Source organism: Suncus etruscus, chromosome 20 (assembly GCF_024139225.1).
Source record: "Suncus etruscus isolate mSunEtr1 chromosome 20, mSunEtr1.pri.cur, whole genome shotgun sequence".
Lineage (NCBI taxonomy): Eukaryota > Metazoa > Chordata > Mammalia > Eulipotyphla > Soricidae > Suncus > Suncus etruscus.
In genome coordinates this window covers 9,836,694-9,980,872 of record NC_064867.1, presented here as the reverse complement: position 1 = coordinate 9,980,872, position 144,179 = coordinate 9,836,694, and the positions used below count along the sequence as shown (strand labels likewise).

Here is a 144,179-nt window from a genome sequence, read left to right as displayed (position 1 = left end):
CTTTCTCTATTTTAAGTAAGATCTAAATTTGGAAACCTACCAAGATTCCCTATAACTAATGCTACCATAAAAAGACATTTATTTCAACAGTGATGTAAGCAAAGGCTTAGCTAGGATAATTCCAGGTTGTTTTAAATGATGATTTTTCTCTTTATTCAATTTTTAGGTTTATTTTTTGCCTTGACATTCACGTGCATATTCTGAAATGATGTTTCTGGTTTCTCCTGGCTTGTGTTACATATATATATGTATATATGTATATATATGCAAAATTAAAAGTGAAAAATATTCATTGAAAGTGCTATAAATACAAATCAGGTCTTGGCTCCTGTCAGAAATGCTTTGTTCCTTTCATCAATGAAGCAATATTTAAGAATAATTGTTTTAAATGACTGATGTAGGCTTTTCTTTTCCAGAAGTTACATGAAAACAAGGCAAGTACAGACAAATGCAAGACATATTTTGTAAATGGTTGAAATCCAGGTCTTCTTTTGTTAGTTAGCTCATAGCAATTCGAGGCTGATTAAATTTCAAGCCTGGAGATTTTCACGACTGTTTCTGTGATTGCAAAGTATCCACAAGCACTCCTCTGCACTAATAACTACCCTCTCAGTTAAGACAATTGTTCTTAAATATTAAACAGAAAGGTCCTAAGAAAATTACAGTTTTGTTTTGTTTATCACAACACTCAAGGATAAACTATAGATTAATTAAATACTCTCACTTCAGTTTCTATGTGGTATTGATTTTCCATTCAAAGTCATTGTGAAAGTTCTCACACTGAAAAGCCTGTTTATAAAATTATTTAATCCTCTTCAGAAAGATTTAATTTATAACAGTGAGCTTTCTCCTCTACTTTGCTCAGAACAAATGATGCAAATGAAAATGTCCTTTAGTGCATGGAAAAGAATGGCTGAGAGAATTCTCACACATTGGATTTCAATATGTTTTTATGATTTCCCCGGAAATGGTATTATATTTGAAAAAATTACCTTCTCTCTTACAATAGAAACATGGAACAAAAGAATAAGAGCACAAACTTGTGTCACAGAGGCAAGTCTACCAGGACCTTACACAATGCTAAAGAAAAATAGTTCTGATTAATAATTAAAGGAGAAATAATTCTGTTCAGTTTCATTTCCCTTGACATTGCCTTCTCCTGTTCCTCTGTTTCCCTTTCCTCCTTCATAATTTCAATGACTATTCAACTCTTGTTAATCTTTAAATTCTTCTGTAGAACTCCCTTAAAATTGGACTGTGTGTATTTTAGTAACAATTTGAACACAATAGAGAGCGGATGGTAGTAAATTACAATTTTTTTAAAAAGGGAAATCCTTAATAATTGTATTAGCTAATTATGCTGGAAATGTTAGCACAACTACATATACATAGCCATACATACAAATCGTATATAATAATCAAATATCGGGCAGAGCTAGCAGATAAAAAATTCTGAAATACATGTCTGCCATTTAATAGGCTTCAACTAAAATTCCCTGGCACCATTTACTTGGCCCTACTCAGCACTTCTAGACATAAGTCCCGGTTAGCCCCTTCAAGCACTGGACCCTAAAAGCACTGCAACACTGGAACTGGGTAATAGAGTATTGGCCCAGAATAGGTTTTGCTAGGCATGGCCCTCAGCGTCCTTGAGCAGGCAGCAGCACACATCACTGTAAAATTAGCTCCCACCGACATAAAACTCCCTTAAGAGTTCCCTCTCTCTGGGAAGACTGATAGTGACATTGAAAATGGTACCTGAGACTACAAATGGAACTGTGATAAAGCAGTGCAAAAAAAAACAAACAAACAAACAAACAAAAAACAAAAACACCACATCTGGATGACGATTATAATCCTGTAACCCCCATATAAGTTCTCTGAAATGAGGTTCAGAGTGGAAAGGTTTAGAATGTTCAAGGAGCGTAAAGAAACAATAAAATAAATTATTGAATAAATAAATTAAAAACAATGCCAATAAAACACAGGAGGATCAAAGAGAAGAAATGAGAAAAATACAAACCGAAATGTCAAAACTAAAATACATAGTAGGTGTAATACAAAATTGATTGGAACACAAAACCAGCAAAGTCATAGCCACTGCGGACCGATTCAATGAGCTCAAAGGTGGAGTACAGAAAACCTTCAGACAATGAAAATGATGGGGGAAAAAACCCTCAAAATAAATGAACAGATGACAAGAGAATTTTAAGATCAATTCAAGAGAAACAACATAAGAATCAGTGGGGTCCCAAAGAGCCAGGAAGAAACCCCTATGGAGAAATATCAGTCAAAGGCATCATTGCTGAGAAGTTCTCAAAGGCAGAGAATGCATGCACTCATATTCTGGATACTTTTTGGGTACCAGCTAAAAGAGACCCTAATAAAACCATACCACTGCACATGCTAATCATAATGATGAAAACAATAGAAATAGAATATTAAAATCAGCAAGATCAAAAAAGTAAATTACATCTAGTTTTATCCTTAACATTTACAGCAGACTTAGCAAAGGAAACTGCCAGGCCCGAAGACTATGGTGGGACTTAGTGAAATATCTAAATGAAATAAACACCCCAGCAAGAATACTTGTCTCAGCCAGACTCTCATTCATATTTAAAGAAAACACTGTACAACTTCACAGATGAACAACTCAGGGACTTCGTAGACTCAAAACCACTTTTTAGAGTATGAAAAGGGTAACTGGAAAAGAATTGGAAAGAAAGAAAATTAAATGATGTGTATGATACTTCTTCATTAACTGTATTGCAAACAACAGTCCCTAAAAGGAAAACAGGAGAGAGAAAGAGAGAGAAAGGGGGGGGGGGAGGGAGGGAGAGAGGAGGGAGTCAAATATGCCTATGTTGAACATACGATTGGTGTCTAAGACTTTAAAAAGCAAGAGTCCCAGAAATGAGTATGGGTGCTGCATCGATCCTTCCCTGGTTACATTTCTGCTTGTTTCCAATAAACTTAGCATCTCATCTAGATAATATGTGTTTACCTCACCTTGCCCTCTAGATTCTAATAAAAACTCATTCATGGTGCCAGAGCAATAGCACAGCAAGTAGGGAGTTTGCCTTGCCATGTGACTGATCCCATATGGTCTCCCGAGCCTGCTAGAGCGAATTCTGAGAGCAGAGCCAGTAACCCCTGAGCACTTCTGAGTGTGACCCAACATTTAAAAAAGCTTATACATATATCAGTTATATTTATTTTATTCCCCTTCTCATACCAATTTTATTGAATAATATCTACGTCTGTATTAGGGTCTTACTGAGGTCGCAAAATATTTCTACTCTAGTTACCTAAAGCAAAGACTTGTTTTTACAGTTGTGGATGTCAGAATCTAGCTGTAATGTTTTTACATTGGTTTTATTTTATTTTATATTTTTGTTTAGTTTTGTTTTGTTTTGGAGGGAGGGGAGCAAGTAGGTTTCACAAATGGGAAACATGCAGTCTAACCCTGAGACTTTCCAAGGATTTACTCAACTTCTTGTTCCTTTTAATAGGAATAGTCCAGAGGAGAGTTCTAAGAGTTGAAACACATGTCTAACAAGCATAAGGCTTTAAGTTTGATCCCTGGCACTATGTACTTCATTAATCAATGAATGCTAGAATGCTCCCAGCACCACTTAGAAGCCTCTTTCCCTCCGAAAGAAAAAAAAAGAGAAAAAATAAAAAGGAATAATAAAGAAAATAAAATTTGAAGAGAGGATGAGAAAACCCACTCATGGATACTATGAACCTATCTGATGTCAGTTTGGAATGTACGCATCTGTGTATGATACAAGGTAAAAAGTCTCTGAGCTAGGAGAGAAAGTTCAGAGGATGTAAGAGAGGGACTGGGGGATGTACTGGGTGTAACAGTGAGTTTGAGAGCTGCTTCAGCCCTCATCCCTTTGGACATGCTATCTACTGCTACATAGTCATCTCTGACTCATCTCTCCAACCTGGAGCTATCCTTAGAGTCTAGCACTGCCTTGGCAGAATCTATTCCTACCAATAATCATCTTACTTAAAAGGTCAAACCCATTAAGATCCTTTCTCAGGTTGAGTAGATAAGATTTAGCTAAACTATCTACCCAAATTGCCCCAAACCCAATTGTATACCAAAAAAGGAACCTGAAAATGGTTGGTTCTTCTATAAGACTTATAGAAGACAGATACAGTGCTTATCCACAATGCTATAATAATAATAACAACAACAATAATAATAATAATAAAAGTGATTTTAAGTCTCTATTTTTGTTAATGCCATGTACTAGCAAATCTAAATAATGCCAGTAAAAGAGACATTACTCTCTTAAAAACACTGTCAGTTTATATTTGAAACCACGTAGTTAACATGTCAGTAAAATAAATGTAAGCAGAAAGTTAGCATATGTGGTCATTTCTACTTTAATAAACATTGTACTTCACATAAAACTTGGACTGATTGACTTTAGACTTAGATAAATTCACTTTGCTGTCAGTTTGTTAGTTTGAAGTCCTTTGAGCTTCCAGCTAAATTACTATTTCTAACTTCTGCCGTACGGCTTTTTCCTGTGTTTATATAGTAAGTTGAAAATCAGCAGTGATAGTACAATGTTTGCAAAAAAAAAAAAAAAAAAAACAGAACCTCAGTAATGATTTTTGTTAGTCTATAGTATTTTGATTTTTGTTTCAAATTCTTAAGCTTCATGGACATTTATGGAAGACATGTAGAATTCATTGTTATCATAAACAGATATGAAAAGCTGCATTTTCTAGAATTTACATTGTGTTTATTTTTATCATTTCTCCCAAGTTTTTTCATTTAAGAGTGTTCATTACTTTTGCTAATCTTTAACTGTATATAAACCTATTTCTTTAATTAAAATTAATGAAACTTAAACAATATCACAATGAATAAGGCAATTTCCTGCATGCAGCTAACCTGGGTTCAATCATCCACTATACATAAGGTCCCTCAAGCCAGATTAAAAGTGAACCTGAGCAGAGACCCAGGAGTAAGCCTCGAGCATCTCAAGCTATGGCCCAAAAATAAAAATAAACCAAAATATTTTTTCTAATTTTAATTAAGTTTATTATTTCATCAACTGTGAGTATAATAAATCAAAACATTTAGCTGTACATTTTTTTCAGGAATGTGTGAAGATAAATTTTATGATGTCATCAACAAATTGGCAAAAATTAAGTTTTATAAATAAAATATGATGTATATTCATCGTTATGTATAAATGTTATATTCTCTTTTCTGCTCAGATAATATACTATTTTAATTAAAAGTATTAATCTAGTACCATTTCTTTCCTAACCATTTTATTATGCTTTCTTTTAATTCAAAATTGTCACGAAAATTAGTTTTTGCTCATATAATATAAAGATATTGTTAAAATATGATAACCCTTGTGTGGGAATTATACGACTATTTCATACTGTAAACTACTATATTCTAGTTTACCCCAAACTAAATTGCCATGATTCAACTACAGCAAGAAAATAGATTTTCACTTTACTTTCTTTGGGACTATATGTTATTATTTACAATAGAATTCAGTGGACTGTAATATACCTGTGCTCTGAAGAATCTAGAGTATATCTCTTCTCTTCTTTTCCCATATCACTTTATCCACAAGCAAATTCATAAGACATTTATAAGGCATTTATAAATGCCCATAACACAAGGAATGTGCATTGTAAATACCATATCATTACATTTTGAATAATCAAATAAATGTTATTAGATGAATGGACAAATGGATGGATGAAAGGGTAGAGGGGTAGAGCTCTTAATTTGACATTGTACAAGTACATTAACTTTATATTCACAGTAAATCAAACAAATATTCTTGAAGGAAGTCATGTATGCTCTCAGGAAGAATGCTTAATTTCTAATATTGATTTATTAAAAGCATACCTCACTTGCATTAAATATCAGTAAATCTTTTTTTGTTTGTTTTTGTTTTGGGGGCCACAAACCAATGATGCTCAGAGATTACTCCTGGCTATGCTCTCAGAAATCACTCCTGGCTTGGGCGACCATATGGGACACCGGGGGATTGAACTGAGGTCCATCCTAGGCTAGCACAGGCAAGGCTTATGCCTTACCCTTGCACCACCACTCCAGACCTAACTATCAGTAAATCTTAATAAACTCTTTGAAAATGATTAAGAAGATGATCTGTGCTATGATAATAGCCTGCCATAGCAGTGATCCTAGCTTCTATTTTATGACATATACCTCTTCATATTTTTGTCTAATGTATTTTATCTTATTAATTTTATGATGAGTAGTTTTAACTCTATTAATTTTAATTTTTGAATTTTATGAGTACAATGTATAAGGATTTTTTCTTTTCCTTTTTTTGGTTTTCAGGCCACACCCAGTGATGCTCAGGGGTTACTCCTGGCTCTATTCCCAGAAATCGGCCCTTGCTCGGGGGACCACATGGGATTCCAGGGATCTAACCATGGTCAGTCCTGGGTCATCCATGAGCAAGGCAAACGCCCTACCACTGTGCTATCGCTCCAGTCCCTGTATAGGGATTTTTTAAACAACTTTTATTGAAGAAAACTTGTATTTTAACATTTTTCAGGAGTGTATTGCTAGAAATTGACATGTTGACATGTATATTATAAATGTTAAGTTCGCAACTAAAAGTGCAATCCTCTAATTTGGGATATAATTAACCCCCTTTATTCAATTAACCCACTTCTCTTACTCTTTTCTCTTTTGGTAACCATTCATTTAAAATTTAAGTATATATCTTAAACCTGTTATAACAAATACTAGCCATAATCATTTGAGCTTCATGGACCTTGTTTGCTATTGCACATACTTACAAAAGTGTATCATATCCATCCTAATATACCAAAATCACCTTGGATATAGTAGAGTGACATGAGTAAGATGAGTTTGTTCATAGACTGGAACTTTTTCATCTCTAGAAAATGAACTTCTAGTAGTCAATGCACAAAAAAGGGAAAGTACACCGAATGAAAAGTACAAACAATATAAATCTAGGGATTGCATCAGCAGTTCTTAGGCAACCACACTATTTTCTCTGGGATCTGCTTCTGGTAGTAACCTACTACCTCAGAGAGAAAACGCTCTTAATTTCTCAAGATTTCTGTCTTTAGCTAAAAAAAAAGATGAAGGAGAAAATTATTTTACTTTTTTAAAACATCAGTTGATTAAATTGTTCACAATTTAACACTCTCCTTCATGTTCTTATTTTCTCTCCATTATATTTTTTTCTTAGCCTTACTGTGAGTTTCTTTGTGGAGCACACTTCACTATAAACATGAAAAGACTTTCTACTGGGGGTTCAAGAAAGGAATTTTCAAGTTCAAACAAGTTTTAACTTACCCACTCTTAACTCTTCTGCTTCTGCGCCATCTTGCCTTATCAGATGTTCTTAGCCCCTTCCCTTTTCATTCAGGTGGCACCAATTTGCTTTATTTACTCTTATCTCATTGAGATACTCATACTTTTAGAGAGAAAGTAGGTTAAAAATAAAGAGCAGAAATCAATAGCTGGAGTCTGAAGCATGGACAGAAATTTTAGTTTACAATATTTTTTTTTCCAGAACCAGAAAAGTGCTTAAAGTTTTGATTGTATGGTACAGGTCTCCTAAGCATTTAATTAAGATGTCTGAGGCAGATAATAACAAATGTGAGGGATTGGCCCTTTGAATGATTACACTCCAGACAGTCTATAAAAAAAGCAATCACCAAAAGAAGAAAACATGTTTCTCTTGCTACCCCTTCATTGTTCTATGGACTCATCAAACTCTTCAAGTTATCTAATTGATTATTACAAAATATATCTGAGTTCAATGTTTATGATTTCCTCAATAAAATCTTTAAAAATCCCTACACATTGTGCTTATAAAATTAAATATAAAATAAATAGAATTAAAACTACTAATTATAAATATCAAAAAAACCTATACTTGTTTTTTTTACCAATGCAAAGACATATCCAAAACTGACGTAAGTTCTTTATCTCTGTTTCCAAATTATCTTTTAAAACTCAAAGTGAACAGGATTTTGTGGAAATCAACTGAGATATTATTTGATTAACTATGTACCATATAACAAGTCACTGCAGTAATTAATGGTATAATTATTACTCTACTATTTTATTTATGAATTTTGTGGGTCAGGAATTTGGACATCATAGCCAAAATGGTTTACCTGTGCTCCACTGGGAATTTTAGGACTATCATTATTTAATCATATTTGAACTGTAAATGTATGTTTTGTCTTTTGTTATCTATTGAATCAGAGCCAAAAATTATTTGTTCTGCTATAGCATTAGTCTTCAGCTTTGCCTTGCTCCTAAGATACATTAGCAAGGCCCAGGAGTCAAACAAAAGCCTCATTCCACAATGACTATTTCTTTTACTGTTGGTTTCTTTCCTGTTGAGCAGGAAAAGCAAACTCAGTCTGTTCAGGTTCTAGGATTCCTTTAGCACTATTTGAGAAGCTTGCCTCATTGCTTTAGCTTTAAAAACAGGATGGGATGGTCCAAGTTCACTCCCATGCATATATTTCTGTTACCCTGGTTTGGAAGAAAAAAAAAAACCTTGATTTTCATATCCCCATCTCTGCCTGCAATCCTTTTCACATCACAAGAACCCACCAAGTATCAACCTTTCCCTTTGAAAGGAAGTCACACATGGTTGCTGTGAGAATACAGGATCACAGATGTTACGAGGTTGAGATTATCTACAGTTTTTTCTTACACATCTGATGCTTGGACTAGGTTCACTAACTTTTCTATGTATTATGATATATTTCTTCAAAGCTCCTCATCTTGGGGCCTTCAATGTTAGATTTCCTTCATGGCAGGTCATAATTTCAGCCAACTCATTGAATAGTGTAGCTTTAGAACTCATAACGTCTCTTCCACTGTGTCTATTTTAGTCCACTCAAATTTAATCTTAGGAAACATAATATTTAATATCGCATATTAAAGGTGCATATTTTAGTTAGTTTTATTAAAGCACCATGATATATGCAATTATTAGTAGTTTGAATTGTAGGTATTTGTAGGTATATAGTGCTCCAACACCAATCGCACCACCAATATCAAATTCTCTCCCACAGTGTTCCATGTTTCCTCCCCTATACCCCTAATCCAGCCTTCATCTTGACAAGTACATTTTTAAATTTATTTGTTAAAGTTTGAGTCTCAAACTCAATTTCAGTGTTGTTGACACTGTTGTTTGCATATTTAGCTAAATAATTTTAATACACCACCTTAACGTATCATATGTCTCTTCTCCTTACTACTCAGTTTCTTTTCTTCTCCTCCCTATACTCTGAAGCCATGAGTGATCTAGACATCCCCTTATCCAGTTACTCTAACTACCAGTGGATGCTTACCACTGCTACCTGCAAGAGATCCTGATCTTCCCAGAGGTCTCTTATCCTTTTCATCCATCAGAAAGTGACTAACTGTCACATGGATATAAAGATCACCTTTTGCCTCATCAGGAAATGAGTTGGGTAATACAATTTCTTCTCAATAGTCCAAATAGAAATCAGGCCTGTTACAGCTGAAACTATTTCTGCTTAGCTTCTCTCCTTGAACTATATTCAGTTTTCCTCAATTCTTTCAAGAGATGATTCTTTCTCTATAAATCACATGGATACAATTTTTTTCTAATTTCCTTTTTAAAAGAAGTGCTTGAAAGTATAATTTAGGGCCCACCTGACATCTTCCCTTTTCTAGTGTTCCAAAGATGTTTGAGGACAACTATGGTAAGTTTTCTTTCTGCTTCTTGTAGTTGAAACTTTCTAGGAAAAGCCAAAGAATCAAAAATGCTTTCATTTGGAAATCTGGGTCAGAAAAGGTCCATTGTCTGGGCTACTATCTAAAGGACAGTTTTCAGTGGCTTTTATAAAGTAGAGAACATTAATCAGACTCAGGAAAGGACAAGTGTTTCTGAAATTATAATTTTCAGACACATTGAATATAGCTATCTAGGAGATATTATTTACATATGTCACTTGGGTACTGGGAAGGTGAGTAGGGTTGTGAAATTCAGCATTATTAAAGAAATTGTGTGACCACTGAGAGACATAAGGTGGGGTTAGAAGCTGAAGCTGAATTAAATGAGCCAGAGTAAGGTAGAAGCGATAGCACAGAGGGTAGGGCATTTGTCTTGCACTCAGCCTACCAGGGTTTGATCATCAGATTCAGATAGGAGTAACAAAAAGCCAACTAAAATATTTTAACAGTAAAAACAATGGCGCCACGTCAAGGAGCCAACTTGGTTGATTTTGCCACTTAAAAACATCAGGGAAGAGCCAAGGTTCTTGTCTATGTGGGTGTTTTCCCTCATAATTAACCACTCATATTAGCTAAATGGATACATGAAAACAAACTATCTCCTCAACTGACCATATACATAAACCCCGTAGGGAATTCATGCATCTCTTATGTCAAACAACAAAACTGTAAAACTTATCAGTCATTCCTCTCTGATCAACCCACCTCCTCATCAGCAACATAGGAACTTAGCTAAAAGTGTATATATTCCTATGCCTTCACCTCTAAATAGTAAAGATTAGCATTACTAGTCTTGCTAATTGAGATTATTTCTCTTGAAAAGTGCAGGAAAAATTTTTACAACAAAGATGGTTTGAATAACAGAGAATAAAACATCTGAACAAAATCTAAAAGGAAGATTAGGAAAAATAATCAGAATTGGAGATAGAAATGGCCATGTATCAGATTGATCTTGTAAACCTATTAACATACCTTCTAAACCAATCTCACAATGCTTAAAAGGATTTTAACACCATTTATAGTAATGTAAAGATTTAATAATTGTTTCTTGATATTATCTTAGAAAAGATAGAGTATTTTGAAAAGCTTCCCAAGGGGTAGTGTGAAAACAAGGGTAATTTGAAATTGTCTAGCTGAGAAGTGGTCAGGGAATGAAGGAAGCTAGAGACTGTGAGAATGCAGGCGTAAATAGCAAAGAAGTTAAAATGATGGTTGGAACTGGAGAATAAAAGACAAGTCTAGAAAGTCTTTGAATAATCTGGCATAACATAATCAGTATCGATGAGTGGTGATGTTATTTTCTGAGAAAATAATTAAACAATCTAATTTAACTCCAAGGACAGAAGTGTCAAGTTAAAGAATAGAAAAGATGAATTTCAGGTACCTGCAGAAGGTGCTACAAACTGTTACCATTTATTTAACAATTTTTTATTTATTCATTAGCAAATATCTATTTTATACATACTGGGTTGAACTCTAGGTTCAACTCTTTACAATTACTCTTTTATACAGTCTTTTAAATCCTGATGTGTAGGAGTTAATGAGTGATCTATAGCCATTCCTTTGGGGACCAATTTTGAATTCTGGTGCATTATTGATAGCTAATTACATTGCTGACAGCAGAATACTTAAACACAATAGTTGCCTTGTGTATATTAACTCAGATGTGAAATTATCAATATAGCCTGTCATTTTAATCAGATCTCTATATTAATTATTTCTTATTCTGTATAGTCCTGTGATTCTTAAAGCTAAGGACTTAAAAATGGAATATTCTAGTAAAATAATAAAGTATAATGTGTGATACTTTATGCTCACTTTGAAATATATCCATAGTTCTCCATGCTGTCTTTTTATAAACATACTCACCCCTTACAGGCTTTTACTCTCCTAAACACCTGTCAAATACAATTCATTCACCATTTTAATATTTTTGTTATTTCAAGAAAGTTATATAACTGAAAACAATATATATATACTTTAAAATTAGATTTGCTGATTTGGAATAAATCTAGGTTGTGTATATCAACAGTTCATTTAGCTAGTTAGTACAATTTATTTTTATTTAGTACTATGCTAATATAAAATTTCACAATTTATCATTCACCTGATAAAAAACATGTAATATCTATTTTTGAATTTGTTTGTTTGGTTGGTTATGTATTTGTTAGTTTGATCTTGGCCCTATGGACAGTTCTCTGGAGCTATTCTTGATATTTGTTCTCAAGCAAATACTCCTGGTATAATACACAAGGGACCTTTTCATGCCTGGGATTGAACCAAGGCCTGCTACATGCAAAGCATGTAGTAAGCCTAATGAGCTATCTTTTTGGACCCTCCAATTTTGGACTTTTTTGTTTGAGCAAATTTACTATAAAAATTCTTTTGTGTGTTTTGGCCCACACCAAGTTGTGCTCGGGACATATAACTTATGAGGTGCCAGACCAAACTTAGATCAGCCACATGCAAAGCTAGGAAATTTTTCTTCTTTTTTTCCCAACTGATTATAAATATGCTCACCTATATTGGTGCTTGTGTGTGATCTATATTTCTTATTTTTCTGGGATTTCATTTCTGGATCTTTTTCATCAATGTTGAAAGGTTGGTCTCAATGCAAAAGTTCTATATACGCATTACTAAAATCACACCTAAGTATTTTATTTTTGAGCGATGCAAATGGTATTTAATTTTTTATTTCAGTGTCTACTTTATTAGTAGTACAAACAAATACAATTGATGCTAATGTATTTATAATATACAATATATAATATGCTCAACATGTACAGAGGAGCATAAAAAGATATTATAGATTATTTCTAGGTGTTTTGTAGATTCATTGGGATTTTTCTATAAAAATCTGTCATCATCTGCAGTAGCAACAGTTAAATCCTCTTTTCCTTTGTGATCTGTATTGCCTTATTTACATTATTTATTCTTTTTGGAGAGGGGACACATTCAGCATTGCAGAGGGCTTCTTCTGGCTCTGTGCTCCAGAATCACTTTTGGCAGCAGCATCTGTGATTTTGGAGACCTGATCCAATTTGTTGTGGGAAAGACGAGCACCCTACCAGCTGTATTATCATTTAGCACCCTTTTATTTCCCTTTCTGACCTTATTAAACTGTATGTGAATACTGGAGTATGTTGAATAAGAATAACAAGAAAAATTAATTTTTGTTTCTAATCGTAAGTGCAATACTCGGCCATTCAGTATATTGGTAGCTTTAAGGTTTCTGTTGAATAAGTTTTGGGTAAATTGGCATTGTATTATTACTCTGGGATCTGTTTTAGGAGGCATTATTGGGAATGCTTTTGCTTTTTTTTCCTTGTTGGTTACTTGATAATTATTTGACTTTACTATCATTTTGTTGTTGTTGTTTTGTTTTGTTTTGTTTTTTGTTCTTTGAGGTCCACACACTGTGTGCTCAGGGGATGTTCCTAACTCTGCAATCAGGAAGTACTCCTTGAGGATTCAGAGGATGTCAAGGATTGAATTTTGGTCAGTGCAAACAAGGAAAACGTCTTAACTGTACTGACTCTCCAGCACTATTTTACTTCACTTCCACCTATCTAAATTATTATATCCAAGTTTATATTGCTTAGTATATATTATATATATCAGTATAGTATATATTATATATTTATTAGTATATTATAAAAATATATTAGTGTATTATATATTTTAAATTAGTATACTATAATAATATATGTTACATTAGTATTAGTATTTATGTTAGTATTTTATTAGTATATATTGTTTGATTAGCTTTTTAAATCTATTCTTCTAATATCTTAATTGGGGGGAGATTTGGGCCACACCCAATGATGCTCAGGGGTTATTCCTGGCTATGCACTCAGAAATTGCTCCTGGCTTGGGGACAATATGGGACACTAGGGGATAGAACCAAGGTCTGTCCTGGGTCAGCCATGTGCAAGGCAAGTGTCCTACAGCTGTGCTATCACTCCAGCCCCTAATATCTGGATTTTTATTCAAAATTTATTGATGTGTTCAGGCTGCTTTTCCTCTTATTTATTCTTTTTTTTTTTTTTTTTGGTTTTTGGGCCACACCCGGCATTGTTCAGGGGTTACTCCTGGCTGTCTGCTCAGAAATAGCTCCTGGCAGGCACAGGGGACCATATGGGACACCGGGATTCGAACCAACCACCTTTGGTCCTGGTTTGGCTGCTTGCAAGGCAAGCGCCGCGGTGCTATCTCTCCGGGCCCCTCTTATTTATTCTTTATACATTTTGTTTATCTATTTAAATTTTCTTCCATATGTTTCTTCCATTATTCCATATATATTTCTGTTCATATATTTTTTAGAATTTAATTTTATTGACCAGTAGTTTTAGCACATACCTTTGCATAGTTTTATGAGTGGTTTTACATGGTATACATATAACTAATTGTAATCAACTGTTAGAATTATTTATAAGTTTGAGTGCAGTGTAAAAAATGTGCACTTGTAAAGGGTGGTATACATCATATGCCAGAAACTCAATCATGAATTGTGAAAAAGAAACCAACTGTACTATGAGCAGTGTTTAAATAATTTTTGAAAAGTAAAGAAAAGTAAAATTCCATAAAAATAGGAAATTCACCTCTTTTTTCATCTTTCACCCTCCTCATTACACAAATCGCTTAAATATCTCTTCTATATACATTATTATTCTCCGGCCCTGCCTTACAGTGACCCTCTCGTCCAATTATCTGTGAATTGTTAGGAGAGAACCTGGACGTCTAGCACCACTTGCGCTCTATCCCCACTTTTACCACATCTTTTAGGGTGGATTTATGAGCAAACGGTTTTTTGGTTTAGTTTTAGCTTGGATTTTGATCCACACCAAGTGAGGTTCAGCATTCAATCTTGGCTTTACACTCAGAGATGACTCTTTGTAGTGCTCAGATCATAAGAGGTACAGCGGATAGAATCCAATTCAGGGGTGTGCAATATAAGCACCTTATCCTCTGTACTATGTCTCTAATTCAAGGTCTTTTGTCTTCTCTTATTTCATTTGAAAATTATAGATTTTCATCAGAGCTCCTAGAATTTTTGTTTGTTTTGTATTGTATTGTTTTTTGGCTACACCAGGCAGTGCTATAGAGTTACTCCTGATTCTGCTTTCAGAAATCACTCATGGTGGACCCCAGGGACCATATGAGAAGCCAAGGATTCCAAATTAAATATAGAAAGGCATGTACTCTACTTGCTTTTCAACTGCTACAGCCACCCTAGAAGATATTTTAGCTATAGTATCCACCCCTATGGTGCTGTAGAACCAAGAGCTTTTCCATGTGTTCAGTCCTCAGGCATTGGGGATTAAACTCAGAAAGTGGCACATTCTAAGCATGTGCTCTGCCACTTACTTCACTCCTCAGTCTAAGGAATATTTTTTATTATTTAAAACAACATCCTAGGAGGGGCCAGAGAGATAGCATAGCGGTAGGACTTTGACTTGCATGCAGCGACTCAGGGTGGACTTGGATTCAATTCCTGGCATCCCATGTGTTTCCCCCAAACCTCCCAGGAGCAATTTCTGGGTGCAGAGCCAGAAGTAAGCCCTGAGTGCTGCGGTATGACCCAAAAATCAAAATAAATAAACAAATAAAAAGAAAACAACATCCTAGATTTTTTTCATCATATAAATAAAGGTAATCGGACCGCGCAAACGGCTCCCTTCCTCCGGCTGGGGTCTCCTAGCCCCCGGCAGGGTAAGGAAGCCCCGCCTGCCTGCCCCGACCGCGCGAACGGCTCCCTTCCTCCGGCTGGGGTCCCCTTGCCCCCGGGAAGGTAAGGAAGCCCCGCCTGCGCACCCCGACCGGCGAACGGCTGCTTCCCTCCTGCTGGGGTTCCCGTGTCCCCGGGAAGGTAGGGAAGGTCCGCCCACCCAATCCGACCCCGCGAACGGCTGCCCTGCTCCTGCTGGGGCTCCTTTGCCCACGGGAAGGTAGGGAAGTTCCACACAGCCACGCGGACAGCGTGAAAGGGCCCCGCCCCCCCCGTCGAGAATCTCCTGCCTCCCAGAAATAGCTGGCAACAATAAGGCAAATCAACGAATCAGACCACAGAAAGAGCACAAGAGGAGCCAAACCGCAACGAGCCCACCCAACAGTACCACTAGATCCACCCTCAGGGAGGGGACCCATTCCCACCCCACAGGGGATCAAAACAGGCTGAAATTGGAAGAAACAGCACTCTAAAGCACAGCAATAAACACAAGGAAATATGGGTAAATCAAAGAGAACCCTAAGATCTGAAGATACGGAGACAAACCTTTACAAGTTTCCAAGTCCGCCAAAACGCACAGATCTGTGGGAAAGCGACCTAAAAGCAGCAATGAGGAAGGAAACGCAAGAACTAATTAAAGAAATGAGAGAAACTTTAGCTACTGAGTATAAAACATCTATGGAGGAACAAATCACCCAAATTAAAGAAGAAATGTTAAAGAGTATGAGAGAGTCCATACAAAAAGAAGTGAAGGAATTAACAGACAAAGTAACAAGCCTTACTAGCAGAAACACAGAGTTGGAGAAACACATCGAAGAACTCGAAGGAAAACTGCAAACAAAAAATGACCAAGAAACCAACAAAGAAATAAAAGGCAAAGCACTGGAAGGAAAAGTCCATTACCTAATGAACAAGACAAAAGAAACAATCTAAGAATCGTGGGTATACCAGAAGGGGAGGAAATAGGGAAAGGAGAAGAACAAGTAGTCAGAGAGATAATAGCAGAGAACTTCCCCACCCTTTGGAATGAAACTTCAGGGCAAATCCAGGAAATCAAGAGAGTTCCTAGTAAAATAGATCCTAATAAACCTACACCAAGACATATAGTAATCCAAATGGCAAAAAACAAAGAAAAAGAGGAACTTCTTAAGAAAACAAGAGAGGAAAAAAACCTCAAGTACAAAGGTAGGGACATAAGAATCAAACCAGATCTCCCAATCGAAATAATCCAAGCAAGGAGACAGTGGAATGACATATTTAAACGACTGAATGAAAGAAACTTCCAACCTAGAGTCCAATATCCGGCAAAATTATCATTCATATGGGAGAACAGACTGAAAACATTTTCAAACAAGACCGAACTAGAGCTATTTGTCCAAACAAAGCCGATCCTAAACGACCTACTCAGAGACGAATTACACAATCCAAACCCCCGATTGTAACAAAAGCCACCCTACACAACACAACTACACAACAGTCCTCTCTCTCTCAATAATCTCCCTAAATGTTAATGGACTAAACTCTCCAATTAAAAGACACATAGTAGAGAACTGGATTAGGAAAAATAAACCGGACTTCTGCTGTCTACAAGAAACACACTTACAGCTACAGGATAAGCATAGGCTAAGAATCAAAGGATGGAAAGTAATTATCCAGGCCAATGGAAAACAAAAAAGAGCAGGGACAGCCATTCTCATATCAGACCAAATCGCATTCAACCTCAAGAAAGTGGTCAGAGACAAAGAGGGTCACTACTTACTGATCAGGGGAACATTAGATCAAGAAACACTAACCCTGGTTAATATCTATGCACCTAATGTAGAATCAGCAAAATATGTGAGGCAACTACTGGCAAACCTGGAGAAGCACATGAAGGGAAATGTGATAATAGCAGGGGACCTCAACACTGCACTATCACCACTGGACAGATCCACCAAACAGAAAAATAGCAAAGAAATAAGAGCTCTGAATGAAAAATTAGAAGATTTAGGGCTAATAGACTTATATAGAGCCCTCCACCCCCAGAAAGCAGAATACACATTCTTCTCAAGCCCACATGGAACCTTCTCCAGAATAGACCATGTCTTAGGATACAAAGCCAACCTATATAAGACCACAAAGGTAAGGATCATTAGAAGTACCCTCTCAGATCACTATGCAACAGAGCTCAAAATTGATGTCAAGAAGAAGCAATGGAGAAAAACTAATACCTGGAGATTAAACAACATGCTGCTCAACAACAGCTGGGTCAAAGAACAACTCAAGGAAGAAATAAAAAGATTCCTTGAGACAAATGACAATGAAGAGACAACATGTCAAAATTTATGGGACACAGCAAAAGCAGTAATTAGGGGGAAACTCATAGCAATACAGGCCTATGTCAAGAATCAGGAAAATAACAAAACCAACAGTTTAAAAGATCACCTCAAAGAATTGTAACAACAGCAACAGAGAAATCCAACCACATCCAGAAGGCAAGAAATAATAAAAACTAGAGCAGAAATAAACAACATAGAAACTAAGAAAACAATACAAAAAATCAATGAGACCAGGAGTTGGTTTTTCGAAAAAATAAACAAGATAGACAAACCATTGGCAAAACTTACCAAAAAAAAGAGAGAAAACACCCAAATCAGTAGGATCACAAGTGAAAGGGGAGATATTGCAACAGAACCCCAAGAAATACAACATATCATGAGATCATATTATGAACATCTATACTCAACTAGGCTAGAGAACCCAGTAGAAATCGATAGATTCTTGGAAAAACATCCTCTTCCAAGACTGGAAAAGGAAGATCTAGAGATCCTAAATAGACCAATCACCTCAGAGGAAATTGAAGATATAATTAAAAAAACTCCCTAAGAACAAAAGCCCAGGCCCAGATGGATTTACAGGTGAATTCTATCAAACATTTCAAGAAGAGTTACTACCACTTTTCCATAGGCTCTTCCAAACCATAGAAAAAACAGGAATCCTCCCCAACTCCTTTTATGAGGCTAATATCACACTCATTCCCAAAGAAGGCAAAGACACTACCAAAAAAAGAAAACTACAGACCAATCTCACTAATGAACATAGATGCAAAGATACTCAATAAAATCTTAGCAAACCGAATCCAGCACTTCATCAAGAAGATCATACATCACGATCAAGTGGGATTCATTCCAGGAATGCAAGGTTAGTTTAACATACGCAAATCAATCAACATTATACACCACATCAACAACATGAAAGACAAAAACCACATGATCATATCAATCGATGCAGAGAAGGCGTTTGACAAAATCCAACATCCTTTCATGTTAAAGACACTCAGCAAAATAGGACTAGAAGGAACCTTCCTCAAGATAGTTATAGCTATATATGAAAAGCCTACAGCCAACATTATACTCAATGGTGAGAAACTAGAAGCATTCCCACTAAGATCAGGAACTAGGCAAGGCTGTCCACTCTCTCCACTCTTATTCAATATAACCTTAGAAGTCCTAGCAATAGCAATCCGACAAGAGAAGGAAATCAAAGGAATTCAAATTGGGAAAGAGGAACACAAGCTATCTCTATTTGCCGATGATATGATGATATACATCGAAAACCCTAAAGAGTCCACAGTAAAACTCCTAGAAACAATTAACCAATACAGCAAAGTGGCTGGTTACAAGGTCAATACACAAAAGACAGTAGCGTTTCTATATACAAACAATGAAGCTGAGGAGAGAGAGATTAAAAATACAATTCCATTTAAGATAGTATCAAAAAATATCAAGTATCTAGGAATCAACCTTACAAGAGAAGTGAAAGACCTATACCAGGGAAACTTCAAAATACTTCAGAAAGAAATTGAAGGCGATCTAATGAAATGGAAGAACATCCCATGCTCATGGATAGGTAGAATTAACATAATCAAAATGACTATCCTACCCAAACTCCTATATAGATTTAATGCAATCCCTATCCAAATCCAGACACAATTCTTCAAAGAATTAGAACAATCATTCACAAAATTCATCTGGAACCACAAAAGACCCAGGATAGCCAAACAAATACTGAAAAACAAGAAGCTGGCAGGCATCTCCTTACCTAACTTGAAACTATATTATAAAGCCATAGTAATCAAAACAGCATGGTACTGGAACAGAGACAGGACCTCAGACCAGTGGATCAGAACAGAATTCCCAGACATAAACCCCCAGGTATATAGCCAACTAATATTTGATAAAAGAGGCAAGAATCTGAAATGGAACAAAGAAAGCCTATTCAACAAATGGTGTTGGTACAACTGGAAAACCACATGTACGAAAGTGAAAACCAACCCATACCTTACTCCTTATACAAAAATCAACTCAAAATGGATCAAAGACCTTGAAATCAGACCCGAATCCATAAAGTTTATCGAGAATAAAATAGGCAGAACACTCGAAGACCTATATATCAAAAAGGTCTTTGAGAATGGAGCACCAATGGCAAGAACGTTAGCATCAAATATAAACAAATGGGACTACATCAAACTAAAAAGCTTCTGCATGGCAAAAGAAACCCTACTTAACGCAAGAAGACAGCCAACAGAATGGGAAAAAATGTTTTCACTCGACATATCAGATAAAGGGCTGATATCTAGAACATACAAAGCACTCAGAAAGCTGAGCCCCCCAAAACCAAACAAAGCTATAAAAAATGGGGAGATGAAATGAATAGACACTTCTCTGAGGAAGACAGAAGGATGGCCAACAAACACATCAAAACATGCTCACCTTCACTCATCATCAGGGAGATCCAAATCAAGACAACAATGAGATACCACCTTACACCAGTGAGGATGGCTCACATCAAAAATGACGGAAACAACCTTTGTTGGCGGGGATGCGGTATGAAAGGAACTCTCATCCACTGCTGGTGGGAATGCCCCCTAGTCCAACACCTATGGAGGAAAGTCTGGAGAGTGCTCAAAGAACTCAGAATCGAGCTGCCATTTGACCCCGCAATTGCTCTCCTAGGCATATACCCACAAGATGGAAGGACATTCATTCCAAAATACGTATGCACCCCACTATTTATCGCAGCACTCAGTATAATAGCCAAATCTTGGAACCAACCTAGATGTCCAACAACAGATGAATGGATCATTAAGATGTGGTACATATACACAATGGAATATTACATGGCAGTTAGAAATGATACAATCACAGACTTTGCAGCAATGTGGATGGACCTAGATCATGTTATGTGAAATGAATTAAGTCAGAAGACAAAAGATAAACACAGAATGGTAGCACTATTCTGAAACACCTAGAACATATATTTTATACATAACTAATACCTAACAATCATATAACAGGGTTTAACAGGGTAGAAACTCTAAACAATGTAATAGTCAACATATACATGGGAGCAGTGTCCAAAATACATGAAGAAGAAATAACGCAAACTCTTGACTGCACATTATACCACAAAGAAAACAGCAACATAGTGAGGTATGTAATCAGACTCCTACAACAAAGGTCCACAATAATCCCTTAGAGATCGTTAACAGGAACACAAGTATAGAAAACCACGGGAAATCACGGAATGTGATGGCAACATACCATAACACTACGTTTTAATCCCTTTACCTTACTATACTTTAAATAACCTCTCAGCTTTTCTGCCCACAGGCGCCCTTAGATACAAAGGGCGGACAAACTAAGATGGCAACTCGGGATACCACACAAGATACCGTACCTTGCTTGCACTACGAGATGGCCATGAGAAAACTCTTTAACATACACTTTATTTCTAGGTTAAACCTTCTTTTAGGAATTGAACCACGTGACCATTCAGACCACCAAAGCAGTACCTGCGATGTACAGACCTAAACTACAGGCTCTAGCCATCGAACACATTCAGCCAAACCAACATTCCCTTGTTATTCTCTCCTTTCTTCTCACTACTTTATTTTTTTTATTTTTTTTCTTTTTTCTTCTTTTCTTTTTCTTTTTCTCTTCTATTCTTCTCTTTACTTTTTTCCCTTTCTCTTCCCCGTTTCTTTCTATGGTATTTTCTCTTTTCTCTACCTTCATACCCCTCCCATATACCTTCCTCTTTCTCCCCCCCCCCAGAAATCCAACTATCCCTTCACCCCTCAAGCCCATCCAGATCTCCCACCATAATAAAACTCTCCACCCTCAGTCCTTAATCTTTTAGTCATCAAGATCGACCTCCTACCCAACGAACCAGTACCCAGCACCCAGGGGAGGGGACACCCAGCCGAAACCACACCTCATCTCCTGCAAGAAAAGACAGCCAACTCCCCTGTGGACTCATGCTTCGAGACCCTCCCTACCAACTCCCCATAACATGGACTGTTTCTGGAAACCGGACTTAGGTCCAATAGTATCCCCAATGCAAGAACTCTTCCAAGACCTCCCTGCCACAAATTTTTACCAATCTGAATGTCAGGGGGTGTAACTGGAAGATGCCTGGGAACCCACACACCACAAGAAAAATCCAAAAGACAAGGGGAAAAACAGTACTTCCAACATAGGCATAAGACCTGTAATACACCACCTCTTTACCTGTTCTCCCCCAATTGTAAAGTAGTCTTTTGCACCACTTTGGTCCTTTAAAAACTTCACTAACTCATTATATTTCCTTTTTTTTAAATGTTTGCCCTACATATACATTTGTGGGCACATGCACTTTTTTTTTTTTAATCGTTTTTGGGTATGAGACCTATTTCTGTTATCCACTCTGTCCACCCCAAATACACCAACAATATAATGGAGCACCACTTCCCCCTGCAAAGGCACACTAAATAAAGGGGAAATCTTACATAAAAACAAAAACAAAAACAAAAAAAAAAAACAAGAGCTCTTACCTACTAGAGATAGGAACTCATAGTTGTTTACAATACAGGGATATCTCCTACCTTGAAAACATGTCATGTGGAACCAACTTAGACCTCAGGTGATCAGATTCCATTCATCCAGCCTTGAACCCTGGTGCCCAGGCATAGAAACGGCACAGCTCTTCACAACAGCTGCAAGAAACAAACTCCATCTGGGATGGCCTCAATACTGCAGGGTCAACAACAAGGGCCAGCGCTAACATGATATCCCGACAATGAAGAAAACGTGAACAACTTGACCTTAGAGCAGTTTAACCTACCTTACCAGCTAACGACAAGACAAAACCAGAAGACGTGGCACCCTTTGGTAGGTCCAAAAGCCAAGATCGTGATTTACAGAGGACTGGCTGCTAGAACCACGACCAGACTGTAAACATCTTGGGACCAATTAAAAAGTCCTAGTCTAGGCTTTGAACTAAGACCGGCACAATAAGCATGATCCCCAGTTCCAAAGGTCCGGCAGAGACAACTGTAACAGAAAGGGGCTTCTGGAAGCACAAAGAAAGACACTATCGTAGATGCCATCCTAGGTTCAGTACAAAGACCAAGATCACCAACCACAGAAGATGGATTCAAATGGCACTGAGGCAACAGAACCTCTAGATTCACAAAGACTGACTTCACCATAAGGCCCACCTCAGGATCTGTACAGATACTGAGACCACTAAACACAGAGCTCTGAATGTATCACCCTGGACAAAGCAGAAGTCTTCCACACACAAAAAAACAAAACAAAACAAACAAAATAAAACACCACCGGGAGAGTAATGATCCTGAGCAAAGACTAGAACTGATCCCATGACAGTATACTCCAAGGACGGAGAATCCCCATATCTCATAGGGCAAGTGAATTCCGTTTCGAATGACCCCAATATTTACTGTGCCAGGGCAGAGGGAAAAAACAAAAATGCAAAAAGCACAAAACCTTGGATATTTTTTTATATACATATATATATTACCTTCATTTATTATTGTTATTATTATTTTTATTTACCTACCTATTTTGGTCGATTTCTCGGTTTGGATGTGATTATTGAAATTGTTGTCCCCAATTATTCTTTTTTTTTCTCTTCCTTTCTTTTCTTTCGTTATGTGCTACACCATGTTTCTTATTTCAAGACCACGGCGAGTTTTTTTGGTTTATATGTTTGTTTGTTTTTGTTTGTATTTTTTTATCAGTTTTTTGTGGTGCTTATCGATGTAACTGGAGACCTCACTGGATATTTGACACTTCTTTTGGTACTGATGGGGTGTTTCACCTTCTTTTTCTCCTTCATTTCCCAAATCGATGAGGAGAACCCCTAGAAGGATTCTGCCCATTTTGGGGGTATTAGACTCTTACCCCAGTTTACTCATTTTCTCTTTTTCAGGCAAAACCACCCAACTTGAACTGCTAGCCCTGCCCCCACTTAGAGGGGGAAATAATGGAGGCACCAAGACCAAACTGATGCAAGACTACTAAGTAGTAGGTCAAATACAGAGGGGATCACATATTCTAGCCACCCTGGGGGGAGGGAAGAGGAAATGGGAGGTAGGACAAAAACGGAGGTGTAGGGAGGACAATTTAGGGATGGGAATCCCCCCTGATTTTATGTAAATATGTACCTAGAATATTATTGTCAACAATATGTAAGCCACTATGATCAAAATAAAAATTATATATAAAAAAAGAAAAAAAATAAAGGTAATCCTCATTATACTGACCTCCATATTTCTAAAAAAAAAAAAGTTTCCTGTCAGTTTATTCTAATGTTTCACTATAAAAAAGATGTCATTTTTTTTGACTGCTATCAAAAGTTTTCTTTAAGTTATCATAATATAAATAATGATGATATGCCTTGATTTCAGTTTGTCTTTATTCTATGTTGGTTTTATTCAGCATCTTAAATCAATCACTTTTGCTAAATTTTAAAAGTACTCATCTATCCATGACAAAGCAGAAGTCTTCTATACACCAAAAAAGCACCAAGGGGAGAGTAAATGATCATGCAAAGAGTCTATAGTTAATCCCATGACAGTATACTTCAGGGGTGGAGAAACCCTTTATCTAGGCCAAGGGAATTCCCTGTATAATGTCCCCAGTAGTTACTGTGCCTATGCAGGGGGAAAAAAAACACAAAATAATCATTTTTCCACATATAAATTTATTGATTGATTGATTTTATTGATGTCTTTATTTTGGTGTAGATATTGAAGTTGATGTCTCCAATTTTATTTTATTTTATTTTCTCTTTCTCTTTCTTTTTGTACTTGAGCATGGTTTGATTTCAGAACTGAGACTATTGTATGGTGCTTGTCTTTATTGCTGTACTGCTCACTGGATATTTAATTTGATATTTCTTTCTGTATTGATGTGGTGTTTCAATTACCTTTTTCATGTCCTCGCTCAAACTGAGATTGAAAGCCTCTAGATAAGGACCCCACCATTTTCAGCTTATTTGATTTATTTTATTTGTTTTATTATTTTTATTTTTCATTCCATTCTATTGCTTTTCTTTCCTTCAAACAAAACCACATAACTCAAATTATCGTGCTCCACCTTTCAAATAAAGGGGGGAAACAAGGGAGAGTAGGAGGACCAAACACATATATGATCACTAATAGTAAGCTAGACAAAGAGGGGACCACCTACTCTAGCAGCCATGGGGATGATGGTGGAAGATAGAGTTGCAGGAAGAGAATGGAGATGGGGAGAGGACAAATTTGGTGATGGGTATTCCCCTGATTCAATTTTAATATGTACCTAAAATACTACTGTGAAAGATATGTAAGCCAATATGATCAAAATTAAAAAAAAGTGTTCATCTATTTTCCCCCAAGTGCCATTTTCCTTTTCCTTCTGGAATTCAAATTATATAATAAATATATATAAATTATATATATAAATAATATTGAATCTTCAGTTGTATTCTCCGAGGTCCCTGATGCTCTCTCTTTTTCACTCCCCCTTTCTCTTTTAATTTCTCTTTTTTGTTGTTTTTTGTTTTTGTTTTTGTTTTTGGGCCACACCCGGTGGTGCTCAGGGGTTACTCTTGGCTGTCTGCTCAGAAATAGCTCCTGGCAGGCATAGGGGACCATATGGGACACCGGGATTTGAACCAACCACCTTTGGTTCTGGATCGGCTGCTTGCAAGGCAAATGCCGCTGTGCTATCTCTCCGGGCCCTACTTTCTCTTTTATTTTTTCTTTATTTTCTTTCTGTTATTCAGAAACTTATTCTCTTGTCCTATTTTGTAATTCACTTTCTTTCCAAGCTATTTTTCCATGCAATATTCTACTAGTTATAATAGTTTTTGAGTTTGAAACTTCTATTTATTTTTCTTTATATTTCCTTGTTAAAGTTTTAAATAGTTTTTCACTTACTTAGTGTATGTTCCCAATTGTTTATTGAAGCACTTTGAACATGGTTTTAAAATCTTTGCTGTAATTTTACCCTTTCTGTTATGTTGGTATTGTCATTTATTGTTATGTTTCTTTTATTTAATTTGAGACCTTACCATTTCTAAGTATATAGAGTCATTTTTATTAAAATCTAAAATTTAAATTTATATATCTTAATATTATAAAGTTCTAGACCTTATTTAATACTTATGCTTAAGTTCCTTATAGTTGTTTTTATACTCTGCTCCAACAAATGCAGGGACACTGCCTTGTTATTGAAATGGGGAAACATAAATTCTATTTTTTGTTGTTTTTTGTTTGGGGGCCACACCCAGTGATGCTCAGGTGTTCCTCCTGGCTCCGTACTCAGAAATCGCTCCTGGCAGGCTCGGAGGATCACACGGGATACCAAGGGATCGAACCTGGGTCTGTCCCAGGTTGGCCACGTGCAAGAAAATGCCCTATCACTGTGCTATCACTCCAAGCCCTAGAAACATAACTTCTGCCTTCCCACTTGACTTTCATTGACACCTTAGTACAAGAGTTTGAGAACTCTCATTATTGCTGGGTACAGGTGATATTTCCAACTCCCTATGTGATATATACTGAAAAGGGAGCAAAATTGCCCTTCTGACCAATGGTTAAATTATTACTTCTCTTCTGACCCCACTCCAGCTGAAAGGGGAAGGGGCACCATGTTACTACAAGATAGGAGAATGGCAGGTTCTCAACGTGGTCTTCATTGACATCCAAATGTAGGTAGAACTAAAGTGAAGTCATCCTTTATTTTATTAACAGGCGTTTTCAGGAAGACCAGGAAAACTCGAAGGTATTCAAAGAGAATCACCTTGAACTGGGGATTGAACCCAACAGAGTCATGCATAAAAGCACTCTAGGCCTTTATACCTTCCCTCTGGTCCCAAACCCTCTTCTTTGTTATATCTAATAACATAATGAGGATTCCTCTTTAAGGGCTCATAACGGTGGATATCTAGGTTCCCAAGTGACCTTTGCTGTCATGAATAGGGTCTGAATGGCATGCATGACTATCATACTTTATGAGATGTTTTGCAAGAGGATAGCAATTAACATTTAATATTTTTCTATCTTGCCTGGTTACCTCTTTTCTGGTCTGTTGATTAGAGTGAGATTTTGGGTTTTGTTTGTTTGTTTGTTTATTTAGGCTGAGCTATTGGTGTGTCTACCTTTAGTTACAAGGATGTGTTTTGTAAGGGGAAAAGAACCCAGACAATTCACTATTATGCTATTCTCCCAACCTAGGAACCCGAACTGTTTCTTTCTCTCCACCTTTCATTCATTTCTATACTGTCATATATAAATAGTTAGAGCGGTTATTGAAATGAAGATGGAAAAGTAGATCTATATTATCTTCTTGAAAATATAAGTCTGAAATGATCTTCATCTTGGCTTTTAATTAAAATGGATTCAAGAGTGAAAATACATTACTTAAAGTGGCTCAATTTAAATGTAGATGATCAGGGGCCCCAGAGATAGCACAGCAGGTAGAAATTTGCTTTGGATGAGGCCAGTTCATCTAGCCTGCCAGAGAGTGATTCCAGAGCACAGAGACAGAATTAATTCCTGAGCACCCTGGAGTGTGGCCCAAAACCCAAAGAACAACAAACAAAAACAAAGTAGAGGCTCAGAGTCAGAGATCCTTGCACACCTCATATGGTCCCCCTGAGCATAGATAGGAGTAATCCTTAAGTACAAAGTACAGAGTCAGGGGTAAACCTTGAGCACAACCAGTTATTTCCCACACTCACCTTCCCTAGAAAAAGTGGAAGATCAGCAAAAGGAATGAAGTTTATAGGCTCACAAAGCAACTATATATACCTGGAAAGGTCACAGCTAATGTGTGTGACCCCTTTTCATTTCAACCATAGCAAACAATGAAATAGAGTTTCCAGAGACATATGAACTAGGTTGGGAAGGAGATGTGGTGCTTTAGAAATATAACATTCACTCTAAATCTCATTAGTAAACTTTTTTAAAATTATAAATTTGTTTGAGAATCTAATGAAAGTGTGATTCCAATACACCTACATAAATTTTAGATCAGTAAGATCAAGTCTTTGAATTTCAAATTAGGATATCCTTCTTTGAATGAAGAGAGAGACCAACAAAAAATTTCAATCTATACAATTATTTTCTGGTTTAATTATTCACCCCAGGACCATGCTATGAAGGGACCATGGGGGCATCAAGAGAATTCCAAGAGCAACACTTAAGAAGACATCCATTTTACTACAACTCCTTTGTCCTTCCCTGGATCCATCCCATCCTTGCCTCTTTTACCCCTTTATCCCCAGAGATGACTCTTCTGAACGGACAATTCCACTGTGGTTTTTTGTGTGTGATTATATACATCTATGGTCACCATGCTAACTGTCTATAGCAATGTAAAGAAGCATTTTTGGCCCCTTCTGGATTAAAAGCAAGTGGTAATATCTGTTTTGATTTCAGGGATGGACTTAATCATATCAGTGTGCCCTGAATAGTAGATGTTAAATTCATTTTTGTACATGTAATCATGCAGAAAAGAGAGGTTAAGAAAACCATGAAGGGGCCTGAGTGAAGGCACAGGGTAAGGCATTTTCCTTGCATGCAGCCAAATTGGATTTGATCTATGGAATCATATATGATCCTGTGCATGAGTGAGTTTGGAGCACAGAGCCAGGAGTAACTCCTGAGAGCTACTGGGTGTGACCTTCTACCTCCAACCTCCCCCCCCAAAAAAAGGTCATGGAAAATAGAAGAAATAATAGTAAGAATAGTCTGATAAACTATTTGTACTCTGGATCTTACTAGCAATGTAACTTTAAGTAATGCACTTAGGTTTTAGAAACTCAATTTCTTTGTCTTTGAAGCAGGTCAAAATTTGCTATCTAACTTATATCATTTGGTTTTCATGAGAGGCAAATAAGATCATGTATATGGATAATTTGTAAACTGGAACACATTATGCTAAAATTATATTGAGATCTCTATATACTTCATCCAGAGGTAGAATTTTCTGTACAGAATTATTATTTTCCTATAAAATATATTTGCATAAAGAACCTGATTTGAAACCATATGTGTTCTATGAAAAAATAATCATTTTTTCTATTTAAAGAAAACTATCTGAAAAAAAACCTGGGTGTTTCCCATAAAAGAAAAAATATGTTTCCTTTGAGGCATATAGCTGGATGAAAAAAATATACTGGAGCATAGTAAAGGGTGTCTATAAGATCAGTCAAATAAAACGTTAAGTGTTGCAAAAAATAGTTCAACTTTTTTTTTGTTTTTCAGTAGATTTTGTGTATAGAAGCAAAATGGTAACAATAACTTAAAAGGCAGCTTCTCTGAGCTAATTTCTCTGAAATCTTAGAAAGGTTTGCAGACTGATAGCCTTTAGGTGAAGAATGATCACCCACAATAAATGGGCTGACGCTATTATGACTTGAAGATAAGCATTTACCCTGGCAATTCTAAATAAAAACCAATGAGTCTTTTGTCAACTTCAGGAAGGAAACAAACCTTTGAAGTGTCTTTAGACACCCCGGTGCATGTGTTTCTAGCGATTCTATGGGTTAATAATTAAAACTTTTTGAGACTTGTGCAAATGATTATGCAAGAGCACACATCACACTGTGAATTATTCACAGCTGACACATAAAACTTAAGTGTTTCAGTACCAAATATTCTTTGCAATTATGCCTAGCAGTTCAAGTTTCTGTACTTATACAGGGGTTATGAACTAATCAAAAGTCAGTTTTTGATCAACAAATATTTGGTTACAATGTCAGAATGAGAGAATTAGAAATGAATGAGAACTCAAGGTATTCCCACAGGCTAGCTTCCAAATAATGTTCCAAGTGTCAATGAAATCAGTTTCATTTTAAATTCTGCCACATGCATCAATGTTTATTAATGAACCACCAAATACCTGCTTTATGGGAAGGTAAAGGTTATGTTTTGAATCCTTGCATGAAATCTGAAGCATTTTGAAGGAAATGGTCATACTACAAAATTGTGAGAACATGCTGACAAACAGTATTTAATTTATATAAGGTCAGAATCTTCCAGAAATAGTTTAACACCGGATATGGGGATAGGTCTCAGACACTGCTACAATGAGGTCAATCTGTGTTTCTTGAATACAAATCATTTTATCAGTGAAATTTCATTTCTTTATTTTGGGGGGAGCAATACTCAAGGTTCTCAGCAATTACTGTTGGCTCCACACTCAGGAATCAGTCCTGGCAACGTTCAGGGGACTGTCTAGGAGGCTGGAGATAGAACCCCATTTGGCTTCATGCAATGTAATCACCTTTTCTAAGTGAATTTTTATTTCTACCCTCCATTATATCCATTAACACTTCCAGTTGGTGAAAGATAAAGATGACTAAAGTAATGGCAGAAGCTGCCCAGAATGACTGTTGACAGTGAAACTCACCACAAGGAATTTCAAAATCTGAACTTATAATTAGAAATCAGCAATTCCTGGCACTGGAGTGATAGCACAATGGTAGGGAGTTTGTCTTGCATGTGGTTGACCTGAGACAGACCCGGGTTTGATTTCCAGCGTTCCATGTGGTCCCCTGAGCCTGCCAAGAGCAATTTCTGAGTGCAGAGCCAGGAATAACTCCTGAGCACTGCCTGGTGTGGCCCCAAATCAAACAAACAACCAAAACAAAACAAAAACGTTCTAAAAATCAGCAAGTCCAAACTCTTCTGAGAAGTATTAATATATAGAATGTGTTCCCCTTATCAAGCCATTTCCTCCAAAGCCATGATAACAGTGGCCAAATCCCTGACCAAAAATTTCTGCTTAGATTTTCAGATATAATGGATAATTATTCAGAGAACCAGAGCACAGGGAATGCTACTATATAGAAAATATAATTGTGTAGGTGAGGATAAAGCACAGTTTTATAATTGTATAGTCCTATTCAAATTTTCTCCTTAAAATTCCTTAATTCTTTTTACTCTTACTTACACAGCTGTAGAATTTATCTAGTTCATGTAATTTTAAAAAATGTATAAGTACAGAATTATTTATATTATTAATCTTAGATAATATATCTGTGAAAAAAGATTTAGTTGTTAAAAAGGTACTTTATCATATATTTATGTATTTTTAAATTTCAATAACTTTAAATACACATTTGCATATTAATAAATATCATAAGATGTTGGAGAAAGAAAAGAATTCTTAGTTTATTCCTTAGTGTGGTTTTATATTTGCACAGTTTGGTACCCAAATGATAACTGTGACCTCTCCTCTTTCCTTTCCGTCAGTGAACTTCTCTATTGTAGTGAGAAATGATTTTGTCTGAAACTAAAAGTTGTGTAGTTGTTTAGTTTGCTTTGTTTCATGACTCTGCAATGTGAATTTTAATTAACCACCTTAATTATTCTGTTCCCTCAGGCTCTTATAATGGGCTTGAGAATCCATGATGACCTCTCTAGTCATGTATTTGGTATCTCAGCTAGTGGGTTTAGAATTACTAAAGACTATTGAGTCTGTAGCTCTTTCTTCCCAGCCTTTCCATTTTTGATTTGGGTTATCTTAATTCATTAAGGTCTCAGAGTATTCAAACTTCTTACCAGATAACTGCTATGAGAAGTCTTTTTAAATGTAGAGCTGGTACTGTTGTCTTTTCCACAATATTCTATAAGGACAAGGACGCTAAAAAGCTGGCCTAGGGACTGGAGGGACAGTACAGCAGAAGGGTGTTTGCCTTGCACGCAGCCAACCCTGGACTGACCCTGATTTGATTCCTGGCATTCCACATGGTCCCCCAAGACTGCCAGGAGATATTTCTGAGATCATAACCAGGAGTAAGCCCTGAGCATTGCCAGATGTGGCCCCTCAAAAAATAAGCTGGCTTAAATTAGAGAGGAAAAGTAGGTAGATTCAATGCCATCTCTTGATCTGAGTACAGTGAATGAAATAAGGGATCCTTGACATCTTTGAAGGCAAATTGTTTTTACCACAATCAATAAAAGTCAACATTAGAGTACTGAAGAGAATGTACAGGAGATAAATACTTGGCTTAAATATGGCTGACCCAAGACAGATCCCTAGCACTCCATATTGTCCCCTGAGCTCTGCCAGGAGTCATTCCCTGAGTGAAATTAGGAGTAAGCTCTGAGTACTGTCAGGGAAGGAAGGAAGGAAGGAAGGAAGGAAGGAAGGAAGGAAGGAAGGAAGGAAGGAAGGAAGGAAGGAAGGAAGGAAGGAAGGAAGGAAGGAAGGAAGGAAGGAAGGAAGGAAGGAAGGAAGGAAGGAAGGAAGGAAGGAAGGAAGGAAGGAAGGAGGGAGGGAAGGAAGGAAGGAGGGAGGGAGGGAAGGAAGGAAGAAAGAATGGAAGGAGGGAAGGAAGTAAAGAAGGAAGTAGGGAAGAAGGAAAGGAAAGAAAAAGGGAGGGAGGAAGGGAGGGAGGAAGGAAGGAGGGAGGGAAGGAAGGTAAGAAGGAAGGAAGGAGGGAGGGAAGAAAGGAAAGAAGGAGGGAGGGAAGAAGGGAAGGACAGAAAGAGGGAGGGAGGATGGGAAAGAGAGAGAGAAAGGAAGGAAGAAGGAAGGAAGAAGGAAGGAAGAAGGAAGGAAGGTGGGAGGGAAAGAGGGAAGGAGAAAGGTAGGAGGGAGGGAGGAAGGGAAGGAAAGAAAGAGGGAGGAAGGAAGGAAGGAAGAAAAGAAGGAAGAAAGGAAGGAAGGTGAGAGGGAGAAAGGTAAGAGGGAGGAAGGAAGGGAAGGAAAGAAAGAGGAAGAAAGGAAGGGAGGAAGGAAGAGGAGAGAAGGAGAAAGTGAGGGAGTGAGGGAGGAAGAAAGGAAGGAGAAAAGGAGGGAGGGAGAAAGGAAGAGAGGAAGGAATGGAGGAGGTAGAAAGGGAAGGAGGGAAAGGAAGAGAGGAAGAAAGAAAAGAAGGAATATGGAAGGGAGGAATAACATAATAATAATAACATTATTGTTATTGGATTGATTCAATGATTCTGCTTTGTGTTACTTTCTTCTTTTCTCTGTTATCGTTTTAAGTTCTTATGTGTATCACTTTACATTTATGTTTCAGGTGTAGAGAAGAGGAGTGGTAAGTGAGAAAATGAATCACCTCAACTCTTTTTTGTAATAAAAAATGAAAAATAAAAATGTTTTTTCTAGCCTTGAACACATCAAGTTTCTTCTTCAATGTTTTTATTTAAATTTAGACCACATACCATTTTTCCCTTTATTTAAACATCTTGATTACAAATATGATTGTGATTAGGTTTCAGTCATGTAAAGAACACACCCTTCACCAGTGCAACATTCCCACCACCAATGGCCCAAATCTCCCTCCATCCCACCCCATCCCCACCTATACTCCAAACAGGCTTTCCAGTTCCCTCATTCATTCATATGATTATGGTAGTTATCTGTGTAGTTTTTTCTATAACTGCACTCACCACTCTTTGTGGTGAGCTTCATGAAGTGAGCTGGAAGTTCCAGCCTTCCTCTCATTGTCTCTGAGGATTGTTGCAAAAATAACTTTTATCTTTCTTAAAACCCATAGATGAGTGAGACTATTCTGGGTCTCTCTCTCTCCCTCTGACTTATTTCACTCAGCATGATAGATTCCATATACATATCCATGTATAGGAAAAAAATCATGACCTCATCTCTCCTGACGGCTGCATAATATTCCATTATGTATATGTACCACAGTTTCTTTTTTTTTTTTTTTTTTTTTTTGGTTTTTGGGCCACACCCTGTGACGCTCAGGGGTTACTCCTGGCTATGCGCTCAGAAGTTGCTCCTGGCTTCTTGGGGGACCATATGGGATGCCGGGGGATCGAACCGCGGTCCGTCCTAGGCTAGCGCAGGCAAGGCAGGCACCTTACCTCCAGCGCCACCGCCCGGCCCCATACCACAGTTTCTTTAGCCATTCTTCTGTTGAAGGGCATCTTGGTTGTTTCCAGAGCCATTTTTAAGCAAGTCTAGGTCCTTTCTCTAAGATGTAATTAAATCCACATCCTAAAAAGCTTGAAATGATGAATGGAAAAATAGAAAGAGAAAATAGACATAGATATTGGGTAAAAAAATATGGTGTTGACCATATTCTCTCTGTATATTTTAATCTGAAATGACAAAAATGCAATACTTCAATCAAAAATATATGTTGAGTTTTTTTGCCCTGATCATCTTCAACTCTTATAACAAATTTTGTAACATTAATCTCGCCTCTTTTACATTTATTTGATTTCTCTTTCCTGTTTTTTACCCTAATATAAGCCTCTGACTTGTGCTAACACTGCTGATATGTTCATCTATAATGTTATTACTCATACTTTACCTGTCTCTGGCTCGTGGTTCAAACTTGGAAGATATTTCTTCCCGCTAGAACTTCTCTCGGTGTCATGTTGGATTCTAGTCATATAGATTTCTAGTCACAACTTCTGTGAGAACCTGAGCTCATTATCATTATGGAATTATTTTTTACTTATTGTGTTTTATTATGTATGTTTCATATTGGATTATAAATACTGCTCTATGCCCTTCCATTAAGGCAAGGATACCATTTGAGGTGTTTTATGTCTTCAAAACATTGCATAGTATTTGGGCCATAACTAAGAGTCAATAAAATACTGACTTAAAAAATTAATAGTGGCATGGTAAGTTGACTTCTCCTAAAATAATGGGAAACTATTGAATAACTGAAAATATTATGCTCTTCTGGTATTTTTGGAGGAGATCATTTTGACAGTTGTAGAAAATGTAGTAAAATCTAGTAAGACTAGAAAGAAAAGGATGGCAAGAAAACAGGATTAATCTTGTATTCTTCTGTTTAGAAGAAAAATACTGTCCAAGATGAGAATGAGAGCTGAGCATGTTTAAAATATAATTAAAAAGTAAATAAATGGACTTCACTGCATTTATTTCTAGAAAATAAAATAGACAAAAATTTATAGCTGGTTTCATGTTTCTGGCTTGGGTGACATATTGGTGAGCTTTTTCTTGACACAGGGCATGTCCCAATGGGATATTCTTTTTTTGGGACATAAGTAAGGAAGATATGATGAAAGTGAACATTCATAAATTCAGTTCAGTGGACAATTGATATAGTTTTAGCTCAGGTGTTAAATTATACCTTGATAATATTAGGTTTGGAAATCTTCAATTCATTAATAAAGACATAGAGACCTCTGATTCTGCAGGAGGAGTGAGAGAAAGGACAGAAGATATAATAGGCAAATATATGCATTTGACCAATTCTTAGGAGAAAGCTGACCTACAAAATTATTAAGGAATAACTGAAGAAGAAGGCAGGAAATAAGAAGCACACTTCTGCAAGAGTTTTCATAAGAAAATGCAATAGACTGGGTAGCTTAAACAAGAACTTATTTCTTACTCTTTCAGAGATTACATCATCAAGTGCTGGCCAATTTTCTTTCTCATGAAGCCTATTTTCTTGACTTGCAGATAGCTACCATCTTATCTTGTGTTCACATGGCCTCTTTGTTCATGTCAGTATCTGTATTTGCATTGATCTCTTTGATCATATCTGTACCTCATAATCATTGTACGGTGCGGAAAGGGCCTCCCAAGTTGCACTCATGGGAAGCAGGGGTTCTTTTAAGACAGTGATACTAGCTTTTCATTGCTAAGCCCTGAGGAAGCAGAGCCCTACTTAGACCTTGCAGTTCCAGGGACCACCAGAGCATCTTTGTGATAAGTGTGGGTTCCAGGTTACATCTGGAATGCTCAGGGAGTTATGTGATCCAGTGTCTGCTTGCACTATTATCTCCTGACCACTGAGTTATCTCTGGCCCAGTACTCTTTTTTTTTATCTAATCTAATTATCTCTTTAAAGATCCTATCTTCAAATAGGAGCTTTACCAATGTTAGGGCTTCAAAGTATGCATTTGGGGAAATATCATCAGTTTAAATAGTAGAATACAAGAACTTCATGGAAGTCAAAGGGGAGAAAATGATAAGCAAGAAAGATAAAAACTAGCATCCAAGGCACAATACAAATAATTCTGGTACCCCTCCAACTGTGATATGCCCACACTCATACCAGCTGAAGACAACCCATGTTGAACAAAAGGACTTTTCATTGGCATAATGATGGCAGTGGGTTGATAAAGCAGTAGAATATAAGGGAGTGATAATTACAGAGGATGATTCTGATCTTTCTAGACTCATTCCAAGTACTATGGTGACCAGGCTGTTTAGGTGATTAGAGGCAATTTCTAATCAATTTATTTTGAGTGTAGATTCCAAAGTTAGAGAGGTCTCAGTTCAAATGTGGGTTCTGTTCTTGTTATGTCACCATTGCCAAGTATTTAATCTAATACTCAGTTTCTTCATGTGTACTATGATAGTTTAGCACATATTACAAAATGTTAAAAAATGATTCTCTGGGCCCGGAGAGATAGCACAGCGGCCTTTGCCTTGCAAGCAGCCGATCCAGGACCAAAGGAGGTTGGTTCGAATCCCGGTGTCCCATATGGTCCCCCGTGCCTGCCAGGAGCTATTTCTGAGCAGACAGCCGGGAGTAACCCCTGAGCAACGCCAGATGTGCCCCCCCCCAAAAAAAAGAAAGAAATTATTCTCTGTAACTCTGTAACTACTCACTTTTGCTTTATACCTTCCACTTTTACTCAGGCTTTTTCACATAAATTAATATATAGTTTATAGTTTAAAATATTATTTTTCTCCAAAAGGAACAGTTTTTACTTTATAAACATGCAGCATGACTGACTACCATTTCTACTGATTTTTATAAAGAATTGCAATGTAAGGAATAAATTCAGGAAATAGACATTCTCAATTTTTCTTCCTTGGAAGTCATGATATATGCACTGAGCACTGAACAGTACTAAAAATGAAAATGCATAATCTATGCTTCCAAAGACTTTATAATTAGTGAGGTAGAATTATAAATAATAAATGAATAGCTATAATATTCTATGTTAGAATAAGATATGTAAACACTATAGGTTCAGTATATTTATTGACCCTTGCATTTTTTTTGAGGAGAGTTTATGTAGACTGGAAGAATCACAGATATTCCTTGTGGAGGAGGGCTAGAATTGTGAATGGCCCTGTTTTACATGACTGTACAACACTATTGTCCTATTGCCTATTGGTCTAAGAAAATTATTAGAAGAGTTGAAAATGATTGATTTACTAGAAAAAGCATCTTCCTCTTAATGAAGTTGCCAGCAAACTCAACAGCTATGCAACAAAAGGTCAGGGAAGAAAAAAGATCTAGAAATTTCAGGTCTCAAATGAACTGCATTTGTCTTTTGTTCAATTGTGTGCGTATAAGTTTAGAACTTATAAAATTAAAAAAACATAAAGGAATTGTTTAGCTTTGGGTCCAGTTTTTGGTTTGAATGTTTATCAATTTGGTAGGGCTTAAATTCCTTTAGTTTTGAGCAAAGATTTTTTTTAAATTTAAGTTTTGGGTCAAGCTTTTATTTTAGGGGATGGGGCTATACCCAATATTGCTTTGACATTACTCCTGGCTCTGTGCTGAGAAATCACTCAGTGGTAAACAGGGGAATGAATTGCAGTCATTAGGCAATTAGCAATCATAGGCCACTTGCAGGCAAGTTCTCTCCACCTGTACTTTCTCTCTGCACCCTGAGTCTAACTTTCATATTTGGTGTTGCTCTGTATCTATTTGCAAATATATATACTAATGTCTATATGACTAAAGAGAAAATTCTATTAAGTCAATATGTGCACACAATGTCTTAATAATATTTGTCAATCTCTTTTAAAATCCTTCCCAAAAATATCAGTGCCAAAATTTTAAGCTCATCTAATTACAAAAATTGTGAATTTACATGCTTAAAATTCCATTTTACTAATTTCTTAAAGATGATTTTGCATTAGGTATTATTAAATTTAAGCTTTCAGTTTTATGAGATTGATAATCAAATCAGAAATGGTAAAGACAAAGTTAATAAACAGGAGTGGGTTGGAGAGTTATTATGGATGACCAGGTACGTGCCTTTCAGATGGCTGACCTGAGTTCAATTCTTGGCACCTCATATAGTTCTGGAGTCCCTTCAGGAGTGATCCATGAGTCCAGAGCCAGATGTTAGTGCTGCACACTGCTGGGTGTACCCCAAAATCAAGCAAACAAAAAAGTTGAAGGGCAATAAAACCACCAAGAACAACAACAAGCAGAACAATAAAAATTGCAGTGGTGAAATTTATATTTTACCACTAGACAAGACATCTAGTTAAATACTTCACATGATAACATGGAATCCAAAATTTCAAATTTAACCTCTAATGATATAAAAGTATCTGCTTTTGCTATAAGAATAGAAAAGAAAGTTTGTGGTATCAAGTAGAAATTTGTTAACTTTAGTGCATTTTGGGAGGAAGGAAGTATATGTACGCTGTGCAGAGGAACTTGGGTAAATATAGGGGAAAAGGATCTAGGGGAAATAAGAAAAACATACTTCTTCATTTTTAAGAAAAGGAAGCAGTAGTGACATCACTTTTACTGAAACTTATCCTGTTTACATCTCCAGATATTAGATAATAGATTGACTTTACCAGAGTCAGGAAATAATAATGAAGCATCATGTTTTTCTGAATCTTTCTTATTTCACTCATGCTGCCAACCTTCAAATGCATATTAAACATTGATCTTATTCTAGTGGCTAAGGATTGCAGCACTGAATGGAAGAATTCATAATTTTGTCCTCGAGAGTTATGAACTTCAGTAGGGGAGAGAAATTGGAATGAAGGAGTGATAGATACAAATCATTACAAAATTACAATGGAAGTAACTACTAATAAAAGAGGCAGATGGTACTAAGGGAACTTAGAGGTGAGGCATAGCTTACCCAGGAAGGAAATAAGGCTCCGACAGATAAACAGGAGTGGTCTGGATGAAGAGGAAAGGAAGAGCAAAGAAAACAATGTGCATACTCAGAAGAATGGAAGAATCGGTGTTGGAAAAAAATTGGTGTGTGCTTAAATAATTTAGAGATGCTATTCAACAAAACGAGCTAAAAAACAATGTGGAATGGGCATTAAATACACCTGAATGCACCCAGTATTTCTCCTCTATCTACAGAGCAATGGGAAGCCATTGGATGATTTTCATCAGAGAGTTGCTATCATTAATCAATAGTCAATATGCATTTTGAAAACCTAATCTTGCTCTGATTATAGGCACTGAGAGAAAAGGTCCAGAATGGTGTAACTTGGCACAAGGGATTGGTAGAGTCCTACTCAGGGACAAGAGAATCAAGATCGAGGGAGATGCTCAGAAAGAATGGGAATCCCCCCTGATTTTATGTAAATATGTACTTAGAATATTATTGTCAACAATATGTAAGCCACTATGATCAAAATAAAAATTATATTAAAAAAAGAATGAGAAGCAAAATTTGAACTCAACTTGTCTGTATCCTTCCCGTAGACCAAGGCTGTGGGGGCCCCAAGATAGGCAGCTATCCTGACTTCACTTCACTGCTTATCTTGCATTTGAAAAGCAAGAACCGGGAAGGAGTTTTCTTCCCCTAAAAGATAGTCAGAGGTAGTCAGAGAGTAGAACAATGGTGACAAGACTTAAAGGTTCAGGATTAAGTAAACACACACGCACACAGGCACACACACACACACACACACACTTTTATCCACAGCAAATTTGAGTTTCTTGGAAGGGCTCTTTGCCTATATTCCCAGTAATTCTGTGTCCCTGGCTCCGCAAACAATAGTTGAGTCCTTGTGCAATGTAGGGAGAACTCCTAGCCAAAGCTCCACAAGGCAGAATCTACTTTCTGGAAAACTAGTAATAGGGCTGTTTTATAATTCCTGGTCCCATGAAAACAGGCAGGACATAGCAGGTGTGTGTGTTTATTAATACTTAAACTTCAGGAGAGATATAAATCTGGCTTGTTTGGGAGCAAACCAGTTCACCGAAGCAAGATGGGACTGGTGGAAGTTTATTCAGCCCAAAGGTCCCTCTTCTGCAGAGAAGAGACTTTTCTCTCTTCTGGCAGTACTGGCTTGCAAGTCCAGGTAGTGGGTTAATTATCCGGCCACTTGTATTTTCGCCTTTTCTGCTTGCTCTGAAGATAACATGTCTTATCTATTCTTGTTCGGGAAGGACTGATGTTTTCCAATGAGTCACTAAATCACTCTGGAAGAGACCCTTTAAAATGGTAGACCCCCGTTTCCAGACCCCCAGGGATTCCCAGAAAGGGATCCTAGATATAATCAGAACCTGCATTTAAACAAGACTGCTGGGGGTGGGGGGAATCCCTACACACAGTAGAATTTGGGGTGAGTGGGGACTTGTACACTTAGGCCCCTGGTCAGAAAAACATTCGCCATGTAACCATGCATGTATGTACGCATAACTGAAGCACAAGTTTAATGAAGCAACGCTTCAATATTTCCTCGGGGGTTGCTGCTGCTGGTGATGGTGGTGGGAGAAACATATGCTCAAAACTCACTCATGAATGGCTTCTGGTAGCTTGGAAAACACACACACACACACACACACACACACACACACACACACACACACACACTTCAAAGCCCCTAAGAAGAATATCAAGAAGGTGGGGACTTCTGGGGTGGGTGGGGGGTATGCAGTGCAAGGGGAAAGGGCTGTTGAAGTTACTGATGGAGGTGGCACGCCCACCTGGTAGGCTAGGGGTCGGGGGTCTTTTCTGCAAAGCGTGTAGGGAGCCACTGCGAGGGAGGACTCGGAGCTGGAGGAAGGCGAGGGGCAGCGGAAAGTTTGCAGGCACCCCAAGAGGGGCTGGACTCCGGGACGTGATTGACAGTTGGCAGGGAGAGCTAAGGCGAAGGGGAGCAGGCTCCCCGGCCGCCCTAAGGTCCTGCCCAGCTGTTGGCGAGGAGTTTCCTGTTCCCCCCGCAGGCCGGGGTGAAGTCGAGAGAGAGAGAGAGAGAGAGAGAGAGCGAGGGAGCGAGGGAGTGAGTCACTCGCGCGCCCCGATCGTCTACACCCCCGTGCGCAAAAGCAGACGCGCCCCGGGCGGGAGCCGGCCGTCCCGCGCCTTCGCCGGCCTCCAGGGCCCCCTGGGCGCGCGCGCCGCCGCATCTGGACACATCTGGACACATCTGGCGCGGGGTCCCGAGCGCCAGCGAAGCGCAGCCGAGCTTGGGGGGGAGGCTCCGGCTGGGGGGCTCGGTCTATGCGGAGCGGCGGGGGCTGCCATGGGTTCGGGGCTGCTCCGGGGCCTGTGGCCGCTCCCGCTCGTCCTGTGGATGCGCCTCGCCGGCACCGTGCCGCCGCACGTCCAGAAGTCGGGTGAGTTTTGGGTGCGTCTGGACCCGGCTTTGGGGTGGTGGGGTTGGCTTGGAAAGGGGGCGATCCGGGGCTCCCCGCCCCTTCGCCACGCTTGACAGGCGACCTCAGGAAGCAAGACTTTTGGCCAAAAGTTGGCCCGGGTAGCATGCTCCCAGCATCCCCACCAAGGACCCCCGCGATTGCGAGAAGGGGTCAAGGGAAAAAGTTGGAAGCGGGACTGGCTGGGCCCTTTGCGAGTGGCAGGAAAAGGCGTCGTGCTGGCCGCTTGCAGCCGCACCTCCACCCCCGGAAAGGGAAGTTTGGGGACTCGCTTATCGGAAATCGGCCCGATGCTTTGCAAGACTTTGCAGCAGCGTCTGCTCAGGCCGCCCCCCGAACACCCAGAGCACCTGGAGCCACCGCGGGCCCACAGCGATGCTGCGAGTCCGACCCGGGTGCGGCCCAGCCAGCTCCACTTCTGGCGCCCCAGGCTGGGTTCTGAGCGCTGGGGAAGGGCTACATCATGTGTTCCCTTCCAGGCTGGCTTCTTGGCCTGGAATGCTCCTCGAATCCGAGTCTTTTTTAAAAAAAGGAAGCAATTGGCCAAGAGATGTTGCCTGGGCCCCCTTTTGCCAAGGCCGACTTTGGGCAAAGCTGAGCCAGAAGTGGAGATAGTCAGTTGGAAGTGGGGGCTTAGAAACTGAATGCCCACTTGGTGCTGGGCGCCAGGACACCCAGCTTGGAAGGGTGTTTGAGTCTCTGCTAAGGTCCCTGGGTGTGAAACTCAGCAATGAGGTGTCCTAAATTCATAGGCTTCGAAGAGGGAGCTGGAAATGCAGGATGTGACTTATGGATTGGTTTTGCAAAGTATAGAAACACACACACACACACACACACACACATTTGCAAAGTACAAACACACACACATATGGATTGGTTTTGCAAAGTACAGAAACACACACACACACACACACACACACACACACACACACACACACACCCTTCTTTCTCTCCCAGAGTTCCCATAGAAGTTAGGATTTTTGTTGCTTGGATCATGATCATTCAGTAACTGCAGTTCTGGTCTGAATAACTGAGAATTTTGGCCAATTGTGGGGGTGTCCCTTTCTTTATCTGCAAAAATCAGATATTTGCAAAGTAGAGGCTTGCATCATGTCACATCTGGCTGTGCTCAGGCTTACTTCTGGCTCTATGTGCAAAGATCACTTCTGTACTGTCTGTCTCGCTGGCCTCTTGAATCTTTTGTTTTTGTGGGTTTTTTGTTTGTTTGTTTGTTTTTGGGCCACCCCCGGTGACCCTCAGCTGTTACTCCTGGCTATGTACTCAGAAAACGCTCCTGTTTTGGGGGACCATATAGGACGGTGGGGGGTCGAACCAGAGTCTGTCCTAGTTAGCGTCTGCAAGGCAAAGGCCCTATTGCTTGTGTCACCGCTCAGGCCCCAAGGCCTCTTGAATCTTTTAACATCTCTGTTCTTCTTGCTTCTTTGGTAACTTGGAATTGTCTAGGTTTGAAAAGGAATGTAAAGAATTGACAGCCCACATCTGCTAGGGCTGGGAGCCTGTACTGTTGGAAATGGATTGAAAACTTTATTTTAAAATTATGTTTTCTATGGAAATATTAGACTTTAAGTGGAACGAGGAAGGACGACTTTAATGGGTTTCTTTCTTCCTAACACACATTTTTGAGTTCCACAGTTTAGTAAAATCTGGTTCTTTCTGGAATGTTTACTTTCCCTGGCAATACCAGCATGTTTCACCTGTCTTTGATTGCACCCTACACTCCTAGGAATGAAATTACGTTTTGCTAACAAATAGAAACAAATTTGTAGTTTTCCATGTGTGTTAAAATTTAGGAACACTTTGCATCACATTACCAAAGGAAATCAGTAGGTCCTGATTTTCCTAGGGTTTGTTTACAGGAATAAGATTTATGATTTGCAAATTCCAGGCTCAACAGTACATGAGTCATTTTCGTTTCATCTATATACACTTTAAACAATTAACTTAAAAGCCTAGTGACTTTTTACTTGGGCTTTTAAGCATTTTAACAAAATGCACAGAATACATGTCTTTATGAAATTAAAGATTCCAAATGGCTGAACTAGTTATCTTTTTGAGTTTGTACTCACTTCAAATTTTTGAAGAGATTTTTGAAGAGCAAGGCAGCTATTATGAAAACAGGAAACCTGATCTATTTGCATTTTAATTTTCTATGCAAGTAAATGGTTTCAGGGTTTTTCTAACATAATTGGTAAACTGTCAAAACATTTTACAAGGTGTTTTAATAAGATACAGGGAAATGAGCATGTTTATAACATCCTGTTAGGTTTCTTTAAAAATATATATATATCTTCTGTTCAGTAGACTGAAAAGTGGGCAAAGGCTATCAGCATATGAACAAACTTCACTAAGCAATAATACTTTGAAGAAATTGGCTTCACAGATTACATTTTCTACATACTCAAAAGTTACTTTTGTGGAGGAAATGTAAATATTTGGGGAAAACGCTCGAATCTGAAAGTAAAATGTGACTTGATTTTCAAATAACAAGAGATTACAGTTGAAGACTACATGCTGTTAAGTTTCCATAAAGATAAACTCCTTTCTTGATCATGTTAATAATCTGCTTATTTTGTCAATGTTGGTGATGAGAAACAACTAGACCCAGAGTTTGATCTTTGATCTATTTTCTTACCCAAAAAGCAAATTCTCACCTTTAGGCAACTTCTTTTAATTACATCACAGTTTTAACTGGCTATGTTTCATACATAATACTCATCACTTTTTGGATGTATTTACTGCTTTCTTTTAGAACTCTGGTTAGATGAGACCTCATTATTGTCTGTGTAAGTCAGATAACTCTTAAATTTTTGTTTTTGTTTTGGGGCCACCAAAAGTCAGCAATTCTGGCTTTTTTGGTGCCCAGTGGTACCAGTAGTACTAAATACTTACGTCTGGCTCTATGGACAGGGATCACTTCTGGAAATCTTTGGATATCAAATGGGATGACTTGAGTGAAACAAACCTGGATTGGCTAATGCTTTACTAGCTAGCTAGGCTATTTCTTCAACACCAACTGCTGCATATACTCTAGCTCAGTTGGCCAATTTTAGTTGCCAGCATCTTTAAAAGTCATGATAATTTAATCCTGTTTTGATCAATAAAGATTAAGCCTTCACAGGTGCCATTTTAAAAAGTGGCCATTGCTTACTGTGAGTAGTATTTTGTGGATTTTCTTAAACTACCAGTAAGATGCACAGCCCTAGAAACATCTTCTGAAAAGACTGATAAGACTTTTTCCCACATTGAATGTAATATGCATGGTGTATAAGGGAAAAAATGGCTTATCGTCTAGCTCCACCCACTTTCAAAAACTCACTGTGTTGGCAAATGTACTAGGAGCAGGTGCATATCGAAAGTTTTCCTTCTCAGTCCCTACATTTTCCCTCTGAGCAGATTATTTTTCCATGGGTCTAATCTCTCTAGATCTGCCTTGTGACAGATCTTTTATCATCCATCTTAATTTTCCATCCTGCAAGCAGCATGATGAATGCACTGACTGGTAGAGTACAAGCAACAGAAGCAGAGCTGCTTATTTCAAAGCTGGGACATCCACTTCTCTAGTCCTCCACACACTCACCTGAAAAGTGGGTATTATAGAATTCTGGTGAGGATTACATCAAATTATGCTTCAACATGCCTTAACAGTGTTGCAGCATAACCCATCCTCAGCAGATATCAGTTTCTTTTATTATGATAAGTTTTTCATCACCATCACTCCTACGAGTCTTTAGTAATGGGTTTGATTCTGTAGCCTCCATCCTGCAAGTTCGCTCCTGCTCTATAAGCTCTCAAACTGCAGATATACCTTGCACACTGTCCAGGCAGCTGTAACTTTTTCAACTCTAGTTCTCTTCTGACTCCTGCTACCTGGATAATTTGCATTCATTTTTATAACATGACTCAAGGAAACATATTTGATTGTCCCCCACTAGAGTCCAGGGTCTGCTCCTGCTACAGGCTTCTTTCAAAACTGGTTGCAAATGTAAGCCCAAATTAGAACTTTTTTTTTCCTTTTGGTTTTTCAATCACACCCGGTGATGCTCAGGGGTTACTCCTGGCTATGCGCTTAGAAATCACTCCTGGCTTGGGGGACCATATGGGACATCGGGGGATCAAACCTCGGTCCAGTCTAGGCTAGTGTGGGAAAACAGACTCCTTACTGCTCTGCACTAACTTTCCGCCCCCTCCTTGTGCTTTAGACCATTCATTCACCTTCTCCAAAGCTCAGAGTGTGTTTTACTTATTTATTTATCTTCAGGATCTACCATGTTGCCTGGCGTATCATTTAGCCCTTAGGAAATTCTGAACTAAGTCTCCACTTCATCCTGATAGGGTTACAAGCAGACTGTTTGGAGTAGTGTTTGAAAAACTTTAAGGACAATGTTCATGGCAACTTTTGTCTAAATGCTAGGATTATTTTCCTATTTATTTTTTTTTCTTTCTAGGTAGAAGGGCCACATCAAAAGTTATGATGGAAAAACTATTTCAAATTATTTATGACTAGTGAGATAATCCAGAAGTAAGGTTCTTGCCCTATATTCTGCTCAACTGTATTTGATCCTCTGTTCACCTTCTCTCTGACCAAGCATTTCAGGAATGATCCCTGAACATAGAACTAGGAGTAAACCCTGAACATGCATGTGTTACAGTCGTCTGAGCTATCTTCCCAGCTTACACAACTTCTAGAATATTTTACTCAAGATATTTTCAGTAAATACCACTTTCTATCTTTTTTCAAAGGTTGGTAAAAAGGAGATTTTCACTAAAAGTGAATTGCTGAATTCTAAATATTGTTTTAAAATTCTCCTTTTTTCCTGTCAAGGTTCTATATTTTTGTTTCTTTACAAAGCAATTAACTCTATGGGAAGTGTGATCCCATAGCAGCCACTAACTGCTTGAAAGAAATGTGGGTATTATTTAGATTTGATGCAAACCACCAAGACAGTTTAAAATAGGATAAAGAGAAATGATATCTCCGGTTACAGTATGGCATTATTTAACAAATTTCTATATTGAAAAATAGAATGGTGTCACTTTGTTACAAGCTTCTGTAGAGATTTTGCAAATTCATTCCTGATCTTCAGCAGAAATGATTTAGGAGATTGATAGTAAAAGCAGGAGATGGCCCACTTCCATGATTTTTTGCATTATAATATTTTACTCAGAAGACTCTGTTTTTTTGTTTGTTTTTGGTTTATACCCGGCAATATTCAGGGGTCACTACACTCCTGGATTTGTACTCAGGAGTTACTCAAGGCAGTGCTTGGGGAACTATATGAAATGTCAGGAATTTAACCCCAGGTTTGCTGAATATAAGACCTACCTGTTGAGATAGACTTACATATTTCTCCGGCCCCAAGGGTACTTGTTACTTTTCCCTGAAGCAGGATACTTCTTTTTGCCTGGAATTCATATGATCTAGAATATGGAACAGGTAAAATGACTCATCTCAGGGAGAGAAAGGGAGTTGAGACATTTGAGAATCTGGTCGAAGCCAGTCGCCTGGGTTGGATTATCTAAATTAATCATCAAAAGGAATTTGCAAGATCATTTTTTATATCTTTATTTTGTAAATGCAGAAGATAGAATTTGCTAAAGGCTCTTAGAGGTTTGCCACTCTTATGTATGCATGCATTCTAAGCTTGATGCTTACACTCAATAGGCTTTATTTTTCTTTGTACATGCACACTTCTGCACTTTTATGGGTGAGTGTATGTAAGCATGCATAGAACTAACAATGTGAGTGTTCTAAGCTAAGGACTGAGTAAAAAGCCATCCATTATATTGATGAAAGAGGAAATGGGCCACCTAACATCAGTTCTTAGTTCAACTCTCCTGGTTTTTATGACTCGCTTTTCTAATAGAATCTGCCTTCTTCCTCATTGTCTTTCTACTTCTGGAAATTAAGATAGGGCAAAGTCTTTTTGCACAAAGAAAGTCTTTATTTCCTAATCTGCAGATAACCCAGAGTTTGACCATTTATAGCACTTGGACATGCATTATTTTCTAAGAGGTAGTTTATACACCCTTCATCCAATTCAATGTCTGGCCAGCATCTGTGTGTGTGTGTGTATATATATATATTTCAAAACATCTGTTGATGTTAAGAAGAGAGAATTTATCAGCATAACCAAAGTGAGGGAACTCTTTGCCTTTTGAGTTTCAACTACTTTGAAAACATGTAGATAGTCAAAATTCCTCTCACATCAGTGTAGCATCTGGTTTGGGCTTGTATGATCAACTCTTTAGATCTTGATGATTAATTTAGGGAAGTTTGTGTGAAGTCAGTTTAGGAACTGCTTTATCTCTTAAGGGATCCTCTGCTTGTCTTCTGTGTCCAGGCCTGATACTCCAGATTATTAGGAAGGATTTAGCTTCAGGGTAAATGCCTATGGCTAGTGAAATTCTGCCTGAGAAAAGCTGTGTCCTGTTAAGATAGGAGATAATTGATATTTATTTTCAAATGTTTCCTGCTGAATGAAAATATTGGCTCAGTGAAAATGGGTAAAGGGTCCTTGGTCCTAGACCTAGACTTATGGAACACACTGCTTTTATTTTTCTATGATTAGGACTTTATCCCTTGGATGAAGATAGTCCTGGCCTCCAAGGTTCAAACTCTTTCCCATTTTCGATTGTGTCACCTGTATTTGGAGACTAGATGCTCAGATTTGGTTTCTGGATCCTCAGTGGACCCTTAGATCCATCTTCCTGAGGGTCTCCAAAGTTTTGCTGTGTGCACTTGAGGACCTAAGGAATAGGTGCACTCAAGTGAATGCACGTGTGTGTGTGTGTGTGTGTGTGTGTGTGTGTGTGTGTGTGTGTGTGTGTGTATGGTTAGGGGGAGTGTGAGGGTGTGAATACTTAACCTCAGATGTGCTTATTCATCTCACAAGCTCCCTCTTAATCTAAGTTGGTGAAGCAGGAGTAGAAAGAGGGTACTTTCTGGCCTGTTTTTGGCTCCATTTCTCTGTATCTCCTAGTTTTGTTGATGAGCTTTAAGTAATTCAAGAGTTATAAAGGTGTTCTTGATCTTACAAGATTTTATGAAATCTAGAAGGATAGAAGCTTTTTTGGAGTGGCTTAGTGCCAGGGCCTTTGATGTGATGTTGGACCCAAGAGTGGCCAACCCAAGAGTGCTGGAGTCCCAAGTCCCAGGTGCCACTTCTGTAAGCTTGAATACCACCAATCCACTTTATTGGTGCTTATGGAACACCAGGGTGATGCACAGTGGTACTGGGGGACAAAGAGGCTTGGTGCCAGGGATTGAACTTGGGAGGGGAGCCTCAACTTTCAAGGCATATATCCAGTGCTTTAACCTGTCTCCTTTCCCTAGTAAAAGCTATTTTATTGACCAGTTTTTTAATTTTCTTTTATAACTTTCAATATTTTGACCTGTGTTAGCCAAGTGCTCCAGCCATCCTGGCCTTTCAGAATTAGGACTCAGTCTTACATCATCACATTCCTTGGCAGATGTGCTGGGTACAGCATTTGTGTTGTTAATCAAATCTTGTTTTTTTTTTCTGGAGCCAGAAATTACGTGCTTACGAAACAGTTAAAAGTTGTTTGTGGTACTATTGATTTCCTTTGTGGGAAAAAAAAAATCAGTTTTCCATAGGTGGTTTTTCCTGAAGGTAACTTTAACTTCACTCTTTGGTCTTTCTCAACTCTATCTCTGTTCACTTATATACATTTTTTTCTCTGATATTAGTCGTATTTATTCTATGGGGAACAATAAAATAAATACCCCGAGAAAGATTTTTTTTTCTACTACTCTACGTACTTATTATGAATACTCCCTGATCCCCTCAAGTCTCCTTAAGGAAAATGAGACTATCAGAGTTATATAAAGAAGTAAAAAAAGGAGTCAGAGAGCTAGTAAAGCCAGTAAAGTCTTTGCCTTGCATTCACCCAAGCCTAAATTCAATTTTTGATACCACATATGATCCCCTGAGTCCTGCCATGAGTGATTTCTGATTGCAGGGTCAGGAGTGAGCATGACTAGGTGTAGCTCCAAAACAAGCACACAACAAAAAAAAGGCTAAAAGCTCTTCTTATGCTACAAAAGATTGTAAAAACTTTGCATGTTAAAGAATAAGAAATTAGTCAGAACTCACATGATTGTTTTTGAAAAATAATAAGAGTCAAGAGCATATTTTCAGTCTGTACCACAGTCTGTACCTCTTTCCATTTACTAAGGAGTCAATCCTTACACAGGTTTCATTGACTATATGAAAAAACTTACTTGGTGTTTTGTAAAGGACTTCTGCTCACTTTCCAATTCTGCAAGGTGTTTCTAGGGAAGTAGAGCTCTCCTTAGATTTTCTGTGGGTGTTGCTCTGCTTTTGAGAGGAAACTTTCCTTAAGCCACATCTTAGAACATACATGTTTGCTCATGTGAATTTTAGCAACTGCATATTGAGATCTTGCTACTGTTGGATGAGATTGCACATTTCATATGTATTATTTACCCTTCATTTTTTCATTATTTACCCTTCAAAACAATTATTTGTGCTAGATTTTATAATGATCATTGTAACTCTTTTTGTTTGTTTGTTTGTTTTTGTTTTTTTTTTGTTTTGTTTTTTGGTTTTTGGGCCACATCCGGTGGTGCTCCGGGGTTACTCCTGGCTGTCTGCTCAGAAATAGCTCCTGGCAGGCACGGGGGACCATATGGGACACCGGGATTCGAACCAACCACCTTTGGTCCTGGATCGGCTGTTTGCAAGGCAAATGCCGCTGTGCTATCTCTCCCGGAGCTTATATTAGTACAATGAATAAAGACACCAGTTAGCAAATGATGATGTTAGAGTTGGAACCAAGACCATCTGTTTCTAATTCTTTTTTAGAGAATACAACTATCAATTGACATCAACGATTTTTCCAAGGGACAATGATAATAATATTAATAATAATGATATTATACAGTTTGTTTTGTTATGTATTTTATTAGCTTTTTCAATTAAGTAAATGTTCATAGATCAAATGATCAGATATCACTCTTGCCTGGTTGACCTAATGAAATGTACACTTGATAATAGATGAATCTTTCTTTTTGATTTATGGAATAGTTGTGCTTTAAACACAGAGTCTAGTTATTATGAGTAAAACAGGAACTTTACTTGGTAGAATTTGTATGGGGATATATTTATCCCCATAAATGTTTCAGTATGACAAAGAGGGTTTGTTATGAAATAATGATCCCTAAACTTTAAGCCTGCTCCCTGATTTAGGTCCCTATGCTGCCTCTGGGTGGAACCGTGGTAATATAGTAATAGTGCTGTTAGTTACACAATATTGGGCCGGAGCGGTGGCACACAAAATAAGGCATCTGCCCTGCCTGCGCTAGCCTAGGATGGACCTCGGTTCTTTCCCCCGATGTCCCAAATGGTTCCCCCAAGCCAGGAATGATTTCTGAGTGCGTAGCCAAGAGTAACACCTAAGCATCACTGGGTGTGGCCTAAAAAACAAAAAGAATAGTTAAACAATATTTTTGAAATCTTGCAGATTTAGAGTCTAGAATCTTAGCATGTATTGACAAACTTGATAACAATTTTTCCAACATAAAGACAGTGCAAAAATTTATGACATTATTTGATAATGAATTATGAATCTGTTCTCCAAGCCATCATTCGAAACTCTAGTCAGTAATTCTAAATAAAAGTAATTCTGAGAGAAAGACTGAATTAGTTTTCTTCTCTCTCTAAGTCTAAAGAGAATATATTATTGGAAAGTTAACTACAGAATAGGTAATTAAAATGTAGCATAAATATTTCAGAGGTTCATTATCAGGTAACTAGTAACGATAAAGTTATTTCTTCAAATGTTATATTTCTGGTATTTATACCTTTTAAAATATGCAATGTGTAGGATGTCATTTAAATTCTAAACATTCACTTCTGTGCTAAGTTTCTATTTTTAATCTTTGTGTTTTTCACTCTTGAAAAGTGCTGCAAAACTTACAAGCTTTAGTTTCTACAAGATCCAGCTTTATGGCTAATGATATGACTTGCACTTAGCTTAAAAAGTAAATTTTAAATGCTTACCTCCATCGATTACAGATGGAAGACTAAATTGTTATGGTACCAAATCAAACTTACTTCGCAAGTTCACCTAAACCCTTTGTCATTTTCCTAATTTAGAAAACTTACGCCAAGAAAAAATAAAGATGCAATTATGTAATTATGTGAGCCTTATAAAACTATGATCTTGAAAGAAATGTAACCATGGTCAGACACTTAGTTTAAGATTGAGATGCGCAGGAAACAGCTGGTAAAAACTGCAGTGTCTGCAGTGTGAACCAGAACCAGGATATCTGTGTGATTTGACTAAGTCTCTGTCTACACTGTTTCATTTTTCTTTTTTAAACTGTGACATCTATTGGACTGTATTAACTGGAGAGATAGTACAGTCGTTGCCTCGCATGCAGCTGACCCAGGTTTGAGTCTCAGAGTCAACTATAATAGTGGTGAGTCCTGCCAGTAATGATCCCTGAGCACAGAGCCTGGAGTAACCTCTGAGCTCTGCCAGAAGTGAAAGAGAGAGGGAGAGGGAGAGAGAGGGAGAGAGAGAGAGACAGAGAAAGGAAGGAAGGAAGGAAGGAAGGAAGGAAGGAAGGAAGGAAGGAAGGAAGGAAGGAAGGAAGGAAGGAAGGAGGAAGGAAGGAAGGAAGGAAGGAAGAAAGGAGGGAGGGAGGGAGGGAGGGGAGGGAGGGAGGGAGGGGAAGGAGGGAGGGAGGGAAGGAGGGAGGGAGGGAGGGAGGGAGGGAGGAAGGAGGGAGAGAAGGAAGGAAGGAGGGAGGGAAGAAAGAAGAAAGAAAGAAAGAAAGAAAGAAAGAAAGAAAGAAAGAAAGAAAGAAAGAAAGAAAGAAAGAAAGAAAGAAAGAAAGAAAGAAAGAAAGAAAGAAAGAAAGAAAGAAAGAAGAAAGAAAGAAGAACGAAAGAAAGAAAGAAAGAAAGAAAGAAAGAAAGAAAGAAAGAAAGAAAGAAAGAAAGAAAGAAAAAAAGAAAGAAAGAAGGAATGAAGGAAGGAAGGAAGGAAAGAAGGGAGGATGGAAGGGAGGAAGGATGAAGAAAGGAAGAAGAAAGGAAGAAAGAAAGAAGAAATAGAGAAAGAAAGAATAAGAAAGAAATAAAGAAAGAAAAAGGAAGAAAGAAAGAAAGAAAGAATAAAGAGGGCCCAGAGAGATAGCACAGCAGCGTTTGCCTTGCAAGCAGCTGATCCAGGACCAAAGGTGGTTGGTTCAAATCCCGGTGTCCCATATGGTCCCCCGTGTCTGCCAGGAGCTATTTCTGAGCAGACAGCCAAGAGTAACCACTGAGCACTGCCGGGTGTGGCCCAAAAAACAAAAAAAAAAAAAAAAAGAAAGAAAAAGAAAGAAAGAAGAAACAAAAAAGAAAGAAGGAAGGAAGGAAGGAAGGAAGGAAGGAAGGAAGGAAGGAAGGAAGGAAGGAAGGAAGGAAGGAAGGAAGGAAGGAAGGAAAGAAGGAAGGAAGGAAGGAAGGAAGGAAGGAAGGAAGGAAGGAATTAAGGAAGGAGGAAGAAATAAAAATCAAAGAGAAAAAAGGAGAGAAATAAGAAGTGAGGGAGGGAAAGAAAAAGAGAAAAAGAAAGGAAAGAAAGAAAAAAGAAAATGAAGAAAAAGGAAAGAATTGGTCTAGTTGTCATTTTCATTTATTTTTTGTAAGCATTTTATTTTATATATTTTTAGAGAAATTCATATAAGTTTTCTCAGAAAACAAGCTTTAGTTTGTTATTAGAGAAGTCAAAAAATATCACATAACCAGAGAGATAGCTCAGGGGTCAATAGCCTCATATGCACAAGAAACCAAGTTAGAGCTGTGATAGAATATTGTTCCCTGAAAACCAATAAGTATAATCCTGGATACCTCTAAACACTGCTAGGCCTCTAGGTTTCTCAGAATGGCCCAGGCCTCTCTGAGCACTGCTTGGAAGATGCCCACCCTTCAAAAAATATCATCACAGGCCAGAACAGACACACACCACCAACATTGACTTGGGATTTGTTGAAGATGCTTATTACTTAAAAAAGGAAAGAGAAGCTGTAGTTATTTTGAAAATATCCCAGTGCAGGTGCCTGAATACAGATTCTGGCTAAATGGCAGTTTGCTGCTGTTGGCACTCATACTTTGCTGAAGAAAAGGCTTCCTTGGGTTTAGTGGTCAGACCATTCCTCTTTGGTTAATTATGGTGCTTTCTTTCTCCCCTTCCGCCCACTGAGTAAAAAGAGTCTGTGAAGGTCTTAACTGAGGTGAAACACTGAAACACTTTGCAGTGCCTGGGGAAAGGAAACACCATAGGGCTTTTGTCTTTTTTGGGGAAAAGAAATGAAATGTGTCAGTATAATTAGTTTTCCTTTGCTGTTCAAAGATAGCCTCACCATAGTTCTTAAAATATTACCGACAGGCAGAATTTCCTTCAGCCTTGAGTACTAGATTGTTTTCTTCCCCTGGTAGATGCTAGGCCTAAAAATACTGTTTAGAACGGGCAGGCCTCTGCCAGCTACCACTCTGAAGGAATCATTTGTGGATATATAAACCTTTATGCTTAGACTCTATAATGCATATTTTGGGAAGAGAAAAGACCATATGATAAAATGTGTCCTTGAAGAGATAGTGCACTTAAGAGTCTTAACTTAGGTTTGATATCCGACACTTTATGTTCTTCTGAATCCACACCATAGTCATCCCTAGGCAGAGAGCCAGCAGTAAGGCCTGCACACAGTCAGGTGCTAAACAAACAACTCAATAACAACAATAACAACAAAATTTATCTTTGGATTTGTGAAAAAGGGTAGGGTATTTTACCTGAACTATTCCAGAATATCGATCACATAGTTATGAAATAGAGTCTAAAAAATTATTTTTTAAATAATATTTTATTTAAACACCTTGGTTACAAACATGATTGTGGTTGGGTTTCAGTCATATAAGAGGACACCACCCCCATCACCAGAGCAACATTCCCACCACCGATGTCCCAAATATCCCTCCGCCCCACCCCGCCCCCACCTGTACACTAGACAGGCTTTCTATTTTTCTAAGATTTCTATTTTTCTAAGATTCTAAAAATCTTAACCCACTCCATATCTCTTTTAGTCTTATTAATTACATAGAGGGTTAGAGCAATTATATTGTAAGTAGGATGCTTGTGTTACAGGCGTCTGATCTGGGCTTCATTCTTGGCAGTTTATAGGTCCCCAATGCACTACTTGTAGTGATCTCTAAGCATAGTGTGATGTGTAAGCTCTGAGCACAGCAAGATATGCCCCTCAAATCCCTAAATAAATAAATAAATAAATAAATAAATAAACAAATTCCATTATAAGTAGTCATATAATTTTGACTACTTCACTTATTACCTAATGATCAATGGGCCTGTCCAACTTTTGTTTTCTATCACCTTTAGCTAGCAGCCCAGCTTCTTTTTCAACCTTTAAGAAACAATTTTTAATCATTTACCTTTTGAGAACTATATAATACATATTGAGCCTTCAATTTTATATCCTGATAAGAACAAAGAATCACCTCCCAAACTATTTTAATATCTTGTTTTTCCTTAGAATGAGTCAGGGACTTGTACCATTTTAGTGTCATTGAGGATTTTATTGGAAATGCAGATCATTGGCCCTTTCCTTTGACTAAGGACATGGGAATGCACATTTTTTTTGTTTGTTTTTGGGCCACACCTGGCGGTGCTCAGGGGTTACTCCTGGCTGTCTGCTCAGAAATAGCTCCTGGCAGGCACGGGGGACCATATGGGACACCGGGATTCGAACCAATCACCTTTGGTCCTGGATCGGCTGATTGCAAGGCAAACGCCGCTGTGCTATCTCTCCGGGCCCGGGAATGCACATCTTAAAACAAAATTCCTAGATAATGTATGTGAACACTGATAAATAGAGATTTCCGTGCAACCGATTAGTTCTGATTATCTTACTGAGGAAGAGAAGGATTTATGGAAATTTTCTACTAGTCGTATGAGGGTCTGTTGACTACCGAGCTACAAGCCCCATTCCCCATTTTGTTTGATTTTTGCTTTCTGGTTTTGGGCCACACCCAAAAGTGCTCAGAGTTTAAGCCTGGTGGTACTTAGAGAACCATCTGAAAAATGGACTGAACTCATTCAGCCATATGCAACACAAACAGCTTAACTTCTGTACTATCTATCTCTCTAGCCCTGCAAGGGCCACTTTAACAATAGATAATAAATGTACTATGTGTAGCAGAAGAGAGAATGTACAAGTTTATTAATGAGTCAGTTCTTACAAAGCTGTTTTCTCAAAGCATATTTCATGGCACCCTCTGCTGAGTATCCCTTGACCACCAGCAGTAAAATCCAAAGATTTGATTTTTTGCTGAGCTCACAGTATTCACCAAATGTACTCCATATGCATTTTGTCACAAAGCATCTTGACAAATGTAGGCCTTAATTAAGTCTGGAGCCATTTTACTGTAGCATTTCTTAAACTATGAAGAATTCTGTTGTAAAAAGTAAAAGTACCAAGTGAATGTATTAATGACTAGATTTTCAGGAAATGGGCTCAACTCATCAACATTTTTTAATATTCCTTTGTCTTGAAATTATTAGATACTCGCTTAGTAAAGACTGACAAAGTTTTCCTTGAATCTCAACATGTTTTTAAAAACTATTACGAAACTGCCCATAGTGGCTTTTTCACTGACTAGCTTCTATATTTTGCTCATCATATGGCAATTAAATGTGTGTGTGTTTCAAATACTTTTGTCTTTAAGAACAGAGGGGCTCGCTCAGTTTTAGCAACCACTCCTCAGATTACTCTCTGGATTTTTATTTTTTCTTTTCATATTAAAACTATACTTGGCCCAAAACAGAGCCAGAAAATGGGGAGGAAATATACCATTGTAACTTATTTCACATTGCTTTCTATGCTCACTAAATCACCAAAAGAATTTTTAAATATTAATATCTAGATTTTCACAATAAGATATTTATTTACTTAGAAACCTAGTAGCATTAAATGTATATATTTTTTTCTCCTTACAGTTTTGTCTGGTTTCAGTTATGCTCTTAGATTCTGGTAGCATGAGGTAAACTTAGAGTCCTTTTTTTTTTTTTTTTTTTTTTTTGGTTTTTGGGTCACACCCAGCAGTGCTCAGGGTTTACTCCTGGCTCTAAGCTCAGAAATCATTCCTGGCAGGCTCAGGGGACCATATGGGATGCCGGAATTCGAACTACCATCCTTATGCATGCAAGGCAATTGCCTTACTTCCTTGCTACCTCTCTGGTCCCTGGAGTCCTATTTTCTATAATCTCTAAGGATATCATAATTGGATTTTGCTCAGGTGGATACCACAGGCTCCTATCTTCAAGATATGTAGATTACCACCATTGAGTTCCACAGGTGGTCTTCCTGGAAAAATTGCAATGGATCCCAAGTAAGACCATGGCCCTCATTTCCACTTCATGTTCAGAGGTTGCCTCAGTGTCCCTGGTTGAAGGACACACAGATGAGACCCCATACCCTTGGAGTGACCACAAGTATGGATAAGGCCTCTCCATACAAGCCTCTTCCTTATTTCTAGTTTTAATCTTATTGCTTGTCTTAATCGCTCAATCCACACATACTTAATAAGCATTTAATTACAAAGCATTTTGACACATATCATTGCTTTAAGGATTTTCAAACAGGAGACCGATATGCTTCATTCAGTTCTTATTTCGAGTTTGTCTTCTCACTGAAGGTTCCCTTGCTTGCTGAACTACTTGACTCCATGAGATTTTTCTTTTCGAATGACATCTATCCCAAAAGATGCCATCGGAAATGGACCTGGGACATTCCTGGCATTTTGTGCTCCTGACGGTTTGGTATTCAGGCCCAACTATAATTGGCGCCACTAGATCTACCACAAGCACTGCTGGAAAAAAGGGGCATATGATGGTACTAGGGTTTGAACTAAGGGTCTTATACATGTTAAATGTGTGCTTTCCCACTTTAACTATCTCACTGGCAGCTATGTGAATTTATTTCAAATCAATCATTAGCAAAAAAAGGAGGGTCCAAGAAGCACAATGCTGGTTATCACTGTGCCTGTGTGAGGCCCAGGGTTCTATACCAAACATGCCAAGAAAAAAGAAAAAGAAGAAAGAAAAATAAAAATGAACATCTTATTGAGAGAGAGAGACTTCTGTCTTTTGTTTGATTCTTTTCCTAGCACTTAGCTCACATTTCCAATTAATATTGTTGCTTGAGATTATCTATTTTTAAAGGCTAATACAACTGCTTATAGTTTAGATAATTCTGTATGTGTGTGTGCTTGTATGCACATCTCTTCCCATTTTGCTGTACGTGTGAATGTCAGTGGCTTTGTTATTTATAGTCATCTGTAGTTTTCTCTGAAAGAACCATATGCTTGGGGAAATTTCCAACAACCTAATTTGCTCTTTATAGTAGAGTCTTGCTCTGTCTTCAAGGTTTTAGTTTCTGTGAATTTGGGGGAGCAACCATATGTGGGTGTTAAGGGCTGTTGGTTTTTTACCCATCACAGATACCATTTGATCCATTTATATTCTTATATGTGAAAGTTTTCAGAGGGTTCAACGTGTTAGAATTGTTGAGGTTAAAATAAAGAAACCAGATCATCTGACTCAAACTTTTTGTCACTCTTGCCTTCTACTTTTATGAATCATAGATTATGTCCTATCAGGGGATAATTATCAAAGGTTCAGTTGAATGAATGGGTTTTATTGCAATGATAAGAAATTCAAGACATCCTTTTACTAACTTGCAAGTAAACATCCCAGGGTGAAAAGGTAATGTCTGGTTTTATTGTTGGGAAAGTCCCACTAAAATCGTCCATGCTAAAGAAACTATTTCATAGCTAGGTGCTTAATGAGGATAGTTCTTCAAAGAATGAAGAGTGTAGGTATCAAACAATTTTTCTCTTAGTCTTCATCAGCTACTGACTGTGAAAGACATGCTGTGAAAATATGCAGTAGGTGCCTCTACCGGCTCAGCTTTCAGACATATCTCCCACCTTTCAGCCAGAGCAACATCCATGATGTCCCTGTCTTTAACTTTATAATGTTTCTTAAACATTAACTATAAACATCTTTGTCTGCTCTATCTGGGGTGGCAATGAAGATGAAAAAAAAACCAGGTCTTGATAATCCTGTGCATTTACTTGGAATGGTTGAAATAGAATGTTTTTCATTTGAAATGCCATTGGATCACTCATAAAACTACCAGGCTTGGGCTCGAACAATAGACAGTAAGTAGCACACTTGCCTTCCATGTAGCCAACCAAGGTTCACCCCAGATGGTTCCCTGATCTCTAAGTGCAAAGCCAGGAGTAGCCCCTGAGTATCATCAGGTGTGCCACAACACCAACAAAAAGGAAACATTTGCTGATTTTGTTGATGATTGATGGTATTTGTGAAGATGTTTGTTGCTTGATAGTGCCTGCGAGGTGGCACTAGAGGTAAGGTGTCTGCCTTGCAAACGCTAGCCAAGGAAGGACTGCAGTTTGATCCCCTGGCGTCCTATATGGTCCCCCCAAGCCAGGGGCGATTTCTGAGCACTTAGCCAGGAGTAACCCCTGAGCATCAAACGGTGTGGCCCGAAAAACCAAAAAAAAAAAAAAAAAGATGTTTGTTGCTATTCTATAATCAGCACTTGGCAAAGAATATATATATGATTATATTGTATATAGTATATATTAATGTATATGAATATGATATATATTATATATACATATTGGTTTTTGAGCCACACCTGGCAATGTTCAGAGGTTACTACTGGTTCAGTGCTCAAAAATCATTCCTGGCAGACTCACAGGATGTCGGAGATTGAACCTGGGTGGGCCACATGCAAGGCAAACACCCTACCCACTGTGCTATCACTTTGGCTCCCCTTAGCAAACTATTTTTACATATTCAAATAGTTTCTTGTTACCAATTTTATTGTTTAGTTTTTTTGGGGGGTACATCCTGTTGTGCTCAGAGCTTACACACCTGCATAACTAGGGATCGCTGTTAGTGGTCCTGGGAGGAAACCTGGGTCACAGGTATGGAAATGCCCTACCCTCTGTATCATCACTCTTGCCCTGTTTATTAAAGACATGCTTTAATGTCTTTAAAACACAGTGAAAATACAGTTTCTTAACAGTTAACCATATGAATAATTTATTCTAACATTTTGATTAAATGTTAAAGATCAGTTAACTTTAACTGCCCTCTGCTCCAAGCGTATTGGCCTTGCTGCTTCTCAAATTAGCTTATTTTGTATAAAAGGAATGGACTAAAAGTTAAATGCCTCTATGGGCAAGGAGATACAAATAATACTTGACCCCTGCTATAGGGGATAATTTGAACTATGATCGATTCTTTAAGAAACTGGATGTTTTACATTATTTGGAGCAATCTTGTTTGCTCCAGCCTTCTATAAAACATTTTGCCTTGATTTCCAAAGTAATTATTTAGGTTAAGGAGGTCCTGGCTCTTTTAAGTGAAATAACTTGAAGTTATAAGAAAAGGTAAAAGACCAGGAAGTTAATGGTTATGCTGGATTAAAGGACTCACATGCATTTCAAGACACTGTGACTTGTATACAGTCTATTAGTGGGCACCAGGACAACAGAGGAAGGCCCATATTGTACTGAACATTCTTACTCATATTCTCCATTTCAGTGCAAATCTTTTAGTAATATACAAAATGTATTTGTGGTTAAAATAGCCATTAACTATTAAAAGTGCAGTATGAAAAGTCATCAAAATAGCCATTGGATAACTTGTTTAAACAGACAAGAACTGGTGTCAGAAAGACAGAAGAGAAGTCATTTGAATAAACTTTACATCATCGAGATTTACTGCAGGAAGGAGCACCAGTGGAAAAAGTCATCTTTGAAGAAAATGTATTGACCACGTCTGCTTTTTACTAATCTCTCAGTAATCCCTTATGTAAATATCTGCAACACAGTTTTACATGCATGTCATGTTTAATCTTGGAAATAGCTTTCTGAGATGGGGAGAATATGAGAACATTTACAGATGTGGAAATAAAGAGCCAGAAAAAAAGAAATCATATACAGTAACTACAAAGAATCATAAATTTGTTTTGTTCATCATATTTCCATTTTTGATCATTATATTCCCTCTGCTTAGTGTTCAAGTAAATCTAATATAAAAACTGAGGTTCCATTGTGATTTTCGTCCCTTCTTATGTGTTTTGGGATCACATCTGGTGGTGCTTAATGTTAACTCCTGGTTCTGTGCTCAGAAATTATTCCTGGTAGTTTTGGGGACCATTTTGGGTGCTAGGGATGGAATCCAGGTTGGCCCCTTGAGAGGCAAGTGCCCTACCTACTGTACTACCTGCCAGCACCAAAGATTTTTACATTTTGGCAGCTAAATTTTAGAAGACAGAATTGAAGTGTTGACATCTGGACCCTAGGTATTGGCATTGGTCATGAGAATTCCAATTTAGTATTGGAGAATTCTCTCTTTCAAGGCATACTTCTTAGCAAGTTTTCTTCACCACTCTTTCTGAATTTCAATATGATATGATGAGTTATCTTATTTTCCTCTTTTCCTGTGCAGGCAGCTTCTCTTTTAAATATGATACAAACCTCCTTCCTACAAGGTCTATCACCAGTAAGTCTGCAAATATTTTTATTGATAAAAAGCTATAACCTTTGCTAAACTCACAGGGTTCTGCTTTCCACCAGGGCTACAGGTGCTCACTACCATTAGGGTGATGGACATTTTTTTCACCCCAGGGTCATAGACATTTTTATCTTAGAAGGACTCTTCTTCACTGTATAGACATAGAATTCTAATAACTTTGACTTCACCAGAAATACTTACAGATAAATATTTAAATAAATATAGGACAATGCTTGTACAGTAGGCAAGAGTTGAAAAGACAGATGACTGGACAAAGATATCTTATATATACACCCTAGAATACTTAGCTCTTAAAAATTAAAATAAATCCTATCATTGGCAAACACATGGTTGGTGCTAAAGAGTATTATGCTTGGTAAAATAAGTTAGATGCTGAAAGATAAACACTATTTTTTCTTATAAATGGCCCATAGAAAAACAAAACATGAAACAAAATAAAATTGCTTTAATATAAAATAAGTTTGTCTTGGCATTTTAAAGAATGATTTCAAAATTACTCAAGAGAAAAAGGTGCTTGTTTTGAAGATATTATGTCAAATATGCTTCCTTGAGAACCTTTAGGAGTGATCCCTGTGCATAGATTCCAGTGAAAAATCAGTAACCCCTGATCACCTCTACCAAGTATGGTGTCCAATAACCCAACCCCTCAAAAACCTTGAGCAGAAACTGAGATCAATTATCTGGGCACTTAATTTTACTTCATATTCCTGTTTTTATGCAACTTTCAAAGTAAACATGTTAACTTCCTTATACCATAACCAGGGAAACTGAGTCATGTTTTTGTTTTACTTAATTTTTTTATTCTACTTAATTTTGTTAAGACAACCAGTAAATCATTTCTCTCAGTAAATATGGACTTCTTATATTTTCTACCAGTATTTGTCAGAATTATTTTTCCTATGAGCTTGGGATAGAGCATTATTCTAGATCTTCCTCCCAATGGAATTTTCTAGATAAAGTAAACCTGATTCAATAATTGAGTTCAGGAATATATTAGAATTTTTTCTTCAGATTATAATTGTACATGCAAATTCCTGATTATGCACATAGAATTTTTCCAAGAAAAATACCAAACTTTCACACATTTAGTAATGATCCTTCTCTAAATATGTTATCTGCCTAATGGATTAAGATAAAGAAAAATATCACAGGCTTGAATAGAAATTATATTGCAGAAATATTTGACCTAAAATCTACCTTGTTTGTCATATATCTAATTTAACTCCGTAATTTTCTGAAAAGCTCATTTACAACTTTTAACTCTGCTTTAAAGAACTATTTCTAAAGAACTATTTCTTCACTAATTTCTTTGCTAGGTTATCTAAATGGAGAACCACTTTCTCACTCTGGCCATCTGAACTTACTATTCTTTATGTCACATAGGTAAAAAACACTTGGAAAATTAAACTTTCTTAGGAAAACTGTTACTCAGACATTTTATAATGCATTATAACACTATGATTTGCTAAGGTGTTATTACTATTGTTGTTTCAGGCATCAATGTTCAAATACTATTCCCACTAAATATGACCTTCCCTTTTCCAGTGTCCCCAGTTTCCAACCCCCCACCATGATCTATCTCCTTGCAGACCCAAAGACATTTACTTCATATTGTTTGTTACAACATAAAGGCAAATGAAATTATCAAAATTTGGTTCATTAAATGTCCGTTTGAAATGCTTGTTATATCTCTTCGTGATACTACTAAAGTCAGAATTCACTGAGCTTGTGGTTAAGGCTAGTGCTAGTTGTGGCATTTGTGGTACTGTTTAGGCTCACTGAGCATGGTAGAATAGTATGTAACTTTCCTATAAGATTTTTGTGATACTACTTGCCTGATATTACTATAAAGTTTTGAGCTGTCATGGAGCAGGGCAGCAAGCAGCCTTGCAGTCTAGGATTTATAGATCTGAAATAAATGTGGTGACTTGGCAGCTTAATAAGGCTAAGTCAAGTCCTCAGGTCTTTGAAACAGATTTTCCTTTAAACAGATTGTGCCCTTGGTGATTAGCAAAGTATTTCCACCCTTTCAAAAGCTAAAACTTTCTAAAATCTGTACCTAAAAATTAATCTAAAAAAAGACTTTCCAGGAAGAATTTGTACAACAGCAAGAAAATGATTCTAGCCCAAATATGTTTATGATCATTGCTTCATCCCAAAACATTAATAGACTTTGAGTCACAAAAGTAAATTATTTAGGTTAAACTTGACTCTAGCAGTATACAGTTATAATGAGATTCTATTATAAGACATTGTGATCATACTTAGCAGCCATAACTAATAGAGAAACACCATCTGTACACTTGTCTGCTCCATCTAGTACTGCTGTGCTAGATTTCCCATTTCCCACCCCTAGTTCCATATCTATCTATCCTTATTCTATATCCATCTATATCCTTTCTTGAATTGTATTTGATTTTTTAGTATTTTGGTGATTTTAAAATCATCCAATACCTAAACAAAACCTGACATTGTGATGCATTAACTCTGGGTACTACCCTTGTATCAACATTATTTTGTAAGATTCCCCAGATGATAATGTTTGCTTGTTTGTTTTGAATTTGGGGTCACACCCAGTAGTGTTCAGAGATCAGTCTTGAATCTGCATTCTGCAATTACTCCTGTTGGTTTTTGTCGGGCCATATAAGATGCTGGAAGTCAAACCCATATCCGCTACATGCAAAGCAAGAGCCCTACCCTCTATACTATCTCTCCCCTGCAACCCCCTTTTTATCTCACTCCCTAGGTGATTCTAATGTAGAATCAACCTTTAGAAACATTGGTCTAGCCTCATTTGGATAGGATATAAATTTATATATAATATAAAAAGAGAATTTGGCATGAAAGGCTAAGGTATTTATTTGATGTCGTCATTAAGAAGTATTTATTGGCTTCAAAACCTCTTTGCTTTTGACTTTAAATCCAAGGTAACATATGCTAGCAAGCTTGTGCATTTGAGCTATGGGAGATTCAAAATTCACCTACAGAGCAGGGTAAAAAAATTTCTAAAGTTCTCAGTTTCTTTAAATCTTTCAAAGAGGCACACATTGGCCTCTCCTTAACACCTATCATCATAGTGGGGTAGTTTACATTATTTTTTTCCTTTCCCTTCTTGTACTTTGGCTTGAGAATTATAGACTGTTTCTGCCTTGGATGAATGGTATGCTGGTGTTTATGGAAATACTCCCTTACTAATACACTCTAATTATAATACTTTGTTGTAGGAGGATCCAGCCAGACCTCTTTTATCATCTGTGCTTTTCATTTTAATTTTGAAAGGGCTGTAAAAGTGGGATTATTTTGAGGAAAAAAGCATATGCTTACTGTTTATGCCCATGGACAGTTAAAGATTATAAACCATTTTGGAAATATTGGGTAAAGACAAGTGAAAGAGGCAGGCAAATGTCTCCAAGGAGAAAGCTTGACTCAGGAAGATTGCTTTTAATTAAAGTTAACTTCCCTCCCAGGGCCAATCTCCCTTGAAAAGATTAGGTTTTTCCCTTGGGAATAAATTTGGCCACCCCTGGTCACCTCTGTTCTTTTAGAAGCTAACCTTTATTTGACAAGCTATGACTTACACCTCCCCAAACCACCAAAAAAGAGCCAATATTTTTTCTAAAATGTTAATTTCCTTGCTATAGGCTTATGTAGGATTTGACTGGAAACTTAATCTGTGTGCTTCGACACTGCATTCTGTTTCAGTCACTGAAATGGGGCTTAATAAGAATTACTTGATACCTCAGGAGTCAGATGAGCCTCTCCCCTGCCCCCCAAAGTCTTTTATCTGAGGTACAGGGATTTGCCTTTCTCGAGAGGGTGCCAGATGACTTTGAGCCTTCCTAGGTTTCAGCTTGTTGCAGACTGAGTTCGGTCCAGTTTTCTCACTTCTGGGACCTTCTGCTACTGCCACTCAGGGCTTTTGGGTTTACCAAGGAACTTTGGCCCTTGTTCCTAATTGTCATCTGTCCCTGCCTCTGCATAGTAGGGACAGTCAATCACTTGATACCAAATGCGTTCTGAAAGACCTTGGGGTGGAACTTGAATTACAAAGGGCTTCTGTGCTAGGAACAAGTTTCTTTCATGAAAAATTTCTAGATCTGTCCTACTTCTTCATGGCCCTGGGGCTGTCCTCAGGCTGAGAAAGTTCAGTAGCTGAGAAAATTCTATTGGGTCAGTGTTACCCAATAGAAGTTTCTTTGGTGATGAAAATGTTCTCTGTCTTTCAATCCTCTCTACATGGACTATCATCTGAACACTTTAGATGGCTCATGTGACATGGAACTGAGTAGGAGAATTTAATGTTAGTTAATGTAGACTTATTTAATTGAGAGGATTTTTGAAATGGATATTTTTGAGAGAAATACTTGGCAGCTTTCTGATAGCTTGTGGGTTGGATTCTTAATGGGTTCTGATGGACTTCTCAGGTCCAATATTGCCAGAGGCTACTGGGACATCCAGGATACTTACACTGATGCTATAAAGGCCATCTGGTGCTGGAGATCAAATCCAACCTAGGTGTGTGCAAGACATGTGTCCAGATTCTGTACTATCTTCCTAGGTCCAGTTAAAGTCAATTCAAATGTAAAAAATCCTCTGTGCTCCAGGCCACTAAATTATGGACGACCACTCTAGAATGCCCTTGACTTTAGAAACCATGTATCTGGAAAGAAGTTGATTCTCATGAGCGCTGGGAGCTTCCATCATCACTTATCTCCTCTCCCCAGGAAAGGAAGGAACCTTCATTTTTCAAACAATTCCATCTCATTTGAGCTAAATTCAGATTTTTACATTTTTAAACTTTTCATAGAGCATTCACACATTCCTTACCAAGGTTTACGCTGTTGTATTTTTTGTCCCATATGCTTTGGGATCATCTCTTTATTTCTTGTGTATTCCTGAACTGGAAATTTTCATTTGTTTAAAGAAACAATATTTATCATGCTCAATATTTATCTAAAGGTTTTCCAAACTTGAGGACAGAGGAAGGAATTTAGCCATCCAGACAGTTTACCAAACACAATCCTATAGATCTATTGGAGATAATTAATGCAGAGCACGATGGTGAGTGTTAGAGACTTTGGAAAGCATTGTCATGTTCCATCTGAAGAAAGCAGGTATTGAAGGGACAGATGCTAGTATAAGACTACATTCACAAATTTACAAGCTGGTGCTGGGGCAAAGTGTAGGAAGCTTGCGAATACTATCATGAAAGGAGTTGCAATTGGATATGCTTCTCTTTTCTTTCTCTCCATTCTAGTCATATGATCTCTGATCTTCACTTCTCTCTTCTTCCATTTCAAAAATAATCCAATTTCAGTTTGGATTCAATAAAATACAATCAAGTTTGTGACAGTCAAGTTTGTGATTCCATATGCTAGTAAAACTTTAGAATCTAATAGAAGAGAGTCCGTGCGATGTACTTTCTCAGTTTTATCTGGGGCCATAAAGTATTTACTCATGTAACTAGTCCTTTGTTCCAACGTTGGGTCAATTTAATTAATACAATTATTTGAGTGAAGGATAAATAGAAATTGCAAATACTAGCTGCAACCAAGAGCTTAAATTTAAAGCCTTTTTTTATTATTCTATAAAATATTTATTTAAGCACCATGATTACAAGCATGATTATAGTTGGGTTTCAGTCATAAACAGAACACCCCCCCCCTTCCACAGTGCAACATTCCTACCACCAATGCCCCCCTACCCTTGCCTGTATTCGAGACAGGCATTCTACTTCTCTCACTCATTAACATTTTCATGCTAGTTGTAGTGTAGTTATTTCCCGAACTGCATCCACCACTCTTTGTGGTGAGCTTCATATTGCGAACCAGTCTTTCTGACCCTCATCTCTATTGTCTTTGGTCACTATTACCACTATGTCTTTCATTTTTCTTAAAATGCATAGATAAGTGAGACTATTCTCCCTCTGACTTTCACTCAGTATAATAGATTTATAATAGATAATAATTTCACTCAATATCATAGATTCCATGTATATCCATATATAGGAAAAATTCAGACTTCATCTCTCCCTACTGCTGCATAATATTCCGTTGTGTATATGTAACCACAGTTTCTTTAGCCATTCATCTGTTGCAGGCATCTTGGTTGTTTCCAGAGTCTTACAGCCTTCTAACTAAAAAGTAGAGGCCAAAAATTGATACAGTGGGCAGGGCATTTTCTTTGCATGTGGGTGACCCAGGTTTGGTTCTCAGCAATCTATATGGTCCCATGAACCCACCAGTAGTGATTTCTGAGTACAGAGCCAGGAGTAATCCCTGAGGATAGCTGTATGTTACCACCAAAACAAAACCAACTAGAAAGTAATGTTGGGCTATACAGTCAAAGGTTATTCACATTTAGAATAAGTGTTATTTTTTCTGCTCTCTTCCTAATATTAAATGTTATCTGATTATGCACACATGACCATTCATTATAGAATGATTGAGCAATGTATAGAGATTTACTCTCTAAGAGAAAGACACTTCAAGGACTTTGAGTTAACATTCATTTGTCCATATTAAAATGGCGGCTGGAATCTGTCAGGATACTTCTGCATCCAGTTCAAGTTATCATGTAAATTTTCTCACCAGCTTTGTTCAAATTGTTTGGCTTCAGAGGAAGTTGAATTATGCTTATTGGATGGTTGCATTGTACAAAATGCAGCTACTTAACTCATGAGAGCTCTTTATCCTGTTTACTGCAAATAGTATTAAGTTCATGACAGCAATGAGTAATGCTCAGGAAAAGCAAAGATCAGCCTCACACTTTCTCATCCAGCAAAACTGTGAGAAAACAAGCAAAATTGCCCAGTTTAAGAACAGATGCTCAGATTTCATTTCAAATTTCCTGCCCTTTGTTATCTTTTCTTTAAGACTGAACAATGCTTGAAACGTGTTTCTTTTTTATTTCACTTCCTCAGCTCGAAAAACATAAAGGGTGGTGGTTCAGAGTTCAGTATTATCTTAAAAACAGAAGTAAATATTATCGAATTTTAGTCCTTGCAGGTCAATAATTGGCTACTAGTTAATTAAAAACTCACCAAGTTTTATATAGTGTAGTTTACTATTTTTGATTTAATTCTGAAACTAATCTCTACATTCATTTCCTTTGAACTATATATATATATATATACATATATATATATATATATATATATATATATATCTTTTCCTTAATTTGCATTGGGGTATCAACTCAGCTTTATCATGCATTTTGGCTTTTAATTTAATCAGCACTCATTGAGATCCCCATTTTGGTATATGCTGAACTGATGTTCTCTCTCACCCATCAGGGGCCAAAACATATGACAGTTCCTGCCTTCATGAAATGTACAACCTGATGGCTACCAACCCTATCAATTTATACATATTCTTGCCCTATAAACTGGAAATAAGAATACCAGTCTTTAATAGTAATTTGACAGATATAATGAAGATTCTGATCAAGCAATTGGGTGTTTTATACAATATGCCTTTTGTTGTATGCCACGTGAACTGAGTCCCAAGAATATGTTCAAAGTAAACACATGCATTTCTAATGTGAAAGGTTGTTTAAAAATGTTATAGTACATTACTTTGCTTTAAGTCAGAATTTCCTCCACATCCCCCCAAAATTAGAGGAAATGCCTGCAAGTGTTGAATGGAAAATAATTCTTAGTCACCTGACATAAATGTCTTTCCTTCCAACCTCTTGATGTCCAAATGACAAGTAGCATTCATTGTTTTTGCAACACTGAAACTACCGTGATCAGGCTTAATTCTGCATATAAGTGTTTCAGTGTTGCAAAAACAATGAATGCTACTTGGGGGGGGGGGGGAGTGGGATATTTAAAGAGCCCACTGAGAAGCTTACAAAGTGTGTTTACCGCTTGCAGAGAGAACAAAAGAAAATGTAAATCACACTGTTAGTCTTGAAGCCCGTTTTTCCTCCCTGAAACACAGCATCTAGTCATATTTAACTTGGGTGACTAGTTTTAAATTGGTATATATTTGCATTATTCAGCATTTTTCAATTCTCTTGATTGAATTGCGAATATTTTCCAAAGTGGAAGGGACATTCAAGATCAGTTTAAAATTTACCTTGTTCCTTTACCTCTTTGGTCAGAGGGCAGATACTGTGGAGAGTTGAATAATTGCTCTAAGAGCCTTCTCCCTTGCAGTCAATTTCCACTTTCAGCAAAGTGAATTCCCTTCAAGAGAAAATAATACAACATAGTTTTTACATGAGCAAATGGTGTCAGTGAGAAAAAAAAAAAACTAAGGCATGCTGCTTTCCATATATATATAACGACTTAGGATACTTCTTAGCTAGGTAATTAAAAATCTAGTTTAATTGCTTTTCAATTTCTTCTGCAGTTCTCTATCAGCTGTGACTCAAAGTGTAGTGGTTTTATTTCCTTTAAAAGGAAGCCAAATATATGTTAGCTCAACATTTTAGAATTCTGTAATCTTCAGGCGCCTCATTGCCTCCTCATCGCTGGATGTCAAACTCTCTAATTTTGTTAGCATGTTGCCAGATAATACACTGCCTCAAAGCCAAGGCAGATCAGCTCTCTCTGTTAAACATTGTGCAAGAGTCAGCAGCTGATTTGAAAATTGAACTTGATCCTCAAGTTGCTGCCTATTTGCTAGACCTAAACTGGCTTTAAGCAATATTTTTAAACCAGATTACTTACTTCTAAGAAGGATCTTTTAAAGATGCTAAGTACTCCAGGGAACTTCATTGTAACAATGATTGGTTTCATTATATCTTTTTTTGAAAGCTTTGGAACATAATGGGAACACAAAGTTATTATATTTCAATTTGTCTATTCACTCACATTTCGTGAAGGATATTTTAGAAGTCATTAAACTGCTGCATTCTATTGATGAGTAGGAATAGATTTACCAAACTCTTAATTATCTTGTCATGTCTCTCCTGTAATCTCTTTACAGAGAGCATTTGCATGCGGTGAAATTTTTCTAACAAGAGACCTGATGTGGCAGTTTTATTGTCTAGACAGTTTTTCACATCTCATTCAACTATTTTCTCTTCCTCTTGGCTAGAAAGTAAAATTTCATAGATTAAGACATGGGGTTCTGAACATGTATATAGTTTACTCTTGACTCCCACAGCCAGTAGATACCCAAGGTTGACAGAATGCAAATTCACTCTTGTTTTTGACCTTATAACTCATAGGCATAACTGAGTGACCCTTAGAATATGTCCCATAAAATAAGTGATTATCATTATGAAAAATATCACAAGTCTGTTTTTTCTAAGAAAATAATAGTTTTTCCTGCCCATAAATAAACCCCTCTATTTCTACAGGCCAAACTCCACTGCTACCTTCTGCTAAAAAAGATGTTAAGTTCTGGTAAATATTTATAAATAGAACTATAATATCAATAAGAAAAGACAAGGGCTTACATGTGATCTATGGCTTTGTTTTTCCCTAGCCAAAAGAATTGACCTTAGCTAGATTATTTTACCCCTTTGACCCTAATTTCCTCATATGCAAACTGGTAGTTGTAAAAGTTCATGATTGTGATGAGTAGATGAGATAACTATTGGAATATCTAGTATTTTACTGGACAGTTGATTTACATTAAAATGGTAACAATAATGATATAAAAATATTCAAAATAAGAATTATAGTATTTATTATCATTAATATTTCTCACATCTAAATCTAAAGTAGAAATCCTCCCTTTTCCTTGAGCTGAAATGTGATTGCTTACATTACAGTAATAAATGCCTCTTCAAAACTTTTCATATTATTAAATTAAGTCAGGAAGCTTTACACTCTAGTTTTGAAATGATAACTTCTGATATTGGAAAGACAATATGAGGATATTAAGTCTTGGTTGGTGGTAAACATTCAGGTAACAGTAGGTACCAAGCAGTGGGGTGAGAGCCATCATAATGGCTAGGATGAAACAAATTTCAATTCATTCACACTAGCTCAAATGCCCCTGCTGCCTGCATCTTGGCACTATTTTAACCACTGTTGCCAAATCTTATTATTAAGTATAATTGAAATTCTGGATTTTCATGTGAAAATAACAAATATGTAAAACAAAAGAGATTAACCCTTGGACTTGAGATACAAACCTAAGCAGAAGAGGGAATGAAGATCAGACAAGAGATGTAATGGAACAGTGCTAGATGGACATAGGCACTTCAGTGTAGTACAGTAATTTTTTTACAGTAGTATTCTATTCTTTAACACAATTATAAATATCTTGATTTAATTATAATAAAACAAAAAATCCATAAAAATTTAGAGTTTAGGCTAAACAGAAAATTGCTATAGTCTGTCCAACCTCTTACATGTCCTAACTAGTAATCTCTGCTTTTCTCTGGCTACTTTATTTTACACTCAGTTAGTTGTCAATAAAAACCAGGGATCTTCAGCCTTATCCTTTATAGATTTCTCTCTGAGAAAAATAATATTTTTGACACTTTCAGAAAAAAAGAATGCAGGAATCACATGTTTAGCTTGCTGTTTTTAAATACTTAACACAATTCATTGAGAAACCTTGCAGCCAGTAGTCACATATGTAAAACGTGTAATACATTTTGGAAGAGGAATGGGGTTGCATCCCAAGAGAAGTTTATAAATGAGAGCCTCTTCTCATTGAAATTGATCTTAAGACTAAATTCCTTGCTTAATTAAAATGAACCGTTCAGAGTGGCCATATCTGCATTCAGCCAGCTCAATAGACTTTTTCTCAAAAGAAATGTATACTCATCCATTGAAAACTCAAGGGTACACTGGCTGTGCAGCTGAAAACAGCAATTTCAAGAGAAGAGGAAGAGCCAAGTCCCTGCCCTGGCAAAGCCACACAATCTGCACCCAGGGCCCCACTACTGCAGCCTCAACAATGGCTCAGTCTCAACAATGGCCCAGATTCACCACTCATCTATAGCTCTTTGCAGAGACAACAATCTGATCAAAACTCTAGATGTACCTATATTTGGACTGACATCACCAGAACTTTTTGAAGTGAGTGTAGGCATCTTCCCCTCCCCACACAAACACACACATTTTCTTACTTTCAGAAGGCCTGATAGCTGAAAACATGCCCCACAAAAGCCACACTATCAGCAACAGTGCTTGGAATTTCTGCACTGTTGTGGCCACTTCCACAGCTGTGTCGCGACTCAAAATTTTAAAATACCGTCAATCTTCCTATAGGCACATATCAATTTAGACATCACTGTGTATCTGAAGCCACCTAATGTTCAGAAACAAAAGGAGTAATGGAATGAGTAACTAGCAACCAGAGCTTACTAAACCTTCTGACAATGACTTAATGTAGACTTCACTGCAAGATACAATCATTTTCACAAACTTTCTTGTTGCTGTGTTTGTCTTTCTTTCTTTTTATCCTTTCTTAAATTTTTTTAAAAATAATTTCACTTCCACTTACCTGGAAACAAATGTATTCTGATCAACTATGTGACACATGGTCTTTAAATAAAGTAAGTTATATACAAATCAATAGTTCATCTCAGTTTCATATTTTTCATGCTTTCCTTATAGTTTCTTCCTTTAAAATTATTTCTTTTGACCATATTATGTTTTTGTCTTAACATTTTTTATTAAGTTATTTACACATTTGAGAGTATGGTTTAAATTCTAAATGAATATCTTGGTTTAAGAAAAAGCATGTTCTCATGTAGACCTTTTTTTGTCTCTCAAGTTCTTTAGATAAGGAATTAGACATATTGTCATTGTTGTTTTATACTCTTAGCATTTAAGTGTATTGAGGAAGACATCTTGGACTGTCCTATCTTTTCATGAAGGTTCAATATGAGGGTGTTTAAGTGGCAGAAAATAATGAATGTTTGTTGGGTTAGTTTTTCTTGTAACAAATTATCTAACTAAATTAGAATGTTATAAAACTCCATACATGTGAGCTCATTATCTTGCTCTACTATTTCACAATGTTGTTTTGACTGTCACCAAGAGGATTAATCATCATTTATTTTCAGTAATCTCTGGATTATTTTGCTTGTTGCTATAGCATCTCATCCAAATCCTACAACTGAAAAAGGAATACCAGTTACCATTACTTAAACTATCAACTTTGTGCACCTCTCGGTAGAAGAATAAAATGATTTGCATAGTGCTAAATTCTGCTCCTTCACTTGAAGAGCTGTCCCATTTGCAGTGATGCAGCTAAATTTCTCAGTGTCTAATTTTCCAGTCCCTGCTTGTTTGTTTCTTGTGGTTGTTTTTTGTTTTGATCATGTCAGAGTTCCAACAACTCAAATATGCCAGAGACGTTCATTGCCAGAATTAGCTTTATCAATGATCAACTGAAATTGTCCACATATATATAGCAGCATTTGTTGCATATTGCTCACTTCTTCCTTGCCCTCAGAAGTTATTTTATTCACCATATTCCTGTTTGCAATGAAAAAAGTTTATTAAGAAACCTAAGTTTTTCAGCTCCTGAATATGGCAAAAGTGATACTATTCTAAAATACTTCTTTTGTCAACTATAAAGATATTTTCATCTTAAGAAACATTTTTAAATGCTTAGAATTTGATTCCTGTTATATAACCTGACTCTGGAACATAAAATAAAACATTATTTAAGAAAAATTCAGCAAGTGTTGGCAAAGCTCAAACTGCACTTCATTCCTTAGTGACTCAGGAAATTCATGGATAAGGAAGAAAATAGAATGTGCTTATATTAGTTATTTGGAGTTTTTTGGGCTGAAGAGTGTTAATTAAATAGGGATGGATACGATTAAAATTCCAGCTCAGTTATTTTGTGTTCGTTACTAGGAAAAAAAACAATTATTTCTCTATTCCACTATAGCTTGCTTTAGTCTACGTATGCTATCTTTATAATTCTTAATAATAATTAAAAATCTTAATTTAAAGGCACAGTGAAGTTTGGCATTTAAAACACACTATTGAACTGATCCCCTTGAAAATTGTTTTATTCCCTGAATTTACTCTTGATTAGTGTGAGTTTTTATAAATACTGTTTCTTAAAGTCACTTAAAGTAAACCGTGACACCTGCGAGTCACCTTAGGCTGCTGAAACTCAAATCCTCAATGATAAATTTATTTGTTGAGCATTTCATGCACACAAACACAGGCACACACATACACACATCTTTTACAAAAGCATATTTTACCTAGGTAAATTTGGTAAATTTAGTGATACTTTTATTAAGATAGTATACAGTTTTCTAGATTCAGTGGTTGGTTTGCTAGCTCTTGACTCTGAAAGTTATAAACCAGTCATTGATTTTACTCAATTCATCTTCAGGAGAACTTCTTTTATGAGTTAGGTAGACAAAGTTCAGGATTCAATTCTGGGCTGCAGGCATTCTTTCTATGATCTATCTGTTCGCCTTGCCCTTTGTAAGTGTAGTCTTGTCTCTCCCCCACACCAATATTATGGGTTTCGTACACACTAAAACATACATATGCCTCTCAGCCTTTGCATTTGTCAATTTGAGGATGCTTATGTGGAGTAATTCTGTCTTTAAAGAGTTAAGTCTGACTCCCCATTCTGCTCTACCTTCCATTTCTAAACAATATTCTCAGCTGAGATATTTCTTTTTTTTTTTTTTTTGGTTTCTGTTTTTGGGCCACACCCGGCGGTGCTCAGGGGTTACTCCTGGCTGTCTGCTCAGAAATAGCTCCTAGCAGGCACAGGGGACCATATGGGACACCGGGATTCGAACCAACCACCTTTGGTTCTGGATCGGCTGCTTGCAAGGCAAACGCCGCTGTGCTATCTCTCCTGGCCCAGCTGAGATATTTCTATCCTCTCTTAATAGCCCCCTCCTTCAAAGACAGTTTCTCTCCTGAATTGAACTCATATTTGCATTTGTTGATTTTGCCTTTTGAACTTCAACAGCCCTCACAAGAGACCAGGGACAAAGTTACTATTTACTTGAAGTATCTTGGTACATGGAGAATATCACAGACTCTCTTGATGAATCCTTAGTTGAATAAATTCCAATGTATAAACATAGACCTTCTTTTCTACTAGGCTTTTGAAGTGAGTGATTTCTCTGCCACTTCCAAGAGATTGTAATCATATTAAGTCATCTTTGGAAGGCTTTGCAAATATTATTTTTATGAATACATTTAATTGTATAAAAAGAAGATTCCAAGACACCTATTACTTTCCCATGTACATTATGGTCTCCCACTTGATCAAATGATAGTTTTTCTTGTACTGCTTCTGCAATCAGATCATGTAAAAGAAAACCTCCTCTACCTTTTCTTAAAGTATTCATGTATTCAGAATGATAGTATAACAAGTAGGGAACTGGCATTTGCTCAACCCAGATTCTATCCCTGTCATCCCATATGGTTCCTCCAAGTAGCCAGGAATAACTCCTGAGCATCACCAAGTGTCCCCTACAAAAGAAAGTTACTGATCATTAGTGCTGGATTTGTAACTGAGTAGAAAAGCATATGTAAAGTCTAGAACCACTTCATAGTTAACATTACAGTTTAAAGCTAAATAAAATATTTTATACTGTGCAAAAGTTCCATTTACTCTACAGAGAAGGGAAATAGTCTGAAAACATCTTTCATTTTTGACTTAACCACAAGGTGCTGTTGGTTTGTTTATAGCAATGGGTGTAGATAATTTGATTCTCTTGGGGATATCTTTCTTTCACTAGGAGTCAGGAAAGAGCTCCTCCTAGCTTGTCTGACTTTTTTTTTTCTTCTGGGTGTGAGGACATTTGGAACAGCCAATAGACTGATGCATCTGGTCTCGGGGGCTCTGGGGTTTTGGTTACCAGACACAGTATCCTTGACGGCTGTCTGCCAGATGGTCTCTGTGATGCCAACTGCAATTAAAAAACGTCTTTCACAGAACAAGTTTTTCAATTGTGGGCATATATGCTGATCAGAGTCTCAGAGTCTGTGATTGCTTATGAGATGAGGACTAAAGAGACAAGCATATGAGAAAAAATGTAAGATGAGAAATGTATGTAAATAAAAACAAGGAACCTTACTACATCCAAAGTGAATAGAGAAAGAGAATTGGTCAAATATTAGATTCTTTCTAGCCTTCCAACTCAAAGTGTAACACGGTATTCTTGGCATGATCTGGGAATAGATTCCTATTTCCTACCTTTACTGGAACATTTGGTGAATTAGATTCTAGTGATCCTTTTCTTTATCAATCTTCTTTTCATCAGTTGTTGGCAAAGAAGGTACTTTGTATGTGTGATTGGGGAGTCTATTCCAATGATGAAGTCTAGGAAATTACTCTTGATAGTGTGAAAGGAACCACATGTAAGGAATTAAAACTTATTTCTTCAAAATAACACCATTGATCACTTCCTGAATTTTCAGCCTGCCTGTTGACTATAAATTTTATATTTGATAGTCCAGCAATGTTTTGAGTCAATACACTACCCACATACATAGGTTAAACACATTCCTAAGGGCTTTTCTTTTGAACATGTGAGAAGCATTTCTGAAGCCTAGTAGGTTCTCTCCACCTGTTGTAATGGATTTATTCTCTGAAATGTGTTTATTTATACCAATTTTAGATATCCGGTATAAAATATAAATAAAAGTTTCATGGACATTTGTAGAATAAATTCATTCTTAAGCCACTTTCCCTCAAATAAACCAACATGCCACAAACAATCGCAGACAGATGACATGGCTTGAAAGACACTGAATGCATTTATTCTAAGGTGCTTAGGGTGATTTGTGCTTTGTAATTTGGGATTTTATTTAAAGTTGAGTTATAGAAAATTCCACTTTAAGAGATGAAGCATGAGTTCTGTCCACAAATCTTAATGTATTTTTCTGAAATAAATCTCAAACTTTAGTAGGCTGTGTATTCTCACAGTCAAAGACTGTTTCTTTGTCAAAGTGTCTGTTCATTTCTTCTCCCCATTTTTTTAGGGGTTAGATGTTTTTTTTCTTGTAAAGTTCTGTCAGTGCCTTGTATATTTTGGAGATTAGCCCCTTATCTGATGGGTATTGGGTGAATAGTTTCTCCCACTCAGTGGGTGGCTCTTGTATCCTGGGCACTATTTCCTTTGAGGTGCAGAAGCTTCTCAGCTTAATATATTCCCATCTGTTAATCTCTGCTTTCACTTGCTTGGAGAGTGCAGTTTCCTCCTTGAAGATGCCTGTAATGTCCTGGAGTGTTTTGCCTATGTGCTGTTCTTATATATCTTATGGTTTTGGGGCTGATATCGAGGTCTTTAATCCATTTGGATTTACCTTCGTACATGATGTTAGCTGGGGGTCTAAGTTCAATTTTTTGCAAGTGGCTATCCAATTGTGCCAACACCACTTGTTGAAGAGGCTTTCCCTGCTCCATTTAGGATTTCCTGCTCCTTTATCAAAAATTAGGTGGTTGTATGTCTGGGGAACATTTTCTGAGTATTCAAGCCTATTCCACTGATCTGAGGACCTACCCTTATTCCAATACCATGCTGTTTTGATAACTGTTGCTTTGTAGTACAGTTTAAAGTTGGGGAAAGTAATTCCTCCCATATTCTTTTTCCCAATGATTGCTTTAGCTATTCGAGGGTGTTTATTGTTCCAAATGAATTTCAAAAGTGTCTGATCCACTTCTTTGAAGAATGTCATGGGTACCTTTAGAGGGATGGCATTAAATCTGTATAATGCCTTGGGGAGTATTGCCATTTTCATGATGTTAATCCTGCCAATCCATGAGCAGGGTATGTGTTTCCATTTCGTGTGTCCTCTTTTATTTCTTGGAGCAGAGTTTTATAGTTTTCCTTGTATAGGTCCTTCACATATTTAGTCAAGTTGATTCCAAGATATTTGAGTTTGTGTGGCACTATTGTGAATGGGGTTGTTTTCTTAATGTCCATTTCATCCTTATATACATTGATTTTTGTGTGTTAATTTTGTAGCCTGCCACCTTGCTATATGAGTCTATTGAATACACATGGCCAAAAGACACATGAAAAAATGTTCCACATCACTAATCATCAGGGAGATGCAAATCAAAACAACGATGAGATACCACCTCACACCCCAGAGAATGGCACACATCACAAAGAATGAGAATAAACAGTGTTGGCGGGGATGTGGAGAGAAAGGAACTCTTATCCACTGCTGGTGGGAATGCCGTCTAGTTCAACCTTTATGGAAAGCGATATGGAGATTCCTCCAAAAACTGGAAATCGAGCTCCCATACGATCCAGCTATACCACTCCTAGGAATATACCCTAGGAACACAAAAATACAATACAAAAGCCCCTTCCTTACACTTATATTCATTGCAGCACTATTTACCATAGCAAGACTCTGGAAACAACCAAGATGCCCTTCAACAGACGAATGGCTAAAGAAACTGTGGTACATATACACAATGGAATATTATGCAGCTGTCAGGAGAGATGAAGTCATGAAATTTTCCTATACATGGATGTACACGGAATCTATTATGCTGAGTGAAATAAGTCAGAGAGAGAGAGAAAAACGCAGAATGGTCTCACTCATCTATGGGTTTTAAGAAAAATGAAAGACACCCTTGTAATAATAATTTTCAGACACAAAAGAGAAAAGAGCTGGAAGTTCCAGCTCACCTCAGGAAGCTCACCACAAAGAGTGATGAGTTTAGTTAGGGAAATAACTACATTTTGAACTGTCCTAATAATGAGAATGTATGAGGAAAATGGAGAGCCTGTCTAGAGTACAGGCGGGGGGTTGGGTGGGGCGAAGGGAGACTTGGGACATTGGTGATGGGAATGTTGCACTGGTGATGGGTGGTGTTCTTTACATGACTGAAACCCAAACACAATCATGTATGTAATTAAGGTGTTTAAATAAATTAAAGAAAAAAAAAACAAAAAACAAAGACTGTTTCTATCATTTCAGATAGAAACACAGCTAAGAAGTTATTTAATTCATATTTTCCTTTATTTGGGTTTATTTGTTTATTTATTTTTGGGGCCACACCCTGTGGTGTTCAGGGGTTACTTCTGACTATGCGCTAAGAAATCACTCCTGGCAGGCTTGAGGGACCATATGGGATGCCTGGAATTGAACTTGAGTCTGTCTTGGGTTGGTTGCGTGCAAGATAATGTCCCTCCCACTGTGCTATTGCTCTGGTCCCAATTCATATTTTTAAGATCAGGAACTTCTGTGCCTCCACGGTGAGTATAAAGAAAATGTGACTTAAAATGAGGAAGACATCCTAGTCTTGATTCAGATATTAAATAATTATGGGATTTTTGGAAGAGTAGTGGATTAGGGTGGGCCATCGGATGTGTTCAGTTGCTGAAAAAGAGCTGCTATGATCAATTCCCATAATGAGCGCTTATCTACGGGACAGGCATTCTGAGTGGAACTTCCTTTTGGAGAATCTTCTCAATAGCTATTGTGCCTGTGATGTTTATTACTTCTCATCAAAGGTCATTAGGCAAAATCTTCATGTTAGAAAAATTTTAACAAAAGAACCTTAAGAGAACAAGTTAAGAGAATTTCATGGGATTTTGTAGTTAGGATTTGCTATCGGGTTATCTATTGGATTGCTATTGGTATCTAACCTTTCACTGGGTTATTGTTTTGAGTAAAATTCTTCTCACTGGACTGTTCATGAGTATCCATTTACTCATCATTCTTTTACTTGACACACCTTAATGTGTTAAGGACAAGGTGTTTGATTCATCTTCTGAGGTCAGTTCTGTAGCTTCTTTCTCATAGATTGCCTACATTGAAACACTGTTGACACAAGGAGCATCCTTTAATACTCCCTGATACAATTAGATGTGCACTCTGCTCCTATTATCAGTGTATTTCTGCCTGAAGTGTTAGCAGTATCTGTTGGGGATTTTGGGTAAGCTCAAATAAAGCTTATTGTCCCATAGTCAGGGATCAGATTCTTTAATGTTTTACTCTACCTACTCATCACAAAGGGAGTTTACAAAAAAAATTTTTTTTTTATTTTTAGGTCACACCCTGTGATGCTCAGGGGTTACTCCTGGCTTGGGGGACCATATGGGATGCTGGGGATTGAACCAGTTCTGTCCTGCATAGGTCATGTGCAAGGCAAATGCCCTACCACTGTGCTATCACTTCAGCCCCTCAAAAAAATTTTTATCAAAATTATGTGAGCCTTTTCCCCCAGAAATAAATGAAGGCTATACTTGCCCCTATATCTATTTTTATGTACCACAGAGAAATACAATCGCAACAGAGAAAACTGGCTGAAAGTAAAATTTAAAAACTTATTTGTAGCATGAATATTTAAGGTGGGGGTGCCTATTAGGACCAAACTGTAGCTTGCTGAATGGCAGGGGAGAACATAGCTATTGCAGTGAAAATATCCTATGTGAAAACTAGGGGGATGGGGGAAGCCAACAATTATGAAACTCAAAACTGCTCATCTTAGCAGTAGTGACTTTCACTTCAATAAAGAATTCAGTGAGACCTTCTTCTATGTGATCCCTAGTGTACCTTACCTAGCACACAGTAGGTAATTCCCATGTACGGAGTCCATTTGTATGACATCTCCTCCCCCTAGACCTAAGCCTCCAGGTTATGGAGTAAAATCTGTTTGCGCTGATTTCCCAGAATTAACTGGAGAAATTTGATTTCTGGACTGTATCCATTGTCCCATGTAGGCCTCTGGGCATTAATCCAAAGGATTCCATGCACTGCCTGTTATAAAAGTGGTGCCCTTGAGCTGGTCCCTGGGTCTCTCTCTGTCTCTCTATCGCTGTCTCTCCTTTCTCTCTCCTACTCTCTTTCTTCTCCCTGTCTCTGTTTCTCTGTCTCTGTCTCTCTGGTTCTCTCTTTTCCTTCTCCCTGTTTCTGTCTCTCTGGTTCTCTCTTTCTCTGTCTACTTTGATGGTCCCTTTTCTGTTACTTCCCTGTTTATTGTGCTTTGCAGGCATCAGATCTAAGCTACTTATCCTTTTCAACATATCTGTGGCTGCCAAGGCAGCTTCCAGTGAGTGTTTCATCAGTCTGCCTGTCTTTCCTATCACTCCTTACTCCTGTCACTTGCCTCACACTTCTGAACTTTTGTTAGAAAAAGATTTGCCCGCCCAGGAAAGGACTTCTACCCTTACAGGGTGTGGATGTGCTAATCACACAGATTTAGGCTCATGCTTACTACAAGAAAGTTTATCTGAACTTTGGTGAAGAACTCCTCTTTATTTCAGTTATAGGGTGTATTATAGGTGAGTTCAGTGAGGGGAGATCTGTCATGTTGCATATTTGTCATTGAATTTCAGTGCTGTTCTACTTTGAAACTTGAGTGTGTCAGAGAGCTCACATATGCTTGTGCATTAGAATTATCTGGACAGCTTATAAAAATTCTGATACAATATATTTAAAGGAGCATATCTGGAAGAGGAGCCAAGGATTATTGTTTTATCAATTATGCTACATATGTTTAAATTTAAAACAGTGTAAATATAGTCCTTCTTTTACTAAAATTTAAGCTTATTGTTGAGGCAACATGATTGTCATGGTGTTTATGCTCACAGTTGCAAAATTACTCTCCTCTGCCATAACCAGAATGCGTTACTCTCCGTATCTGTCCTAAAAGCATTTTATTTATTTATTTATTTATTTTATTTATTTATTTTTTGGTTTTTGGGCCACACCATAGACATTTTATTAAAGGCCCCACTCATTTTTTAGTATTTTTTTTTACTAATTACTATTATCCTTTTTATTGCTTTTCTCCTTTTTTCTTCTTCTTTTTTTTTTTTTTTTTTTTTTTGTTTTTGGGGGCCACACCTGGCGGTGCTCAGGGGTTCCTCCTGGCTGTCTGCTCAGAAATAGCTCCTGGCAGGCACGGGGGACCATATGGGACACCGGGATTCGAACCAACCACCTTTGGTCCTGGATCGGCTGCTTGCAAGGCAAACGCCGCTGTGCTATCTCTCCGGGCCCCTCGAAGCATTTTAAATCTACCTGCTTAACTTCCTTTTGCCCCAACACAGCCTGTCTACCCCTGTCAACTTCCCAACCTGATATGGCAACTCTTAATCTGTACTCAAAGACTGACAAGATTTATGGGGTTGTTGGCATTAGATATTATCTGCACCTGTGCTTTGTTCATATACCATATGCATTTGGTATTTGTTCTCTCCCCTTTGATCAGTTTCACTAAATATGACTCCCTCTACCTCCATCCGAGTTCTAAAGGCAAGCTTTGATCTTTACTTTTAGCTGTATATAGTATGTACCACAACTTTTTTTTATTCACTCCTTTGTTATTGTATATTTTGTTTTCAGATCTTGGGTATTGTAGATAGTGTTTCAATTATTATAAATGTCCACTTTTAAAATTAATATTTTGTGTTCTTTTTTACTTTTAAACTTTTTTCTTTATTTAAACATCTTGAATACAAATATGATTGTGATTAGGTTTCAGACATGTAAAGAACACCCCCTTCACCAGTGCAACATTCCTACCACCAATGTCCCAAATCTCCCTCCATCCCATCCCACCCCCACCCATACTTCAGACAGGCTTTCCAGTTCCCTCATTCATTCACATGATTATGGTAGTTCTCAGTGTAGTTATTTCTATAACTGCAATCACCACTCTTTGTGGTGAGCTTCATGAAGTGAGCTGAAAGTTCCAGCCCTCCTCTCATTGTCTCTGAGGATTGTTGCAAAAATGACTTTTATTTTTCTTAAAACCCATAGATGAGTGAGATTATTCTGGGTCTTTCTCTCTCCCTCTGACTTATTTCACTCAGCATGATAGATTCCATGTACATCCATGTATAGGAAAATTTCATGACTTCCTCTCTCCTGACGGCTGCATAATATTCCATTGTGTATATGTACCACAGTTTCTTTAGTCATTTATCTGTTGAAGGGCATCTTGGTTGTTTCCAAGAATAGTGCTGAAATAAATATAGCTGAGAGGAAGGAGTTTTTGTATTGTATTCTTGTGTTCCTAGGGTATATCCCTAGGTATGGAATAGCTGGGTTGAATGGGGGCTCAATTTCCAGTTTTTGGAGGAATCTTCATATCACTTTTCATAATATTTTTGTCTTCTTAGGATAGATGCCAAGTATTGGGATCATTGGCTTATACAGTTTATTTTTTAAATTTTTCGAGATGTTGCCATGTCATTGTCTATGAGGCTAAACAAACTACACAGCAGTCCCACCAATAGTGAAGTAGGGTCCTTTTTCACTGCATTCTTTCCAACACTGGCTGCTTTGTTTGTTTGTTTGTTTTGATATATGCCATTCTCAAAGGTGTGAGGTAATAGCTCATTATTGTTTCCTTTTTATTTTCCTAATAATCAGTAATGAAGAACACTTTTTTAGATGCCTCTTGTCGATCTAGATGTATTATTTGATGAAGTGTTTGTTTATAACTTTTTGTTTTTGATGGGGTTGATTATTTTTGTTGTCTAAAGTTTTCTTAGTTATTTATCCATTGTTACCCTAGAGTTGTGACTATTAATCCAACTAAAACCCTCAGATTCTAAAAAGCTAAATTTCAAATCAGAAGGATTGATTTCTATATGTAACAAACATAAAGGTTCTTGGGCTGAGAGATGAATTTAAGGAATTTGCCTTGTATGTAACTGATCCCTCTTCAGTTCCAGCATTGAATCTAGTCAATAATGCAATACTAAGAGTAATCCCTAAGCATAGAGTCAATAATATGCCTTGAACACTGACAGGTATGGCTGAAAAAAAACTTTCAAAATAAATAAATAAAATAAAAACAATAAGCTTATGAGCAATCAATATATGTTTATCTAAAACATATATAAATATAAAGATAGCAGGAACAATAATAACAATAACAAAGTGGGGCAGGCGAGGTGGCGCTAGAGGTAAGGTGTCTGCCTTACAAGCGCTAGCCAAGGAGGGACCACGGTTCTATCCCCTGGCATCCCATATGGTCCCCCCAAGCCAGGGGCAATTTCTGAGCGCTTAGCCAGGAGTAACCCCTGAGCATCAAACGGTGTGCCCCCCCCCAAAAAAAAACAAACCCAATAACAAAGCATCAAATATACTAAGCATTTTTGTACCTATGTCTTTCAGGGAAACCTAAAGAGTCATATGAGTAGTCTAACCATAGAGGAGCTAAATCTAACTGTCATAGAAAAAAATAGATATTTGTTGTAATGTTAGTCTCAAATTGAAAACAGGATTCAGAGAGCTTTTGGTCTATATTTTTAGCTAAAGCATAGCGCTCTTGGTCTGGGAACATTGAGAATTTCAAAATAGTTCAGTACCTAAAAATACTCTTCCTGAAGTGGGACTTGAGGCCTAAGAGGGATGAATGGGTTTTTACTACTATATTTAAAGATGCCACCAGAAAGTCTATCGTGAATTTATGTGTGTTTGTATTTTTAGAAATCCAGGAAACAGGTGTTATGTACCAAGCAACAAAGACAGTTGAATTGCAGGAGCAGTGATAGAAAACCTAAAATTCACAAGACAAGACGGGAAGAAAGACAGGAACCTTTGGCTTTAGACAGAAGCAGACTTCCATAGGGAGAAAATGAAGAGACTTGGGCCGGCCTTTTCTGTGGAGATTGGTATCTCCCAACTTCTTAAAGGCCAACGAATATGACAGTACTCCAGATGTTTCATCTTCCTTAGTCTAGCATACAGACAAATTGCCTTTTAGTTTGGCTCCACCAGCAAAAAGTTACTAGTCTTGTCTCCTCTTGAATCTCTAAACTCATTCCTTTATTTGTCACATTGTCAGTAGTGTAAGTGGATCTCACTGAGGAAAAAGTTGGGGAATATCTTTTCATCCCCTCTCAACCTATAAAATATTTGCTGCAAAGAGCAGTTGGTCTTTAATGCTTTTGGGATGAATGAGAATGAATATTCATCTTGACGCTCTTTAATCTGCAAATGCATTCTTTGTCTTTTTACACTTAGTATAGAGGAATAAATGGAACAGATCTTGCTTGTTCTTTTTTGTGACCAAATATTCTTTCAGTCAATATTTTTGGACACTTTTTATTGTAACAGGCACTTGGTAGAGGTGACTCAATATGTAAATAGCACATTATAAATCCTAACGAATTTGCACTTTGGCAGTTTTCAACATGGAAGTGATTGAGGAAGTTTATGTGAGTGAGAAAAGAAGTTCTTTAGGAGTTCCTATAGAATACCAACAAAGCTGTTATTTAGTGGTTTATTTGCAAGAACAAAATCAGAGGAACAGAGGGACTTGGCTTCCACTTGAGAATGCCTGTGTATCCTAAAAATCCTGAGTTGCTGCTGATGATGATTGTGCAGAGAAGAGGGATAAAGTAATGGAAATATCCTGAAGAAGGCACATAACTTGAATTCACCTGCAAAATTTCCTTACCTTTCTTCACTGTTTGGGATTGTGTCTCAGAGATAACCTAGTCAATGCTGGGTTATCTTTGATTCTTTCAAGGCAATGGAGAGAAGTTAAAAGAACAGAATTTGTAAAGAAGACCCTTGACAAATCTCTGAGGTGTAGGTTAGAAAAGTATGTCAAAGTCCAACTTTGCCTCCACGTTCTCCTTTGAGGTGGCCAATTTTATTTGCATTTTAGAACTTTGCTTTATGGTGACATTTCTCTGCTCATCTGATTATGACCTGATTTGACTCCCACATCTTCTTTTCTTCTCTATTTTTGGTTACCTTACCCTGGTCTTTCTTAGCAAATTACCTAACATTTCTTTCAGGGTACTTTCCATTGTTCCCCCAACACCCACTGTTGTGCAATGAGCCAATCCATTTTGTGTTTCTTCAGAGGCTGCTAAGGCTTTTGTAGAAAGAGAAAGAAGCTCATGATAGTCATTGACAAAGGCAAGAGGCTCCTCCAATGTTCCACACTAGAGTGGCATTGTGTACAAATAATCTCTGGAAGGAAAACCAATCTGATGTGAGAACGTTTTTTTGCTTTTATCAGTAAACATTCTTAGAAATTCAGGCTTATTCGAAATTGCATAAAATCAAGAAATTGTTGACAGCCAGCCTAACTGCTTAGATAATCATTTAATGTATCTTTCTCTTTCTTTTTAGTTAACAGTGACATGATGGCCACTGACAGCACCAATGGAATGCAGTTTTCACAGTTGTGTAAATTTTGTGATGTGAGAGCATCTACCTGTGACAACCAGAAACCTTGTATGAGCAACTGCAGCATTACATCCATCTGTGAGAAGAAACATGAAGTCTGTGTGGCTGTCTGGTAAGGTTCCCTTTTAAAAATTCTTTCCTTTCCTCCAGTTTGAGACAATCTTTGCTTCTAATACAGAGTATCAATGTGTCTTCTTTCCTAAAAAGTAGATTCTTGGGCCAGAGCAATAGCACAGTAGTAGTTTATGTATTTGGAACACACAAGTATTTACAGTGATAGGCTACATATTGGGGCACAGAAAAATTAATTGTGTGAGGTCAGAGTGATAGCACAGGGGTAGGACATTTGCTTTGCACAATTGTATGCAGCTATCCAGGGTTCGATCCCTGCCATCCCATATGGTCCCCAGTTCCCTCCAGAAATGATTCCTGAATGCAGAGCCAGGAATCTGCACTGAGCACTGCTGAGTGTGGTCCCAAAACAACCAAACAAAAAAATTCAGTGTGGATGAAAATATATGGTTTAGTGGCTGGAGTGATATAGTACAGTGGGTAGAGTGTTTGCCTTGCACGTGGCCAACCTGGGTTCTAATTCCAGCATCCCATAAGGTGCCCCCTTCCTGCCAAAAGTACCAACCCCTGATCACAACCTGTAGCCCAAAACAAAAATAAAACAAATAAATTGCATTAAATCAAATAAAATATAAGATTTGACTTCTAATATTTATAATATTCCTGGAAATCTTTCCTTATCAATCAGATCTTTACCACTTGCTGTTTCTTTAACTGCACCCCCATGCCCTTACTTGGTACAACAGTATGAGAGCAAGAATCTTGTGTTTCTGGGGCAAAGTCAAACCTGTTTTGTGAAAGGAGAGACGATAAAAACCTGGCTTTTAGAAGGGAAAGCACTTGTCAAAATAGGAGAAGCGACTGAAGGAACCAGAAATAGTTTTTATTTCCTATGCAGACTTGTGGTCATAGCACTATCAACCTCACCAGTCTACAAACTACTCTTTCCCATGGATTGAATCATCTATTTCTTGGATATTCCTTTTTTCTCTCTCACATATAGATCCACTCTATCTTACAAATACACCACACATATGTACTTTACCTTCTCTCTTTCGCATATACAAATCACCACACACAGTTTCTCTCAGACTCTTACACAATGGAGGCTCACGAGTCATTTTATTCATTCATGTTAGATTTGAAGTATAAGTAAGAGAGAAATCTAATTTTAGGGAAATAAAATTTTACTAACAAAATATTTTATTCTTTTAAAAATTAAATTTGACATTTTGAGTTATCAGCTATTTTTTAGGTAGTTTATGTGTCTCCTGGCCACTTAACAAAACAGGTTATAAACAACCAAGCATTTTTCTCCCTTTCAGGGGACAGAGTCTTTTGAGATTTTCTCACACAGAGTTAGCCTTGATAATAGATAGACTTACAAATTTCTGTACACACTGAGCGATGAACTAGCTTTTTTTCTTTCTTCTCGTTCTTTCTTTCTTTCTTTCTTTCTTTCTTTCTTTCTTTCTTTCTTTCTTTCTTTCTTTCTTTTCTTTCTTTCTTTCTTTCTTCTTTCTTTCTTTTTCTTTCTTTCTTTCTTTTTCTTTCTTCTTTTCGTTCTTTCTTTCTTTTCTTTCTTTCTTTCTTTCTTTCTTTCTTTCTTTCTTTCTTTCTTTCTTTTCTTTCTTTCTTCCTTCCTTTCTTTCTTTCTTTCTTTCTTTCTTTTTCTTTCTTTCTTTCTTTCTTTCTTTCTTTCTTTCTTTCTTTCTTTCTTTCTTTCTTTCTTTCTTTCTTTCTTTCTTTCTTTCTTTCTTTCTTTCTTTCTTTCTTTCTTTCTTTCTTTCTTCTTTCTTTCTTTCTCTCCCTTCCTTCTTCCTTTTTTCTTTTTTCCTTCTTTCTTCTTTTTTTCCTTTTTTTTCTTTTCTTTTTCTTTCTTTTGTTTTTGGGGCCACACTGGGGGGCACTGATGGGTTACTCCTGGATCTGCACTCAGAAATCACTTCTGACAGGCTTGGAGGACTATATTAGATATCCAGGATCAAACCCGAGTCCATACCAGGTCAGCCACTTGCAAAGCAAATTCCTTATCTCTGTGCTATAGCTCTGGCCCCTGAACTAGCTTCTTGAGAACTAAAGGAACATTAATTGCAGAGGTCTGCTGTTGTAATTTACTGTACTTGCCATCTTCTTTCCTGCCCATATCTGAACAATATTTTTGAAAAAGGATTTTGAAACAGATTGTATCAGTCCAGAGATATTTAAAGGACTTTCCAGCAAAAAATAGAATAAAATTGTTCTCTATAACTCTGATGGACATAAAATTTAGAGGACTATAGACACATCCTATGTGCTCAGTGTAAGTGTGAATATTTTCACAGTGGAGTGTTTCCAAGGAGTGGATTTTCTATCCTTATCTGAATGTGTCCAATAAAGTCCAGGAGAGGCTGAAACTATCTAAAGGTTTACCCATCTTCCCCGCATTGCATCTGAAAACAATGCAGGGAAGATGGGCACACCAGACTAAGTAATCTGAGGACTTCCTTCCTTTGTTATGTTCTCCATTGGCATCTATTCTGGAATGTGTACTGAGATGCATACGCTTACTTCTGCTTACTGGAAACAGCCTTTTAAAATTATATTTTCCTGGACTCTAAGTATAAGTCTGAGTTATTGATTGTGAATCAAATGTCTCTGGAAAAGACATTGTTTGCTAATCACAGGAAATATGAACATGTGGTGCAGAAGCCACTGCTTCCTCTGCATTCCAGGTCTCAAGAATAAATGCAGTGGGCTGTTCATTAAGCCTGACTTGGTAGAAGTTGACTCACTCAGAACTGACTCTCTCAATTGTGGAATACTGGCTGTTAAGAATTCACCCCTTGAATCCTTCCAGGAAATCCCAGCTATTGATCAGAGAAATTTTATTTATTTATTTATCACCTCTTTTTCAGGGCAGTCAAACTTTCTTGCCTGGTTTATGTGGTGGATGCAAATAACTAGTTATTTTGTCATATATCTTCTCAGCTACACAACTTCCAAAGGATCAACTAAATTCTTTGTTGTATCCATGTATATGTACATGAGGTAGGGATCTAGAAATACTAAAACATTCTCCTCTGCAGATACCAATGGATGACTACAATTAAATTAATGGGAATAGCGAGTTATCTGCAGATGTTAAACTTTCTGAAGCTCTGTGCTTATAGTTAGGTGTCAGGATTGCAATTTTCCAACCACAATTTCACCACAATTTCTGCCTTCTTGATAGGTATGTTTTTAAATTAGTTGATGAAGTTTTATTTAATGCTTATAGTATTGTAGATTGTAATGTGTAATATATACAATACATAAAATTGTACCACATCATCACATGTATATATCTTTGCCATACCACTATACCACCAAGGCCCTTAACTTCTGCCCTTGTTACCTCTTGTGTATTTTTTTCTTACTCTCCATTTCACTTTTGTTCCCTATTCTTTACATTTTTATTTTAAAGGGTCAAGGGTAACCTGGGAATTACCCTTTTGAAACCATGAATTCCTTCCCCCTGTCATTTTCTATATACAATAGAGCAATGAAGTCATCCGGTATTTGTCTTTCTTTTTATGAGTCACTTCACTTAACATAATAATCTCCAGTTCATTCAAGTTGCAGTGAATCACTTGGTCTCCTCTTTCTTCATAGTATCCCATTGAGTATCTATAACATACTTTGATTTTTAATCATCTTTTCTTGGGCACGTAGGTTCATTCCTATTCATTCTGGATATTGAGATGAGTGCTGGAATGAGTGTTAGTGTGCATGTTTGTTGTTTTTTTTTTTTTGAGTTAATATTTTTGTGCTCTGGAAGGAGGTAAAAATTAGTGAACTTGCTGGGTCATATGGTGGCTCTATTTTACTTTTCTGAGAAACCTCATATTGTGTTCTATAAAGTTTAATCAAGGAACTTTCTCACCAGTAGTGGATGAGAATTCCTTTATCATCACATGCCTAACATAATTTTTTGATGTATAGCATTCATAGATAATATCTAACTGTCTTCTTGATTTGGAATTCTTCGATAAGATTTGATAAGCTTTTTTTCAGGTGCTTAGTGGCCATCCATTTATTTTCTTCACAATTATTTCTTTCTTATTCCTATTTGTTTATAGGGTTTATGGAGTTCTTTTTGTTGAACTTATATGATGTTTTATATATCATGAATAATAATTCTTCATCTGATGAGTTGAAGTTAAATATATTCACATTTAAGTGAAAGTCCTTTAATTCCAACGTTTTACATTTATCCACAATAAACACGTTGTTTATTGTTTTGAGGCCATGATTCTATCTCTCCTGCTCCAGCCATGCAGAAAATTTTAATTGGATAAAGTCCCATTTGTATATTTTGTCTCTGTTCCCTTTCCAAATGAAGTCACAACATTATAAAGAACTTTAATGGGGCCAGTGAAATAATACTTCAAGTATTATCTTGACTAGCATGCATAAATAATGGTTTCAATCCCTGGCATCCAGTATGGTCCCTGGAACTCACCAAAAGTTATCCCTGAGTGCAGAGGCAGGACTAAGCTTTTAAGCACCACCAGATGTGGCCCTAAAACAAACAATATTGAGGTCCAAATCTTGAAGCCTATGTTTTCTTCTGCCTATATTTTCTAATATGTAGTTCTTAAATTTATTTTATGGACTCTGGTTTGATATCAAGACTTTAATCCATTTTTAATTGACTTCTGTATAAGGTGTATAATATTCATCAAATGTAGCTTATTTCACAAATAAATATCCAGTTTTCCAGTACCCTTTGTTGAATAGATAATTCCACTTTATGTACATAGCTCCTTTGTTAAAAATTACTTGTGCATAGATAAGGGAGTTTGTCTTTAGGTATTTTGTTCTCACCCATTGGTCAGAGTCAAAATCTAACCTATTCCAATACCAGGCTGTTTTGATCATGTTAGCTTTATAGTATATTTTCAAGTTAGGTAATATGATACCTTGCAGTTTCTTATTTCTCAAAATGTCTTTAGATTTTTAGATATGATATGATTTCTTACAAACTTTATTAATGGCTTTTAAGTGCTTGGGGTATGCAATAAGAATTTGGATTGGGATTGCATTGAATCTACATAGGAATTTGGGTAGAATGGTATTTCTGATTATATTAATTCTTTAATCCAAGAAAATGGAGGTATTTTTCTACTTCCCAGGGCCTCTTATCTCTTTCTTAAATATTTTATTTTATTTTTGTAATATTTTATATTTTTACTAATATAGATGTTTCACAAATTTTTGGTAAGTTGTTTCCTCCTTTTCAGTTCAAATCCCTTTTATTTATCTCTTTTGCCTGACTTGATAGGATTTATTTTGGTAGGATTTCTATTTTATACTTAAGAATGATGGAGATGATGGACATCTTTCCTTGTGCCTGACCTCATAGACACTACGTTTTCACTATTGAGAATGATACTGACTGTGGACTTGTTTTAGGTATCTATTGCTATTTAGATATCTGTAAAGGTTCCTTCCACTCCTATTCTGTATAAGGTTTTTCTCATGACTGGATATTGGATCTTATTGAAAGCTTTCTATGCTTCAATTGATATGTTCATTTTTAACTTCATTTTATAGATGTGATATATTTTGTTAATTCATTTTTATGTGTCGAGCCATCCTTGTCTCCCTAGGCCTAGAATGAATCACACTTGGTTTCTTTGTTTAACATTTTTGATATGCTATTGGACTCATAACTCTATTAATGATTTTGTATCAATGTTTAGGGAGATAGGTATGAAATTCTCATTTCTAGTAGTACCTCTATCTACTTTGGATATTATATTAATGTTTAATATCTGTTAGGAAGAATTCCTATTTTTTCAGTATTTTGGAAGAACTTGAGGAATAAAAGTATTAAATTTTCTTCGAAAGTTTGATAAAATGAACCCAAGGCTAGATAGATTTTAAATGAAGTCTTCCCTGCATCTCAAAAAAAGACTTTCTATGAAAACTTTGCTAAGCCAAAATGAATTAAAGATGCACTTAACCTTTAATTTACATTGGAAAATAGTTGTGTTTTCCTAGACCCCAAAATAACCTATCAAATCATACTAAATAACAAAGAAAACCTAAGTATCTTTATCTCCTAGTAAAAGCAGTAAGGATATGATACATCTACAATCTGCAGAAAGGAATCTGAGGAAAGAGCTCTATGTTGTCATTTCACTATTTGGGGTACTTGTTGCTTGCTAGAACAGCGCTGTATTACCAACCCTAGTCCCTAGTTTCCCTTTTTTACTTTAGTTATCAAGATAAAATCCTATTTGAATTTCTTTAAATGAATGAAAATAAATACTCAGAAAGAACTTTTGTAAAAAGCATAGTGAATGATAGGATATAATGTTCTGAAAAGCATACCTATATGTCTCATTGTTTTTGCATGTGCTCATACTATGTTTCACTCGATTCCCTGTAAATCCCTTCACTTCCTATTTAATATTCACTTTTCCAGTCATAGTACCTTTGAGTCTTTCCCTAAGGATCTCAGAAGCCACTATTGGAGACCATTCTGGGCTGTGTGGGTGACATCAATACCAACTCCACTCCTTCTGGTCTATCCTTATTCCCATGCCTGCAATTTGTTGCACTTATTCATTGACATATATTTTGTCCTTCAGTGCCCTTGGCTGAGGTACTTACTAAGGAAACAATCAGTTGTTTTTACCCCCTCGGTACGTTAGGACCCTATTATTTTCAAGGTGCAAACCTTACTTAATCTAAAAACTGCTTCGAGGGGCCGGGCGGTGGCGCTAGAGGTAAAGTGCCTGCCTCGCCTGCGCTAGCCTTGGACGGACCGCGTTTCGATCCCCCGGTGTCCCATATGGTCCCCCAAGCCAGGAGTAACCCGTGAGCGTTACCGGGTGTGGCCCAAAAACCAAAAAAAAAAAAATATAATAAAATAAAATAAAATAAAAACTGCTTCGTACTTGCATCTTGCCTCCTATTTCTCTAGTTCTGAATATGAGAATTTTAGGTGTTAAAGTAGAGGATAAATATATAATTGCATCTTGGGTCATACATGGATTCACGTTCATAATCTCAGAATTGCACTCAGAATCTTTGTCAGGAAAAATTGCAGAATGGACTAGACCAAGCATGATTTTTAATAGCTCATTAAGTCTGGAGCTATAGAAAATGCCAATCAAGACAAGTGTTATGCATCTGATGGGTTAGAAATGGAGAAAATAGGTCAGGCTAGCTACAGTATTGAACATTTATACAGTTCCTCATACAGAGTGCAGAGGGAAACTGGCAGAGAATCATGCAATTTTCCCATGATATGAGAGTTTATCTTGACTTATGTAATTATAATATTTTGCAATCAATGTGCATTAATCATGTCACTTTAAAATGTAATATGCCTATAGAACCAAATGAGCATGTCCTAGTACCTATGTAAAATGCCACATAAGAGAGTGTGAGCTTTTCACTGGGTTGATTTCCAAGTATTAAATACAAATGCATAGAAAGTATATTACTAATTAGTTTAGGACAGCATGGCATATTTCACTGAGCTGGAAATGAAAAAGACGCCACAATTCTTTGCTTGATTCTTTAATTTTTTTTTCCTTTTCTTTGTTCCTTTCCGTTATTTGAGAAATGACAGTTCTTAATTTAGGGAGTTCCTTCTTTTTCTCAGTGCAGCCAGCTGCTGACATGGAATATATCCTCACACGGTGCCCTGGAACCAAGCACTGACTCTAAAAAGGAACTTTCCCAGGCCTGTTCTTTAAGAACCATTTCTCTAGACATGACTTTGATTCTGTCAGATAAACTAGAGCTGAAACATACGCTCTGTAATATAGTCATGGCAGGTTTATTCTGAAACCATAGAAACTTTCTGTTTTCCCATGTCCTCCCTTTTCATAACTTAATTAAGATTTAAAGCATACACTTTTCCTGCAGGATAACTTCCAGGGAAAGACCTCATGCCTGTAATTAGTCAGTGGGTCTAGAGAATAAACAAAGGATAAAGAAATGAAAAGAGAATGCATAGGCCCACCTGCTCATGTCAGAAAAGAAAAGGAAATAGAGTTCACATAGCTTTTTTTCTGCAGAAATTTCATTTATTTGTTCCTTTTCTCTCCCCTACCTACCTTTGTACCCTAGGAGAAAAAATGACGAGAATATAACTCTTGAGACGGCTTGCCATGACCCCAAAATTCCCTACCACGGATTTATTCTCGATGATGCGGATTCTCCAAAGTGTATTATGAAGGAGAAAAAGAAGTCTGGTGAGACTTTCTTTATGTGCTCCTGTAGCTCTGAAGAGTGCAATGACTACATTATCTTCTCAGAAGGTGAGTTTTCATCCCATGAGGGTATAGGGTCTGGCGTTATGTATAGCTTATGTCCTTGGTATGAGTTTTAAGAGTTTGTTCCTCTGTGGCTAAAGGTGGTGGGAGCTTTCACTATCGCAAGAATAAATAACCATCACGTGATATAAAGTTCTCATTCTCATTAGATTTACCCATGTGTGACAGGTAGTTTTTTTTTCACTTAGAGCCATTTTCTCCTAGTATGGTCCCAGTATAATTTTTTTTTAGCAATGCAGATTCCTAGGTTCTCTCCAGTGGCCTGTGTCAGAAACTCTGGGTGCAGGACCAACATTCTGTGTTTTCATAAGTTTTCCAGATGATTCAGATTCAAAAGCAATTAGACAGTCACTGGTCTAGAAATAGACCATTGATACAGGAGGGAGACATACTTTGAATTCACCTGAGTTTTTGTATATACAGTTTGCACTCTATCATCTATATGGATGCCTATAGCCTAATTGTTGAAAAGGTACTTATTATTGGCTTTAATTTTTAAGAAGAATTGAATTCCCTGATCAAAGGAATGAGCAAAGGTTTGCCCAGGGAGAATGGATTCTCACTGTCATCTTTGAAGTTTAATGCTAATGCTAAAGCTCTGAATAAAGTATTTGTTCTGCTTAAAGAGAATGCACATAGTATTCTTGATTTAATAAAAATAATAATTTTGGAGGGGATGTTTGAGATCATACTGGGTGGTGTTTGGGAACTAGTTCTAGCTCTACTTGGGGACCATGCAATATCCAGGATTGAACCAAGATCAACCATATGCAGAAAATACCTTAAATCCAGTATTGTTCTCCCAACCTCCTATGATTTTGTTTACAAAAATTCCTGAATAAGTAATTCCTTCTTAAAGGTTCAAATAATATATGTTAATATATTATTATATAATTAAGTAACTGTTTAATAACCAGCACATTTTCGGGGACGGAGTGATAGCATGTAGGTAAAGCGTTTGCCTTGCATGCAGAAGGATGGTGATTCCAATCCCGGAATCTTGTATGGTCCCCTGAGCCTGCCAGGATTGATTTCTTTTTTGTTTGTTTGTTTGTTTGTTTGTTTGTTTTTGGGCCACACCCAGTTATGCTCAGGGGTTACTCCTGGCTATGCGCTAAGAAGTCGCTCCTGGCTTGGGGGACCATATGGGACGCCAGGGGATCGAACTGCGGTCCATCCTAGGCTAGCACTGGCAAGGCAGACACCTTACCTCTAGCGCCACCATGCCGGCCCCCAGGATTGATTTCTAAGCAGAGAGCCAGGAGTAACTCCTGAGCGCTCCTGGGTGTGACCCAAAAACAAAAAAACAAAACAACAACAAAAAACCCCAACACATTTATTTATTGATTTATCAATATTTTATTATTTATAAATTAATACATTATAAATAATTTAATCAATGCATAAATTTAATTAGTACATTATAAATAATTCAATTTATAAATGGTTATATATTATATATAAACATATACTATTCTATATTTACTATCAGTTCAATGGCTAATTGAGAGTGTGGATACCTGTTTGACTCCATCTTTTATTTATATTAACCCTTCTCCCTCTCTTTAATCCTTACCACCTCCTTCTAACCTTATCCTTCTCTTCTTCCATTCATGTATCCATTTATTCACTCTACCTTCCCTTCATTTTTTTTCTTCCCTTCATTTTTAACTTCCTTTCTGTTTAATATATTTCACAAAAATTTATACTACTTAGTGCAAGTAGTTGGACATTCCATAAGTATATACCAATATTTTTCATCAAACCCATTTTATTCCTTCTAAACAAGACAGCACATGTAAAAATAGTGACTTTCAATTACTGTCTGCAGTGTTATAATATGGATTATGTTTCTAACATTTCTCTACTTGTTGAATTATTAAAGTGCCTCCATTTTTCTATTAATGGTACATAAAATACTTTATCAAACTGTTTTTTTATACATATTCACATACTTCTGCAAGCCTCCTAGATATAAAGTTTCTAAATTTCTAATACTAAATTGGGGGACAGAGTGGTGGTGCAAGCGACAAGGCATCTGCCTTGCGCGCGCTAGCCTAGGACAGACGGTGGTTCAATCCCCTGGCATCCTATGTGGTCCCCCAAACCAGGAGTGATTTCTGAGCACATAGCCAGGAGTAACCCCTAAGCATCACTGGGTGTGGCCAAAAAACCAAAAAAACAAACAAAAAATATTAAATCACTTTGAAATTCTTAAAACTTCCCCCCCCCCCCAAATCTGAGCATGGATATACTTACTCAAACTCTGCACATTGTCTTTTAATTTTGCCAAAATAAAAATAAAAATATTATCTTGACTTTAGGAGTATAAATTCATAGCAGCAGAGTTCATTTCAACCCAGAATAGGTTTGACTTAATTTACAAAAACCCTTTGGAACAGCAGTACTGGGTTTCCATACTTATCTTGTAACTGTATCAGTCCCACTATGGGAAATCATGTGTCTCCGGATACAGACTTACCTCTTCTCATGTCCTTCATCTCTTGCCAACTTTCATTTTTCTATGACAATTTCTCAAGGTATAAAAGCAGACCTGTACATCTGGTTAATACAACACTTTCTATTGGACTCACAGATACAATACTGTTGATCAACACTGGAAACTCACTGCTGTCTACATTCTTTCTCCCACAAATTTTTCTGATTTAACCTATGTCATTTGAGTTAAGAGCAAAGGTATAACTAAATTACACTAAAACATAGTCAACGTGTCAAATTTCCCCAAGTAATTTGCCTATTAGGGGAAAGCTCTGGCTAAGCCAAAGAAATTCATTTCCAATAATAGTATTTCCAAACATGTTTACTACCATCTGTGAAATTTTTATCACCATTTACTAGCTTACAAGAAGAGATTTATGTCATGACAAGAGAACAAATGTTAAGTATATGGTAAGTTGAAGATAGATATATATAGATAAATCTCTAAATCTTTGTAAGCTTTTCTAACACTAATAGCTTCAATTTACACATATTTCCATTCAGTTGATAATCATAGTCCATATTCATATATGTCTTTTTATTAACTATCAGACTATTTGTTTTCCTTATGATGCAATATAAATTAGCACAATGTCATGCAATCCAGTACAGGTTATTTAGGAGTCTATATAAAGGCAAAGTTTCTTGGACTTTGTGGGGTAGACATGCTTTTGGTTTTCTTAAATGCTCTGCAGGTGATGGTTGTTTTTTCTGCAGGGGGCTCTTTGTCCCATCTAAGGTTGTATATCATAGCAGAAACATCATGACATTAATTTCTCCTCAAATTGTCGTGATCCCTTTATTCCAAGGAATGAAAAGTTAAAGAAAGTCTATTTATTTCACTCAAAGTTAAACCAGATGGCCAACAAGAAGGGCAGACATTATTTTTTATTAGTAGAACGTTCTACTCTAATTGCCAGATTTCTGAACTATATGTAAATACAATGGTTGATAATTTCTTATATTTCCCATTTTTCTTAGGTATATGTATATAAAAAGAGTTGAGTCTTCAGACTTTCCTTTTAAATATAGATCTTCATTTTCAATGTTTATATTAGCAATGACATTCTAAGAGAAATGTATAGTTCTCAAGTTTTTCCATAGGATGATCTCAGTTAATCTCATAGCTACTCAATGTATTAGGCATTGTAAATATCTTCATCTCTGAATGAGAAGACTTAGCTCAGGGAAACTGAATACTTGCCCAAAGTCATGTGACAAATGAGAAACATAGATAGGATTTTTGAAGGCCTGTAAATGAGCTAACATATTAATGAGTACTTTCCTTTCCTTTCTCCTCCGTTCTCTACTCCTTTCTTTTTATTTCCCCCCATTAATTTTCTTTCTTCCTTTCATTTACCTTCCTCCCTTTTCTTTTTTTCTTTCACCTTTTTCATTCTTTTCTCTTTCCTTCTATTCTTCTTACCGTCTCTTTATAATTCTTTTATGATTTCCTTTTCCTATCCTCTTTATGACTCTATCAAGGTAGACCACATATTCACCTGTTTTTAAAGATCAAATACTGGGGCCGGGTAGGTGGCGCTGGAGGTAAGGTGTCTGCCTTGCAAGCGCTAGCCAAGGAAGGACCGCGGTTCGATCCCCCGGCGTCCCATATGGTCCCCCCAAGCCAGGGGCGATTTCTGAGCATAGCCAGGAGTAACCCCTGAGCGTCAAACGGGTGTGGCCCAAAAACCAAAAAAAATAAAAATAAAGATCAAATACTAAAAAATGAATTCACTGAAGAGACTCTTTCATGCCGTCTCCTAAATACTCTGGCCAATGTTAAGAGCTGATCATTCTTTAAAGAGAATTTTCTGCATGGACATCTTGAATTTGGGGAAGCATATTATTGAAATTATTTAGAAGTCATATTCATTTGCATATGGCATAATTCACTCTTGTAAAATATGGATGACAATGCATATAGCCAAGTAACTACTGCCACCAGATATAATCTTTTGACCCCAGTGAATTCATTTGTGACATCTTTACTTTTTATTGGGATTTTTATTCTCATTTTTTTATTTACTTTCTTTATTTGGGATTTTTATATTCATTAATGCCCCCCTTAGGAGACAAGATAGTGCTATATTCCTTTATTTCTAGAGTGACCTAAAATGTCTAGTCTACCTTATTTTGCTCATGTGTCCTCTCTCACATTCATGTGGTTTAAGTGCCATGCAATGAGTGGTAGTGAAGCAAATGACTTCAGGGACCTCAGGCTGTCATAGAAGCAAGCACCAGGCTGCCCATTGACCCATGAGTCTATCTGCATCAAATTAGTCTTTTCTTAGTCAGACAAGATCTGAACCAAGCCTAGGATGTGGGAGTTAGATAACTGAGTTTCCCTGTTGACTGGAAAATGGCATATGCATTTTGCCACTATATATGGGGTTATCTTATGATGAACTTCTAAGTATCAAGTATACTTATAATACTTATTTTATGAATAATTTCCAAGTACACTTAGAGAATTTGCAAACACTGAGCCAGAAAATTATTTTTACCTGTTTTAGGTTATATGGACAAGAGCAGTGGATGAGATTGGCAGGCAGAGTTGGGATACCTATATGTAAAATTTGTCGATCACTTTTTAGTTTTGTTCTTATAGCCCAACTAGTTGACCTCTCTGTGAATGAAAATACAAAGACTTTTGTGATGTTGTGAGAATTGAGTTTATTACTGCATGTAGTAATTCATTGCCATACATAAGCCACATATAAGATATTTACAATAGCTTCTGCAGGATTAGCTGTTATTACTGAGGATTTTTAAATAGGTGCAATACTGATATTTACATTAAGATTAGAAGTCAAGAATATTCAGCCATTCGATCTGCCCCAATGTTGAGGTTTTGTACTTAAGTAGTGACCATGTTAGGTCAGCCATATATATGGACAGCCAAATTATCACATAAGAGATTCAAGCCGTTTTATTTTGCTTTAATCCATTTATTCAGTTTTTCATTTTCTCTACATGCCTTCACAGAGGCCAGGGGAGCAGGCCGAGTCTAAGATTTGTAATCCAAGCTAACCACATCCCTGACATTGCCGGATAATATTACCAATTAGGCATGTTGTTCCTGATTTGCTTCAGTGTCACAGTAGGAGGCAGCTAAATGAAACTAGAATGACTCACAAGGGCCTTTCAGATCACTGATTATGTGGATTGTAGCTCTGTAACTTGCCAAAGGGATCCATTCATCACTCTTGATTTTTTTTGTTTGTTTTTTTCTTTTAGCTGAAATCTTGCTTAGGGCTACATATCTGGCTTATATGGACCAACTGGCTTTGATAATGGTGTTTGCCAATTATCTGAGGTTGTTGTGGGGACTGAAGGGTGGAGGGGGCGGGGAATCCTTGTGTGTACCCATCCCTGCTTTCACACAGTTGTTCCTTTTTTTTACTCAATCTTCCCTTAGTAAGGAAAACATACCAAACATAATTGCTCTTTCACAGGGTGAAAACCCTTTCTATTCAAAGGGTTTAAGACACAGTATCAACAGCCATGCTGAGGATTTTATTGGAAGTGTAGAAACTTGGGCTCTTTCTGTAGCCAGTGCATTTGCATCTGTCTTATGACAATGTCTTAGATGATTTGTTTGCATACGTAAGTGCAAAAATTACTGGAGTGAATGCACCCAGCTTGAAATGGTGGTTCTTAAGAACCAGAGAAGAGTATAATAAATTTGTTAGTAGTTTGATAATCTAATCAGTCTCAGAGACATACATTTGATCTTAAATGCAGGCACTTCAAAATAAATGTACATATGCATAAGTTAGTTCATTTAAGAAGCAAGTCTCCAGGGTACTGTGGGTGTTTTTCAACAGTCATTCTAAAATGCATGTCTTAGAATGAATTTGGATGTAGGCACCTTTTCAGTTAAACATCTTCTGTTCTAGTGAAAATCTCATTACTTGTGTGTCCATGGTTTGATCCCCTGATAGGTTCCAAAGCAAGAAGATATTTATGAATCTTTCACAATGCCATTTATAAGATGTTTTAAATTGGCTCAATAAGGCTCAATAGTTTGGGAGCCTGTATGAGCTCCAGATGAGAAATAAAATGACATTAAATGGCATCCTTTAAGAATAAGTCCATCTGTTTGAGTTTATTCCTCAGTTTGTTCTGATCATCTAACATTGGGTACCAGTAAAGAAAGAAAAGATTAAATAAAAAGTTGTGGTCAGTTTATAGTCCCTAGAAGGCTTGGATGCCAGGCCATGATACACTTCCACTTATCATAAAGAGGACCTGCTTATTTTAGACTTTGGAGGTATCAGAGTTATGCAGAAGAAGAAATTCGCTTGGAACTCAACTCTCAGAGTTTCCAGAGTTTGTGTTCAAGGCATGAAGCCTACCGTTATGCCAGCTGTTTATGCCTGCAATATATCATTTGGCCCCCATCTTCCTTAATTGAAGTCCTGACCAGCTGGTGCTGTGCCCCTAGGGACAGGCTGTAGCAATTTCAAGAAAATGGCAGTGATGTTCAAGTGTCCTGGAGTGAGATCCACTTCTGGAAGAACCATCTGTGCTGACCATTTTCAAGTGTGTTGCCTTGTCTCTGAGAGTCATTACTTTGTTTTCAAACTCACATTTCAACTGTTACCTTTCAACTGCATTGAGGTATAATTGACAAATGCAGTTATAAGATAATTAAATTTGCATCATGATGATGACATTATGAAATGATTCTACCTATCTAGTTAATTAGTGCATTCATCATGACATATACTTATCTTAGTATGTGGAAAGGATAGTTAAGTTCTACAAGCAAAGCAAACGTCAATTATGGCATTACCAACTGTAGCCACTATGCTGTATATTAGATATTTTGAATATATTCATCTTAGGGCTTAAAATATGTACCCTTTGGGGCTAGAGAGATAGCATGGAGGTAAGGTGTTTGCCTTTCATGCAGAAGATCATCAGTTCGAATCCTGGCATCCCATATGGTCCCCCGTTTGCCTGCCAGGAGCAATTTCTGAGCATGGAGCCAGGAATAACCCCTGGGCACTGCCGGGTGTGACCCAAAAATCACACACAAAAAAATATGTACCCTTTGATTACCTCTTTCTATGCCTTTCCTCTTACCCATAGGCCTTGGGACATGCTTTTCTACTCTCCATTTCTCTGAATTTAGTTTTATTTTTAATTCTATTGTTGATATAGGTAATCTTTGACTTTAACTGCCTGGTTTGTTTCACCTAAAATACCTTCCAAGTTTATATTTTTGTATATATTCATATTTTCAGTCCTGAAGATTTAGTATACAGATTCCTACTATTTATAAAACATAAAAGATCTAGACTCCTCAGGATTATATACTCTTCAGGATTTCTCTTTTTTCAGTAATGATTTTTAGTCCAATGTGCATTCCTACCAAATCTTTTTCCATTCATCTTTTGGCTGAATTGTTTACATATTTTGGTCATTATGATTAATATTGCAGTGTGGTGAGGATATGGATATGTCTTCAAAATCTTTGTGTTTTTTTTTAATTTTCCTGTGGATATGGATGCAGAAGAGAATTTCTGAATCATAAGGTAATTCTGCTTTTAGCTTTTTTGAGGAAATGCTATACAGTGTGACATGGTGACTATACCAGAGGATATTTTGCTTTTTTTTTTTTTTAAGTAATACTCTCAACTGTTCCATGCTCAGGTTAGGGTGGGAGGGAATATTCTCTATCAATTTGGCATACCTTACCTAAAAGACTCCCTATTTACTAAGCTTGGACTTGCCATTAGCAGATTAGCTGGACTTGCCAATAGCAAATCATTTTCAAGCTTCATCCTCTGACTTGCACTGTGCAAGTAGAGGTGAGCAGTGATGTTTATAAGTGATGCTTAAAGGTGGCATGCAAGTTGTTCATCTGGTGAGAACATCTTGGTGTCCCAAGTGATATTGCAGGATTAAATTCCAACTGTACCAAGTTTCTGTCACCATTGTGGTGAAATATTGTTAACTTGGAGTTGAATTATTGTGGGAAGAAATGGGTTTATTCATATTGGGAACTTAAAGTAATTCCTGTTGCAGAGCTGGTTAACAAATTTTGACTATTTGATCCACTTCTTTGAAGAATGTCACGGGTATCTTTAGAGGGATCGCATTAAATCTGTACAATGCTTTGGGGAGTATTACCATTTTAATGATGTTAATCCTGCCAATCCATGAGCACAGTATGTGTTTCCATTTCCGTGTATCCTCTCTTATTTCTTGGAGCAGAACTTTATAGTTTTCTTTGTACAGGTCCTTCACGTCTTTGGTCAAGTTGACTCCAATGTATTTGAGTTTGTGTGGCACTAATGTGAATGGAATTGCCTTCTTGACATCCATCTCTTCCCTATCATTATTGGTGTATAAAAAGGCCATTGATTTCTGTGTGTTAATTTTGTAGCCTGCCACCTTGCTATATGAGTCTATTGTTACTAGAAGCTTTTTGGTGGAGTCTTTAGGGTTTTCTAAGTAGAGTATCATGTCATCTGCAAACAGAAGTGGTTCAAACACTTATGAAGTTCATCTGGAACAATAAACACCCTTGAATAGCTAAAGCACTCCTAGGGAAAAGGAAAATGGGAGGCATTATTTTCCCAACTTTAAACTGTACTACAAAGCAACAGTTATCAAAACAGCATGGTATTGGAATAAAGACAGACCCTCAGATCAGTGGAATAGGCTTGAGTTCTCAGACAATGTTCCCCAGACATACTATGACCTAATTTTTGACAAGGGAGCAAGAAATCCTAAGTGGAGCAGCGAAAACCTCTTCAACAAGTGGTGCTGGCAGAACTGATTAGCCACTTGCAAAAAAGTGAACATAGACCCCCAGTTAAAATCATGTACGAAGGTAAAATCCAAATGGATTAAAGACTTTGATATCAGACAGGATACCATAAGGTATATAGAACAACACTTCAGTAAAACACTCCATGACATTGAGACTAAAGGCATCTTTAAGGAGGAAACTGCACTTTCCAAACAAGTGGAAGCAGAGATCAACAGATGGAATACATTAAACTGAGAAGCTTCTGCACCTCAAAAGAAATAGGATATAAGAGTCACCCACTGATTGGGAGAAACTATTCACCCAACACCCATCAGATAAGGGGCTAATATCCAAAATAAACAGGGCACTGACAGAACTTTACAAGAAAAAAACATCTAATCCCATCAAAAAATGGGAAGAAGAAATGAACAGACTCTTTGATAAAAAAGAAATACATATGGCCAAAAGGCACATGAAAAAATGCTCCTCGTCACTAACCAACAGGGAGATGCAAATCAAAACAACGATGAGATACCATATCACACCACAGAGATTTGCGCACATCACAAAGAGTGAGAACAATCAGTGCTGGTGGGATGTGGAGAGAAAGGAACTCTTATCCACTGCTGGTGGGAATGCTGTCTAGTCCAACCTCTATGGAAAGCGATGTGGAGATTCTTCCAAAAACTAGAAATTGAGCTCCCATACGATCCAGCTATACCACTCCTAGGAATATACACTAGGAAGACAAGAATACAATACAAAGACCCCTTCCTCACACCTATGTTTATTGCAGCACTATTCACAATCGCAGGCTCTGGAAACAACCAAGTTGCCCTTGGTACATATACACAATGGAATATTATGAAGCCGTCAGGAGAGAGGAAGTCATGAAATTTTCCTATACATGGATGCACATGGAGTCTATTATGCTGAGTGAAATAAGTCAGAGGGAGAGAGAGAGAGTTGCAGAATAGTCTCACTCATCTATGTGTTTTAAGGAAAATAAAAGTTATCTTTGCAACAATCCTCAGAGACAATGAGGGGAGGGCTGGAACTTCCAGCTCACTTCATGAAGCTCACCACAAAGAGTGGTGAGTGCAGTTATAGAAATAACTACACAGAGAACTACCATAATCATGTGAATGAATGAGGGAGCTGGAAAGCCTGTCTAGAGTACAGGGCAGGGGGGTGGGATGGAGGGAGATTTGGGACATTGGTGGTGGGAATCTTGCACTGGTGAAGGGGGGTGTTCTTTACATGACTGAAACCTAGTCACAATCATATTTGTAATCAAGATGTTTAAATAAATAAAAAATATACTAAAAAAATTTCGACTGTTAATCCTTACTATTGTTCCCTTATCTCTGATTTAACCAGAGGAGTGAGGAGCTTTGTGCTAATATCATATTGCTTTCTCCTCCTTCCTGAACATTCTTTCAGCAACATGGTGTTTGTGTATCATGAATTATGAGCAGTAGTTCTATAAATCAGAGTGCTAGACTCAGTAAAGAATGTTCTGGAAGAAATTCTTTGCTACATTGCTACAATAAGAATTGTTATTTTCCTGAGGAAGCCATGAGACATTTCTTCCAGCTTTCTGCCATGGAAAAATCATCCTCCCTATGCAGACCAATTTGCTTCTGATCTAAAAGGACACTTTGAAGCCTGCAGAGCAGGGGTGAGCAAACTTTTAAAATGGAGGACCCATTAATAAATATTTTTGGCTTTGTAGACCATAGAGTGTGGCAGCTACTCCACTCTGCTATGGAAACGTCCAGAAACAGTATGTAAACAATCAGATGTGGCAGTTTTCCAAGAAAAGTTCATTTGCAAAAACATGCTTTGGAGCCCAGCACTGATGGAGATGAACTGGGTCATAATTTTTTGATTGTTTTGTTTTGTCTTTGGTATTTCAAATGTCAGTACCACCTCCCAGAAAACTTCAGTCAGACCTAGGTTAAGATTCCAGTAAGAAAGCAAGGTGGGACTTTTGTGTTTTGGCATCACCCCTTTCCCCTGCTATGCTGCATTTATTTGACATTTGTTTGATTTCAGATTCCATTTTTCTTTGATTTTTCTTTCATTGCTATATCAATTTGTTGGTTGCCAGAGATTTTTTTTTTCACTTAGTGGGATGAACCTCTTATTAAATATATCCATCCTCTCTGCTTAGCTGGGAAACCAAGACACTAGTAACTGCTTCTAGCTGCAAGCTCAATCTTGTGGTTAAACAGAAGCAAAGACCAGCAGCTGAAGGCTGTCTCTTGTTGATGTGTTCCTCGCTGATCCTCAAGCTATGTGCCAGCTTCAGCAGTTCGCATACTTTCTCACTGGATAAGTTGAGAGAAGCTAGGCAACTAGTCCTGGTAACAACAATACTCCATTCCTTCCTCTCTCATTGTTTTAGGATTTCTTTGAAATGAAAACAGCATCCTTGGTTTGCAAGCTTAATTCTGGCCAGAAGACAAATGATTTTTTTCTTCTTTTCTCACAGTATCAGACACGCGGTTTCCTGTCTATGTTTAACTTGCTAGTAGAACATGTCAGCCAGCTGGTTCCCCCTGGACCTCTTGTGACCTGGAGTAGCATTGCTTCATGCCATCCTCAAGCCCACCCAATGATCTGAGCCCAAGCCCATAAGCTTTCTTGACTCCTATTGGTTTAGGAGACAGGAAAGGTTTAAAAGTACTGTGACTTCCTCTCAGATCTCACTTGAAGTTTGTTCTGTGCCTGCATTAGGGAGCTGGTTACTTGGGGAGGACTGGAAACATTCAGTTCTTACATGTATGAAAAAAGGATTTAAAAAAATAATATGTGAGCAGCCGTAGGGGGTTTACAGCATGGTTCCTCAAAGCTGAGCTTAGGCTGGGCTGAGTGCAGTATCCTTTTTGTTTGGAGAGAAGCAAACCAGATTTGCTTGATGCTTTATCTGTGGAATGGAAAAAAGCCTGGGTGAAAATATGTTGAAGAAGAGTTGATTGAAAAGGAAGAACGTTTTAGAGAGTCACCAGTCTGGTTCCCCAGAAAGGAAATCATCCCTTTGAGGGGGTGACTCAGCACTGCAGGAGCACTTAGTTGTGAATGAGTTTGAGTTAGGAAACCTCCTCAGAAGCTCTGAACACCAGGCCAGGGTCTGGCCCAGGAAATAATAAAGATTGTCCATGCCAGCAGGCTTTTGTGACTCAGTCAACTGAAGCTTGGAATGTATTCATAGTGACTTCAGGCAGAGCAACTCGCTTTTGGAGTTTCCTTTTTCCGCCTCAGTAGCAAAGTAAACAGAGATGTTCTGAGGCCAGATGTGGTTGCTGTTTGCAAATACCTCTGCCCTGGATCTTCAGGCAGATATGAATCACACAGGGAGAACAAACAAATGTCTTGAATCCCATCCACTAGGTGTTCACTTTTGGACCATGGCATTGTGAAGAGCTGGGGAGCTCACCTGTGTCACCTTACATCTTCCCTCAGCCACCTCTGTGTAGTTCACAAGCAGAGATGGGGTGATGTCAAAAAAGGATCCTCTTGTCCTCCTGCAGAATCACATAGGGAGCTGGCTGTCTTTGGTGAAGTTGTCTTTCCTTTCCAACCACATGGAACTCCAAGGCCTTTTTTTTTACCTTGATGTTCTTGACTGAACCCCTGGTTGACCTGATTTTGGAAAACTTTTCTCATCCTTTACCACTCCTGCATGTTGCTAATTATGTGAAATATCAATCTTGCAACAATAATGATGCTTGTTCAAAGTAGTATGCATTAACTTGGGCCATAGTACAGCAGGAAGCGTGCTTGCTTTGTATGCAGCTGATTTGGATTTGGTCACTAGTATCTCATATTGTTCCCTGAGGATGGATGGGAGGAATTCCTGAAGGCAGAGCCAAGAATAACCACTGAGTATTTCTGAGCATGGCTAAAAAAAGAGAAAAAAACTGTATTAGCTTTTCTTTTTGATTCATTTTGGTTTTGATCCACCTCTGGTGGTGCTCAGAGCTTACTATTTTCTCTGTGCTCCAGGATCACTTCCTGCAAACTTAGAAGACCATAGGGGATTCCAAGCTTCAAACCCAACTCATCCATTTATAAGGCATATGCCTTCTTTGCTGTACTATTACTCTGGTTCACAAAATAGGTAATATATTTAAAGAAGCCATCCATATTTGTTTTATTGTTATTTTTCAAATCTACTACATATTGTATGGTTAGAATAGGGCTGGTTTTTAAAATGTCAAGCGTTGAAGATTTTTTTCCATTCCTTCTCTTTTATGAATTCCATTTGATTCGAAATACCCATTTTTTTTTTTCTTGTTTGACTGAACTGGCCATTTCCCATGTTGGCTGCAAATTGGAGACACCTGAGCAACTCTAATAATGACTCATTTGCTGGGCCTCTGCCCTGAAGTTTCTCATTTAATTGGTCTGGGGCCTGGTATTAAGATTGAAAATAAAAAAAACCTCCAAAGATACTCCAGTCTGCAGTCAGTGTTGAGAAGCACTGGCTCAAGACAGTTTGTTCTGCCAAGTTTTTCATTGGGCTCCCTGTATAACTTGGAAAAAGATGGTAACAATTGGAGAATGGCAACCCATCATCAGAAATGGCTGCAATTCAAACCTTTTAGGCTAGAGGAAGAGAGAAACAACCAAACAAAACACCTACATTACCTACATATCCTACCTTCCTGAGGATTTATAGGCGTCTTTATTATAGGATATTACTATGCTTTCTACAGCTTAGAAGCAATTACTTCAGAACGATGCCAAGGGCCCACAGGGAACAAGCATCTGAGGTTGTAGAGATGATGAAATACAAGAAGATTTGAAGTCTTGAAATATAACTAGAGGCTGGATGGCAAGGTCTGAGTGCCACTCTGTGAAAGGAAAAATGAGGGGGAAGGAATGCACAACTTGGGGGTGGTGTTACAGAAAACTGTAGTTCACTGGAAGGCCAAAGAAAAGATATTTTTGTGCCCTGAGAGGTAGCCATACTTATATGGGGTATGTCTGGTCCCCTTTCATAGAATATCAACAGGATATTAAAGTCACCTATGCTTTAAGCTTTCCTAGGACCATGAAGGTTCCTAGACAAAATAGAAGATATAATTTAAGTTGGCAGCCAGGGTTGGATTACAGGCTCAGAGCAATTGGTATTCCTAACTAAACTGAAGTCGAGTGCTCAGAAGACTGTAACATGATGAAAATGAACACCTCCTTTTGAGGAGAACAGGCGTCAGACTTGTGTTTCTCTTGGTGGCCAAATTTCATCATGGTCTTATTTGTCTCTTGGACAAAGCCTGCCGCATTGTAAGCTCTGTATTAAGGTATGCTGTCTTTCTCTAAAGCTAGGGTGACAGAAATAGTAAGAATCTACATCCAAAGAAAGGACCTGAATGCTGATAAACAGTGAATGAATGCTTGAAATAGCACAGACAGAATCAGGAATTTGGACTTCAATGACCAGGTATAGTGAACCTAAGCGACAGTTGTAAATTTGGGCACATACATTCAAATACCAATGACACAGAAGCAGCTTATGGAAAAAGCTGGCTTGACTTTTTTTTTTATTTTATTCATCTGCCACAGAGCTGAGTTTAGAGGTGAAGTAAGGTCATACTGAAATCAGGCTGATCTGAGTGATCTATATCCAAACAAAACAGCTGAAGGAACAATCCCTGCAGCTACACTCATTGCAAGGAGTGGTGAGAGTCCTTAGTGATCTTTGCTTCACCAAACACATTCCAGATCTTATCTCTGGGTTTGGTGAAATATGTGATTGAAAATATTCAAGGAAAAAATAAATCTTGGGGCTGATAGATAGTGCACGGCTTAATGCACTTATTTGGTATCTGACAGACACTTACTTATTATATCAATCTCCTGTAGCACCTCTGAGTATCACCAGGTATGAGTGCCTTCGAGGCACCCAGACACTGTTGGAATGACCTGAATAATCACTGCCATCACTGGGATCAAGCAGAACAGCAACCTTTGCTCCCATTCACATTGAGCCTCTAGCCTGAAGGGTAAGAATTACTGTGGGAGGGGTCCTCAAGTCTCCTGGACACAACTTGGAGACTCCCCCTAAACGGAATCAGAACGGGAAAAATAAATTTTGCCAGATTGATTTCAGAGAACAGATAACTTTATATCTAGACAAAGAACGTTAAATTTATTGAGTGCCTGCTATATGCTGGGCAAGCAGATTTGGGGGTCAGATAAGTCAGACTATCGAGTCTAATACATATGTCTTTAAAGATTGATGAAGGAAATTGGGACATTCAGCCTGAAAAAAATAAATGTGTTAAAGAAACAGGATAAATGCCCAGCAGGAATTTGAGCTGTCATGCCATAGAAGGAAAAATCATTTTTGTTGCCATTTGCTTCAGAAAGAATCATGGGAGCCAATAAATAGATGGGCAGGAAAGCTCCAGTTGAGTTAATAGAAATAAAACATTTTAAACATGCTAATGTTATACTTGATGGCCCCCAATGATCTGCTACTGAGTATATTGGGGTTATGATATAGAATGATCATTTATGGATTATGGATATTTTTATGGTATTTTTCAGTCAGAGTTTATTTTTTCTTCCTGAGAAATATTCCAGGAGAGGTTCTTATAGTGAACAAGGCTACACATTTGTTGAGGAGAGGAGGGATGCAAATAAAGAAGACTGGAATGGGATGTAAGAGGTGGGGAATACCTTAGTCTTAATTGGAATTAAGCAAGCATATGGGTTTACTACATGTGGGGATAAAATATTCTCTAACTATTTCCAGAGTGTCAAACTGTCCTATCTATGTGCTGTAATTAAGTGAAATCGTGTATGCCCAGTGAACTCACAGAACTTCTGTTGTTTACTTTAAATGATTTTTTTGTTTGCTTGAGTTTGATTGTTTTTTATTGAGATGATGAATGAATCCTATATCATTGATTGAATTCTATATCATTCTATAATTCTCCAGAAGTTAATTTGACTAGAACATTCTCTGGACCTCTTTCTCATTTGGCTAGCACCAAATCTTGTTGTGGCAAGGCTTTGAAAACTAGCCTACTATGAATCTTCTTGGGAAGAAAAAACTCACCTCTATGGCAAAGTACCAAGGCACTTATTCTAAGTTTTCTAAAACTGTGCTTCTCAGACTTTAATGTATAAATGAATTACCTGTGGAACTTTAAAAAATTCAGAATTCAGCAATTTTGGATGGGGTTGAGTTTCTGCATTTCCAGTAAGTTACCAGGTGATTATGCTGGTGCTGCTGATGTAGGAAACACAGTTTGAATAGCTGATATCAAGAGATTACTTATGTAAGGTGTTAGAATTCTGGATTTAGAAAGTATTTAATATGCTGACTGGAGTGTAGGGCTGTGTGTGTGTGTGTGTGTGTGTGTGTGTGTGTGTGTGCGCGCGTGCGTGCACGCATGTGTAATGGGGCAAGAACAGAGGAAAACTGATCAGAATGTGAAATGAAACAGAATGAAGAAGCAATTTGTTTTGTTCCTTATGAAATCGTTATTCTAGGGATCTTGTCTGTACATGGCCAGTTTTGTGACTCAGTGATGCTTTCATTGTATGTTGAATAAACATGCTTGGAACATCTAGTTCCATGTTTAAGAGGTAACAAGTTCTTTTTGTACTGTTGTATCATTTTTTTATTATAACTGTGTCCAAATTTACTCAATAGTGGTTCAACTGAATTATTAGCTCAGAAAGAAAACAATCCAAAATAAATGCATGCCTGCATTTTTTTACACTGCCAAATATTCTTCTACCTGATGTATTTGCCAACTGGTATTTATCATCTCAGATATATGTCTGACAAGGTTACATTGCCACACTTTGTTAGGAAAAAGAATGCTGCAACACAGAGTGCCATCCATGGACCAAATGGTTTTTAATAAAACATCATTATAATGTATGACATGTTACTGAAAAAAGAGGCAAAACTTTGGCATCTTACGATATTTTGATGCTTCTTTGCCAACTCAGAATTTTATTTTGTTGTTGTTTTGGGGTCACTCCCAATGGTACCATGGTTTACGCTCAGCTCTCTGCTCAGGGATTACTCTTGATAGTCTCTGGAGACCATATAGAGTTCTGGGGATCAACCTTGGGTTGGCTTTGTGCAAATGCCCTGCCTTTTGTGCTATCACATTGTCTCCACTCTGAATTTATTTTTAATCTGGTTGGATGTATATAAACTTATGAAGATGAAAATAATTTGCATTGTGGCTTACCATAAGAGTCCAGACACATTTGTTGAATATTTCTAACTTAAAGGGTAACATAAAGGCCTGACAAACAGCATCTCTTCTAAACCTCACAACATCCCTTTGGTTCTAGTTGTCTTTCTTATGAAAATTAAAATATGAAAGATCCCTAACTGTCACACAGCCAGGACAAGACAAAGTGAGTCTAAACATAGATATTCAGGGATGCTAATAAAGCATAAGGGTTAACAGTTTTGCTTTTAATGTATCCAAGTCCAGTCGCATTCACTGTACTGTATGGTCTTCCATGATTGACTGAAGTGAATCAAAAGCAAAGAATTATGAGTAGTCCCCGAATATGGCAGGTCGTGGCCTCATCCTCTCCAATAAAGGAAAGAATATGAAACTAGAACCCCAGTTCTTTTTTAAAAAATAAACTTTAATAACTCTAAGTATATAGGATGATACCTTAGAAATTTTCATCTTAGAATCTACTTTGATGATGATTGGACATTTTTTTATTGATTGTAAGATATTACCTGTTTAAGTTTAGAGGTCATTTTTTTTCTTTAATCCCTCAAATTGTCAAAACACAAAAAAAGGCAATTTCTCATTGTGCATCGAGAAAATCATGAAATTGATTCTCAGTTCATTGTGGTATATAGAAATAAGTGCTTGGAGGTGAAGTTACTTAGAAGATGCTGAGACACTAGCTAGACTAGTTGTAGAACTGTCAGGAGAAAGTTCCTTCCTGAGAATAGACGAGACTTCAGAATTTTAAGTGTGGTGGCTGCTGCAGAGGCTTCTGATAAATTGGTGAAGGGAAGCAAAGGGACCTTAAATCCCAGGCACAAACACAACATGGCAAAGAAAGATGATTCCAGGATATATAGTAAATGAAATGAAAATCCTCTTGAACTCTTTTAATAAGATATACTTTGTTTTAATCTATTTGGAAATAATAGTATTTATGTACATAACAATAAATGTATGTGTCGATAATAATACTTCTTTAAATATTTTGAATCTCAAAATGTTAATGTTTTTAGAGGTGCGTGGGTATCACTCTTGGCAGTGTTTTGGAGTTTGTGCGTAGCTGGGAATCAAACTAAGGGATCCTGCATGCAAAATATGCACATTAGCCTTTTGAGTGATCTCACTACCATGTGATCAACTTATTTTTTCTGATAGCTGTCTCATCCCTTACCTATAAATTGTAAAGGAATCTTTACAGAAAAGGAAGCAATCTATATATAAGTGAATTGATATGATCAATGAAGCTTCTATCAAAGCACATAGTGTCTAACCATTATTGAGATCAGGTGTGAAGGACCAGATAAGAAATGCTTAGATTTAGAAGCACCTTTATTTGGAGGGCTGCTGACTACATTTTGTTTTACTGTGCTAGGTAGACTTTCCAAATCATTTTTTAGAAAGTGGAACCATGGTACATGAAATAGATACTTGTACATACCTGTATATATTCATTGCCTCTTCAGATTCTTTATCACTCTCTCTGCTTCTCCTATTCTCCCCACTTTCCTCACTCCTTTTTTATACACAAAACACACATATATACATATACAAATTTCTATAAAATTATAGGCTTGTTGGCTGTACAAACTATGGACTAAGCCAAGAACCACATGTTACCTTTGATTATTTTAACTTGTTAATGTGATTATTGCTTCTCATGACTGACATTGAATAATCCAATAAATTTATTTTATTAAGGCTTACTGTGGATTTATCTAAGTGTTCCCACTTTATTCAATTTTGAGTAGGTATTTTTTTTATAAAGGTTCTATTGGTATTTTAATTCAAAGGATGTTTGGAAAACACTTAAGTTTGCAAAAATCAAATTCTGATATGTGTGCTGTCATACTATTATTAAGAAATTATATTTAACAGTAAGGGGTTAAAATAAATTAATGTCATAGGAATGTCATGTTTTGGGTCACACCCAGCAGTGCTCAGGGGTTACTCCTGGCTCTTCGCTCAGAAATCGCTCCTGGCAGACTCAGGAGACCATATGGGATGCTGGGATTTGAACCACCGACCTTCTACATGCAAGGCAAACGCCTTACCTCCATCCTATCTCTCCAGCCCCCTATGATTAATCTTACAGTTTTTTGTTTGAGTATTGAGTTGGTCATAATATTCTACGTTGGGTTGTTTTTGATTCTCTCTCTAGCAGGTTTGTTTTATATTTTATGGATTTCAACTTTCATCTTTACTCTTTTTTTCTATTGGGTCTTTTATTGCCTTTATATTTCTAAAATTTTCATATTAAAACCCATGTCGGCTTTAATCCTGATAGCTAACCTAAGATCCTTCTTTTATGCTGCTTTTCTCCTTCATCATTACATCACTACCATGCAAGATTACTCTGCTTTGACTCCAGTTCACTTTGTGATGGGTAAAATACTATGAATAAAATACTAGAAATGTAGCAGAGTGGCTCCAAATACTGAAAATAATCCAGATAAAGTGTAGTGTGTGACATTTAGGAGGTGCTCAATAAATTAATGTCATACATTTAATTTTGTAATAAACATACTGATTGGAGACAGAAGATTCTCCTTTCTCCAACATATCTTGTTTTTGCAAAATTTCCTTCCTTGGCTTTGAGCCAGTTGTATATAGTCTGTTGCTTCATATGAACATGGTGTGTGAAAATCTTTGTAGCAAAATGGTTTTTGCTGCTACCTTCACAAGAATTTCTGTAGCTATCACACGATGTTTTCTCACGTATTAATGCATCAAGTTGTAGGAAAAGATCATTTATATCTCCTCTTGCACAGATAATAGAGAATCTTGGTAAGATTATCACAAGCCCTTTCACTGAGTTAAAGAATTGCCAACCTATTTTCATCTAAATTTATGGTCTTGTGATTTTAATTTAAAAAATTTAAACTATAGGAGTTACTTTTAAGTTTCCTTTAGCAGCTCATGTTGTATCTGGACATAATAAAGGACATGAAAGAAAGGTGAGTGGGTGTGGATGTGGCAACTTGTTTACTTTTATATTAGTCTAAAAGAAAAAAAAAGGTTCAATATAGGTATTGTGGAATAATCCCTTGAATTTATCTATATTTTTTTCTCATGGCATACTAACATTTATCTTTGACATTTGTTTTTTAGAAGTATTTTTTATTATGACTCTGACATTCACAAATAGTTCCTTATTTGCAACAAAGCCTGGCCTCTCTATCTATATGGAATACTTTGGATTGGAAATTTTAGAATTATTTACTAGGCCTTTCAAGGAGGCAGCTTGGAAGTAAAGAAAGAACATCCTATTTTTGTTGTTGTTTGTTTATTTGTTGGTTTGTTTTTGTTTTGTTTTGGGGTCACACCGAGCATTGCTCGGGGTTTACTCCTGGCTCTATGCTCAGAAATCACTCGTGGCAGACTTGGGTGACCATATGGGATGCTGGGATTTAAACCACCATCATTCTGCATATAAGGCAAACACCCTACCTCCACGCTACCTCTCCCGGCCCAAGAACATCGTTTTTGAGCCACTAAGATCTGTAGCACTTGAAGGACAGAATTCCTTGCTTCTTGTCTTTGAGTGAATCCAAATTACTATCTTTGCATCCATATGTCTTTATTTCTTTAGTTGTCTCTCTTTACTACTTTTCTTTCTTGCTTTCTACCATCCATGTACATTATTAGGGTTTTGTTTTTTTTTTTTTTTTGTTTTTGTTTTTTGTTTTTTTACAAATCTTTTAAAGTAATATTTTAGGTACATAGAGACATTGGATCAGGGGCATTCCCACCACCAGTGTTGTCCTCTCTCCACCCCTGTTCCCAGCAGGCATCCCATACCCCCCCTCCTTGGACCCCTGGGCTGCTAGTATAAGTGGTCCCTTCTATGTCTAGCTTGTTGTAGACTGGGTTTTGATTCCGTTGTCATTGGCTTTGGATTTGGTGTTTAAGTCTTATCATTTTTTATTTCTACTTAATGTTCATATGACTGTTTGGTCTTGGTACCCTCCATTATTGCCCCCTCAATTTGTGAGGCAGAAAAAGATGGTTCAAGTTATGTGGTTCTGTTTGGAGGAAAGAAAAAAATAAAGAAAATAAAAAGTGAGGTCAAAAATCAAACAAGCAAAAAATGGGAGAGTCTTTCTGGAGGCTATAAATATCCATTTAAGAGAAGAAAGGGAAAAAGGAAGAAAAACATAATAATACAAAAAATAATCAAATAAAAGAACCTGAAAAACACCACAGCAATAAAGACAACAACCAAACAATAACCACAGTCCAGACATAAAAGCAAAGCACAGAAAAAAGAAAAATAAACAAGCAACAGCAACAATAACAAAAAAAATTAATTTTCACAGCTTTAGTGACAATCTCCATGTTTGCTGAGCTCTCAGCTCTTGTATGATAGACTTGAAGGACGTCAACTCATATATTTAAAGGTTTATGTAGTGCCATTAATATAATGTCTCTACTAAAGGTTCAAATGATTTTAGGCATTTTAAATTGAAGGTCTTTGATTCCACCTGAACCCCACTTCCTGAGTAAAATCTTAGATGATAATCATCTTTGTGATCTTTTCCTATGTGATCGAATGGTATTTCCTTCTCAACCCCACTTGCTTCTAGCCAAGTTTTGTGTATTTCTTCCTAATGAATTGAAAGACCAAACAAAAGCCTCATGCTGAAACAGTATAGACTGGAACGTGATCTGTTCCTGTGCACACTCTGCCTAAGGGACAGGAGAGAATGTGGACAACTCGCCTGCGAGTTTGGGGGTACCCAATCTTGCTTTGATTGGAGATGTCTCCTTGATATCAGTAAGAGTCTCAATTCTTGCACTTATCTTTTCTGTTCCCTTTTCTTGTTCTTCTTTCCTTTGTATTTCAACTAGCCTCTGGGAGAGAGTGTGTGCCCCTCAGAAATAGCTGCAGCCACAAGAAAATGCCATTTTCTGAAATGACCCTCCCACCTAGGGACCCTAAGAAATCATTGTGTGATGACCCTTTGGAGAATTCCACTGAAGACCCTTGTAAATATTTTCAAGAATCACACTTTCAGAACCAAGAGAAACCCTATGTATCACTGGGTTTGACCTAAACATAAAAATATCAGGGACAGGAATAATTGCACAGTGGGGAGGGCATTTGCTTTGCACTTATTTGACCCTGTTTCGATTCCCTGCATCCTATATGGCCTCCTGTGCACTGCCAGAAGTGATTCCTCAATGAAGAGCAGGAGTAACCACTGAGCACTGCAAGGTATGGTCTCAAAACAAAACAAAACAAAACACAAGTTAGGTTACAAAATGTAATAAGTGCTCTAAAAATTGTTAGTTTTCTCTTATTTTTCATCTCTTTCTGAAGCTCATATACCAAAGATAATATGTTTAGCCCAAGAGCAAGACAGAGCTCCACAATTACTATCTTGATTTCTCTGCTTTGAAAAGTCTTCCCATTTTCAAATAAAATACAAATATAGAAAAGCACAAGAGGAAATATGCAGCTCAGTAAATCATTAAGTGCTGTACCCACTGGTTAGGTTACTGTTGTAATCAAAAATATATAAATTTTGAGCAACTCAAGGAGTTTCACCATTTTCCTAACCCAATCATAGATCCACCTTCTTTCTAAAAGAAATGATTGCCCTGATGGTGGATCTAGTGTTTAACTACAACTATAGACATAGTTTAGTCCTATCTATTATTGTTATCATGTTATAATTGTATATGCTTCAGTATATCTCTTTGCTATATTTAATATAGTGTCCTCCCTAATTTCTTTCTTTCTCTTTGAAATGTATCTATAAAGAACCAGTTTGACCTAGAATGTTTCAGGACCTGGATTTTGCTGATTACATACTTAACCATATAGTTTACTATATTTTTATTTTCCTTATATTTTTTCTAAATTTTCCTCTGAATCAGAGACTCTTTCAGCCTTAGCTCTCTTCAACAATTCTGTAGGTGAAGTTACCCTGTTGAAGATAAAAATGTATGACTGTCTTTTATCTTACAGTTGGCACTAATAACTGTTATTTAGAACCATTGAATTTATTAGCAGATACAAAAAGTAAAAATATATTTATATCAACTTATTTTCACTTACCAAACATAGTTTTAATAAATAATTTTCTGTAAACTATGTTTATTCAGTGGTTTTATACTTATGGAAAGAGATGTTAGATCCATGATGTTTCCATTGATTTTCTAGTTTTCCATAAAGCAAATTGATATCCTATCTCAAAAGTTGATAAATGCATTTATTACACTATGGCGTAAGAATAATATCAAGGCATAATTAACAGATTCTAATATACCTATTCTCTTTGTATAAGCTCTTAGTGTCCTAACTTGGCCAGTAGGAACCCCTTCAATATGGCTGCTGATTCTTAATCCCAAACGCATTATCTCCAGTCTCAGGCCTAAAATTGACCATTTTGCCAAGAAATTCTAGTTTCATTCTCCTGAAATTACTATTTTGATGAGAGGATTCCTTTCTGAATCAGGAGTCCAAAAACATATAAAAATTCTAAGTGTACTAAAGTCTCATGATATTCAGTGACTTGTTTCAGAGCTCATGGATAGTGAATGACAGAACTCAGGTTCAGAATTTCAGTTTCCTGATTGCTAGTCTATTGCACTGTCTCATACATTCTGAGTATTTATACCGAAGGTTCTCATATGTCACATACTAATTAAAACATATACCTATAAAAACAGCAGAGAACTTGTCTTATTTATGGAACTGAGCTTTGAGAGAGATGGATGGATTCGGTAGAATTTTCATATTCTGTAGAATACTCATCAGAAGTATTAATCAGATCTATTTTATTCTATCCTATTCTAGTCATTCAACAGTAATGAAGTATCTTCCTCTCTATGCTCTTAAGTTGTGAGTACATGATGGAGGGCAAAACTTGATCACATTTCTTACTTGATTGGATCAGAGAATTGGTACTATGGATACCTTTTCTTTAGTTTCTAAGTAAACAAAATAAAACAAACCTGTTAGAGAAGCAACTAATTTAATATCTTCCTCTGTAAATCAGGGCTATTAAAATCACTTGACTTGATTGTTAAATAAATCAGATGAGATGATGCTTATGAAATTAATTACTTAGTATGTAGTTCAGTGAAACACATTATATGATTGTGCCCTTTATTATTGTGAAGAACATGTACAAAATGTCACATTCTTTGCCATGATAGAAATCCCTAGGATATTATTGAGTCTACATTCATTTTTATGATATAGAGACCATTATGCCAGGACCTGTCATTGCTATCAGTTTCCTCCTTTAATATTTTCTTAGAGAAACATCTTAAAATATCTATTTTAGGAAATTCTGCTGGCATAGAGTAAAAAGCTCAAGTTCCTTTGCTCTGCTAAGCACTCTTGGCATTTTTGTTTGTGTTCCATGGACTTCTTAGAAGTTTGGTGAAATACATGGAACCTGCTCAAAGGGAGATATGTTTTTAATGTATCTATATGCACAGGATTCAAAGGAAATCAAAGCAGTTGAAAGAATGTCATCAAATATTTTGAAAATTAAATTGTGATATAGTGAAATGTGCTTCCATAATAACACTTTAATTAAAACATCAAATTAAAAGATAGAAATGTCTAAAGAATATGTATTAATGCTGTGCTACACTAACAGTTTGCAACAAACATAAGGTAATTTAAAAATATCCTTGTGTTTCTATTCATGACAAAGTCAAAGGCAGAACGAATATTTAGAAGTATAATTTTAGTGAAATGTTTAGATTAAACATGTTACCCATGTTTTTGTTTGCTTAATTCTATGAATTCGCACACCCACTGCATTTTCCCAGAGTTCAATCTAGGAATTTCTGCTCTAGATATGTAGAGCCTTGAGCTTTTTCTTTTTTTTATTGAACATTGAGATATCTTGTCATTATTTGTAATGTCATTGAGGACTCTGTATAGCTAAATGTTACATAAGAAAGGCATTAAAAGTGATTTTCATTCTTGAAAATGTATGTATTAAGTTAGAAATTCATGGAAGACTCATAGTTCAACAATTGTATCTTATGTATCTTTTATTGAATACCTGAGCACAGATTCTGACAAATGAAAGAACATTTTAGACAAATTGCTCATGTGAACATTTTTTCCAGGCAAGGAAATGATACTTATTTCAGAGATATACCTCAAATGGACTAGTATGTATACTTATAGTATGACCCTTTATATTAAGATGTAGAGCTTCCAATCTGGTATCATAGCATGTTCAAAACCATGTCCTGGTAGGTGATGGGTCAGACATATATCTTATGGGTTATCTTTCATCCTACATTGTACTGCATGTGAATGACGTTATAAATATCCAAATAACACCCGGAAGGAAAAAAACATTCCATAACCCTACAAAATGATTTATCTATGAGTTGTCGATGTCACTAATGGATGGTTGTAAAATCAGCCTAACTTACAGTGAGGAAAATCATTTTATCAAATGTAGACATTCATGCAAAATCGTTTCTAATAGACTCACCAATGTGAAGTTTGAGATAGCAGAATATGGTGTTCAGGACAGAATCGCTCCAATTAGACCAAACTATAGATTCAGATATTATCTTTACTATTTTCTGACTTTACTATCTTGAGACTTTATTTAAGCTAATTGTTGTTAAATCCTCTATAAAATGGATTTTTAATAATACCAATATCTAACTCATAGGGTTATTTTTGTCCATGACACATAATTATTCTATACAGTCAGTACAAAGTTAGATATTATATCTTTGACTTGTGAGTTTCTGTGTACTTGGGGGCTGGTGAAAGAAATATTTCCTGTTAATCTCTGAACAGAGGAAGTTCTGGCTTGTACCTTCACCTATATCTGTTGCTTTTTCTAGTAGCAGCCCAAAGTTTACTACCAAATGAATGTGGGTGGGTCCTGTTTAGATAAAGCCACATTCCTGAGGTTTCCTTCAGCCCTATATGCTATTGTTAGTTTTTTTTTTTAACCCCTTTTTGAAGTTTCTTTTTCAATCATTTCTTTATATGTAGATCTTTGAAAACAACTTACAGGAAGTTGAAAGAAGTAAGTAAAATGTTAGTTTTGGGCAGTGAATGAAGGATTTCTAGAATCTTCTCCAAGAGTTTTATTCATAAATTTTAGAGGGGTTCTAAATCTTGATTTATGTTTAACCTGAAATGGGATACAACATAGAATGGGAGACACTATTCAACATAACTAGGAGTTAGAAAATGATTGATATTAAATGAACTTATTTGGATGTTTTGTAGGCCTGCAGAAACAGGAGATACAGCTCTGTGGTTATGCAATTTGTATTTAAATGTTCCTAGTTGTGTTACTTCCTCATATGTAAAAGAGAATATTCTCATTCCACTAAAATGAATACATTCTTGAAATTCTGCCAAACTATTACATTTTATGAAACAGCACCTTTATAAGAGGCATCATTACTCCTTCCCTTCTGAAAGACCAAATAGTAAATATTCAAACCAGAAATCACTGTTGGTCTATAATTTGTTTTAATTCTCCATTTCTAAGTCTCCTTTTGTAGTCTGACTTTAATTAAAAGAAGCTTTTAATTCCTCCTTTAAAAAAAGGCAACTCTTTAAAATGGAACAGCTCTTTAAAACCACCTAGATTTAGTTGACCAAAATAGCCTGGCCTTTAGCTGTTCCCAGCTTATTTTCTTTGGGGAGAGAGAAACTATGAGAATCACAATTTTAGATGGCAAATTTTAGATTTTTAGATTTTAGCTTGAAAATTTTATTTATTCAATTTTTGATTGAAAAGTTTGTTTGTTTGTTCCGGGGCCACACACACTCAGGGTTTACTCTAGGCTCTGTCCTCAGGAATCAATGCTGGTGGTCTGTGTCATTGATTGAATTAGGTCTGTTACATGCAAGGCAAGCACTTTACCCATTATACTATCTCTCCAATCCCACTCCCCTATTCTTAATAATTCATGAGTGTATTTTCCCCCAAAGAAGTTTTCTTTTCATCTTGATTGCACAAATTCTGAAGTTCTGGTGATTTTTAAATGTATAGTGACACCAATAATTATGGTGAATAATGATGATAAACTCCATTTCACTAGACTACATTCCCATCACGTTTTCTTTTTTGCTTAAATATCAACAATACGTAAAAGCCATCTACTCTGTAATTTACTAGTATTCTCTGACATCATGTCTAGTTCCATACCAACTACCCATCACTTTTCCTTTTTATTCCCTTGTGCACAATTGTCAGTTCTCTTTGAGACCAGTGCCATACCCTTAACACACACACACTGGAGTGCCAGGTTTAATAAAAAGTCTCTAACATCTGAGCATGTGACTTTTGTGGGAGATGAAAATCTTGTAAAGTAATAATGTTTTGGTATTATGACTCCAGGGAGACAGCTAGCGTAGTGCTTTCACGGAACTGTGACTACCCTCAGTGTCTCCTGCTCTCATTTAATGATTCCATCCATGAGGATAGAATCCAAGAGGAAAAAACTTTATAATCATAGTCAGCCAGAACGAGTTAATGAACATACAAGACATTGCAATTAAGTAGCTGGTCTTAAGGCCTCACTACTTCAACTCTCAACCCCTAATTGAGTAGACTAAGTCAGGAAACTAGCTGTATTTTCTTATTTGTTAAAGTTTTGGTTTTTGGGTTACTCCTGGTTCTGTATTCAAGGATCCCTTCTGGCAGGAAGTAGTGCCAGGGTTCAAGTCCGTGTTGCCCACATGCAAGATAATCTCTCCTTGTGCTATCTCTCAGGCCACAGCTACATTTTCTTCTTTAATCTCACTCTTATGTTGTTTTCATTGTTTTTGTTATCAAAGTATCACTGTTCTATGTAATTACCAATCACTTGCCTTCAGACAAAGACAATATTGGGTGAATGTAAGATACTGACTTCCAAAGCAAACCATTCCACAGATTCCTCTCCCCACAGTGGCCATCACTGATTGTCATTTTTTTTCTATATTTTGCAAGCCTTCTTCAATGCCTTGAGTTTAGTTGGCTCTGTGACAACTTTACCTTAGTAGTCAGCATTTATTATGCACTCCATATCATTTTGCCATGATGAAGATGAGGGTCCTGGAGCTGTCTGGGGAAGAAGGTAATAATAAATAACAAAAACCTATAGGTGACAACAGGTTTATTATTTATGGTGCTATAAAGTCCTGGGGATATAATATAGAATAATGAGATGATATAAAATTCATTTCCAAGTTTTCCAAGATGTTATTTAGGAAATGGCATATAAGCTGATGTTCAAGAGACATTGAGAAGGTTTCCATAACCAGGGAAGAAGTTATAATGCATTCTTGCCTAGAATAAAATTTCACAGTATATTATTCCTACTCCTACCCCTCACACACACTTAAAAATAAGAACTTAAAACATACATATGCCTAAGATGGGACTTTATTTCCTCCTAGAAAAAAATTTACTGAACTTGACTTCTCCTTATTGTTTTGTTCCCGCCTCAGAAAATGACAGCAACAACCGCGACTTGTGGTTAGTCATATTCCAAGTGACAGGTGTCAGTCTTCTGCCACCCCTGGGGATTGCCATTGCCGTCATTGTCACCTTCTACTGCTACCGTGTGCACCGGCAGCAGAAATTGAGCCCCTCATGGGAGACAGGCAAGCAGAGGAAACGCATGGAACTCAGTGAGCACCTGGCCATCATCTTGGAGGATGACCGCTCAGACATCAGCTCTACGTGTGCCAACAATATCAACCACAACACTGAACTGCTACCCATCGAACTGGACACACTGGTGGGCAAAGGCCGCTTTGCTGAGGTCTACAAGGCCAAGCTGAAACAAAACACTTCTGATCAGTTTGAGACAGTGGCAGTGAAAATCTTCCCTTATGAGGAATATGCTTCCTGGAAGACAGAGAAAGATATTTTCTCGGATATTAACCTCAAACATGAGAACATCCTTCAGTTCCTGACAGCCGAAGAGCGCAAAACAGAATTGGGAAAACAGTATTGGCTGATCACTGCTTTCCATGCCAAGGGCAACCTGCAGGAATACCTCACCAGGCATGTCATCAGCTGGGAGGACCTGCGCAAGTTGGGCAGCTCCCTGGCCCGGGGCATTGCTCACCTGCACAGTGACCATACCTTGTGTGGGACAGCCAAAATGCCCATTGTGCACAGGGACCTCAAGAGCTCCAACATTCTTGTAAAGAATGACCTGACTTGCTGCCTGTGTGACTTTGGTCTTTCTCTGCGTCTGGACCCAACTCTGTCTGTGGATGATTTGGCCAATAGTGGACAGGTGAGTTAGCAATGAATCACTCCTTGCCCTGTTCCTGGCTTCATCTCACTTCTTGACTCTTGTCCTGTGCCTTTTGTCTCTAGATTCCTATGCTCTGGACATTGGTTTAGGGCATCTAGCCCATGCCCAAGTTAGGGCATCTAGCAACATGTCTAAGTTTTCCCTGCCAGAAATCAGTATGTAATTATACCTCATTTTCAGAACATTATAATATGTCATCAGATAAGCAAAAAAAAGAGAGAGAGAGAAACCATCATTCAGTGAACAAAAATAATCGCAATTATTATTGTTTTTGCTGTTACCATCATAAATCAAGGAGTTTCAGAAGTGAAAAACATATGATTAGCAGAAGCAAAAAAATAACAGTTTAAGATTACTGATACTGTGTTCCATTTTATATGTGAGGATATCATTGGATGACATGATGACATATTTCATTATATGCAAGGATATTATTGGGTAATATGCTGACATATTTCATGGGGTTGGAAAAAGTAGCCTGTGGCTTGGCATTTTCTTATTTTGACATGTTTTGTTTATATTTTTAAAGGGCTTTCAGGGAGAGCACACCTATTTTTAAAAATAATTGCATAAGCTGTACCTTTCTTGCGCAGGTCTTATTATTTTAAAAGAGCATTGTGCTTTTTAAAGGTCAGCCTCACAGGTAGGGGATAAATATTAACTATCCTTTGAAAATATGCATGTAGAATTAAATGATGGCCCTTAATGTCTGTTTTTGGCTTCAGGTGGGAACTGCAAGATACATGGCCCCAGAAGTCCTAGAATCCAGGATGAATTTAGAGAATGTTGAGTCATTCAAGCAGACAGATGTTTACTCCATGGCTCTGGTGCTCTGGGAAATGACATCTCGATGCAATGCAGTGGGAGGTATGTATGGTTCATCAGTGTGTTACAGTGGTGAATGTGCCGCCAGAGAGATGTCACATTACTTGCTTCAAGCATGAGTCCAAGGTTACCAAAGCATTGACCTCATGATAACTGGTAGAGATGTGACTGTACTCAGTTATTTTAGAATAGCTGAGAATTGTGTTAAAACAGAAACTATGGTTTAAGCTAAAGGGCACATTTGCAACACAAAATGTTGAGTCTCCTTTCATCAAGTTTAATTATTTCTCCTTTAATGTATTTCTCCATAGATATCTAGGTGACAACAAAGACAAAAAACTTTTGTAAGAATTATTTCTACTTATGAAGGATATTTTTATGAAGATATTTTTTACTTTATCTTTTGAGTTTTTTTAATGCTTAAAGAGTTTAAAGTCTAGAAATGGATTTGATTGACAGTTAATTTCTATGGACATAAGTTTCATTTGTTAGGCAAAACAAATGAGATTGTTTGATAGATTTGCTTAAGTTTTTAAAAAATCTGAAGAGATAAATAGCAAGGTATACAATATTCCTCAAGAAATTGGGAACGTTATTATTTATGACCTATTTTGCCAATTATTCCCAGATGGGTGAGTGAAATATCCATTATTTAATGTTTTCTTGACTCAGTTTTCATCATCAATTTAAGCTTAACCTTAGAAATTATGCATGCTAAACCAGTCTACTGAATTAAGATAAACCCAATTTTATTTTAAACTATTTTTCTTATAGTAATTTTAGATGCAAAATAGTTTCAAAAATATTACAGAATATTCCTATGTTTGCCTCACACAATTTCCTGCTATTGCCATTGTACTGACACTGGGGCATTGATACAACCACAGTCCATCCTAGGCTAGCACATGCAAGGCAGACACCTTACCACTAATGCCACCACTCTGGCCCCAGTCCTTTGTCTTTTATGATGTGATCAGTAAAGATGAACTTTCATTTTGGAATTATCTGACTTTTTCTTAGGAATAAGTTTGGATGGTTCAGATGGGTTAAAAAATCATTGAAATAATATTGTGTCCATTGACTGACTCATTATTGGAGCATAATGCATGTCATTGAATTAGGCATATTTAAATTGTTATGCCCCAAAATTCAATGACACGCATTATGATCAATTGATTAAGGTGGAGTCTGTATGATAAAGATAATATTTTTCTATTTGGAATAATATACATTTTGAGAGAAGTTATTTTGAACCATTTCAAAGATACCAAACACCTGCTTATTAAAACTATTAATACATTTCCAGCTTGTAATTTCATTTGCCATATAAAATCTCCAAATAGAGATAAATTTATTCTGACATTGACAACAGCATTGTCTTCTAGCTCTATAACTCAATCTAAAACAATTGCCATGTTTACCTAACAGTGCTATTCTGGTTGTCCTATTTTTTGTACACTTATGAATAGATTCTACGTACTATGAAGAAATATATTCCTACTTCCACCTAGTATTTTTCAATCCTTATATAATTATATAAATACGATTACAGATATTTATCTTATTCCATGGACATCTGTTATTGTCATTTTATTTTATTGTCAGAATGCCACAACTTTGATTACTGAGCCAAACTGTCAAAAATTGTGCCCAAGATTCTGTTGGCACTATTGCTGGCCTCAACATCTACATGTCTTTTACAACATACATAGCTGACTTTTCAGGAAGGACTAGCCCCTGCCCCTGCCTGTGCTCCTGTCACCAACTCTCCTTGAATAACCTGCCGTACCAACCCTGACTTCCCTGCGTCTCTGCATGGGAGGGCATTTCCTATCTGCCTGACGCTGTTATTTTCTGGTTTCCTGCCTCAAATTTCCTCCTGCACAACACTTCCAAAAGTAACTTGGCTTTTCCTTGCACAGTGAAATTTGTTTAACCAATTTTTAGCTACAGAGAATAATTTTCCGCTTGAAAGCTTTGACAGTTGCCAAATGAATCCTGAGTCTGGTATGAGTTGTGCGGAGGAAAGACAATGCTGTTGTCAATGTCAGAATAAATTTATCTCGATTTGGGGATCTTCTCCTCTCCTTTCAAACCTGTTATTTGATAAACATGAGCTGGCATTCTGTCTTTCCCTCTGTCAGTATAGCCAGCTTATTAAGGCCCTGTGTGAGCTCCCTGCTTTCATTGTTATCCACCGCTGAAGACCTTTCCTGTTGATATTCGCTGAGTGAGAAAGAATTTGGGCAAGAGGGAAGAGCTAAGTGCACCAACTTTTACAAGGTCTAAAAATGGATACAGCATAAACAAGTTTTCCCAAGGAAGGAATAGAATCTCATTTGTTCAGTGAGTCTCAAAAAAAAAAAAAAAAAAAACAAAACAAGAAATAAAAACCTTTCATAACCTTTAGAATGAGAACTGACAGCTTTGGGTGTCCAGTAAAAGGCCATCCTGGTTCCCATTTTGTTTGATCTTCAGTCTGCCCTGTTTCTCTCATCTCTGCTCAGGCTGCAAAAACTGAAGTATTTATCCCTTCTCACTGACTCAACCAAGAGTTTTGCATTTGATCACTGTGTTTTTTTTCATTTGAATTCAGTGGGAAGTTTTTTTATCTTCTTTTAAAAGCTTTCCCTACAATCCCCTCCCCTGCACCTATAGTGGTACATCTTTAAGACAGATTTTAGGCCTCATCTTAATTTTAGAGACTCGCCTTATATTTTAAGAGTCTTGTTGGAAGACAAGATAGTAAAGTGGGAATATCTACTTGCCTTCCATGCTGCAGCCAATTCAATGCTCAGCACCACATATGGGCCCCGGGACACCACGAGGTGTAACACTGGAGCACAGAGCCAGAAGTAAGCCTTTAGTATAACAAGGTGTGAAAAGAAAAAAAAATAAAGGGAAAAAGGGAAAAAAAGAAAAATTCAGAAAACTAAAATCTAAAAATCAGTGTTCTTCTTCCAAGAAACACGTCTTACCCTCGAGGAATTTGTGGTTAACTGGTGAATTTATTTTTTAATCTCCTTGACAATGTAAAATTTGCACATGAAGGGCCCAGAGAGATAGCAGAGCCTTTGCCTTGCAAGCAGCCAATCCAGGACCAAAGGTGGTTGGTTCAAATCCATCCCTGTGCCTGCCAGGAGCTATTTCTGAGCAGACAGCCTGGAGTAACCCCTGAGCACTGCTGGGTGTGGCCCAAAAAACAAAAAAAAATAAAAAAAATTTGCACATGAAGACAACTATTTAACCTTGCAATAAGTTCGATTATAATTCCTTTAATTGATATTAGGCTTTATCTTATCAGGCTATGAAAGAGGTTGTAAAAGAGATCCTCTTAAGTTTGACTGCCTTTTTGTGACTTGGAAACAGTACATGTAGTAACCAATTTTCTTGGGACTGGAGAGATAGCACAGTGGTAGGGCACTTGCCTTGCTTGCAGCCGACCTAGGAGAGACCCCAGTTCAAATCCCGGCATCCCATATGGCCCTCCAGCCTGTCAGAGGTGATTTCTGAGTGCAGAGCCAGGAGTAACCCCTGAGCTCTGCTGGGTGTGGCCCAAAAACCAATAAATAAATAAATAAATAAATAAATAAATAAATAAAGTTTAAAAAATTTTTCTCTGACATTCTCATTTCTAAACAAGAAACTACAGAATATGCTTACTTTAGTATGGTGAATTATAGGAGATTAAAATATAGATGAATCAGAACATTATAGTTTATTCTGAGTAACAACTTCTATTGGAATGGCGTAGGTCATTATAAATTGGATGGAATTACTAACCGAGACATCTTGCCCAATATTGAGAAATCCTAACTGTCCTGCCTTCAAGTGACTCTATTTTGCTGTTAGTGCTGAACTCTAACTCTTGAGGTTCATTTTCAAGCAATCCATTCAGTCTATATCCAGTATTATGGATGTCTTATATATTTCACCTCTACGCTTTGCATTCTTTTACTTACGGAAACTCCAAAATATACTTTTAAAGAGTCTAGTACAGTTGCACTCATTAGTGTTTCTGGAATATAAGGCAGAGGTGCAAGGGACAGAATGTCCACTTTGGACAAAGGCAGTCTGACTGTAAGGCCAAGCATTGAGAACTATGTCAGCTCTCAAAGAAAGGGAAAGGTGCAGGGGGGGTCTATCACTCCTTGTGGGATGGATCATATGTAAAGTAGGAATGGAATCCAGTGCCTTGACTTCATGCAAGGCTTGACTTCATGCAAGGCACTGTACTATCTCTCTGACCTGATTACTTCTTTTTATTTTTCAGAGAAGTTCAGGGGAAACAAGGGAAATGGGTGGTACTACCCTAAAGAAGATTCATTAGTTAGGAAGAAAAAGCAAGCAGAAACAAATAATTCTCTTTTGAAGCTATTGAGTATAACACGATTAGCCCAAAATCCCACAGAGGACCTCAAGAGATGGATGAGAAGAAAAGGCTTTAATATAGAAATATGTTTAGGGGGCCGGAGTAGTGATGCAAGTGGTAGGGCATTTGCCTTGCACGTGTTTAACCTAGGACAGACTGTGGTTTGATCCCCTGGCATCCCAAATGGTCCCCGAAGCCAGAAGCGATTTCTGAGCGCGTAGCCAAAAGTAAACCCTGACATCATCGGGTGTCACCCAAAAAGCAATATATATATTCTCTGCTTTTTGGGCCACACACACACACACACACACACACACACACACACACACACACACACACACACACACACACACACACACACACACACACACACATATATATATATATATAAAGTTTAGTCCAAAGAAGACCACCACAAGGAAATAATTGTTACCATGACTGATCATTTGCTTCTTGGATTTACTCAGTTTATTTGCCATGAACTTTTTAAAGTAGTCATGACTATTCACCCTTTTCACAGATGTGACAACTAAGGCATCAAGGGACTGGAGCATTGTGAAACAGAAAAACTTCATTGTCTAACATCAGTTTCCTAGGTCAGTGCAGGATTGACTGATAAGATCATGTTGACTGAGAGCCTGGAATGTAGCTTTAGAGATAGATTATTTGCCTTGCCTATGTGAGGTCCTGATTTCAATCCTTAGCATCATAAATTAAAACTAGAACATATTTACTAAGCAGTTATTATTTTTAAAGACATTCTACTTTCTACTTTCAAGGCCCTTTACTTGAAATCTTTCTATATAGTTCTGACAAGACATTCATTCACATATTTGGGTAACATTCAATTATAGCATTCAGTTAGAGGCTCCTGAAAGTCTCCACTGATCAGCCTTCCTGATTTTTTTTATATAAATTATGCCTGTTAAATTCTGTAGCATATTATAGTCTCAGTGCTTCAAAGTGTGAGATAACTTCTTTTCCCTTATTTCACTGAATAAATCTGCATTTCTTCATCATTCACTCAGCAAATATTTATTGAGTACTTACTACATGTCAGCCTTATTTAAAGTGCTAAGGATACAGCAATGAAAAGAATAGCTATATTACCAGGAGACAGGAGTCTAATGAAGACCTATTATTCTAGAAACACAAGTAATGAATAAGTATCTTTTATAACCTTGGGGCTATAACTATATATTAAAACAAAAAATTAAGCAGTGTTAAGGGATGGGTAGTGATAGAGAGTGTTACTTCTGATGCTTGCATCACCTGAAAGTAAACAAAACTAAAAACCAAGAAAACAGGTTTTGGAATTACTTGAGGAAATAACCAAATCAAAGGAGGTGATAGGTGTGTTCCTGTTTGTAAAAGAGAAAGTCGTGAAATCATCCTAAGCAAGGACAAATTCAATGACTAGTTTCTTCCACAAAGAAATCTCTGTTGGGACCTTGGGTCTGTTTGGTGTTCATGCCAGTGGGTGTGTGCTGTGTGGGAAGTGGAGGAAGGCAGGCCCCTATTTGGCCAATGCAGCAGACACACTGTTCATGTCCTGCCCTGCCAGAGCTGGCCCCAAAGCAGACAGACTTCCAAATCCCTCACCTTTTGAGTCTTCTGAATAGAATTTGACACTCAGCAGCCAGCAGAACAAGTTTTTCTCCAGAGGAGAAAAAGAACACTTTGACCCCACTGACTCCTGAGTCTATTATCAGTTTGCAGCATTCTTGTGAGGCATACAAGAAAATGCAGATTAAGTCAAAAGAAAGGCACATACCCCCCACCAAAAAAAAAAAAAAAGCTAAAAAAAAAAAAGGCAGAGTATGACTTCGGAGGGCTGAGGATTGAAGTTCCTCATTCTGAATTTCTGGGAACTATCATTTGAAAGGCAGATATAAAACCAGAGGGGACTGCCTTGGGAAACTGTTGAAAACTTTGCCGCCCTGTTAAGTTGGAACTATAATGAAAATAACAGCTGTGGACCAGATGCTGCCTTTAAGGAACTGCGTAGCCATCTCAGAGACTCACACTTGAGGATAGCAAAACTGGGGGGATCAGAAGCATGTGTAGTTTCTGTAAAGAGCTTTTCCTGAAAAAAATTACCAGAAGTCACCCAGTACACATGGCTTCCCTTGGAAGAAAGAGGCTGAAAACAAATGTAGGCCAAGGGAATTGGGAGGAAGAGCAAGTTGTCTGGAAATACTGACATAAAAATATATGTCTTTGAAAAATTATTTGACCCACACAAAGACACAGAGAGGGGTTGGGCCTCAGCTGACCTAGCTGAGTTCTGAGAGGATGCAGGAACTTGATGAGAGGATATCACTCTGGTTGTGGGTCACAGCTATGCAGATTGGGTAAGAAGAGTGTCCAGACCCTAGATCAAGAATCTTGAGTATATTTGGAAAGATCTCTCTAGGGAACCCATAGAGCAGGAGAAAGTGAGGCATGGAAGGGAACCTGTTTGAACAGTGGAAAAGTGGAGTGTATCTCTTTTACCTCCATTGATCTTGAGGCAAGACAATTCCCAGGCCAAGACAGGAATGAAAACCCAATGCATCATTAAACAAAGAAGGTGCACAAGGTTGTATGACTTAGGTGCCATTTGTAGGCTAACTACTCAGATAATTCCTGAGTATTCCTAGAGAATACTGTGAACTCCTTGATTCTGTGGAAATTTAGACATAAAGCTGGGGCAACTTTTCTGGTGAGGGAGGTAGGGCAAGCTGTTAATTCCTCTACTTAGCTTCTTTCTGTGCATTCATCTCTGTTTTACTATTTTCCTCCCGCACTCCTTGAAGATATTTCCAAAACTTGAAAATATTTGTTTTCATTACAATTTTACCAAACGTGGCATTTGACATCTGAACTAAACCTATTCACCCAAGCATGCTTTCTCTGTGTGACTTCACAGAATGGAGGCCTGAGCCAAGGCACCATCAGATTGAATAAACAAAGAGGAACTCCAGCTGATATTGCATCAACTGTGTCATCAACCCAGCTCTGAGCTGGTGGTGCCTATGGTACAAGCTGAGTCTCATATTCTTCACATCCACTACCACCACTTCCTGTCTCTTGGTCCTAACCCTGAGTATTATACTAGTGTTTGGGTTTAATGTCAGTAACTAATAAGAGGGCTGCTCTTTGTGATTGATATCTTTTTAAACCTAGCTTGTTTAGAAGTGACAGACTATAAGTACAACAGGCTCTCCTTCTCGGAGGTACAGAGGGAGTAGAACCAGTGAAGGATAGCCTAGGAGGTATACAGCCAGGAGCAACATTGCTACAGGTTTATTATCGCCACTAGTCCTGCCCCAAGTGGATGTGTTCTGTTGGAAGGAAAGGGGTCATCCTGCTGGCTTGATAGAGAAGAGCAAGCATGAAAAAGCTTTCCTAAAAAGGCAAAGCCCTTTATTTCATCAGAGTGGCGGTAACAAACCTCCCTTCCCGGAATCCAATGTCTCCTTTGACCTCCATTTTCTCAACTGTGTAATGAGGTGGTAGGTCACATCTCTGAAGACTTGATCTCAGCGTTCTCTGTCTGACTCCTTAAATATGTTGACTAATTTGTACTCATTTTCATTATGAAGATGTAAGTCTGACTCTGCAAAACATCTTAATAACACTCCATCAAGTGCTGAGACCTCATTTCAGACTTGCCATATGATAAGAATAAGAACTGGGTATGGGGCTGAGGGTGCTACTAAGTTTAATACCAGGAGCTCCCAAAAATAATTTTTACTTTTGCAATTCATTTTCAGTATTTTACTAGAGTCTCAGTTTCCTATAAAGTTAGCATAAAACATTTTATCTTTCATTAAAAAAAAATAAAGAAATAGTTTGAAAAGTTCTCTCTGAACAATAAGGGAAATTTTTCAATGACTTTAGTCACATGTAACTACAATAATGGAAGAAGCCAGAAGTAAAGGTTATGTGGAGAGGTGGTTTTCTCTAAATTTGTTAATTTAGTAATTATGGGGGTTGTTTCTGAGTTTTTTTTTTACCATATGCATTTTCTGAAATAAAAATATTTTAAGAATCAACATGAAAAGCACCTAGATTGGGATAAAAAATGCAGCATTTTTGCCAAAGTGGATATTAAATATCTCCAATTCTAAGTGACCTGGATCAGGAAAAGAAATTTTGAAGTGCCAAGGTCCAAGCCATCTACTTTCTACCATTCACATTTGGTCTAATTTCCCAAGACTATCTGAGTTTCAGAACATGAGGCTCAGCCCTGTGAAGACCCTGGGTGTCAACTGATTAGCAAAGGCCTCTTGCCTTCTCAGGCCACTGCTGATTCCATTGGTCCAAGGTGTCTGTAGCCACCCACCTTGCTGGCTTAGAGTAAATGGCCAGAGTATTCTAAGGAAAAAATGAGCAGCTAGCAAGTGGCTTTTACAGTGTAATACTTGTGGTTGTCCTCCACTTGCCAAGAGACCCAAGAACATAATTTTATTAGTAGCCATGAATGAGTGAGTGGACAGTGAATGGGGTTAATGACTGCCACAATCAGACCTCTAAATGGGACTGACAAGTTGTGCAAATTGTGGGGTGTGAAGAGGGAGGGAAAAAAGGAAGGAAGGAAGGAAGGAAGGAAGGAAGGAAGGAAGGAAGGAAGGAAGGAAGGAAGGAAGGAAGGAAGGAAGGAAGGAAGGAAGGAAGGAAGGAAGGAAGGAAGGAAGGAAGGGGAGAGGGAGGGAGGGAAGGAAGGAGGAAGGGAGGGAGGAAGGGAGGGAGGGAGGAAGGAATGAAGGAAGAAGAAAGAAAGAAAGAAAGAAAGAAAGAAAGAAAGAAAGAAAGAAAGAAAGAAAGAAAGAAAGAAAGAAAGAAAGAAAGAAAGAAAGAAAGAAAGAAAGAAGGAAGGAAGGAAGGAAGGAAGGAAGGAAGGAAGGAAGGAAGGAAGGAAGGAAGGAAGAAAGAAAGAAAGAAAGAAAGAAAGAAAGAAAGAAAGAAAGAAAGAAAGAAAGAAAGAAAGAAAGAAAGAAAGAAAGAAGAAAGAAAAAAAGAAAGACCAAATTGTGAGATGTGAGAAGAAAGAAAACAATAAAAATCAAAATGAGGGAGAAGGGCAAAGAATTGCAAAATTGTAAAATTAAGGAGCCAAGAAAATAGTGGAAAGGGCTGCGCTAATGCTTTATTTTATTGTTGTTTTTAGTTGGGCCGCACCCTAAATGCTCAAGACATTTCTGCTTCTAAGCTCAGGAATCACTCCTGGCAGTGCTTGAAGGGCCATATTGGGTGTTAGACATGAAACCCACATTGGTTGCAGACAAGGGAAGCACTTTACCCCCTGTACAGTTGCTCTGGGCTGCGAGCTCATACTTTGATCTTAGCATCACATGGTTCTTTAAGCACTACCTTGAGTGACGTCCATGCTTGAACTAGAAGTAGCTTCTGAGCTACTACCATGTTGAGGCAGAAACGCCAACAATTACAGTCAAGACAAAAGTCAAAACTCCATTTTGGAACACACACACACACACACACACACACACACACACACACACACGCACGCACATACACAAACACACACATTATATATTATGCATGATGTCACATGTTAAAAGAAGTGTAACTTAAAATATATAAACACTTTAAATCCTTATCCCCTTTCTTTTTTTATATCTTTATTTAAGCAACATGATTACAAATATGACTATAATTGGATTTCAGTCACAAAAAGAACACTATCCTACCAGTGCATTTCCACCACCAATACACCCCATCTCCCTCCTTAACATGAAAAGTTTCTCTTTTTTGTGGGGAGTGGAAATATATTTGGTATAGTGCTTAGTGATCACTCCCAACTCTGTACCTAGGGATTGCACTCAGCAGTACCAAGGGAAAGTGTCATGTTGGGTAACTATTAGGTCCAGAGTTGAAGGACAAGACCACACTACCAGAATAAATCTGAAATTTTTAATCTGTCTGCCAATAGCCCCCACACTAGCCAGCCAGGGCCATATCCAGAGGGAGGATGCCCAAGGTCATGAAGAGGATTATATAGGGATGTTCTAGCTTTCTGATAATCAGTAAAAAAAAAAAAATTTGGTTATTGTCTATGGTTACCTTCCTTCTGTCCCTTGTGTCCATCCCTGATAGGTTATCTGGTATGGCTAGGTAGCTTGGAGCAGTGTTTAATGGAAATAGGCTTGTGGAAACCTAGCTTGAGGCTTATACCATGTGGTCCTTACAAAAATGGCATCCCTCTTTGTTCAGAACAGTAGAGAAGCCAGCCATGTGGCCTTTACAAAATGGTGTACCTCCTTTTTTCAGAACCCAGGTCCCAACACAACCTATCTTTGCAAAGCATGTGTTCTAGTCTATTATATATACTAGCTCTTTGACTCTTTTTTTTTTTTTTAGTTTTGAAGGACTCAAAATCTTTTAGTCTGGGGTCAAAGCTCTCCCACACTTGGCTATTTAGCTTGTATTATCATTACATTTGTCTGTTTAGAAGCTGGGCAGAAAGCTCAACAGGAAGTTTTACTTGGGGATAAAATTCATCCCCAGCACAATCTGATTCCCAAGAAATGTCCAGGAGTGACCCTAGATCACAGATTCAAGGGAACTCCCAAGCACTGTTGGGGAAGGTACACAAAACACAGTGTTAAAGAGTGTGTGTGTGTGTGTGAGAGAGAGAGAGAGAGAGAGAGAGAGAGAGAGAGAGAGACAGAGACAGAGACAGAGACAGAGAGAGAAACAGAGTGAGTGAAAGAGAAAGTAAGTGAGAGAGAGAAAGAGAGAGAGAGAGAATAAACTTGGAAGGAGGTGGGAGAGTCAAATTATTATTTACCCAGTTTGGTAAGGAGCCTTGCTCATTGTCAGTTTTATTCAAAAGCCCCTTGCAGAAGCCCCTTGCACACCCCCTTTCTCTGCAGTCTTCTGTCAAGATGGGAAGTGAGACTGACTTCTCTCTGGAATTATTCCTAGGAACCTCACAAGCCTTGAGATATGACGAAAGCAATCCAGTTAAAATTATCCTAACTTTGTTTTTTAATAATATCTTTATTTAAACACTGTGATTACAAACATAATTGTACAGTCATTAAAAGAACATCCCCCTTCACCAGTGCTTTCTATTTTCCTCTGTTTTCTTAGCTATGAACATAAATAGTTCCAAAGCCTATGCCCAGTGGGTGACATCTTTCCCCCCAACTCTTCTTCATTCTCTATGGAAATTGCTTTAGTCCTTATAACACTTAAATAAATCAAATATCTGCTGTGGTTTGTGGAAGCTTAGGACTTGAAGTAAATTGGCTGTGCATTATGCTCTCAATGACAGATATTTTTTCTGTGTTCTGGACAGCTGTTGGCCATGACATAGACACCTGGGATTGATTTTGAACCTAACACTTTATCACCTAATGGTCATTCTCTCAGATCACTCCCAATGCTGAGTAGTAGATAAAGTATTGGTGGTTTTATACTTTCATATTATTAAAGCAAGACAGCGTCAACACTTGCCCTCAGCATGGTTTTGCCACCATGGTCAGATGCTGCAGTGTAGCAAAGAGATGGAGATAGAAATGGACAAAGAAGCCATTTCTTTGGCAATTGGTTTTAGGCCAACTTTCCCAGAAGTTGAACCCGACACAAAGATCTTTGTGCAATGGTTTATGGAGAATAAGTCCTCAGGAGAGTTGTAGGAAAAGCAGGAAGCAGATCAGAAGACCCATGGTTTGGGAAAAGGTCTAGTTACAGCCTGAACTCCAGGGGAGCTCTGGAAATTGAATTGCACCACAGCTACCACAGCTATCTCCTGCAGAGGCTCAGGAGTGTTACACTTTTAAACTCCCACAATAATTTGTTATTGCCCATACACCACGCCTAGAGTGAAGCTATCATGTTCCAAAAAATTTTAGGCCAAACGTCTATGATCAACAACGCAGTGTTCCAGAGAAAGGTGAAGGTGTAAGCTCTTATAACTGGCTGGGGTCTGATGTTCTTGGCTTGATAAAGGGGTCTAGGCAGGGGGCCAACCACCTACTATCAGAGCCAAAATAGCTGGAAATGGAGAAATCAGTGGACTGATACTTTATCTAAGGAGCAATTTATACCATATGCAAATCCTATCCTAGATATAATTAGCTTATACACATCAAAGTATGTCACTTACAGGGGATCCTATTACTTAATTTGATTTATAGAAGATATCTTGGGAAAACTTGGAAGGTAATTCAGTTCAGTCCCATCATTTTATACATAAGACAGGTTAGGACAAAAACAAACATTTTTATCAAGATCCAAATGCTGAATCTCAGTTCTCTGATTTTGCTTAAGTTCATCCCAACTCATACTATCAAATACCTATATACAAGAAATTATTTTAGACCCTGAGCAGGGAAATGCAAAATGTAGACTCTAACTTCAGCCTTAAAAAATATGTATAGCTTGATAGACTTAAGAGTGGAGGTGGGAGGGAGAAATCATTATGCAAATTAAAGAATTAATTGGGCCCAAGAGCAGACTGGGCACAAGAGCATTATGAATTAAGTGCTGTGCATGTGAACATAGGAACAAACACGCAAAGAAAAGGGTTGTCTTGTCTCAGTGTGGTAGGAGGTCTTTACACCAAATATCCTATATTTCAAAGAACTTAATCTGACAGAATTCCACTTGAGTGAGGCTGAAGAAGATAAATAGGCAAGTAGAATTCTGGGAAGTAGGGAAAACAAAATGGAACAAAAGAAACCATCATTCTTCGACTGTCATTTTGCTATTGAGGACTTCTTTAATGCTTAGTCTGCCTTGGGAGAGTTAATCGAAATTTCGCTAATTAGACAAGATTATTTTAAAGCTAAAGGCTAAAGGCCCTACATGCAGTGGAGAAAAATGTTAACTACCTCACATCCTCCCCTTTTTAGCTTAGAAGTGTTCAAATGCTCCAGTGTTTTCTATTTCAAATTGCCTCCTGCAACACTGATCCACTCACTTAAATTACTGTGCTGCTTTTATATTCATCCAAAGTGAAGAGTATTTCTTTTCCATTCTTTGATTCATTCATATTTTATTTCCTTACAAAGCATTTATGGGAATCTTATTTTATAGGAGATCATGTTATGGATGCTTTTAATACAAAAAAATGAGAAAAGGGCTTTAGCCTTTCCACAAATGCATAAAGTCTGATTAGGTGAGACAAATAGTTCATTATAGTAAAATGCGATACTAAAATCAATTGTGCCATGACATCCAGAATGGCTTGGAGCAGTGGTCTTCAACCACTGTGTGTGGTTGAAAACTGCTGTCTTAGATATTATGGAAGGAAACATCTGGAAAGTAATTCCTAATTCCAAATGCTAACCTCACCTGGATCATCAGTCCTGCCCAGACCAGGGATGGGATGGGCAGGGATGGGTGGGTATCTTGAAGAGAGGATAATAGGGTTGTGTGGGGAGGGGGGGGAGAGAGAGCATAGGCAGCCAGAATGGATGCAGAGCCACAGGAAAAAGGCTGCTTAGCTTAGAAGCCATGTGGGAAACACATGGTGATTACATGGCCTTGTAATAAAGCTAGTTATCTCCTGAATCTTCAACTGACTGCCTAAAATTATTTCTCCTCTGTTACTCTGCAACCTACAAACCTGTCAGCCAAAGGGGCTGCAGCACTGGGCCAAGTCGAGAAAGGCCTCACCACAACACTAGGACTTTATATTTAATAATTAATGCAACAGATTTATTTCATTCTCTATTATTTATTTTCTTTATAGCTTGTATTCTTAAATGAAAACTGGGCCTTTAAAATTCTGATTTGATATCTGTTAAAAATCTCTCCTCTATTACTCCCCTTAAAAAATATTTTGTAACTTTGCTTTCATTATTGTTCTGAAAGGAGTCTTTTAGATTTTTTTCTCCACATACTCACCAATCTTCATAAATTTTTATACCCATGGTAAGATATCTATCATAAATGTCGCCTATTTATTAACAATTAGAAATTAGCCACTTTAAATGAAAAGTTCACCAAAAATTATATTCTCAGTGTTGTTCGAGCTTCACTGTTATCTATTTCTGGATTAATTTCATCTTCCTCATCTGAAATCTATGTGCATTAAACATTAACTGTCTATCTTTCCCACCCAACTTTCTTAACCCCTAGAACCCACTGTTCTACATTCTACCTCTATAAATTACACTGTATTAGGTTTATGTACAAACACCATACTTTGTTTATGTAGAATCATATAAGATCTGTACTATTATATCTGACCTTTTTTTTATATAGCATACTGTTTATAAGAATATCCTTGCTATAACAGGGATCAAAAGGTCTTTCCCATTTATGACTAAATATGCCTATGTAATTTAACATCATACATTACATCTGTTTATGAACTCTGGATTTTTGTGGGGTCCAAATTATTTTCGTACATAATATTTTTCTCCCACCAACAAACCACTTTCATTCTTTTTTGGGGCGGGGTTTGGGGGGCCCATACCCAGTGATGCTCAGGGGTTACTCCTGGCTATGTGCTCAGAAATCGCTCCTGGCTCGGGGGGACCATATGGGACGCCAGGGAATCAAACTGCGGTTCGTCCTAGACTAGCACAGGCAAGGCAAGAGTCATGTCCCCCTTTAAGATTTTCTGGCTTCTCATATAAGCTTGTTTTTTTCTCCCTTGGACTTCAGGCCTTTCCTGGGTGCCGGTCTAGGTGGACTCTATAGGGGTCAACAGGCTTTCCCCCTACCTCTCCCTACACTAATGGGAATGTGCTTTGGGAGGAGGGCGGGCCGTTCTAGCACTGGTTGGGACAGTCACTGGAAATTTTTTCTCCTTGTTTTCCTATTGATAGTATTGTATGCATATATTTTATATATCCATAATATCCATCTTGTATTGTAACCTTGATCCTGCCCTACAAATCTCATTTCTAATACTTTACTGCCTCAGTCCCGACCCTTATTTCCCCCCATCTTCCCATGTAGGTGCAGCTCATGACATGAAGCTCACCACATAGAGTGATAAGTGCAGTTAAAGAAATAACTACATTGAAAACTATCATAACAATGTGAATAAATGAGGGAAAAAGAAAGCCTGTCTCGAGTACAGGTGTGGGTGGTGTGGGGAGTAGGTAGATCTGGGAAATTGGTGGTGGTAATCCTGCACGGGTGAAGGGGGGTGTTCTTTACATGACTATAATCATACAAGTACAATTATATTTGTAATCACAGTGTTTAAATAAAGATAATTAAAAAAAAAAGCTTGTTGATCACGTGGATTTTGCCCTTTAGTTTTCCAGCTGTATAACAATATGTAGTATTTAGATAGTAAAAATCATTAGGCTCTCTCTCTACCACTTCTTTTTGATTTTAACCCATTATTCTTAAACATTGAGCTAAAAGTAAGCATAAATCTACTTTGACACTCAGACTCATGAAGTCCTGCTAGGTTACACATCAGGTTTGTCCTTTCGCTGAATATCTCCTTCTGAGAGGGCCTTTGTTTGCTGCTTTCTTAACAGAAGTGAAAGATTATGAGCCACCATTTGGTTCCAAAGTGCGAGAGCATCCCTGTGTCGAAAGCATGAAGGACAATGTGTTGAGAGATCGAGGACGACCGGAAATTCCTAGCTCCTGGTTGAACCATCAGGTAAGGGGCAAATCTGATGAACTCTGAGCCATGTCTTGAGGAAATGAAAGTTCTGGAAGGTTAAGCTTCCATCTCAATGACCCGAACTTTTGTGTTCTATGATTCTGTGAGGTTTTGTTTACAAAGAAAATGTCAGTAAAGAGAAATGACCTTCATGTTATATGCTCCAGCAGGGAGCCACAGGTACAAAAGTAATTTGAAAAGTACTTGTTACAGGATCCAAGTTCCCTAGGTTCTGGATTACAATACTTTGCAGACTTTTCTACCCAGTCCCCTTGCTTTTATGTAGGGAGTTTATGTTTTGTTCCAAATGTTTTCTAATGGATTCCAAATATTTTCCAATGAGTTCCAAATGTCTTCCTCTGGGACTCTTCCACTCCGGGAGAAAATATGTCACAGAGTAGAAAAGAAGCAGAAATATGTCACAGAGTGAAAATAAGGCAGTCTTTCTCAACCAGCTTGTCTGAAATGAGACCTAAGTGTGCACAGAGCTGGACTGTGTGCAGCTATAATAAAGGGAGTGGCTCCTTGCTCAGGACTAGATGAAAGCAGGGAAAGAGAAGGATGAGTAAACTAAAAGTGATCTTTAGAAACAGTGGAAGGCAATGCTATCCATAAGTAGGCATTGATTCTGAGCTTCAGGAGGCAAACTTCAATTACTTAAAAGCATTCTGAGAAGAAACTGGCAAGTCATGACCAGTGAGAGAACACTTGATATTCCAGAAAAGAGCTGTGAATGAAGAAGGATCTGGAACAGTCTGGTCTAGGACTAAAACCCTTCTTTGGCTTCTGCGGGTATTTTGCTTATTCAGCGAAGTCTAGAGCTGAGTCTGAGACATTTCTAAAATCAAATTAAATTAAGAGAAGAAACTGGGACTCCCAAGCAGCCACAACTAGCACAGATGGGGCTGTTCTCTGCCCATGCCAGCCTAGGATCAATAAGTCAGAGGGATTGTCCTCTTGATTGAATTTCTAACTTCCCAGGCTTCCCTGGAATTTTTGGGATAAACCCCCCCCCTTACTGTGAAAACTCAAATCCTTGAGCTTATCTATGACATCAGAAGGAAGGCCCTGGCTTGGTTTTCTTCGAACAGTTGCTGCCTCTGCTGTGTGGTTCGTGTAATGAAGCCATTATTCATGATGATAAAATTCTGGAAAGAATTAGCATAATACATTTTTTCTCTTAATGAGATTTGTTGCCCTATTGATTTCAAGTTAATGCTTAATATTTAATTTAATTTACTGCCTGTAATTACAGTGCCAGAATAAAATAAATGTTCCTTGTGTACCAACAATAACACTCCACTCTTAATAGGACCATCAATCAATTCCATCAATTAGGTGAATTATACAATTAATTCAACATCATGAACTCACTTGCAGAGTGAGGAGGGAGGGTATGGGAGGAGAGCGGTTGGTGTCAGAGAGCAAATGGGGACAATTTCTTCCCCAACATAGTGAGTTCTGCCATTGTCTATCTCACCTGGGACTCATTGGCTACTCTTATTGGTCAGAGCATATTTGCTTACCACTTATAAGGTTATCTAATTAACCCATGGCTACTTTACTTCCAAAGGAACTTGAAATAGTAGCCAAGTGTTTAAACAGTAAAATGAAATAAAGGCTTTGAGAAAGAAGTCCTCTGCTATCCATCTGGACAGTATAACCTTGACAGGTCTCTTGTTTTAATTGGTGTTATTTGGTGATGGGGAAGGTTATGGGTCTCACCTGGATGTATTCAGGGGCTATTCTTGGCTCAAGAATAACTCCTGACAGTTCTCAGTGGACCCAGATGTGGTGCCAGAGATCAAACTAGGAAGTCAACTGCTCAGATAAGTTCCTCCTTTTGGCCCCTGAATAAGTCTCTTGAATAGGACCTTTATGGGGTGACGTTTAACTCTCTAAAACAGCCAAGAGTGATGCTGTCTGGCCTCTAAAACCAGTTGTCTCCTTGGTCCAGTCTCCTATTGAAGAGGAGGAAGTCATGGTGATGGGCATATTTGGCAGCTATTAGAGGTGCTATTGAATCATTCTAGAGAAAAAAATGATGAACTAAATGTAAGAAAATGTCCAGATTCACTCTGACATAAATATTGAATCCCATTAAAAGAAAAATGTTTAAATAAATCCAATTCCTAGATACTTGAAAAGACAAAACTCAAGAATGATAAAAATGTCAATGGCTGCCTGAGACTGGGGATGGGGAAGCAGGTAGAATGACTAAGTGAAATGAAGAGTACTTGTAGGGGAAGTAAAATTATTGCATGCTAGTGACAACAGTGGGTCTGTATTAATCTATTGGATATCATAGCATGAATGTCAAACAATGTAGTACAGCCACTAATATAAACCATGGACTTCGTTAGATAATATACCTATTGTTACACATGAATACCACCAAGGCAAATATTGTGATAGGATTGTCTTTTCATGTGGAAACCTTCTGGCCACCCAATTTTGCTTCTAACTGAAAAATCTTTTTTTTATTTTTTTTAAACACTAAACTCTAAGGTCTCTTCTAACAAAAATAAAATGGAAGGGTATAAAATCAAATTAGGCATTGCTTCATAAAATTTTTTAGATATTGAGGATACTACATTGTACCCCCAGAAGCCTACTAGATGCTCCTTGTGTGGTTTCTCTATTTTCTGACCTGAGTTGATTAAATGACCCCTAAGGCTGTAGAGGGTTCCCAGGTTGTGACAGCCACCAGTTTAGTCGCTTCCCTTCATGAGCCTCCTTGATCTCTGTGGAGCCCAATAACTCAAAGCACCTGTGGACTTCCTCTTCTTCTGCAGGGCATCCAGATGGTGTGTGAGACACTGACAGAGTGTTGGGACCATGACCCAGAAGCCAGACTCACGGCCCAGTGTGTGGCTGAACGGTTTAGTGAGCTGGAGCACCTGGACCGTCTCTCAGGAAGGAGCTGCTCTGAAGAGAAGATTCCGGAAGATGGCACTCTGAACACTACCAAATAGCTCTTCCAGAGCAGGCCAGGCCTACTTCAAGGAGGCCACCCTATCACCAAAGAGCAGAGGCAGCAAGAAGCAGCCCCTGGACACCAGCTTCCTGGAAACCCTGGGTTTCCTTCCTCCTGTCAGCTATGGGGAGTTAGTGAGCAGCAGCCATGGCAGCAGGGAGTAGGTGACAGGAAGCATTCTGTGCCTTTGACATTGTCATAGGATGATAAGCTGTTCGCACTTCCTCAGGAAATGAGTTGATTTTTTGACAATAGCAATAACATTTGCACTTTATAAATGCCTCTATGTAAATACAAAATAGCTATGTTTTATATATATATGTATTTCTATATATGTCATATCTATATATACAGCCATACTCTAGAAAGAGATAAGGAAAG

The 144,179-nt window shown here is 37.5% G+C and overlaps 1 protein-coding gene across 1 annotated transcript; it reads left to right on the top strand.

Annotated features, from left to right (window-relative positions):
• The first annotated feature begins 40,942 nt into the window (after positions 1-40,942).
• On the top strand, positions 40,943-143,824 carry TGFBR2 (transforming growth factor beta receptor 2). The gene is made up of 8 exons (XM_049766084.1): positions 40,943-41,084; positions 85,810-85,978; positions 94,051-94,245; positions 103,497-103,505; positions 123,221-124,010; positions 124,757-124,898; positions 140,691-140,818; positions 143,617-143,824. The coding sequence occupies exons 1-8, from the start codon at positions 40,991-40,993 to the stop codon at positions 143,794-143,796; spliced, it is 1,707 nt and encodes a 568-aa protein (XP_049622041.1). The 5' UTR covers positions 40,943-40,990; the 3' UTR covers positions 143,797-143,824.
• The last annotated feature ends 355 nt before the right edge of the window (positions 143,825-144,179 follow it).

What these genes read in the sequence shown, in the direction of transcription:
- TGFBR2 (XM_049766084.1), top strand. Translation starts at nt 40,991, where the DNA reads ATGGGTTCGGGGCTGCTCCGGGGCCTGTGGCCGCTCCCGCTCGTCCTG. An exon ending in ATTTGGCCAATAGTGGACAG is followed by an intron (nt 124,011 to 124,756) that starts GTGAGTTAGCAA and finishes TTTTGGCTTCAG; the next exon opens with GTGGGAACTGCAAGATACAT. An exon ending in TCGATGCAATGCAGTGGGAG is followed by an intron (nt 124,899 to 140,690) that starts GTATGTATGGTT and finishes CTTTCTTAACAG; the next exon opens with AAGTGAAAGATTATGAGCCA.